The 144,179-nt window shown below is 34.1% G+C and overlaps 1 pseudogene; it reads right to left on the minus strand.

Annotated features, from left to right (window-relative positions):
* Positions 1-17,169: 17,169 nt before the first annotated feature.
* On the minus strand, positions 17,170-86,534 carry LOC149531728 (DNA repair protein recA homolog 3, mitochondrial pseudogene; annotated as a pseudogene).
* Positions 86,535-144,179: the final 57,645 nt, after the last annotated feature.

The raw sequence follows: 144,179 nt of genomic DNA on the forward strand, positions 1-144,179 counted from the left end.
ACTAACATTGGCATATCAGGTTCATTCCCACTAGAGTCAGGTTCAGTTGAGTTGGGTTTTATAGCAGATTGTTGTATGCCTGACATGGTGGTGGCCTCTGGTACTGATGGCATAGAGACTAGAGATGCATCAAAGATCGTGTGTGATGTTGGTGAGTCGACAGTTGGCATGGTTCTTGCTAGTAATACTACTCCCTTGGTGATATCTTTGGAGGTAGTAGTCAGTTCCAACATGGTTAATGATCAATTGCAATTAGTTTCATCTAGATTACAGTCTGAGCCACTGACTGAGTTTGGCGCATTCTATTGGCATTACACTATGAGGTATGCTCATCAATTTACCTTTGATGACCATGTTGATGACATTATGATACAGAGATGTACTTTGGTTCCTAGTGCTTATCATCAGTTATGGAATAGTTTGATGCCTCGGGATGAGAGTTGTGATGGGCACGACATGGTGATAGGTCATGCAGTTGATAGCTTGATAATACATGACTTAGAGCAGGAGTTTTGGAGTGATGCTTCAGCAAGTGTTGTTATTGATTCTACTCCTTTGGCTATGACATCTCCTGACTTAGCTAGTGATCAGTCACAGTGGGTTATATCACTTGTTCATGGTGAGTTGTTGACTGAGGTTGGTTTTTTTAATCAACATTATATTGCAGGGTATGTACATCAGTTAGCAATTGATCCTTGTGTTGAGGAGTTGATGGCAGGAAAATTTGGTTTAGGTTCCATTTCTTGTTGTTTATCTTGTGATGGCTTTTCACCATCAAGGGTGCATGGGAGTTATGGTTATGAGACAGTGGCTGATGATCTACAAAGTTGTGTTGATTGTAGGAGTTGTACAGTTTTTGGATTCTCCATACTTGGTATAGTTTCATATGAGAGCATTCACCATTGTTGCAGAGTTGGATTGTACATTTCGTATAGGCCAGTGGGATGCGTTGATGGTATTTATTGTGTTGGCAGTTTGATCTGTCCACTTTACTTGGGTTCTGATGTTCTAAGAGTTTGTGTCTCATGGGTTTTTGACTATGGTGGTGGTGATTTTGGAGTTTGGTTGAGCTATAATTGTCAGTTTGATTATGGATTCCTCTTGGTCATATTGCAGAGGATATTGCAGGAGCCTGTGTTAATTGGTAGTAGTATAGTTCATGACTACATTTGGGATCCAGGTGGATTGATTGGTTTATTGTTCAGCCATTGCTTGAGGACAAGAAATGTTTGGGGAGGGGAGGACTTTTCATGTCCCCTTTTCAAATAATAAAAATAATAATAATCTTTGCTAAGACAGGCAGGCCCAAGAAAGTGAAGTTTCGAAAAAAGGGGGGTTAATCTTTGGAAACCGTTGGACTAATAAATAAAATTATTATAAAAATATGTTTCATTAACCTCTCTTGGATGTGAGTTATGGTTATGGCCTCTTTTAAGGGGTTTGGAGGCATTTTGGGCAAGGAGGAGAACTTGATTTTTGCTCATTCTTTGTTATTCTTCAGAGGCTGCCAAACCTGTGGAGAAGGAGACCCAAGAATGGGAGTTTGCAGGTTTCCAGGGAGACCCAAGAATGGGAGTTTGCAGGTTTCTAGGAAGGCTAAGGATGGGAGTTTGAAGCCATTCCATGTGCATGCTCATATAGAGTTTGCCTTTGTGCTGAACAGTGTATATTTGTGGGTTTTTGGGTGTGTTTTTTGCATGAGTTTGGTGTTTTCAGTTGAGCATTTCATATCAGTTTTGGTTGCTTCTGTATTTCAGACTTTAAGCTGTTAAAATAGAGCTAAATATATGTATTGGGATGTGATTAAACTTCTGAGATAGTTTATTAGTGTTTTTGTGGTGTTTCCGGGCATTTTTGTGTTAATTTCGAGAGCCCGATGAACAAAGTTTTTGTCCTACATTTGTGAGCTGTTGTGTAAAGGCTATATAGATCTGGAAATGTCATTTTTTAGGCTGTTATGCTGCTGAAAAATCTGTAAAAATGGCCATTTTCAAATTTATTAATAATAGGTGAAGCTGTGAAGCTTTTGGCACCATTTCTGGCATACCCCATTTGGGGTTTCTTGAGAAATTTGGAGGATCTTTGTAATATTAGTTGTTTGATCTTAAAGATCTGATTAAAGATTGGAAATATCATACAAAATCAGAAAAGGGACATTTCAGCTTGAAGTATAGCATAAAATTCCTGATCCTAAACATAATATTTTCTTTTTGCATCATTTAACTTCTCACTAAAATAAGCAATGGGTCTACCTTCTTGGCTCAAAACTGCTCCTATTTGGAGTACCACTAGCATCATAGTCTACTTGAAACACCTTGTTAAAATCAGGAAGTGCTAAAATAGGTTGCTCAGTAACTTTATGTTTCAAGAGATTAAAAGTCTTATCTATTCCTACAATCCACTTAAATTATTTCCTATCCCCTCTTATTGTTTTAGTCAAGGGTCCACATACTGCTAAAACCTCTTATGAACTTTCTATAAAAACTAGCCAATACATGAAAAGTTCTTACCTCTGTTGCACTTCTTGGAGTAGGCTAGTCAAGGATAGCCTTCCGTTTCTCTAGGTCCATTTTTAGACCTTCTGCTAAGACTACAAATCCCATGTACACCAACTCCTTCTTTACAAAATTGCATTTCTTTAGGTTTATCAACACCTTTTCTTCGCTGAACTTATCAAACTCCTTGTGAATATGAATCAAATGCTCCTCCAATGTCTTACTAAAGATCAAAATATCATCTAGGTAAGCAATGACAAACTTATCTAGAAACTCCTTTAGTACTTCACTCATGAGCCGCATGAAAGTGATCGGTGCATAGCTTAGCACAAAAGGTGTGACTAACCACTCATATAGTCCTTATTTTGTATTGAAAGTAGTCTTACATGCATCTCCTTCTTTGATGTGAATCTGATGGTACCCACTCTTCAGATCTATCTTTGTGAAATACTCAGCTCCACTTAAATAATCCATAATATCATCCATCCTTGGCAATGGAAATCTATACTTAATTGTGATCTTTTTGGTAGCATGAGAATTTGTGCACATCTTCCATTCTCCATTCTTCTTTGGTGCTAATACAACTAGTACAACACATGGACTCAGACTCTCTCAAATCAAACCCTTTTGCAACAACTCATGAACTTGTCTATTCAACTCTTCACTTTTTGATGGTGTCATTTTGTGCACTATTTTGTTTGGAAAACTATCTCTTGGAACCAAATCCACTTGGTGACGGATCTTCCTCATTGGAAGCAATCCTTCAGGTACATTATCTGATACAATATCAAAAAACTCTTCCAACATATCTGCAACTTCTGCAGGTACCTCCTCTACTTCTTCTTTACTATCTTTTGAAATTATAGGAAAATACATATGCTCAGACTTTATACCTTTGAGAAACTATTTTCCATCAATAAAACATATTCTGGAAGCATTAAGGATATTATCCTTACTATTATTTTTCTCTAAAATTTCATTTTATTATGACATGTTGTGTAGCCATCAATGCCAAAGAGGGAGATTGTTGAAAATAATTGATCAATTGTATATTGTCTTTGATGTTATACAAAATTTCATATCTTTACCAGTCAGTGTATGTTGAGCTCACTCAGGCGATGAAGACAGTTTCTTTTGTTAGTTGAGCATTCCAATGTTTTCCAATTTTGGAAGACAATGTCTACCATTCATTTGGGCATTGAAGAGAAGTTAGCAAAAGTTGAGTGTTAACTGAGCTGACTTGGTTAACAAAGGAAAGTTGTATGGAACCAGTGGTAATAGAGCTCACTTAGTTACCAAAGGAAGTTTGCAGTGTTAGCCAAGTTCACTTGGTTAACACAAGAAAATCATTTTTGAGTTAGTGTCTAATGAGTAGGGTTGGCTAACGAAGGATTTTCTTGTTTTGTCATATTGATTTTAATTGATTAGTTTGTTGTTTCTAGCCGACTGAGAAGATGAATATCAATTATTCTAAGATGTATTCAAGCTAACTTGACATTGTGTATGATATAAGTATAAGGTCAAGTTGAGGATTGAATGTGTGTAAGTGGATGGAAGAATAAGAGATGCTTAGAGGAAGCGAATTAGAATGATAAGCTACAAAGATACATTCGATCAGGAAGGATCAAGTATTCAAGCCAGAATTGAGATCTGAAATCAAAAAAATAGTTGCATTAGAAATCAAATCATATCATTGTTACTCTCTAACCAATATAGCAATGTATCGAATCTCTTAAACAAGTTGGCTTAACAACTATTTGTAAATTGTCTAACAAGGTGGCATTTCTAGATTGAAGTTTTTAAAGACCTCTAACAAGGCCACTCCTAATAGGGTGATTAAATCCTCCAATAGTATCACACCTAATAGTGTTTTTTATAATTTTTAATAGGGTTTTCTCCTAAAAAGACCCACTTCAGAAGAGTGAAAATTAGCAACTAGTTGCAATTGATGGTTTCTCCCAAATTCGGTTTCCATCTTAAATCTTGATGACACTTGTGTTCATGCTATTTCTTTTATGTATATACAACTAAGTTAATTAAATTTAATCATAGATAATATCTTAAGTTTTGTATTTTCATTATTTTCCAAATAATAGTTGTTATTTCAATGGTTACTGAGTTACAAGATATTGTCAGTGTTAACCGAGTGCATGTGTGTTAACTGAGTAACAACTATTTTATGTTTTGTATTCACATCTAAGGGATCTGGGATTTTTTTGGTAACTCATTCACCCCTCCCCTCTCAATTACTCCTCTTATATGTCCAACAATTGGTATCAGAGCTTTTGGTGCTTGCAGAAAAAGTTTCAAGGACCTAAGCTAAAGATAAAGATGTCTTATAGAAGGGAGATCCCCAAGTTGAACAAACACAACTTCAATGCATGGCAGGAACTAATGAAGTTACATTTGGAAACCATAAATGGTTTAGGTCTAAAATATTTGAATGCTAAGTATGTGGCACCTACTAGAACTATGACTATTGAAGAAATTGTAGAGAAGAAGAATCATAACATTATGATGATTAATATTGCTTCAACTCTCAACTATGCCAAATTTGATGAGATGATAATGTAAGAAGATCCAAAGGTAAAAGACTCAAAGGAAAATTTGATCAAATAAAGATGATAGAAGATGAGAACATTGCAAAGTACTGTGGTAAAGTAAAAGCCAGTGTTTTTGCAATGAAAGCCTTAGGAGGATCGATTGAAGATGAGACAATGGTAAGTAAGTTTCTTAGAACACTTCTTCCTATATATGCAATTAGAGTTTCAACAATTCAACAGATGAGATCCAATCCAAAGAATGGTATATTATTGGATGCATTAGTTGGAAGATTGACAATATTTGAGCTAGATAACTATGATAATTATGTTCCTAGTTCTAGCAATCTTGAGTTTGCATTTGAAGCCAAGTTGTCACTCAAGAAGAGAGCTAAAAGTTCTAAAGGAAAACAATCTGAAAGTGAAGAGGAAGATAGTTCTGACAGTGATCTTGAAGCCATTGAAGCATTACTTGTAAGAAGGTATCCCAAAGGAAAAGGAAAGTACAAAAGTAAAATTCCTTTAATATGCTTTTCTTGTGAAGAAATTAGTCACAATGTTGCAAGGTGTCCAAACAAAGAAGACAAAAATGAAAAGAATAATATGTACAAAGGAAAGGAAAAAAGTATTTTAAAAGCTACAAGGACTACACAGATAAAGGTAAGAAGTATTTTTTTATGGCTAAAGATTCAGATAATAGAGAAGATGATGAAATGGTCTATATTGCTATAAAAGATGAATCTAATGAAGAAGAAGATAAAATTGCACTTATTTCTCATGTTAGAAAAAATGATACATGGATTATTGATAGTGGTTGTTCACAGCATATGATTGGCTATAAATTTTTTTTGAACATATGCAACACTATGATGGTGGAAGCATATGATTTGGAAATAATGAACCATGTTGCATAAGGGAAAAGTTTGTATCTTACTAACCAATGAACTTAGATGTGATAATGCTTATTGGGTCAAAGGACTAAAGAATAATCTACTGAGTGTGGCATAGTTGAATAACACTAGATTCAAGGTAGAATTTATGAATGGGAAGGCCAAGCTACTAGATGGAAAAGGAAATCTAGTTGGGTCTGGTAACCAAACAAAAGGTAACTTATTCTACCTAGATCTTAGTAAAAGTTCATATTTCATTGCTCAAGTAGATGAAAGTTGGTTATGGCATAACAGGTTGTGTCATGTGAACTTTGATAAATTGATCAAGATAAGCAAAAAAAAAGAGTGAGAGGTATTCCTTGTTTGAGGAAACTTGATATGGGCCTATGCAAAAATTGTCAAATTGGTAAGATGGACAAGACAAGTTTCAAGAGAAAGGACTATCATTACGAAGAAGTCTTGGAGCTAGTTCATACAGACCTTTATGGACCTATTGGAAATCAAAGCCACAGTAGAGATAAGTACTTTATTTTATTTGTTGATGACTATTTTATAATGATGACTATAATGTATTTAAAAGATAAGTCTGAAGCCTTTCAAAAGTTTAAGTGTTATTTGGCAAGAGTAGAGAAATAAACAAGAAAGAAATTGAAGTGTTTGAGATCAAATAGAGGAGGTGAATTCATTTCTAATGATTTCAATGAATTCTTCACTAAAAGAGGAATCAAAAGACAAGTATCAGTTGCTGGTATAACACAACAGAATGATATAGCAGAAAGAAGGAATAGATAAATCATGGATTGTGCAAGAACCTTGATGATAGAAAAGAATGTTGAAATCAAATATTGGAAGGAATAAATTAGTGCACCAGTGCATACCTTCAATAGACTATAGATGAAGAATAACTCAAATCAAAATCCTTATGAACTATGGTATGGCTACAAACCTAATGTAAGTTGCTTGAAAGTATTAGGTAGAAAATGTTATATTATGGAAGAGACTAGGAAAGGTAAATTTGATGTCAAAGGTAATGAAGGCATATTCCTAGGATACTCCAATAGAATTAAATCATATAAGTGTTTGAATCTAATAGCTCATAAGATCATAGAAAGTGAACATGTAAGAATTGATGAGTTTGTAGAAAAGAGTGAAGAAGAGAGCAACAACAAACTTGAAGATTACATAAAGCTTATTTACTTTGAACCTGATACATTTTCTAATTCAAATTCTCTATGCCCTTCATCTTTGTAGTGAAAACATTTCCCATGGAAGCCTCCTCTTCTAAATCCTTGTCCTCTACCTCTTCCTCTTTGATCTCTACTATTCTTTCCCCTCTAGTTTTGACTACTACTTCTAGCCTCATCCTTGTTCTTCTTATCATCATTACAGCCTCCATAAGATCATCCACTAGATCTTCCACCATGACCTCTTCCACTATTCTTGTTTTCAATCTTCTTGCTTAGTTTCTCCTCAACTCTTAGGAAAAAAATGGTATGCCTCCTCAATATTGTTCATTCAAACCAGACTTAGCTCATCCTAAATACTTGGTCTTAACCCATTAAGATAATGGGCCACTTTCTCCTTATTAACTTCTACATGGCTAGTTCTAATGAGAACTCTATAGAACTCTTTGGTATACTCTTGAACGAATTTTCTTGCTTGCTTTAACTCTTGAATTTTCTTCAATAGATCAATCTCACAATCCATGTGAATGAATTTCCACTTTAGTTTATCTATCATCTAATCCTATCTGGTGATTTTGTTCTTTCCCTTTCTATTTCACTCCAACTGAACCTCCTACCACCAGATCTTTGCAAGTCCCTTGAATTTTGCCTTCGCAACTATCTTCATACTCAAAGTACTCCTCCAATTCATTGATCCGATCGATCATCTCCTCTAGCTTAATATTTCTCAAAAATGTGGGAACCTCAAACTTAGGTCTTTTTCTAATCTTGGAGATGGCCATAAAAAGCCTCTCTTCCTCTGAGTTTAGAACTATCTCTTCTTCGTCATTTTCTTCTACTTCATCCTCATCCTCACTTTCATCACTTACAACAAGATTTATTCCTTTGCCCAGTTGTTCTTTGAGTGCTTGCATTTTTCTTTGAAGGGCTATAAAACCCTCAGGTGTAACACCTACAACTCTTCCACTATGCTCTCTTTATGGAGGCATTTTAGCACTTTTGCTAAAACCCTAGTGAAAATTCCCTCACAATCGATGATCTATCTAGATGCTCAACCCAAAACATGTTCCTACTATGAACTACCTCACAGTCAGTGATCTATCCACACACTCAAGAACTCTAGCTCTGATACCACTTGATGAAGGGTGCTCCTCTTAATACCATGAACACATAATAGAAACAAAGAAACAACAACAAATGAGAGAACAAAACATGGAATTTTTATTATCACCACAAATATGAAATTACAAAATTCACAAGTACAATATGTTAACCCACATGGGTGGCATCATTAAAATAATTTGTTAGACTGAGTTGTGAACTGCCAACTAGAGTTGTCTTAGACAATGTTCATTCCTTTCTTAAATAGGCAATTTTATATCACCTACGAAGGTTCTAGACATTCAAACTTAATACCTAGGGCTGACAGACCCTAATAATACATATACAGTTGGCCAAATACATCTTTGATAATTATTTTAGAAATTTTGGGTAGCCCAACTTTGGAGGCCATAAATCTCAAACCATTGCTCTAATTGACTATTATAACCACTTTTCGAAAATGCCAACTCCTAATCTACAGGCTTAAAATTATGTAAGCATCCTTTCATCGAGTTTTTGGACCTCATCCAAGCACTCTAAGGTCTCTAACAATGAGCTTGAAGATTTTTCTCCTAAATTTTCCACCAAAATCCACAATAACTTCTCTGATACTTAAGCTAGAGAATTGCAATGTTAATGGTAGGCTTATAATTCTAAAATGAATCTTCATGTAGAAAATAAGAACATTCTAAGCTTGTCTGAAAAACTTACTAAAAATAGAAAGCTCCTCGAAATAGTAACCACAATGTCTACTAGTCCTTATTAAAATAGAAAAAACTAAAAAGGAAAATATTTTTGGGTGATGCAAGATTGCTCTTACACCCAAGATGCTCTTGCATCATTCTCTTAACCAGAGAGTAGAAGAGGCAAAAACCAAGTTGCTCAACACTTTAAACAACCTAGGCAAAGAAGGGGGGCTATCTCACAATATGCAATCTACTCAAACTAATAATGCAGACAAATGGAAACATGTAGGACTAACTATGACAACAAGAAGGAAGGAAGGATAGTGAAATAAGAAATTCTTAGATTATAGAGTTAGCCAATATTTTGACAATACCTAGATTGTCTATTCCTCGGCTTCTCCCACACCAATTTCTAACTTTCTTATGCAGAGAACTAAACTAAATACACAGACCACACCAAACAGAAGACATGCTTATGCTGACAAGAGTAAAGCATACAATCTATTGAATGAATGAAATAAAGCCAAGTTCATTGACATTCATTCAATTTTCAACATTAACTCATACATTCCATAAACTTGACTTAAACTAAATGAACAACAAAACTTAAAATGAACTCAGAGTCTCACACAATATTCCCAGCTACAGGGGTTCATCCAAAATAATTTTTTCAGATCTTATTTACATCTTAAAAGGTTACATTTATAGGCTTTCTCAAAATGACCAGTTACATTAGATGATTTCTCAGTGAAGCATCTATGAACGAAATAATCTATAAATAGGACAAGCTTGAATCATTGTCTATTAAATAGAATTAGCAAAATGCCAAGAATGGGAAAAAAAGAAGGAAGAGGGGCAGAATGAGAGATGTCTAGAGAAGCATCAAAATCATCACACCTTCTTAGAAATGACTGATTTAGCCTTATATGCTTTCATAGCTTTGGTTACTTTATCCAGCTCTTCAACACTTGGAATGAGGATATTATTGGCTCTAGTCATCCAATAATTATGTATTTCTATAAGTTCATCAATTTTGGCCACCCTCGATTAGAGCTTCTCCATCTTCCTCTTTATGACTGCATCAACTACTAATAGTTCCTAGATCTTGGCTACCTGGAAGTTAGGCAGGTCAACGGCTTTATGAAAAATACCAAGCACTTGGACTTCATTCTTTCAATGTCCACCAGCTTTCCATTAGTAGCCACAAAGGACTTTGTTTGCAAGATCTTCAAGTATTGAAATAATTTGTCAATGATCTTTTTAAGTAGGTCATGCACATCCTTAAGTTCACTTGCAAATCTCATAGAGTTTTCTATGAAAAAATCCAAGGATTTCTTCTAGTGGAGCAATGAATCTTGGCTAGTCTTTAGAATCCCATGAGCAATGACGACATTGGTCTTCATATCTATCACTTCTTGTAGAAGGGCCAATTTCTCTATCAACATATATGCTACCTTTTGTATGGTTGTTTGATGATCTAAGGTAGCCTTTCTATTCTTGTGAGCATCCAATACCAAGCTCCCCATATTATCAACTAGTAGGGGATATTGGGCCTTTATGTGATCTGGGCCTTTATCTATTCTTTTAATTATCTCTTGCATGAGAACCTCCATCATATCAATGATTGGCTCAATAGGTGGAGTAGATAGAATTGGTGTGTTCTTTATCTTCTCATAAGATGTAGGGTGCATGTAGGCTCCATCATCTGCAAGATTAGAGACATCAACATAATTGTTATACAATTTTATTTCATCAATAGTTAGCCTTGACCAAAATCTCTTTCAGATTTGGTACTCATTGAGACACCTAGACTAGAAATCTTCAATATTTAGGACATGCCTATAGGCATACCCCAACTTCAGATGATCCCTTAAAAAGTTTACTAGATCATCTTAAGGCTTGAGCACCTCATAGTCTAACAACTTGATCTTTCTTTCGAAACTCTTTACCGAGTTTTGGGTATCTGATTTGGAGGCACATGAATATGGGCCTACCACAATAGGGAATGAAATCCCAAAAATTTTCTTGACATTGGAACATAGGGTGTTCACCTCTAGAATTTTTTGACATAGCTCAACTAAAAATACCTTGTCCTTCAGATATCTGGGCAATCTTTTGGGAAATCTATCATAGGCTCATATTCACAAATAGGAGAAGCTTAGAAATTGGATGAATGAGCATCCAAACTAGCTTATAGCCAAAATTTCCTTGGGTAAGAATCTCCTCTCAAGGAAACCTTGCAACTCTAGATAATATCATTGTAAAGGCATCATTGATAGCTACATAATCCTCATAGCTCCTCTATAGTTGTAGATGCAGACAAAATTCATAGACCTTGGTGCACTCATCATATTTTTGGATACTTGGGAGACCAGGCCACAAATGGTGTGATGCCAAAGCATAAATCAAATAGGAGGGCATATAGAATTGCTTGAATCCTCTGGAAAAGTTAAACCATGAAGCAAGCTCATGACAGATGATTTGTGCCCAATTGATCTTCATATCCTCAACACCAATTGCTTGCACTAGGAAAAAATGATGCTTAATGAACTCCAAAATCTCCTCCCTTCCTTTCAATCTGAGGAGGAGTGCAAGGATATCCACAATCTCTCACTCCAGATTTGTTCCAAATAGAGTCTTTGGCATCTTTCTCTTCTTCAAGTGGGTGACCTGAAACCAGGTCCTCTACATGTCCTCCCATTTGAGGGTCTTTTTCTCATAAAAAATGGATGTGGAGGTTCCAAAATCAATGTCACAATATTGCTCTTGTACAAGGATGTCAAATGTTAACTGCATCAATACCTTGCTAATTGACAAGAGAATGGATTGATCTGGAAACAAAATCTACATCGTTTCTAGATTATATCTCTCTATGCACTCCTTTACTAACTCAAGTGCATGAACTACCATTAGGAAGCTGACTGCCTCTACCAATCTACTCTCTTTGAGTTTTAGAGTGATTGGGAGAATAGGTTGGGAATTTAGCCTCCTATGTAGATCACCCAAGTTGTAGAACTTGAAGGATGTATCTATATAATCTTTTAACTCACTTTCCAAGCTAATTTATCTTTTGTAACCAGAAGCTCTAATTTCCATTCACGATGATTGCACATGATGTCGTTTTTGATAAGTAGTCACTAAATAAACTTGTAGAAGTTAATTGCTTGCAAATCCAATGAAATGGCATTGAGGAATTATAATGTTGGCACCACATGAACAAAATTAAGTTTGCCCAATGATTACAATGGTTGGATTTTACTTTAATTCCATGAGTAATGACTAATTAAACTTTCTGTTAATCTACACTTAAAATATTAAGTTCCTAAAAGCACTCTTACTTTATTTAAAGTAAAGTGATATTACTAAAATAGTTGGATTTTCATCATCGCCTTGTTAATTGACAAGATAATGGATTGATCTAGAAATAAAATCTGCATCATTTTTGGATTGTATCTCTCTATGCACTGCTTTACTAACTCAAGTGCATGAACTGCCATTAGGAAGCCAACTGCCTCTACCTATCCGCTCTCTTTGAGTTTCAGAGTGATTGGGTGAATGGGTTGGGAATTTAGCCTCCTATGTAGATCACCCAAGTTGTAGAAATTGAAGGACGTATTTATATAATATTTTAACTCACTTTCCTAACCAATTAATCTTTCATAACTAGCAACTCTGATTTCCATTTGCTATGATTGCACATGATGTCTAGTTTTCATTAAGTAGTCGTTAAATAAAATTGTAGAAGTTAATTGCTTGCAAATCTGATGAAACAGCCTTCATAAATTATAATATTGGTGCCAAAAAAATGAAATTAAGTTTGGCCAATGATTATAATAGTCGGATTTGCATTTATTTCCATGAGTAACAACTAATTAAACTTTTTGTTAATATACACTCAAAATATTAAGTTCTCAAAAGCACTCTTACTTTACTTAAAGTAAAGTGATATTACTAAAAGTCATTGAACCACATAAATACTTAGCTTTGCGGGAAAGGGCTTACTTTGCTTCAAAATCCAGACAATAGATATTCTTAGCAATTTCAACATATATGGGAGAGAAGAAAAGCTTAGCTTCTCCATAAACCCTTTTTCCTTTTATTTAGAATCATAGCTCGGGAAGTGATCATTTTGCTAGCTTGCACATTTCATTCTTCATTTTCCGCTAAAGGCTTTAACACTACTTTTCCTTCATAATGGGTTTGCATGTTCAACACTTACTTCTCTTGAAGTATCTTTTGGGAATCTCCGAAGGATATTCAAAATTAGGGAGCTAAACTTTCTATCTTCAAAGCTTCCAGAAAAGTAGTTCATTTTGTTACCTTTGGGAAGATAACTCCTTTCTCAAAATATTTTTTAGACTGAGGCACAACAAACAATATTTAACTTTTAACTATGATCTGATGTGCTTGAATAAAGATCTTGAGCACACCTTACTAGTTATGAACCATTAAATCATTATGCTCACATTATTTGATTGTTTGAACTAAGATTTGGCTTAGGTTCATGATGCTTCAGAAACATAATAAAACAGTTGTATTTCCATGAATATGTAGTAGAAAACCATAAACCTGTATTCCTAAGAAATTTCCACATATCTGAATGAGAATCACCTTGGCCTCTATCCACAGGTTCATAAATCCTTGGGCAATTGGAAAAAGCATATTCACAACCCTTTTTAATTATTTTCATGGATCCAACCTTTGGATTCGCAGTTGGTATAGCTTGCTTTATGGGGAAATCAATTCAACAACTCAAAATCTATGAGATATGAAATGTTAGGGCAAGATAGTAGAGAATGAAATTTAGAACACTTACTTCTCATCGGTAAGATACAATATCGCACCCCAACCATACTTATATCACCTAATCTACATGTGCACTGATAAAATAGGAAACCCGCACATAAAGATTAGGTAAATGTATTAAAAAAAAATGTAGATAGTAGAGTGCTTCAAGAAAGATGAGAAGTAACCTAAAATAGACTTAGACACCTCTTACTCACTTTAACCAATGACCTCAAGCTTAAAAAGGGGAAGACAAAAACTTGACAACATAACCTTTCTTTGTTTCTTGAAACTTCTCCATCTTCATTCAACTTATTTCTAAACACCCACTTAGTGCCAATTACATTATAATCCTTGGGTCTAGGTGTTGGCTCCTGATTTAACAGTTTTGAAAATGACCAAGAAACCAAAAAAATGCATCTAAGGCTAGAAAATTCTTATGACGGATACACTTGACTGCAGTCTTGGGCCAACTATAAGGCTAGACCCTTCTTCTTCTTCAGGCTCTGCAAAACCTAGGTGGGTGGACCTGTAGATTCTTTATATGGTAGCCGTTATCAAAGCATATATTGAATCTAATATAAAGAAAATAAAACCCTTATTTCTCCTATTAACTCATGTAATAACACAAATCTACAGTAGCAAATTGCAACTCTATGATATTCACAAGCTGAGTGAGGGTTAAAATGTTCTAGCTTTTCAACATAAAATGTAAAGATGATTTGAATTTTGATTTGATTTTATGTGGGTGGGGAAAGTAGATGAAAACCAAGTATAGACAACAAACTAATGATCCTATAGCTGATCAGTGCTTGATCCATTAGGCAATTCATGAATCTCCCTCATGCATTTTGGATATCTGATACTAATTCATATATTCAGATATATGATCTATCCATTCACCTTGTAAATAGACATCAATGTTCAACTTAAATCTCATTCTTACCTGATATCCTCCTCAACAAACCTGCAACCCTATTGAATCTCTGAAGCATTTACATAATTCCTTGAATTACACGCAACAATGAAGCAACATACAACCTTAAGGGACTGCACTTGTGATCTAGGCTCTTTGTTCAAAGACCATAAAACATCATAGCTCAATTGAAAAAGGAGACAAGATTTAAATTGAAACTAAACACTTGTTGTTCCTTGTATTGATTTCCTTGAAATAATACATAAAATGCATGAAATTAACTCCCAAAGAACCTAATAAACCATACTATACAATGAGAAAATGTTGTCATACAAGAGAGAAAATGGTGGGAATGAGAAACTGATGGGATGGGAAGGGGGTATCATAGTCAAAGCAAAGTTTCATGGTCTGGAACCAACACATCCCAGATCTTCCATTCAGAATTCATCAATTCCAGGGCCAATTCTGCTAAGTATTTTTATTCCAGAGAAAACTTTTCAAAATTCCCCCTTACAAAAGAGAAGAAGAAAGTATAAATATCAAGAGGGCAATTCTCGGATTCAATTTGCAATTGAAATCTATCCATATGAAATTCCCTCTTTTCACCATGAAAAGATTCTCTCTAATCTCTTTCCTCAACTGCTAAAATCAAATCATCATCATTTATTTCTAAAAGAAAGAAATATCTGAGATATTTGATTCACCATTATAACTGATTTTGATGCCAAGTTGAACTCACGGTAAAAGTGAAAAATTAGTTGAATATGGTCTTCAGAATGCAAAATAATCTTTTCCAAAAAAAAATTACCACATTCAAGCTTCAAAAGGTCTTCAAATTTGTCTCATGACCAAATTTGATGATCCATGATAAAAACTGCTCATTCTGCCGAGAACGACCAAAAATTTACAAATTGGCTTACATATTGAACTGGTGAGCACTTGTGCAAAAATTGACTTTAGATTCAAAAAGTTCATCTCTTCTTGGTTTCGGTGATATATTGGAGTGCCCGTTTTCAATAAAAAATGTATCTGTTATGGCTTTCTGAAGTTTAGGTTCTCAATCAGAGCTTCTCATTAAAAAATGCAAAAATTTATCCTTATATATAGTTTCGAACTATATGATAAGTCAAATTTGATTTAAAAAATCTACCCCTACACATGAAAACTTTGAGAAAAATAAACTTTTATTTGAGACCTTTGAAATTTCCCAGCCTTTCAATCCAGGTCAAACTTGGTTGACCGACCTTGACACGTAGTACATTTTGATTGGTTTGCACCTATACAACTGGGTGCCACATGTCACCACATTATCTCTTATGCTCGTCGCCACATTAGCATGCCACCTCATACTCGCTATGTCACTATATTAACGAGTGAGCAACTTCCCTATAGCGAGTTAACGAAAGCCGCTTGACCTGCCACATGTCATGATCTCAGCAGTCGGATTCCACATCACCTCTCATCATCTTGCCAACTGCCACTTGTCAATTTTTGGTTCGATGATGCTGCCACATCATTGCCACACAGGACCCACGACTGTCTTATCGGATTTGGAAGTTTTTCGACAACTCGCTATGTCGCTAGCTAGAAAACCTTGGATTTTTCAGCTAGCTAGCTGGATTTTAGATTTTTCAAGTGGCTTCATATGCTAATGTCACCATTTTGATATGTGAGTTTGTTTGTTCAAAATTTAAGCTTTGCACCTCCAAGTTGTTCGGGACCCTCCACTGCACACTTCCCTTTTTAAAAGGGCGTGTCACTTAAGACATAAGTCATATTGACTATTTTTGTATTTAAAGACATATAATGTCTTTCCCTCAAGCAATATGGGATTATAGTGAATTCACTATTCCTTGTGACTCCTTCAACATGACGAGTTTCTTATTTAAACATAGAGTTTTCCTTCAATTGGTTGCCTTGCTTGGTCTATGTGAGCTTCTTTTTTTTTTTTTATATATATGCATGGTTATATAATGTGCAACTCTATTGCTAGTTAGATTCAAAATAAAAGAAGAACACAACTTTTAAGGGAATAAAATTTTTCATAGCAACCTTATGCTCCCCTATCTGCTACCACTTGGTGGCTTTCTCTGACATGGCGTAGCACCTCCTTGACGCCTTCCTGCTTCCTTTAGCATTGTCTTGAAACTCTTGCATAGGCTTCCGCTTGGATGGTGTCTTTTCATGGGTGTTCTCTGCTTTCTATACTACAAATTCAGCAAAAGACTAATGCCTCCCCTGCTTTGGCATGGACGTTATCAATTGCATCGAAGCTTCCTAGCTCCAGTGTAATGGTCTTCCAAAATTGTATCTTTTCTATGCTGTGAATGCCCCTACGGCTTGCTCTAGCTTTACATCTACCATGAGCTTCTCTATTTTCTATGCCGCTTTCTTTGTTAACATTGTTGACTGCCTCTGTTTCAATGTGTGGGAGGCTCTGTTCCATTGCGTGGGATGCCATCCAACAAGCTTTTTACAACAAGATCTCCTTTTATGCTAGGCGTGTAATTCTTGATTTGATAACTTGTGGCTTCCTCTATGGAATGGTCTTCGTCTCTAGCATGGAACTCCCCTACTCACAGCTTCCTTGCCTGTGTGGGCTTTTTTCCTCTTTGACTGCGTTGAAAGTGGCTTCTGTTCTTCTTCGGCTATTCCTTAGCTTCCTCTTGGAAGCATTTAGAGATTTCTCAATGTCATCAAGCTTATCTTTTGAATCCTCTAAAAGCTTTGCTTTTACTTTATCGCCAAGTTCATGGCAAATGTCTGCATTCTCTAAAAGATATACTTTGGCTTCATCTTTACCATTTAACTTCACACCATTCAAGCTATAAAAATTCCTTGTTTTTGAGATCAATCCATGTTTATGACCTAAATCCAAAACCTTACCTTCAAAAGAAATTCCCTTGCCAAACTCTTTTTCAAATTCTACTGTTTTGAAAAGAGGTGCCAGTTTGTTCTTCACAAATTTTACTTGAACAATGCTTCCAATCATCTCTTCCCCCTTTTTTACACTTTCAATTCTACAGATATTTAATCAGACAGATGCAATAAAACTTCAATGCATTCCCTCCAGAGGTAGTTTCTATTGGCCCTCCAAAACCAAATCCACCTGATTTTACTCTCACCTGACTTATAAAAATGAGAAGTGTTTGTGAGCAAGCTAAAGCATGTGTCAACTTCTGCAGGCACTGGCTCATTAATCTTGCCTGCAGTGCCACATGTGTATCCCCAACTTCACCATCCAGTTCAATTTTAGGTACAAGTGCTGCTATAGTATCAACCATAAAAGCATCAATTGATCCACTCCATATAAAAGTATCGATCAAATAGAGAGTTTGCTCACCACAATTAGGCTGAGCAAGCAACAGATTTTTTGTGTCAACACCTATAGCTTTTGCCAGTGATGGGTCAAGAGAATGTTCTGCATCAACAAAAACACAGTAGCCTCCATTCTTTTGGGCTTGTGCTACTACATGAAGAGCAAGGGTTGACAATAATATATATATATATATTTTTGAGATTTACAATGAATTAAAATATTATAACATTCCCCTTTTTAAAATATCCTTAATGCCTTCGAGCTCCATCAATTTGATACAAATTAGTCGGGCCCCAAAGGGGGTCCGACTAAAAAAATAATCATTTTCAAACAACTGAACTAGCAAACTGATCCATTCATCACCTGATACTGATTGAAACCAAGTTCGATCACCGAACCATCAATTGAAACTCACTTTATCACTTGTCTGCAAACTTGTCGACTTTGTGCTAGGAGGTCCATTGACTGGCCTCAAAAGCTGATCTAAACACTTGACCGGGCTCTGAAATCTAGCACACTGAATCTTTGTTCTGCACTCTTCTACTCCACCAAATCTTGTCTCATGAAAAATTCGAGGTCAAAAGATATTCGCTATCAAAGTTGTCTTCTTAGAATTACCTGCAAGTAAACAAGCCAGAAAACAATAAATTGGGCTCATATTTGGCCTTGAAAACTAGGCAGATGGACACTTGGGAAAATGAAAGTTGGGGCATTGCTTCACTATCACAAGGAGAGTATAAGTCTGCGATTTGGGCTCATGATGAATAACTGAGCACAAATGGCGCGTGGTCAAAATGGACTACTTGGATTTTGATGACTAGAAACATTGGCAGGAAAACATTTTTTGCAAATGGAATGGACCTAGAAAAATGTGCAAATGGATATTCGTCATGACTTAAAAACTGACACACTTGGAGTATTTTTAGTGGACAACACAGTGGTACAGTTCATTTGACTTGACCTATCACAGATCAGGAGATATGATTTCACGAACAGGGGTACCAAACAATATGCATTTGCTGACACTAGTAAAAAGACAGAAATTCCATTTGGAATCGTGTTTGAAAACTGATCAAACGGATTTTCCATAAGACGAAACTTGAAACATAACAAGTCTATGACGCGTACAATGCAACGCAATAGGAATTTCAACATTTGGGTCAACTGGGTCAAAGTTATAGCATGTCAAACAGGGCTTCCCAGAATTCAGAATTAGTTGCAAAAGCATAAAAATAGTAACTGACCAACTTTGAGGGATTCAAAACCTAGTCAAATGGACTCAAAATGACTCGAAATCTGAAACATAGGTTCTTAGGTATGGATATTAGATACTCCCAAAGTGGAAAATCACAAAACATTTCTAGGTGCAAGATATTCAGATGCAAACAAGGCCTCCTGTCGTTGTTTGACACTTTGGTGAAAAATGCAGATTTGACATTTGCTCAAAATAGGACTTCGGCAAATGACTTAGACCGACAGTTTATCATCATGGAACATGTGGACAAGCTAAATGGAAGGTGTTAGAAACATTAAACACCTCAGGGGCCTCAAAGGTATAGCCAAGTACACATGCATTTATGGGCATTTATAAGGGTTGATTTGATTCAAACATTGAAATAGACGCTCAAAATGGGAACACAATTTTGAGCGCCAACACTAGGAACAAGAGTCCAGGTCTTATTCCTTTCTATTTTTTGTATCTCTTCATTTATTGCTTCAATCCAAATTTCATTATCCAAAGCATCTTTAACTATTCTAGGTTCAAATTCAGTAAGAAAACATGCATCTTTCAATTTGTTCCTTGTCTTTGTACCTTTTTTCTTGCATCTAATGATTTTCTTAGGTGCATGGTGCCTTCTGACATATCTTACAAGTATAGGTACTTTGGATTTAGAGCTTGTTCCACTTGCCTCATCATGATCTTATGCATCATGCTCAAGTCCTACTATTTGTGACTCGATCCTTCAAACTTGGGTTATACTAGTTGTAACTTGGATGCTTTTGGAGATTTTGGGGACTTGAGAGGTGAAGTTTGTTGACTCCCAATTGGATTGGACAATGTATCAAGTTCAAAGTAAATAAACTTTTTGTAGTCTTCTGGTTCTTTGCTGCTCTCTTCTTCACTCTTTTTATACAAACTCATCAATCCTCACATTTTTACTTTTTATGATCTTATGAGTGGCTATATTCAAAGATTTGTATGCTTTACTTCAGTTGGAGTAACCTAGGAATATGCCTTTATCACTTTTGGCATCAAATTTACCTTTCCTAGTCTCCTTTAAGATATAACATTTACAACCAAATTCTTTCAAGTAATAGCCATACCATAGTTCATAAGGAGTCTAATTTGTGTCTTTCTTCAGCTATACTATGTTTAAGGTATGAACTATTGTACTGATCACTTCCTTCCAGTATTTGATTGCAACATTCTTTTCTATCAATAGGGTTCTTCACAATCCATGATTGATCTGTTTGTTCTTTCTGCTATTCCATTCTATTGAGGTGTACCAAGGGCTAATACTTTTCTTTTGATTCCTTTCTCAATGCATAATTTATTGAATTCATTAGAAATGAATTCACCTCCTCTATCTAATCTCAAACATTTCATCTTCTTTCTTGTTTCCTTCTCTACTCTAGCTAGATACCACTTGAATTTTTTAAAAGCTTCAAACTTATCTTTCAAATGCATTACTGTCATCATCTTAGAACAATCATCAACAAATAAAATGAAATACCTATCTCCTTTGTAGCTCTCTATGCCAATAGGTCCACAAAGGTACATATGAACTAGCTCCAAGACTTTTTCAAAATGATAGTTCTTGCTCTTGAAACTTGTCTTGCCCATCTTACCAATTTGACAATTCTTGTGCATGCCCATATTAGGTTTCTTCATATTGTTTTTTTCTTATCTTGACCAGGTTATCAAAGTTCACATGACACAAGCTTTTATGTCATAACCAACTTTCTTCTACTTCAGTAATGAAACATGAACTTTTACTTAGATCTAGGTAGAATAAGTTACCTTTTGTTCGATTACCAGACCCAACTAGATTTCATTTTCCATATAGTAGCTTGGTCTTCCCATTCATAAATTCTTCCTTGAATCCAATGTTATTCAACCGTGCCACACCTAGTAGATTATGTTTTAGTCATTCAACCCAATAAGCATTGGTACATCTGAGTTCATTGGTTAGAGAAATGCAACCTTTTCCTTTTATGCAACGTGGTTCATTGTTTCCAAATCTTACACTTCCACCATCATAGTGTTTCATATGTTCAAACTTTTTTTTATCACCAGTCATACAATGAGAACAACCACTATCAATAATCCATGTATCATTTTTGCTAACATGAGAAATAAGTGACATCTTATCATCTTCATTTTTTGATTCATCTTTTACAGCAATGTAAACCATTTCATCATCATCACTACTGTCAAAATCTTTAGCCATGAAACAAGACTTCTTACCTTGATCCTTGTAGTCCTTGTAGTTTTTGAAATCCTTTTTTCCTTTGTACTTTTTGTTCTTCTTTTCTTCTTTATCTTCTCTATTTGGACACCTTGCAACAATGTGACCAACTTCTTCACAAGAAAAATAGACTAGAGGAATTTTACCTTTGTACTTTCCTTTGCCTTTGGGATATGTTCTGCAAGAAGAGCTTCAATGACTTCAAGATCACTATCAAAACTATCTTGTTCTTCACTTTCAAATTATTTTCCTTTAGACTTTTCAACTTTCTTCTTGAGTGATAACTTGTCTTCAAGTGTAGAATCAAGATTACTAAAACTAGGAACATAATTATCATAGTTATCTAGCTCAAATTATCAATCTTCACACTAGAGCATCCAAATTTATCTTATTATTGGGATCACATCTCATCTCTTGAATAATTGACATTCTAATTGCATAGATAGGAAGAAGGGGTACCTTGCTTACTATTACATCATCAATTTTCCCTTGAGAGGCTTTGATTGCACTTACACTAGTTTTGATTCTCTTAACATATTTTTTAATGTTTTCATCTTCCCTCATCTTCATCTAATCGAACTAACCTCTTAAGCTTTCTACCTTGGCTCTTCTCACATTATCATCACTTCCATAGATATCCTTTAGCTTGGTCCACATCTCATGAGTAGTAGCACCCTTTGACTTCATCAAATTCAACATAGTTAAGAGTGGATGTAATGTTAATCATCATAATGTTATGATTCTTCTTTTCAAGAATCTCCTCCACGATCAATGTTCCAATGGGAGCTTTATACTGGGTATTCAAATATTTCAGACTTGAGCAACTGATGGTTGCCAAATGTAGCTTCATAAGTTCTTGTCATGCCTCAAAGTGATCTTTCTTCAACTTGGGAATCTCTCTTCTGTAAGACATCTTGATCTTTAGCTTAGGTCCTTGAAGCCTTCTTTGCAAGCACCAAATGCTCTGATACCAATTGTTGGAAATTTAAGAGGAGTAACTAATATGGGAGGGGTGAATCAGTTACTACAAAATAAATCCCAGATATCTTAGATGTCAATACAAGACATAAAATCTATTGAAACTACTATCACTAGGTTAACACACAGACACTCGATTAACACTATCAATATGTTGTAACTTGGCAAGCACTGTAATATCAACTGTGATTTGGCAAATGTTGAACATGTAAATCTTAAGATATTAATGTTATTAACCTTAATTAACTTAGTTGCATACACAAAAAAAATAGCATGAACACAAGTGACACCGAGATTTAACGTGGGAACCCAATTTGGGAAAAACCACCAATTGCAACTAGTTACTATTTTTCACTCTTCTTAAGTGAGCCCTGTTAGGAGCCAAACCTGTTAAAGGTTATACAACACACTATTAGGTGTGACCCTGTTAGAGGATTTAATCATCCTGTTAGGAGTGGCCTTGTTAGAGGTTTTTAGACACTTCAATCTAGAAATGCCACCTTGTTGGAGGATTTGGCAAATAGTTGTTAAGCTAACCCTGTTAAGAGATTGAATTCAGTGCTACAATGGTTAGAGTAAAACAATGAAATGACTTGATTGCTAATGCAATTGTATTGTTTATTTCAAATCTCAGTTCTGGCTCGAATACTTGATCCTTCCCGATCAAATTAATTTTTGCAACCCAACAAGGATATTCTTCTTATCCTTCCAATCCACTTCCTCCAAGCATCTTCTTATCTTCCACACATTCTTACTTCCCTTCAATCCTCAACTAGACCTTATACTTATATCATATACATTGTCAAGTCAACTTGAATACAACTTATAACATTGTCAAGTTGGCTTGAATACAATTTATAACACATACATTATCAAGTCGGCTTTTATTGACGCTGCACAGCTATTTACATTTTCCATTAGGGAAACACCTAGCAATTTGTTGAAGTTTTTAGTTTATTCAAGTTTTAGATTTGGTAATTTTCCCTGGGCTCCATTAGAGTTTTCCTATAGAGAATTATAAGATATCTAGTTCTCGCAAATATAATGCGACTAAAGGTTATCATTTTGGCCGATTTAATATTTGCATGAATCAAATAAGATAATATATAATGCAACTAAAGTACATCATTTTGGTTGATCTAATATTTGCATGAATCAAATAAGATTATTATTAATTAATGTATAAAATATTTCATTATATATATATATATATATATATGGTAATTTACTATAATAATATGAGGGGTGATTTATTATAATTATATTAATATTAAAAATATATTATCAAGTATATATCTTTATTGTTAAATTAATTTATAATAAAATATATATTCAAAATTTAAATTTATTTATTGTATTTTATATTAAATTAAATATTTAAAAGTTACTATTATATAATTGTTTTAAGATATTATCTAGATTATTATTATTATTAATTATATGTTTAATTTTAATAAATATATAATAAAGTGTGACAAATTTTAATACAAAAATTATATTTTTTGTATTTTAAAATATAACAAAACATCTTATCCTTATCTCAATCCAAACTACTTGATAATTGTGTTAAATTATTACATAGTTAAATATATTTTTTTGAAAAGAAATTTTAATAGACATACTCCATTATTTATTATAAAATATGAAGAAATATATACGCCCATTTTTTCATATTATTAAATTTCTACAATCATAATACCAATATAGTAATATATAGAGTCACAAATTTCATAATATATCTTCTCTTTCATAGAAACTCACTTCAACCAAAAACATGATGCAATAGTCTCTTGTTTCTAAGTATGAAACCAAGTCTTATAATTAATAATAAGCACAAGAAACCATAAGATACCCAAGGAAAATAACTTTATATTAAATTAAATTATTAAAAGCTACTAATATATAATTGTTGTTTTAAGATGTTATCTAAATAATTATTATCATAATTTTTAATTATATATTTAATTTTAATAAATAGATAATAAAGTGTGACAAATTTTAATATAAAAATTTACATTTTTCGTATCTGTTAAAAAAAACAAAACATCTTATCCTTATCTTAATCCAAACTAATTGATAATTATATAAATACTTGCATAGTCAAATATATTAATTTGAAAAATAGTTTTAATATACATACTCAATTATTTATTATACAATATGGAGAAATATATACGTCCATTTTTTCATATTATTAAATTTCTACAATCATAATACCAATATAGTAATATATAGAGTCACAAATTTCATAATATGTCTTCTTTCATAGAAGCTTTCGAACAAGGTGTACACATGTACCTTTGCAAGTTAAGTGTTCCATTAGTTCTTGAGCTTCTAAAAACTCTCTCTCTCTCTCTCTCTCTCTCTCTCTCCTACTATTTATTATGCGCACTTAAAAATATGCTCACTTCAGCAAAAACTTTCTATGTTTTCCAATATACCTCAAACAAATTATATTGACATATAAAAGTAGAATGGTTCTTGGATCCCCTTTTGAAATGTATCTCAAAAATAGAATTTACTAAAAACTTCCTTACTCTTCTTAACATGGATCCTTTACAAAAAGGGAGGGGCGCTCTCTATTCAGAGACCAAAGTACACTTTTATTAATTAATTATAAATTTAATATAAATGTTAATTTGTTATGCATGTGTATTTTGGCCCCTCCATAGCCAAAACCCACAAAAGAACTATATGCTTTACATTAAATTTCTATGTTTTAAGGGTACATTATATTAAAGGAAATATGGCCCCCGTCTAGTTGTCCCCTTTAAGAATTAGATAAAAAAGTGGAGCTAGTACATTCTAAAATGTCATTGTCTGCTTTATAGAAGCCCTTGTTTCGTTCTCAGATGGATCAATTAAACGCGGCATTGTCCTTCCTCATAAGACGCGTGCCTTTATCGTACAATGAATCAGATTGACGTTAATGTTTATTGTTCAAATGGTCTTTTCAATAATATTTTGAATTTGAATTATGGAGGATTTCCCTCACGCCCTACATGATATGTAGGTAGATGGGATAAAAGGCTAATGGATGAATAAATCACTTTGAAATATTATTAATATTTTAATACATATGAGGAGTTTCGTTATGATATATAAGTGAAAAAAATGAGCAATTTAAAAAGGAAGAGTATAGGTTGTTATCTCATAGATTGATATTGAATGATGTACGAATGATAATGAGGAGTTATATCATATTATTGATTTGACTTAAATTATGATCATAGATCACGTGTCATATATTTAGAAAATCTGTATTTTAATTTGTACTTGCTAGATTTATGAATAGGTAATGTAATATTGGATTCTTTGCAAAAATGTATTGTCGGTATTATTATTTTATGTCTAGGAGGTATTTTTGCAACTCAGTCGGGCATTGCGTAGCTCATAACTTGGGCACCTTAGGCAAGTTGGGGTAAGACTAATCTTCTTAGGGATGAACAAGTACATCTCAAAATGAGTGTGTCACTTTAATCTGAACTATAGAATCAAACTGAAGACTTCAAGGAGCAAACCCAAGACTTAAGCCTCCTCTACTACATGTGTGGGCTAGGGTCGAAGCCCATATGATTGAAGATATTATGATGTAATATGCTTGGAAAGAAATTTGTTTTTCAGATTTCTCTTTAACATATACACTCACACAACTCATTCCACACATCTTCCACTCTTTACCCTTACACTAAATCCACTTCAACATGTGTTGAAGAGAGAGTGTGTGAACTTCTATATCAAAATCATTACATAGGTAACCAAAATAGAACAAATATAATTCCAATCAAGTTTACCACCAAATATAATTATGGTGCATATGGTCCACTCCAAGAGATAAATGGAACCTAAAAATATCACAATGCATCTTTTTAAGTAGCTCCAAATAGGTTTACATGGGACAATACATCCTTCAAAATTGGTATCAAATGTAATGTGTAGATAAAAAATGTAGCACATAACTAGTCAATCCAAAGACATAATTCAATGTGGATTTTCAAATCCATGGTAAGACTTGAAGCAACATCTTAACTTTACTTCCAACATAAGTCTAGACCAAATAAATATATTCCAAACAAGAAATTCAACTAAGGTGGCTAGAGAGTAACACAAACCGTGTTTATGAGAAATAGAGCATCATAACTCTTCTGGAAAAACACACCATCAAATAAAAATTGAGCATAGGAACCACATGGGCATTTTGAGCATTTCTTCCAAACATTATCCAAAACTACAAGATCTTATCACCAAATGTAGAGGAATGTTAAGCATTCTCCCATATAGACTTCAAATATGTTGTCCTACAAATTCCAATTTTTTGTACTGCAACATTCTAGAAATAACAAATACTCACTTAAGAGAAACACTATAGAACACATGAACATCTAAACACATAATTTAAATACATTTCTCACATCATGTTGACATAAATGCCAATCAGTTTATGACTTTTGGATTTTGACTATGTAGCACCTTTTTTCCGTCAATATTTTTTGTCACACTCCATGATCCCTCAATGACAATACTAGATCATATTTCCAATGCTTGATAGGCAACACTTAAATGTTGTGAATAAGTTGTCTCAAAATAGGTAAATAATTAATTTGCAGTGTAGGTAGATGAGACTATACCATGAGTATTATGTAAGAAATATAATCACATAAATTATCAATATATGAGAACCACTAAAGTTATGAGGTTCTTACAAGTGTATCACTAACCATAGATCTAGAGGCAACTCAATAGATGTGAGACTCTTACACATAATGTGAATCTCATTCACCTAATTTTTATGACATACTATACATGAAACAGTCAAACAATATTACAAAACCAAGGGTTAAAACCACCCAAAAAGTGGTACTCATCTTGTCTCCAATCCAAGATACCCTATGATGCTTCGAACAAATACCAACACATGTAACTCCCTTATACAACTCATTTATGCGTCCAATACATTTTTATATTTCCTATTTTAGATTATCAAACTTTTGGTGGCCATAACTTTTGAATTGGGTGTCCAATTAAATAACTCTTGAATTGGGTGTCCAATTGAAGAACTCTTAACTATCTAAAAGTTCATGGTGTTCTCTATCAAGTTATTAGCCACTCCAAAAGTTATAGATACATTTGGGTCACTTTTGAGTCTCTAAGGCTTCAAAATTGACTTCAAACTTTTTGTTCAGAATATTTTAAATGGAAATTTTAATATCTTCAAATCTAGAAATGGCCTAGCATTGAAAATTTATTGGCATGATTACCTAGCCAATCCATAACTTTGGGAAAACTTTTGGACCAATTAGTGCTCAAACATAACTTACTAAAAATAGTACGCTTAATCAAATGCAAGGTTGAGATATTATTTTCCTAATAAAATAGTGAACACAAATATCAATCCCTAAAAAATATATTGAAGTATAAAAAGTGTAATTGATGTTTGGAGCTAGACTGCAACCTAATGTATTAGATAGATATATCTATATGGGATTTAATGAGGAATAAATTGAATAATAGCCCAATTATTTCATCTTGAAAGTATGAAATAAACACATACATGTAAGAGGAATTTACTTGTTAAATTGCAACCCCTTCCAATTTCACACAGTCATTTATTGGACCCTTACTTTAATATGGCCTTTTTCCTATATGACATTAAACATATTTTATTTGGGGTTCTATCACATTTTAAATTTCAAAGTAGTTTATCCTATACTTAAATTTTGCCAATTCTAATATCAATACTAGATTAATTATTAAGGACATATTATCTTGCTACCACAAAAACTAGGGCCTATTTTGCTAGGAAGTCCAATGTTTTTTGGTTGAAGTTGTGGGAGAGTAACTTGTTGACCTTAAATTAATTGAATCTAATCTCAATATTGGGCTATGGTCATTGTAAGTCAATCAGGATCTTTGAAAAACGCCTTAATAACCCTATTTAAGACATCATTGTTGATTAATTCAATTATATACCACATCCACAAGGTTCACTTCAAGAACAAATATTATTTTTTCAAGGGAATGTTTGAGTACAAGGAGCATCCAGCTCCACCAAGCTACTTTAAATATCTTTTTATGGGGGACGATATGATTTATCATGTTATTGCATAAAAAATTGAAGGACTTATCTTAGAGCTTTAATGAGATTAACCATTCTTTCCTAGGACTTATCTTATGGCTAGGATTAATGATTGGGTAGGGTTTTGGTAGGATTAAATGAGATTAAGAAACAATAGGAAAGAATGGTTGAGATTAAGTGGTGGCTAGATGATATTGACTTTAGAAATAAAAGTCAAATGAAGGGACACATCACAAGCTCAAAATTTGAGAGTTTCAATCCATATGATCAAAGGTAATTTTTCTCCATGTAATTAAAGGTAACAACTAGAAATTAAAAGAAAAGGATCATAAATTAATTAATCAAATAAAATAATCTATTTAATTAATGGAGGAAAGAGATGTTGGTCCTTAGATGGTTTTGACATTTGAGTGTCAACACACTTAATCACTTTCTACATTGAAGTCGAGTACACTATGTATGTTGAGCCATAGAGTGTTCCGAGTCAGTATTTCAACAGGTACCGAGCAGTATATAAGTGTCGAGTGATATATAGGTGCCGAGTCACAATTGATGCTGAGCAAGTTAGAATGCTTCATATGCCGAGTGAGTTAGAATCATGTATGTGCCGAGCGAGACAGAGTGTAATAGGTGCCGAGCAATCCAGGATAGTATATGTGTCAAGCACCAGTAGTCTAGTATGTGTCGAGTAACACAGAATCAACATATGAGTTTGTACCCTCACAAACTCAGATGTAAACCATTTTTGGAGCCGACATAGAAGGATTTCAAAGGAGAAAAAGGATAAGATCAAATATTTTACATTTCCTATGCGACCAACATGCAACCAATTAGAAAAATGGAGAAGGCATGCAACCAATGAGGAAAATGCAAGGAATGAGCGGGAACTTAAAGATTCAATATGGATCATAGATCCATACCTAACCCAATTGCATGTCGAAAACCACATTGCATGTGTTGATGAGAGTAGTGTATGAGGAGATTATAGTGAATTTCAGTGAGAAAGTGTGAAAGACTTAGAGGAATAGAGCCACAATTTTATATCCAGTAGATCAGAATAACACAAGGGACACGATCAGATATCAGATCTCAGAGGATCAAGATTAGAGAGAGAAAATGAAGTGCCTGAATCCAACAATTAGAGATTGCATACTGTCAGGTTCATTGTTCTAATACTTTCTTGTCATTGTATTAGAAGTTGGAAATCCTATATTGATAGGTTAGCTTAACAGCTAGGTAGGAGAACCTTTGGAGAAGGTGATTGAAAATCCTATTGTATTAGGTGGGTTTAATAGCCTATTGTAAATCCTTTAATAGGGTGACACTTCATGTGAAGTGTTTGTAAATCCTTTAATCAGGTTACTATTGACACGGTGTAAAGCCTTTAACAGGGCAGGCCTTTTATAGGGCAGACCATCAGAAGTGGTGAAACATTTATTGTTAAAGTGATTTTTGTGGGTATCATCCCCACCCCAATTTCACCTTCTTATTCCTAGAGGGTTTTTGGGTTACCAAATCTAGTGTTATGTGTTATTGCATGCGTTTACTTTATGTTCATTTATATGTTTATATGCATACAGTTTACTTTTCAGTGATTTGACTTAAATTGTTAAAAAAGGTTAAGTGTGATACTTCTAATTCGCCCCTCCCCTCTCAAAAGTACTCTTCCCATTTTGAACATTCCAACAATTGGTATCAGAGCAAAGGTTCTCACAAGGAGAAGCCTAATAGCTTAGAGAAAAGGTCTGAAGATGGAAGTCTTCAAACTTGGGAAGATCATAGACAATCAAGTGATTGATGTGCACCTAGCTCTACACAAAGTGGAAGAAGCCAGAGAAGAATTGAGAAAGTCCTTAAAAAGAAGGAAGGAGATAGCCATAGCTAAAAATGACATACACTACAAGGAGATTGATAACACACAAGTGTTTTCCAATGGAGATTCCAAGGAATTTGATGCAGCAATAGCAGAACTAATGGAGAAAAATAGAGCACGAGCTAAAGAAATCAAATTACTCAAGCTTAAACAAGAATCACAAGCCATAATGCTTTGTGAAGTGACTGGACAAAAGAAGAGAGCCATTGAAGACAAGGCCATGATAGAAGATGACAAGATAAATCTCACCAATAGACTGGAGGAGAAGACAATTGAGTTTGAAAGGATCTCAAACATGTAGCTAGACACCTCAAGTCAGATGATGAATGCTCATCATGAGCTAAACATGAAGGACATTGAGATTTCCACTCTGACAATGCAGAATGAACAATTGCAAAATCAATTGAAGAGAAAAAAAGAGATAGCAGAAAGCTTCAATAAATCCAATGAGGCTATCAAGTATTTTGGGCAACTACTGAAATCACCAAGGGCTAGTAATGACACTTCAGGACTTGGTTAGACCAGCACTAAACAAGGAGAATCATCCAAGACTATAGAAGAAAGGAGTAACAAAGGTAAAAACACTAAACCTAGCTATCATTTTTGTGGTAAAAAGGGGCATACCTCTAATGTGTGCAGGAGCAAGAACAATCATCAGCATGATAAGCCTACCAATGCAAACTTTTGTCACAAGTGCAAAAACCAAGGACATCAAGCACATGAATGTAGAACCAAGACCATGAGAACATCAAGATTTGAAGATCGTTGCTACAACTACAAAAAATATGGACATAGAGCATTTGAGTGCAGATCAAAGCCTATGTGGACACCTAATTAGCCAGCATGAGGAACCAACCATGCACATCACTACAACTGGGATTACAACACTAGATATAGCTGTCATTATTGTCAGGAGTATGGACACATTCTTGAAAATTGCATAAGGACACATTTTAGAGGGAATTACAACAAATGGCTAAACCAAACTACATGTTTCAGTTGCTTGAAGATTGGTCATATTAGCATTAACTACCCAACAAAGTCAAAAGGACACAAGACAGAAGTCAACAAAGGAAAAGAGAAGGTTGATGTTGAACAAATAAGAGGGAAAATGAACAAGACTTGGAAAAAGAAAGATGAGTGCAGCACATCAAATGGAGAGATCACTTCACCCAAGAGGTCAAGTGATCACACTTCATCCAACTAAGCAAAAGAAAGGTGTACGAGATTGATATACAAAGTTAAATCATACATCAGTTCCAAAGAACAAAAGAGTACTACAAGGAAGAAATTTGCATAAGCAAAGATGCCAGTTCAAAATCTAAAGTTTTTGCAAATGCTATCGAGTTACACCTGGATGCCGAGTAAAGCTTCAATAGATGCCGAGCTGATAGTTGAAGCTGAGTGAAGTAAAATTCTAGTGGAGGCCAAGTAAATGAAATACAATGGGAGCCGAGTCATATTGAATCCTTCAAGTGCTGAGTTTACAGCTATATGTACAAAGCATTTAATGCTAGGTCTTTGACATGTATAAGGTCAAATTTCATTCATTTTCACACCATTTGAACATAGAGAAAAGACGAGAAGAGCAAAGAAGCAATCAAGTAGCAACCTAATAGCCATTTGCATGGATTTCAACAACAATTTAGCACAAACTCATTGATTAAAAGGTATTTATCAAGTGCTGAGCTACACAAAAGTTAAAGTTTTAGTACATTTAAAACCCTAGTTTGGTAAAATGGCCTCTAGCTCAAGAAACCCCAAAGAAAAGGAAGGTCATGAGATTCAGTTAGTTAGTAATGAAGTAAAACAACCCAAATTTAGGCCAATACCCAAAGTTTCCTATAGAAACGATCCAGTTGGTGCATTATCCATCATTCCATCTAAAGTAGTCATGGTGCAAGATGTGAGAAAATGTTACAACTACAAAATTGGTGCCATAGGTTATTTTGAAATATTCCAAGCTTATGACAAACTATGTGAGAACAAGATTCTAAGAAAGGAATTCGAGATAGTTGAGAAAAAGGGTTTGACCAATGCCCTAGTCTATCCTATAGGATTCAAAATTGAATGGATACAGATTGTTTTGAGTCGAATTCATGATGGCTATCTATGGCTAGAGACAGGACCTAATAAAATTACCAAGAGAATAGTTCATAGGGTTATGGGATTCCCAACCCTAGATCGACCAAAGACCTTGAGAAGTGACAGAAAGAAGGTCATTGAGAAAAATACAGGAGCCAAATGGAATAATAGGGGAATAACCATTGATACTATAACTAATCCTCTTCTAGATTTATCTATGAGATTAACATCTCACAAGTTTTATCAATCCAATAGATTAAACAGTGTGCCATGTTTAGCAGTTGATGTAGCCTACAAACTGGTGAAGAAAGATCATACCTATGATCAGGCAGAACTAATGCTTCAACAAATTAATGAAAATTTGGGAGCTATAAGAAGATCCAAGGGAGCACTATGAAAATTTGGATCAGTATTAGTCTGTATATTCTTTTATGTGATGGAAGAATTTCCTTCTATAGGAAAGGTGAATTGGAACCCCAAAAAAACTGCAATTACACAAATCAATGAGTTCATTGACCAGATGGGTGGCAATTTTGAGGCTCAGATGACTAGTTATTTTGAAGACTTTAAAAATTCTATGAAGTAGAGAATGAGAATACCAATCTCATTGGTAGAACAACATGTTAATGATATATGCTTCTTGGTTGACATTGATTACACCTATATACAGGCAGTAATACCAAGAGTAAGATGGCTAAGGCTATTGGGATATGAGCTTGATGCAGATGAAGCCTCGACAAAAATCACAACATTTCTTGCACAAGAAATATATAAGGCAACCCCTCACTTTGAAACATATGATGTTGTCAAGTCCAAAGTTGAGACTGAATTGAGCGAGACAGAGTGTAATAGGTGCCAAGTAATCCATGATAGTATATGTGCTGAGCGAGACAGAGTGTAATAGGTGCCGAGTAATCCATGATAGTATATATGCAGAGCACCAGTAGTCTAGTATGTGCTGAGTAACACAGAATCAACATGAGTTTGTGCCCTCACAAACTTAGATGTAAACTATTTTTGGAGCTGACATAGAAGGATTCCAAAGGAGAAAAAGGATAAGATCGAATCTTTTACATTTCCTATGCAATCAACATGCAACCAATCAAAAAAAAGGAGAAGGCATGCAACCAATGAGGAAAATGCAAGGAATGAGCGGGAACTTACAGATTCAATATGGATGATAGATTCATACGTAACCCTAAGTCTTCACAATCTTTAAAAGGAGGTCAAAAACCCCATTGCATGTGTTGATGAGATCAATGTATGGGGAGATTATAGCGAAATTCAGTGAGAAAGTGTGAAAGACTTAGAGAAATAGAGTAGCAATTTTATATCCAGTTGATCATAACAAAACAAGGGACAAGGGACACAATCAGATATCAGATCTCAAAGGATCAAGATTAGAGAGAGCAGATCAAGTGCCTGAATCCAACAATTAGAGATTGCATACTATCAGGTTCATTGTTCTAATACTTTCTTGTCATTGTATTAGAAGTTGGAAATCCTATATTGATAGGTTAGCTTAACAACTAGGTAGGAGAACCTTTGAAGAAGGTGATTGATGCAAGAGCATCTTGCATGGGAAAATTATTGAAAAAAAAAAATTTGAAAAAAAAAATTGGAAATTTTTTTTTAAAAATATGGAGGAGAGAGAAAGTGACGAAAATTAGAGGAGAAATAATAAAAAAATATAAAAAAGGGAAAAAGGAGAAAAGAAAAGAAAAGGGGATTTCTATTTTCGAGGTGCATAGGTGGCATAATAGTAAAATAAAAAATAAATAAAAATAAATGGTTGTCATTCCATTTATCGAGGTGTATGGGAAGAATTCTAGAAAGTTATGAATATTGTAGAAAGTTGTGGATATTGTAGAAGGTTATGGAAGTTGTAGAAGGTTGTGGATATTCTGTAGGTGGAATTCTAGAAGGTTGTGGATAAGTCATGCATTGGGTGGTAAGTGCCTATTTAAGCAAGGCATATGAGCATTTCTAATCAAGCTCGAGAAGAAGGTGAAAGCTCGAGGAGTAGAAGCTTGAGAAGGAGAAGCTTGAGAAGTGGAAGCTCAAGAAGGAGAAGCTCGAGAAGGAGAAGCTCTGGAAGTAGAAGCTTTGGAAGGAAAAGCTTCAAGGTGTGAAAGAGAAGGAGGAAGTGAAGAGTGAGTTTTCCTGAGTCTGTGGATAGAGCGCCGAATGTGAGGTAGTTTATAGCATGATTGTGATTGAGTTGTGAGTGTGTAGACAGAGCGCCGAATGTGAGGTAGTTTACACTTGGATCTTGGATAGAGTTTGTGAGAAGAGCTAGTGGTTGCGGTTTAGAAACAAGGAGGTTGCTTGACGGCTTGCGAGCACAAGTTGAGATCTTGGAGGTTTCTACCAGAGTGTGGATCTGGACTAGCTTGGGTTTGGATTGGATCTTGAGAGATCTTGCAGAAATGTTATTGTAATTGCTATTGAATTTTCAATAAAATTGTTTGAAACATTTTTTCATCTCTTGTCTTCATATTGTGGCATTCTTGGTTGTGAGTTGGTAAGGGTGGTGTGGCCCTTCATGAGTGGTATCAGAGCGTACCATCATCAGTGGTATCAGAGCAGTACTTCATCAGTGGTATCAAAGTAGACCGTCATTAGTGGTATCAGAGCAGGAGTTCTTGAGTGTACAAGTAGATCGCCGAAGTGTGAGGCAGTTTGTACTAGGACCTTGGTTGGGTGAAGTTTATTAGAGTGGGAGTTCCTGAGTGTGTAAACAGATCACCGAAGCTAAGGTAGTTTGCACTAGGACCTTGGGAGGACATGCCAATTGATCAATTGATGCGGAGATGGAAGACTGAACTTGTTGAGGCATGATTGTGGAGAGCTGGTGGATTGCAAACTTGTTTTCCTAGACTTGTGATGTGGTTCCTGATTGTTCATGCGAGGTGGCAAGTTGTGATCTGACTTGCAAACAATTCAAGGTTGTCACAAGGAGCATGGGAAGGATTTGTTGTAGAGGGTTTATGAAGATCTTGGGAGATGGCTCCAAGAGGATTGGACCCTAAGATGATTGCGAAAATCCATGATATAGTGGAGAGGAATTTTTCTAAGATGTTTTCTTGGTTGGATGCTAGATTGGCTGATCAAGCTAAGAAGGTCAAGGTGGAAGAGGATGGTTTTGCTGATCAGTTTGTGGAGCCTGATGCAAAACCTGTAGAGAAAATAGAGGTTGTTGCTGAGGATATTCCTAACATTACTGATGTTGGGATGGAGATTGGTTTTCATGATCAGTTGGTTGAGTCTGACATGGAGACTACATAGCATTTGGTCATGGATGATCTAGTTGATGTTGGTGGTGACTTGTATGTTGTAGAGCACTTGGTTGTGGATGATTTGGTTGTTGTTGGAGGTGAGTTATGTATTGCAGAGCATCTTGTTGTGAGCAATGATATTGCTAGTTTGACATGTATTGATGGAGATCTACATGTTGGTGCTGATATGGAGTTTGTTGTTGCTGATGGGGGGTTTGTTGCTACTGGTGTGGATTCACTAGTTATTGATGTGAATGAGGATTTGTTGATGAAGAATTCTATTCAGTTTGTTCCTGGGAGTGAGCATGCTAATTGGATGGTTGAGATTCTAGTGTTTGATAGAGTAATGCAGATGTGGAAGATTTGCATGGTGGCTTTTTTGTCCCCGTTGAGGTGGAAACCTTTGGTGAAGATGAAGATGGTGGTAGATCTTTCTTTTTTGGTGTCAAAGTGTGGGACACACTTTTCTATCTACCGGGGGAGTCTGATGCAGGAGCATCTTGCATGGGAAAATTATTGGAAAAAAAAAAAAATCTGGAGGAGAGAGAAAGTGACGAAAATTAGAGGAGAAATAATAAAAAAATAAAAAAAGGGAAAAAGGAGAAAAGAAAGGAAAAGGGGATTTCTATTTTCGAGGTGCATAGGTGGCATAATAAAAAACTAAAAAAATAAATAAAAATAAATGGTTGTCATTCCATTTATCGAGGTGTGTGGGAAGAATTCTAGAAAGTTATGAATATTGTAGAAAGTTGTGGATATTGTAGAAGGTTATGGAAGTTGTAGAAGGTTGTGGATATTGTGTAGGTGGAATTCTAGAAGGTTGTGGATAAGTCATGCATTGGGTGGTAAGTGCCTATTTAAGCAAGGCATATGAGCATTTCTAATCAAGCTCGAGAAGAAGGTGAAAGCTCGAGGAGTAGAAGCTTGAGAAGGAGAAGCTTGAGAAGTGGAAGCTCAAGAAGGAGAAGGTCGAGAAGGAGAAGCTCCGAAAGTAGAAGCTTTGGAAGGAAACGCTTCAAGGTGTGAAAGAGAAGGAGGAAGTGAAGAGTGAGTTTTCCTAAGTTTGTGGACAGAGTGCCGAATGTGAGGTAGTTTACAGCAGGATTGTGATGGAGTTGTGAGTGTGTAGACAGAGCGTCGAATGTGAGGCAATTTACACTTGGATCTTGGATAGTGTTTGTGAGAAGAGCTAGTGGCTGCTATTTAGAAACAAGGAGGTTGCTTGGTGGCTTGCGAGCACAAGTTGAGATCTTGGAGGTTTCTACCAGAGTGTGGATCTGGACTAGCTTGGGTTTGGATTGGATCTTGATAGATCTTGCAGAAATGTTATTGTAATTGCTATTGAATTTTCAATAAAATTGTTTGAAACATTTTGTCATCTCTTGTCTTCATATTGTGGCATTCTTGGTTGTGAGTTGGTAAGGGTGGTGTGGCCCTTCATTAGTGGTATCAGAGCGTACTATCATCAGTGGTATCAGAGCAATACTTCATCAGTGGTATCAGAACATACCATCATTAGTGATTGAAAATCCTATTGTATTGGGTGGGTTTAACAGCCTATTGTAAATCCTTTAATAGGGTGACACTTCATGTAAAGTGTTTGTAAATCCTTTAATCAGGCCACTATTGACACAGTGTAAAGCCTTTAATAGGGTAGGCTTTTCACAGGGTAGACCATCAAAGGTGGTGAAACATTTATTGTTGTAGTGATTTTTGTGGGTATCATCCCCACCCCAATTTTACCTTCTTATTCCTGGAGGGTTTCTGGGTTACCAAATCTGGTGTTATGTGTTATTGCATGTGTTTAATTTATGTTCATTTATATGTTTATATACATGTAGTTTACTTTTCAGTGATTTGACTTAAATTGTTAGAAAAGGTTAAAAGTGTGATACTTCTGATTCACCCCTCCCCTCTTAGAAGTACTCTTCCCATTTTGAACATTCCAACAAGAGAATAGTGTAAATTAGATAGTTAAATAAGAAATACTTATTTAACCATAAGATAGAAAATGCTAATGAATTATTTAAAATAAATAAGAATATTTATTTAAGTGCATGTTTGGTCTATCGTGTTAGTTATTGGTTGATCTTGTTAGTATTTTGTTTCTTCCAACAATGTTTTGGTCCTTTTTTCCCTCTATGGGGATTTGGTCTTTAACTATTGTTTATGTTTTATACTTTGTTGTAATGATGACCAGGGTTTTAGGTCCATGTAAAACAAGTGATGCTATATTTTGGTATTTTTTATGGTTATATCTAATTATCTCTTGATTTTCTTGTAAGGGGTTTCGGGTCACCTTAAAACCTATTTTTACCTTAATATACAATAATAATATTTATTTGCATAATAGATGAATAGCCTAATGAATTAATTAAATAAATATTGAGTATATATATTTAATTAATAGAAGGAATTATGGTGAAATAACTAAATGAATAAAATACTTATTTAATTAGGGGAAACTTTAGGTGTCTACATTTTGTCACTTTTGGAGTTGCATTGTTTCAAAGAAGATAAATGATAAGGACTACAAGCATGATTCCCTAGTCACAAGAAGGATATATGGAAGGATGTTGCTCCTTTGAGAGGATATGAGGGTTCGTGAGAGCACACATGTGCTCTCAAAAGTAAAGAAAAAGGATAAGGAAAGAAGAAAATAGGCAAGGAGATGGTAAAATCAAAGCTCATAGGAATGGTAGTGGATGAGAAGATTGAAATGAAATGAAAGGTGATTGATGAATAGATAGAAGGAAGTGATGAAAACTTATGATTTTTGGGTGCTATATCATTATTAAGCTTATTATGATAATCTAATGCAAGTATCAAGGTATGATAAAGAAAAAATAAACGATCAACCCAAGATCAACCAATAGAGGTCTTCCTCAAGAAAGATTAAAAAATGAAATTAAAAAAGAACAATATTTCCACTCACTCAAGGGATGTGTGACTCCATTGTCCTCCTATCTTCCAATATCTTGTATTTGAAATATTGGTCTTCTCAGATTTGTTAGCAGATGTAAAAGGGGTTATGGGAGAATGCATATTAGTTGATTGGAGAAAATACTATAAAAATGATGGTATAAAGGTAATGATATGATAAGGTAATGATGAAGGTAGAAAGGTATAGTAAGATAGAACGGTGACAATGATGATGATAGAATAATATAGGCTTCTTAGGTTAAGGTGGTCATTAGCTTCAAATGCTTATTAGACTCAAATGATATGAGAACATGCCCTTTATAGAAGTCTAATTAAAATCAAGGGATAGGATTAAGAGGTGGTAAATAAAGGGCTATTATTAATGTTTAGGTAGGCTTTTGGTAGAAGTGAATGAGATTAAGAGACAATAAGAATGAACGATTGGAATTGAGTCCTAGGTAGAGGATATTGACTTTAGAAATAAAAGTCAATTGAAGAGACATGTAACACGTGTCAAAAGCTCAAAATTTGAGAGTTGATATATTTGATTAAAGGTAATTGGTAGAAATTAAAAGAAGAAGATAATGAAAATATTAATTAAATAAAACAAATTTTAATTGAGGAAAAAAAGTTAAAAATAAGGTAATTATATAAATAATAAATATTTACTTAATCGTAACATAAAAAATGTTAATTTTATGATAGATTCCAGACAGTTTGTTCATAAGATGAATAATTGGCTCAAGAAAACGAGAAGAGCCTCTTTTTCTTTGGATTTGAAGGAATATGAAACTAGTTTTCTAGCTTGCATTGAGGAAATCATGGTTGGGGAAAGACACAGGTGGGAACCAAAAGATGAAGCCCAGAAATGGTGTAGGTGGTCCAAGGTTTGGGACATACTGAGAAAAGGGGAAATTATGACCTTCATCGATAGGCTCCATGGCTAAAAACCCTCGGTTACCAAGGCTATGGTTAAAAGATGGAATGAGGGCATTGTGAAAATCAATGTGGTGGAGTTCACAGTGACTAAGGATGTCATCTCTGTAGGCACTGGCATTCGAAAGAAATTTTATAGAGACCAACATTTTTTAGGGCAAGTGGTGGTGGAATTCACTAAGGGTCAAGAGGAGAAAAAAGTGCTTGTGAAGAGAGGAACCCATTATCTCTCGAGCTCCATTAAGCCATTATGGAGGTTTATTTATGGGCTATCATCAAGTACATCATCTTGGATACTAGATTTGATCAGCTATGCACCTACAATTTCATGATACTCAATCACTTCAGGTATGGGGCCAAAATTTCTATCCCCTTCTATTTGTACTCTTCTATGAATGAATATATCAATGAATATTAGGAGAAGCATACTAGGAATCTGGCGCTCCATGAGGGGTTGTTACTTTTAATTTATGAGTTCTTTAAAGCTAGGACAATGGGGAAACAAATTAAGTTAAAGAAGGAGGGAAAGAAGGGTAGAGTGGACTCTAAAGAGTTGGAAGAGAACTATTTTCCTTCCGCACTGAAGACAACCTTGATATGCACACCGATTCAGAGAACGATGATTCTTCATAGAGAGGCTCTGGGAAACAAACTGAAAAATAAAAGGGAAACTATCCCTCATCCCAAGCATGACCTAGATTCCTCCTTTAATAGGGACTATAACAAAAGGGTCGAAGGCATGGACACAAAGGAGGATAGTGTTGAAGGCAAGGAGGAGATTAGGGAAGGGGAGGGTTTGGAGAGAGAAAAGGGAAAGAAAATCATCACCATCAAAATTTTGAAAAGCAAAGAGGACTCTGATAATATTTCCAGGGGCCAAAAAAGGAATCATCCTGAGGCTAAGAAGGAGAAACAAGGGGTTGAGAAGGAAGGGGCGAAAGATGATCTCAATCAAGGCGAGAGGGATGACCATGACCAAGGCTTTGAGGAATTTGGAACCAGTCGATATAGATGCTCGATCATGGGCAGAGACAGAAATGTGGTGTGGAGAAACTTTGACACAACCTCTGCCAAGATGGGGACTAACAAAGAATTCATAAGAACATAGGTCAAAGAGAATGATGAAGGTAAAATACAAATGGAGGAATTAATTGACCTGACCCTAGTCATTTTCAGTGACATAGCTAAGGAGCACCTAGATATGGACATCATAAACAATGCTAAGAACAATGTTGTCGACACTTTCCACACTCAGGTTGAAGAACCATGGAGGAAACTCTGTAGTTAAGAGCACTTAGGTTGGAGTAGTACTGGGATGGGTAACCTCCCAGGAAGTCCCAGTGCTTCACCCCTATGAGCATCACCTAGATCTAATGAGTGCTAAGTGTTCCATTTACTCTCATGAGAGATGGATTCATGTTGAATCACTATTCATGAAACATGGGTCAAGGAGTTTGACTCAAAATCACACAGTTAAATCCTGATAGCAATATCACAAGTTTCTACACTACCAAATGGATTTTCCATGAAATCCAAGACCTCAAGTATAGGGTGTGCAACCTTGAAAGAGAGAACTATAGCCTAAAGAACAAGATATCAAAGGAAGAAAAGAGCAAGAATGACAGAGTGGAGGAGGTCAAAAACAAGGTTCAAATAATGGAGAGATCTATGTGGATCATTGTAGAACAAAGCTACAATGTTCTAAAAGAAGCCAATGAGAATATCAAGATTCTCACCAAAAAAATGGAGGAGCAAAGAACCAACAAGGAAGAGGACCCGACCCCCGACAATGCCAAGGAAAAGATCCTTGATGACAACTCAAGGAAGCGCACAAGATCCAGTATGAGGAAGAAGGATACCCTGGATCTTGACCAAGAGCACTCAAACATGAAGGAGGTGGTGGGTAGACTATTAGAGCCCGAAATCAATGCTGCAAAAATGCTAAGAGAGATCTCCTGAGTGCCCTGGCTTTTTTTGGGTGGCCTGGCTTTTTGTCTTCGCTCCATGGCTTTTTATTGATTCCCATCTTTTTATGTGGGGAGATGTTTCATTTGTTTTCTTTTAGTTTCTATAGATACTTTAAGCATTCTCCTTATGTCTGAACTTTATTTTGTATGGATTTCAGGGCCTTGTTAAATCCTGTTTTCCTTAATAAAAAACATACAAAATGTTAATGAATTATTTTAAATAAATAAGAATATTTATTTAAATAATAGATGAAGAGGCTAATGAAATAATTAAATAAATAATAAATAGAAGACATTATGGTAAAATAATTAAATACATAAAATATGTATTTAATTAAGGACATCAACACAATTTTCTGGAGTTTGATTATGTAGATATTTTTATCATCATCAATGTTTCAGATCACACACTACTTCAATATGATGCTTGATTAGTGTGTCATTGATAATGGTAAAATATCTACACAATCAAAATCCAGAAAATTGTTATGCATTTCTAATGGATTGTGGAAATATGATTACATTAATTAAGGACAATTTTAGGTGTCTACAATGTTCTGAAGGGCTGCCATATTCTAAATGCACTTTATTAAAAGTTTCTAAACACTAATTTAAAGATCCATTTTGTGCAATTCTTGCAATCATTACATTCCACGAGATATTATATTTTCAACATGTTTCGCCAAAGAGCTTAGGAACCTTATTTATGATTCACCATTTTGCATGCATGCTTGTTGAGAGAGTTACCAAAAAAGCATGAAGAAAAAGATTTATATAACAATTTTCACAGATGTCTACATATTGTTTTGTGGTTCAATTCAAGTACATGAAAATGTAACTTTCTGTCGAAGAAAAAACGGACCCTCAAGATACTCAAGAAAGTACGTGATTTTTTTTCATCTTTGCAATTCTCAACTCTTTATGAACTTATCTAGCTCTCTAGAACCTTGAGCAATACAAAGTTAACCATTTTGCAAACTTTGAAAGTGTATAACTTTTAATTGTCACAATGTTTGTCTTGCTGCAAACTTGGTAACCTTTCTAATATTACAATTGTGTCATTTCTAATTTTATAAATGACAAAAAGAGAAACTAAAATTAATTAATATAACATATAAGATAAAAAGAAAGAGTACATCGTAAAAACAAGCTACACTATGAACTGTATGATAAAAACAAGAAAAATCTCAAAGAAGAAAGATACACTATGAACTAAATAAAAATGAAAAAATTATAATTATAAATTAACCTAGACTAAACTTTAATAAACTTTATTTTTTTTCTATTATTTATAGACATTCGTTTACCTTCTCAATTTACCCATTTATTTAAACAAGCTTAAATTTATTTACTAAAGTCAATACCTAGTAAATTTTTTATTCAAAATTAATTTTATAATCATTCTTAAATATACTTATAAAGCATTTCTTAATCCCTAGATTTGTAGGGTGTCGTGCTATTAATGACGTTTGACTTATTACTAGGGACAACAAACTAGTTGATAAAAGATTTGTTTTGGAGAGGAGTGAATGCCATGTTAGCATATATTGTGTGTGTTAATATGTTTAATGAGGAAAGCTACATACTATGAAACAAGCCAGGGGTATATTTATAAATAAGTAAAAAAATTATATACAACTTAAAAAGTCAAAGCGAGAGACTACTATATTGTTATATTTTGTATTCCTAATAAATAAATGTTTAGCATCAACCATCAAATTAATGTTCTTCAACCGAGGTAAAGTCATATAGGAATTAAAAACATTAGTTTCAAGGAGGACTATAAAACCATGGTTAATACTTTGAAATTTTTGTTAACCAATAGATTGTGATTTAAAGTTGCATCCCCATATAAAGAAGTGGAATTTCCAAGACGTAGTATTTTGAATAGATCCAAATTATATATTTGTATTATTTTTAATGTTACTTTGACAAGTTCATGGCACATGAAAAGTTTATGGGTCTAGGAAAAGTTTGTGATTGCAGATTTATTCTTAATATTTCAAATTGTCTTTAATAGAAAAAATTTTACTTGTGTGATCGTGACAAAATATTCAATTTTTTGAGTGCTTAGTAATCTTATAATCACTATTTTAAATCTCGAACCATATCAATTCATATCAAAATCAATCTTAAAATCACCTTTAGTAATCCGAGTACAATGCATTTAGTTTTATACTTATATTTGTACATTCATCTATTGCAAATTACCAATACTCATCCTATATATATATATATATATATATATATAACCATATCAATTCATATCAAAATCAATCTTAAAATCACCTTTAGTAATCCGAGTACAATGCATTTAGTTTTATACTTATATTTGTACATTCATCTATTGCAAATTACCAATACTCATCATATCAATTCATATCAAAATCAATCTTAAAATCACCTTTAGTAATCTGAGTACAATGCATTTAGTTTTATACTTATATTTGTACATTCATCTATTGCAAATTACCAATACTCATCCTATATATATATATATATATATATATATATATACATGTGTACTTCTAACAAGATAATACAATCTAATGCTTCCAAACATGTGATTTTAATTCATTAAATTTGTAGTGACTTTAAGTAAATGAGAAGTGCATTTTGCCTCCAAAAATCTATCTTCATTGTGTTGTGACTCCTTATTACCTTGCTCTATGAGACAATGATAAGTCTTTTTGCATTGTTTCTATTTTGCTGCCCCTTTTTATTACTACTTGGAAAAATAGAAAAATATCACAATATGACACTCTCCCTTTTTCTAAGTTAGTGAAATGGAGAAATCAATTTTTCTATTATCCACCTATTTTCTATTTTACAAACTATTTCATAAGTGACTCACAAATTAGCGATCTTCACCATCTCTCAACTTGCTTATTTTGCATCTTGCAAACTAGCACTGGTTTTTCCATTTTGCTCCCACTCTTTACTCCTTTTTGCAAAATTGTGAATTCATGAAACAATGACCCCTTTTTGTATGATTCATTTATCTTTTAATTTACTTTTCTAGTGATGGCCTAGGGTTGTGTTCTCTTTTGTTGTTTTTGATTATTCCGGTCTACTCTACTAGTACTTTGTTGGCTTTTTGTTTTATTTGGTTGTTGGCCTTTATTTTTGTCAGTTATTCCTTGTAAAGGGTTTTGTGGTCCCTTAAAAACTTGTTTTTGCCTAATATAAAAATATTAGTTGACATTGAAACCAATTTTTAATTATTATAATTTAAATATTATCTAAACAATCTACTTCCATATGTCCTAATCTATCTCCATGAAACCAAACATGAAAATTGTCTTGCACATTACTTTTAATTTGAAAATGTTCATTCTTTTCATTATCATTTAAATGGGTTTATTTCTTAATGTGTATTCTTATGTCCACGTCCATATTATTTATTCTAATTGGTATTTGATTTTAAATTCCAAATGACATTTTATTTTAAGTTTCAATTTCTTTATTATTAGTATTAATATTACTAATATTTGGTGTGCGATGTGCAACTTTTGTTTCTCTATTTTCTAGAAGAAATATGTATTATCAAAGAGTATCATGCTTGTTTAAAATCACCAAATTCTTTGTCAAAGAACACACATGGTTGTGAATACATACCTATATGCAAAACTAGATTATAAGATGCATCAAAATTTTCTTCTATTATATTTTCTTATTTGGTCATTGCATGATGTTAGACTAACTTCCAATGTTCCCCTTAGGGACACATGACATGCCTTAACCGTCTCTTTTTTTTATAAGTCTAGTAGTTGTATTGGGCATTAACAAGTTGATATTTTGGTGCAACATAAACCCTAGGTTGTAAAAAGTGGTATCAAATCTTGGTCACGGGTTGAAACCTTCTCGGGTAAAGCTGAGGAGAGATTGTTGGACTAACCACCAACATTCCCCTTTGGGATTTGTGGCATATCTTAATGATTTCCTATGGTCTATAAGTCTAGTGGTTGTATTGACCATTAATCGGTTAATCTTTTGATGCAATGACAACACTGGCTTGTTATACATCCATCATGGTGTCCTCCATCTTCTACTTTCTTGAAATGATTATTAAAATACATGCTCTAACATTATTAATCTCTTGAATAATTTCCCTTCTTTCTCATTAGCATCTTTCCTCCACCCCCTTATTCACTAAAACCTCGTCAGGTTTTAAAACCTTCATTTTCCTCTTCCTATGTTTCTGAACAATCCCATGTTTTAGCCAAATTTTGTACTCATATAGCTTTTCTCATGTCAAATCCATAAAATGACAGCAATATGAAAGTTTTGATCAAACATTCCTTCTATTTTGATCATTCAAATAATGATTGAATAATCATTAAATCCTTGGAACTTTTCTTTCTGGTAGATTTTTTTTATAGGTAATAGATCTATGACACAAGGTAGGTAGGGTAAAGTGAACCAAGGAACACTAACCAACCACCTTGCTAGAGTATACAGATGGAAGCCAACACAAACATGGAAGAAACAAAAACTAATATCGATTCCAATGCAGATAATCTCCTTACAATGTGTCAAGAATAAGGCCTACTTGGTTGTAGGCATATAAAATAGAATTACAATCAACAAACTTAGAATCTCAGGCCTACAAAGCCAAACTTATGTTATCTTTCTTCTGTTATCCTCCACACTACTCACTCTAATTCTATGTCTCAAATATATAGCTATCAAGACCACAAGTTGGCCTGATAGATACATCAATTACAATATAGGTCATGCCCCAAAAGGGAAATCAACGACGAAATAATTAGAAAACTAGGGTAAAAGCACAGATTTGTGTCACCGTTTGTGATACCAAAACCTGTTTTGGTCAAATCTCATTTCTCTATCAAAACTCAATTTTTTTCAAAAACTAAAAATACCCTTTTATAGATCTCAGATTCAATATCATCATTAAATAAATTTTTGAGTGTTTTGATTAGTTATAATATGTTATAATCTCAAAGTATTATAAGTCGATATTTCAACATTTCAGAAGATGCTCCCTCAAAAAAGGAAAAAAAATAGTAAATCATATCAAAAAAATTAGAAAATTATATTTATCTCTAGAGGAGAGAATCCTCTTCACGAATATGTAATTTTTTTTTCAAGAAGGTATAGATTTGATAGGAAAGTTTTTGACGGGAGGAAAAAACTGTTGGATTCTGATAAGGTCAAACTTGAGTACTTATAACAAAGAAAATATACATAAAAAACAATTATTTCTTTTTTTGTGCACTAGCTATGCATGTCATCTATAAGATATTTTAAAATTAGAACAAAAAAAGATGATTTGCATATACTTGTTTGATGAAAACTACATCCTATATTTTTTACAGTTAAAAAAGGGACTTCAAAATAAAATAAAATGAATAAATTCCTACTTAAAAAATTTATAAAAATTTTAGTCATAAAATTCATCCAATTCTATACATTTCATTAGTTTACATCATCTTCATATTTTAAACACAAATACCATTTTTTTTTGTCACTAATGTTAACTATCACATTTTGATATCATGTTTCTTTATAAAAGGTGACACAGGTTTGTGCTTTTACCCACTAACATTCATGGGAACAAAGATAGGTCCACACACAATCCAAGAAGGTATCCCCAAGGCCGTAGAAAGCCTTGAAATCATAAAAACCTTGTAGAAGAAAATAACCACACATTACTCGATATGTTAGGAAATGAACATGCTTCAAGAAAAGAGAAAGGACAAATCCTTAGTGAGATAGAATTAATTTATGTGAACATGGGAAGATGATCCATGATAGGTCCACAATAAGACGTCAATTGCATGGAAAGCAAGAAATTGAATAGCAAAAACTTTTCCCAAAAAAATAGACTAGTACAATAAAAAAGAAATGTTTTTGGTTGATGGAAGATTTTCGAAGAGCCCACGATGCTCCTACATCAGACACTTAGGTTTAATAAGGACCGATGTCCACATTAGGAAGCTCTGATATACTGAAAAGAACCATAAAGATCCAACTCAACTTGAGTTATCCAAGAATTGTGTTCAATTGGTTTAATCTTCCACTAAACTAGATATTCCTTGTAATTTTTTCCCTCTAGTACATTAGCTCACTCTAGTATCCAAGATACATTTGATTCTTTTTGTCTTTTTCTTAGGATAATTAGGATTATCAGCTATCCCTTCATTAGATTTAGAATATTAATATATATCTGAAATGTTGAATATATGTGACATATCTATGTCTTTAGGAAATCCTACTTCCAAAGCATTTCCAATGTCATGCTTCCTCAAGATCTTGCAAGGTCCAAATTGTTGGAAACAAATTTTCAATTGTATATTGTCATTGATGTTTACACAAATTTCAGTATTAACCAAGCAACATAGAGTTTGTAGTATTAACCTTGTATATCTCAATATTAACCAAGTTGTTTGGTAAAGAAGACTTTCCACTATTAACCAAGCAGTTGGTTTATAAAATGATTCTTGCTTGTAGTATTGACCAAGTGGTCGAGCATCTAAAAGAGTGTAGTATTGACTGAGTGATCAGGCATCAAAGGAGTCATAGTGTCAACTGAGAATTACATCCTAATATTGATTGAGTGAAAACATAATACATTTGTCAAATATTTTGTTAATTGACGCCAACTATTTGAATGTTTATTGATGTTTTGAAAGGGTATTCAAGCCGACTTGTTCTAGCTTGTGATATATAAGAAAGGTCAAGTTATGAGGGTAAAGTGTGAGAATTGGTGAAACAAAATAAGATGGATATGTGAGTGAAGGAAAGGTAGAGCAGGAAAGTGTGGAAGATAAGATGCAAAGAATATTTGTAATGCCTACCCCTACTTGACTTTTTTGATTGTATTATCAAATTCTTTTAGGCTAGTTTTCTGATTTCGTTTTATGTTTAGCAGTGTTGGGTTATTGGAATTGATTAATTGTATTTCATATTTGGTTAATATATGTGTTGAGTTACTTTAGTACTAGTTATTTCAATTATTTCATGATTGTTTCGATGATGATATATATGTTAATTTAGTGATTTTTAGTTATTTAATGATGTTAGTTAGATAAATGATTTTTATGTGATTTCTATGGATACTTACCCCATACTTGCATCTGTATGGTGTGCATGTATGTTTTCTTTATGTTTGACATTTTCGATGTGGTTGAAGAAAGGAGTCGTAGTCACCTGCTAGTCAGGATCTACACAATGTACCACTTCTTTCTATTGCCTATTTAGTTTAGAATATTGTGTTTGTACATGCATAGATTTTATGCAAATTGCAAGTACCAGGTATCGACTTCCTTGAATTGCCAGGATGAGAGTACCCTATCGAATCATTTCAATGGTATAAGTGGGGAGATAACTCTGGAGTCCAAATCCTAAACCCTAAGCCAATTGCCCTAGAAAGTAGGACAAGTATCTGAGTTAGTTTACCCATCCGAATTCGTCAAGTGATGTGAATTCGTGATTTTGACCCTAGAGTTTGATTTTGTCCTTTGTCTTTAGTTAATTTGTCATTTTTGGTTTTGTGGGTCTGTGATGATTTTCTATTTTAATTAAATCAAATTAAAAGATAATTTAATGATTTAATTTTTTAATTTTTTAATAAAGAAAATTCAATATTTAATTATATTTAATTAATTGAGAAATTAATTAAATGAAGGAATTAAATTTTAAAGATTATATTAAAGTTCTATTTTTGATGTATTTATATTTATTTAATTTAATGATAATTATTTAGGAGTTTTATTTTAATAATAAACTCTAAATAATGTTATTAATTAAGTTAATAAATATGCTATTAAAAAACATGTGATGAATTAATTAAATAAAAGAACTCAAGTTAAAGATAAAGTTTTGATTCTAATTTAGGCGTAATTATATTTATTTAAATTAATAATAATTATTTAAGAGTTTTATTTTAAATAATAAACTCTAAATAATATTATTAGTTGAATTAATAAATATATTATTAAAACATCTCGTAATTAACTAGAGAGAGAAAACATAAATTTAATAAAACTATTTTAATTAAATTGCATAAAGTGTATGCATGAAATTAAAATATAATAAATTAATAAGAAAGAGTAAGCAATTGTTTAATAAAGTTTATTTTAATTAAATTGCATAAAGCTTATGCATGAAATTAAAATATAATAAATTAATTAAAAGAGAAAGAAAATAAATTTAATAAAGATAATTTTTATCACAAAAAGTGTGCATGAAAATGTAAAAGATAATTAAAATATTAAAAGATTAAAGATATGATATTGTTTTATTGTCATTATTTAATTAATAATTATTAAATTAGAGTTGCATTTAAATAATGAGCTTAAACTATTCTTATTAATTTAAATAACAAACTATGCTTTAAATAGTGCTTGCACTAATTAATAAAGTGGAGGAAAAGAAAATATAAAAGAATATTTTAATTAAAAAGTTCTTTAAATGTGCATGAAAGAATTAAATTTAAAAGATTATATTAAAGTTCTATTTTTGATGTATTTATATTTATTTAATTTAATGATAATTAATTAGGAGTTTTATTTTAATAATAAAATCTAAATAATGTTATTAATTGAGTTAATAAATTTATTAGTAAAAAAATATCTCATGAATTTATTTAAATAAAAGAATAAAAAGTTAAAGATAAAGTTATGATTCTAATTGTGGCCTAGTTATATTTGTTTAATTTAATGAAAATTATTTAGGAGTTTTATTTTAATAATAAACTCTAAATTATATATATATAAATGTCTCATGATTTAATAAGGGAGAGAGAGCTTTAATTTAATAAAGTTTATTTTAATTAAATTGCATAAATTGTCTACATGAAAATTAAAATACAATACTTAAATGCAAAGAATTTTCACATAATTGCATGATCAAAGCCTTGACTTGGGGAAAAAAATTATTTATTAAGGAAATTAGAGCTCATTTCTAGATACACAGGTTTGGAGGAGCCAATTTCCAAAAAGAGGGTTTTTGAAGGAAAAAGAAGATTCTTGCGTGTTTGTGTCTTCATTGTTTTAACATCAAATCCAGGTAGGATCTTGTGGGTTTGTGCAGTAGTTGCCCGTTCTTTGAATTCCTGTCTTCTCCGTGTCTATTGTGTTTCTGTTTCAGAATTTCTCTGGGTTGAAACCCTTGCTTGAGAAAATTGATTTCCATTATAGAATTGTTTGTGAGTTAATTTGAAACCTCATTTCGAATTTATTATTCTTGTGTCCTTAATATAAAAATGAAAACTGAAACCCTAGTTGTTATTGAATTTTTGTGTTTGAAACTGAAAGTGAAAACTTGAAAACCTATAGTGAACATTGAACTTATGTGTTTTCAAAATAGAATAAATTATGAAAGTTACTTTTGTATGTACTCTTTATATGACATGTGATTTTTTTGTTGGGTGTCGGGTTGAGTTAGTACTTTGACCAAATTAGGATGTTTACCAGAGACTTGGGAGTTATTTCTTATGATGTCATGATGATGTTTTGATCATTATCTTTATACTCGACCATGGTAATGTGTCTTGTATGCTATATGATGTATTTGGATTTATTGATTGTTATTGCTTTCCAGTGTTCTTGTGTGAAACTGAGGTGAATGGTTTGACCTATTTGATATGACCTTTGAGTCTTTGATTAGTTGTATTTGGATTTCTTTCCAGTCACTTGTATAGGACTGAGGTGTTTGTATGATTTGTTTTTGGTGAGGTCATGTTGTGACGTGGTTTGGTTTATGTATACTTGATTTTGGGATCAGTCCTGTTAGGATGATCATTTTGGTGGAATCTATGATTATGATAAGTGATTTTTGGTACTTGGGAGTTGCTTGCTTAAGAACTAATGTATGATATGTGGTCTTTTGTGATATTTTGATTTTATTGAGCTTAGGGTAGGTTATCTATATGTCATGTTGGGAAGTGGCTTGCAATGGAGACCGAGGCCCTAAAGAGGCTGACGGGTAACCATTTGTAGGTTATTTAATAAGTGATAACATTTCATTAAATGGGTTTAAAATGAATTAACAAGATATTGGAACTATAGAAAGTCACTAGGGGGTTGGAGGATTAAAAGACTAGTCGGGTGACCTTAGAGTTGACTCATTTGTATGCCTTGTCAGTACGAAAGAATACTAGTGCTGCATATAGTCACTATGGGGCTAGATGATTAGAAGACTAGCCGAGAAACCTTAGAGTTGGCTCATGTAATGACACTTACCCACATGCATAATAGATTTCCTACGTGTCTGTGTTGCCTCTAGGATTAGTTGACACTTGTGTCTTCATACCCTTTGAGATAGTTTTCTTTCACCTGATTCCTTGAACCCAGATGTTGGTTTTTTACTTTAGACTTTGTTATCCTATTGGGGCTTGAGACTATCTCCTCAGTGTGGTGGGGCAGGGCCTTTTTGGGTTCTACGAGGTTGGGTGGTCATGCTTTTTCTTATACCATTGAGATCTGACCGTCAGATGTTGCTGCTAGATGTGTTTGTGCAGATGTTCCCTTTTATTTGATCTTGTATTTCTATGATGGATGGTTTTACTCTAAGTGTATTTGATTTCATGGATCTTACAAGATGATCTAATATATTTTATGATGTATATTACTTTAGCCTCTCATACCCTATGACCTGTACAATGGATGATTGTGCATTCTGATTATTTCTAAGTGGCATCCTATAATTTTATATTGTTTAAATAGAGTTTGCACTTGTAGTTGTTCTTTAATATGGATGCGTTATATATTGGTTTTAGTATTAATTAAACTTAAACGTGATTCAACATCATGGGACCCTTAAGAATTGTAATTTTTTTTATGGTATATGTTTATGTGAATGTAATTAATGCTTCCACTATATTATATCTGTTGTTAATTTATTATCTTTATATTAAAAATAAAAATGTTTGGCAAACTTAGTGAAACTTTAGGGTAACTTCTTTTGGGTCACATGGTAGGGCGTTACAACATCAAATCAGGAAGGATCCAAAGGTAAAGCTAGAATAGAGATCCGAATCTAAAAAGAAGGTTGCTTCATAAATCAGGTCAAAATTATTGTTGCTTTCTAACCATTATAGTAGTAAAGAAATCTCTTAAAAGGGTTGACTTAATAGTCATATTGTAAATCCTTTAACAAGGTGAGATTTCAAGATCGAAGTGTTTGAAGACCTCTAACCTATCCACTCTTAACATGGTGTTCTAAATCCTCTAATAGGGTCATACTTAATAGTATGTTTTGTAATCTTTAACAGGGTTGGCTCCTAATAGGGCTCTCTTTAGAAGAGTGAAAATTATTGTGACTAGTTGCAAGGTGGTTTTTCCCAAATTGTGCTTCCACATTAAATCTTGGTGTCATCTGTGTTCATGTTATTTTCTTGTGATGTATGTGTCTACAACTAAGTTACTAAAGGTTAAAACATATTAATAATCTTAAGATTGCTTTGTGTTAGTTAATAGTTTTTATTTTTTAATTGTATGGTTTATACCTTGACCCTTAGAGTGCCAAATGGCTAATGGAAAAAGAAGAAGATTACAATAGAATGGTTCAGTGTAGTAATCTACCAAAGATCCTTGAATTGAAAGGTACAACTCCCTTCTAAATGCAGTTTGTTTTTAAGTTTTTGAGGGTAAAATTTTAACTTGAGAGTAGAAGAGGCCAATAACCAAATTGTTTAATACTTCAAACAACCTAGGAAATTTCAAAATGGAGACTAATACCTAATATGCAATCTATTCTATCTTGAATGCAAGGATGAAATCATGCAAGACTAGCTACAACAATATGAGAGGAAAGGAATGACTAAATGGGCAATTCTCGGATTGCTTGCCGAATCAACTAAGATTTGACAATGATTTTCCCCTTTTTAGCTACTTCATTAATTAGATTCTAGACTTCTCATACAATTAACTAAACACACAAAAAATACAGTGTACAACATAAGGAAAATAATAATACTTATGCTGAGGATAGTAATCCACTGAGATGAAATAAATAAACCCAAGTTTACTTGTGATCATCCAATTTTTAGTTACAACACATTCATCCCACATATCATACTATAACTAAGTGAACAACAAAATTAACAAGTAGACTCAGAGTCACACACAATAGTCCTAGCTATAAGAGTTCACCCACAAAATAATTTTTTGATCTGGTCAACTTGTCAAAAAGTTACATATATAGGCCTCTTCAAAATGGCTAGTTACATTTGATGATTGCAATGTAGAGCATCTCTAAATGGAGGAAGCTAAAAATGGGACTTGACTGAGTCATCATCCATTATAGAGTTTAAGCCTACTAAGGAAATGCCAAAAATGGTTACAAAAGAGAAATGAGAGAAGAGAGAGAATGACATATGTTAGAGAGAATATTAGGAGGTAATAGCCTTATCTCTATAAACCTTCATTACATCCGTTACTTTATCCAATTCCTCGACAATTAGGATTGTGATGTTATCAACTCGAATCACCCAGTAGTTGTGCATCTTTGTCAACTCATCCGCTTTGGAGATCTTTGAATGGAGCTTTTCTGATGCTTACTTTAAAATAGAATATGTTGATGAAAGCTCCCATATCTTTGACATCTGGAAGTTGACTTGATCAACGGATTCATTGACAAACACTAGGAATTTGGTCTTCATTTTCTCAATGTCCACCAATCGGCCATTACTAGATAAATATAATTTTGTGTGCAACACTTTGAAGTATTCAAAATTATTCTATATGACCTTATGCAATAGGTCTTGTATATATTTAAGCTCATTTTTAGATCTTGCAAAGCTTTCTAGGTTCAATTATTCCTTGTTTCTCAGATCCAAGACCACTACATCTATCATATTCTTATTTCTGGGTGATAGTAAACCCAGGTCCATACTTGTTAGGAGATATCAAAGTGATTTTTTGTTATTGTTTTTCTTACTCAATAGATAGATGTATCCTTATAGACATGTTCTTCATATGGGCCACCTCCACTAATGAAATTGATAGAAGCAATGTTTTTGTGTACTAATCTTAAGCTGTTGTTCTTGCAATAGTTGTGATTTACCATAATATTGGGAAGAAAGTGGTGACTCCCTAATATGGAATACTTGGGACATAAAGTATTCTTCATATTCTTTGTCTTCAATCTTGAACATTTCCTTGGCCTTATTGAGGATTATATTAGGGTCCACATATTCAAAGGAATCTGTGGGTTGTGCTTCGTTGTTTGTTGGGACTTGGTATGCAGTAGCATCTCTCATATTAGCACAAAACTAGAAAGGATCTCGATAACCAAGGATGGTAACCTCCACATTGTTGTAGGAGAACTTTAGAAACTAATGATATGTAAAAGACACTACTTTCATGGCATGAATACAAGAACATCCTAGTATCATGTTTTAATTCATTTCAATTTTTAGGACCTGGACTAATGTATTCTTAGTAGCCAGACCAATTCTTATGGTTAATATGATAACACCCTTAGAGAAACAATCATAGGCATTTATTGTGATTCTATGAGAGGGATCCACATCTTCTTCAGAGTAACTTAGACCCTTGACAACTTTAAGGGTACAAATATTTAGTCTTGCTCCTTCATCTATCAAGATATGTCTAACCTTGGCATTATGGATAAAGACTTCAATTGTTGTGGTTAGATCTATCTTTAGCAATATCTTTGGGTGAAAAGGTGATATGTTGTGATGTAGATAGGTTCCCAACCATGGCATAGAACTAGGAAACATCAATTTTATCTAGTACTACTAACTATTTTAAGACTTGGGCAAGGATGTTTTGATGTTGGGGTGGTGCACACAACAAATCCACTATGGATATTTGCACAAGGGTTTCGCCAAGTTGGTCTACAAGGTTGTAATCTAAAGAAGTAGGATCAATAGGTCTACTAGGGGTCATGGGTATAGAAGAGGTTGTAGGTCTAGCTGGAGCTCTAGGTAAGGTATTTTGAGTATGGTGTGTGGTGATAGCACAATGAGGGTGTTCAACCTTTAAGGTGAATGTGGTGATGCGAGAGTCAAACTCATTGAAATAATTAATGGTGTAGTCATATCCAATACGTGTGTAATTTACATTAGCATGTGAGATTGAATTTGAACTAGAGGCTTTCCCTTTTTCATGATTACCTAAAGGATCTTTTAAAATAGTATAATCAGAATTGGATGCTAGTAGTGATAGATCGACAGTAATCACATCGTCATCAATAAGGTCTTGAATTTCATGTTTAAGTTGGAAACATGAAGTGGTCTTGTGTCCTTTAATGTGATAGTAATCACAAAATTTGTTGTCATCCCACCAAGAGGGTTTAGCTAATGGTTCATATTTGACTAGAGGAAACTATAAGAAATTATTGCTTAGTAATTATTGAAGTGCAATCTCAAATGGTATCCCCAAGGGTGTAAATCTTCTATCTTTATTTCTAGGGAGTCTTTGCAATCTATCTTGTGTCAAGGCCTCAATTTTTTGTTGTTGAGGTGGCATTTGGTTAGGAATTTATGTTTTTGTAGGGTTTTGTGCTTTTAAGATTCATTTGGTGTTGTGTCACGTTGATTGTTCGTGCCTCCACAATACCATCATTGGTTACATTGTTATTCTTGGAGAAAAACTTTGGCTTGTCATTAGATGAGTTTATATCAAGGTATTTTCCTTTTTTTTTTAGGATGCCCTTATGGGTGAGGACATCTTCAATGCTATCTTCCTTTTTTATCAATGTAGAAATGATGCTCAAGCTTTTGATCTTGAATTTGTACATGAAATCAGGAACTAGATTTTCAATGCATAGATTAACTTGTTGTTCTTTGAGAATATTCAATGACCATTCACTGACAAGGTTTCTCCAATGTAATAGGAATGTTATGAGTGGTTCTCATGTCTTTTGTTTTGTTGAGCATAGATCAAGTAGTGTCACCTCATTTGTTATGTTGAAGGCGAAGTGGGATATTAATTTTTCTGCTAATTCTGACCAAGATTTGATATTACCATGTAGTTTGGAGTACCATTCAAGTGCAGACCCACTAAGAGAACAATGAAATAGTCTCATAAGATATATGGGCTCATCATTGAGTTTAGTACAAGATTCTTTGATGTGGTCAATTGGTTTTCCTTTTCCTTGATATTTTACAAATATTGGTGCTTGAAAATGTTTTGGGAATAGAGGCATATATAGACTTTTGTCACAGGGATTTGGATGTAAATCTATTTCTATGTAAAGGACTTGTTTCTTTTGGACTCCCAATGCCTCAACTTGTTTGGCTAATTGTTTGGATTGTGGTAGTAGATCTTCATAAAGGTGTTGAATATTAAGCCTTTCTTCGAGTCTTTTATGTGTATTACTAGATAATTTGATATGGCAAGAACTATGTCTACTTGATTCTGACATTTATGTATCTGAAGACTTAGGTGATGTGTCACTAGGAGGTAGAGGTATGTTGACACCTCAAAGATAGAATGGTCCTTTATGTGGTACATGTTATGGTATTGGTTGCGATTTTTGTACCATGGGTTGTTGTTGCATCACTTGTTGTGGTTGTTGTTGTATCATTTGTTGTGGTTGATGTTGAGATAATGTTGGTTAAATGTGAGGCCATGTATGTAACTGTTGTTGTGGAGGTATCTATTGAGTTTGTTGTGGCACATGTTGTTGATAGGAAATTTGTTGCTCTAGGTGTCTTTCATATTCTAACTATTGTTTTAGTTTCTCTTGTTGTTTAACAAACATTGCTTGTTGTTGTTGGAATTTTTGTTGGTACATTGTGTGTAAGTCAAGTAGATTTAGACTAGGTTGTGTGTTAGGGATGTTGGGTCCTTCACTAGTAAATTTTGACCCAATTTTTGACAAATTTTGTTCAAAATTTCAACCCATGTTGGTTGAAAGTGTGACCAAGTAGTACATCACAAATTTTCTTGTTGAAATTTTAACCAAACCTAAAGTTGGTCAAAATTTTAACCAACGCCTTGGTCAAAAATATTATATTTCTTTTGAGCTTAATTTGTCATTATTACTCAAAATTTCAAGAATTGGTCAAAATTTTGACCAATTCTAGGCCATCCCACAACTAGGATGCCATGGTCATGACCAAAGGGTTGGTCAAAATTTTGACCAAATCTTGGTGGAAAATTTTTAGGAATTGGTCAAAATTTTGACCAATTATGGCCATCCCATGACTGGGATGCCATGGTCACGACCAAAGTGTTGGTCAAAATTTTGACTAAATCTTGGTGGAAAAATTTCAAGAATCGGTTGAAATTTTGACCAATTCTAGCCCATCCCATGACTAGGATGCCATGGTCATGACCAAAGGGTTGGTCAAAATTTTGACCAAACTTATTTCTTTAAAAGCAAAAATAAAATAAGTTACAGTGATATTGATTACCATCAATATGTTACATAGCTACTATAGAAATTTGCTATGTGCGTGAATCCCCTAGCAAATGCCTATCCATGGACTCTCTCTTAGATAATCTTCTTTAATCACTCGAAAAACACAATTTTGGATGAAGCCTCACAACAATTTCCATTCTATAGAGGATCTATTCAACGATTTTGAATTTGATCTAATGGTGAGCCCTCATCTAGCATTAGGTGGTTGCTTGGTGCTCTAGCAATTTTTTATGAACCTATTGTGGCTAATGAGAGATTTGATAATGAAAGCTCCTAGCAACCCTCCAATAGAATTACTGTTGATGTTCAAGAAAGAAACATTTTCCAAATTTTGAATATTGGCATTAACATCCTTTCTATTGGAGGGTCGTAAAGCATCCTGATTGCTATGTGAGGGCTCTCCAAAGTCATCTCTATGCAACTTCATTGGAATAATTTATGAAATGGTTTGGAAACGGTTGTTGTTCTAACATGTCGTGGTTTCTTGGAAAGTGATTTGAAGGGTGAGCCATCATCTAGCAGTTGGGATGCTTATCATGAGTGACAAGGGAGCTTTTGTTATCAAAAGCTCCTCGTAGAAATCGAACGGAGCCATTACTTGTGTGAGAAAAGGATAAATGCAGTACCTAATTCCAAATGAAATCAATGACATCATATCTATAAGAGCAGAATAAAGCAACAACCTATATTCTATGCATGACTCCCTAAAGATGCTTTTCTTCCTCACTCCATTGGCACAAATTCAAAAGTGTGGTTCAATAGTGGTTGTCATTCTAGTGTGTCATTGTGGTGATCTAGAAAGTGATGCTAAGGGTAGAGCTTACATCTAGCACTTGGGATGTTTGTGCAAGTGAGTTAGGGAGCTTCTATTATGCAAGCCTGGTCAGATAGAGTAGAGCTATTGGCACCATTACCAACCATAGATGAATTGTTAAGAGCAAATTTGAAATCCACAAAACATTAGGGGCATCAAGTTTGATATTCTCAAGGAGGCCCTTCAAAGAATCAACCACCACGAGGATGCACATGAAGATCTTTCATGACATCAAGGTTTTGACATAAATAGAATCATTGTTATGACAATCACCAACATTCAAACTCTCATTGGACCACTACATCCATAGGTCAGGTGTATTCATTGGGCTGATGTATCTACAAGACATGTGCCTTCATGGGACTATTGTGCTCATAGGTTGCAGGTTTTCACTTGATTGCAATAAGAGCCCATCTTGTTGACAAAGGTAGCTCTTTCCCTTCTGGACCGATATACTGATTGTATCTACACCCATTAATTCATTCATTCATTACCAAATATCATTTTTAAATATAGACTATCATGATAGTTTAGAGCAGGTCTGATTAGTTACAAATCATTACTAGAGCAAGGGAATAAATTCCTGGCTAGTTGTTGATGGTGTATGCATCAGAGTCATTTGGAACAGTTCCTCTTGCCATCACATCTTCTATCACATCTTCCACATTTGAATTCCACCATTCCCCTGTACACCCCATAGGCAAACCATTTTAACTAGCTCATACTTCAACATTCAATAAGAGACTTTGACAATAAACCAAAGTTACTTCATAATTCAACATTGATAAGGACTTTAACAATCAACCAAATTTATTTCATAAGCCAATATTCATAGGAGACTTTTTTGAAAGCTACAGTCTAAAATGATAGGGACAATTATATGATACGAGATCTCTTATATCATTTATTATGCTAGCAAAACAAAGAAATAACAAAAATATATGACTTTTAACAAAATGGAGCTTTTAGATAGAGAACATAAAATGTAAAAGAAGTTTACATTGAACTATGGTTCTCAAGTACATAATATGTGCATGCCACCACAACATCCCTTCTTGTTCTATGATTGTAAAGTTGTATGTAAACTTGTTCCCTGGTGTATTGGGACATTGTATTATGTATGAATGTCCATCTGACTAACATGATTTCAACTGCTTCACCCCATTCTTGCAATAACAAATAAAATTAAATCTGAACAAAAGATCTATCTAATGTTCATAAAAATAAAAATAATGAGGACATGTGCAGTATAATTTGGAGCACAGTCTTTTATAATTACCAGTGAAGAGTCACATTATAAAGCCCATTGTTTTTCACATCAACAAAAAGATTATCACCTTCATGAACATATATGGTGGGGCCAAGAAACTTTCCATTCACTATCACAATTATTTCTGTGTTGCATAGTCTAGTCACATTTTGTGTTCCAATCTATAACACATTGTAAACAATATGATTACATTAAAATCATGCATATAACATTGTAAACTACCATAAAATAATATTCAAATTATTTTATTGAGCCTTATTTGTCTAAGTGAACATACAAAATAAAAAAGCATATATTTATTTGTCAAACATCTTAAACATTCAAGAGGTGGATTGCATCATAATGTTGATTTCATCCTCTAAATATTTTAGGTCACACACAGTGGCTTGTAAACTATTGGTTGCTACAATAGGGTTTCATTATTGGTATAGGAGACACAATTGTTGATGCTAAAACCATGGAACTTGTAAGAATTTGGCTTAGGCCAGAATTCACCCAAGAACTAAAGAACTCAACACAAGCACACAGTAGACCAATAGAGAGAGTATGATCAGAATGACGATATTCATTCAATATGCTAGCTTACTATTCAAAAGCATCTACATACACACTAGGAGTGCCTGCATATATAGGCCTCTTAGGAAGCACCTAAAAAGACTCTAGAAACAATTGAGAGATAAGACAACTAAGCACCTTATCCAACATTCTAGATGAATGGATAAGAATGACAAAGTGTCATATGTGTGTAGAAGATTCCTGTGTTGTAGACAACATGTTCTTAAAAGAGGCGTGGACTCATATGATGTCATCATGAAAACTCAAAAGAGTGTACATTGTTGGATACAATTGATTAATTGAGTGTTGTCTTTGATGTTACACAAATGTCATATCAGTCATTAGACAGAGTCTACCGAGCTCAGAAGGTAAGCATAGTAGTTTACAGAGTCTATCGAGCGTTGCTATATATTACACTGTAAAGATAGCTTCTACCGAGCTAACTTGGTTAACGAAGGAAGTTCAGTACTTACCGAGCTCACTCGGTGATCGAAGGAAACTGTGACAGAGTATTTACCGAGCTGGGAAGGTAAGCGAAGAAAAGGTAGTGTTTACCGAGCTGGGAAGGTAAGCGAAGAAAAGTTAGTGTTTACCGAGCTGGGAAGGTAAGCGAAGAAAAGTTAGTGTTTACCAGGCTGGGAAGGTAAGCGAAGGAAAGTCAGTGTTTATCGAGTTCACTCGGTGTCCAAAGGATTTTTGCACAATTCGCAGTGCTTACCAAGCCTCACTTGGTTAACACTAAAGATCATTATGGTACAGTGTTTACCGAGCTGGGTTGGTTAGCGAAGGATTTTTGAAAAGTGTGGAATTAAGGCTAAAATTGATTTATGTGATGAATGTAGCCGAATCACAGTATAATTATTAATAATTTTAACTTGTATTTAAGGCCGACTTGATAATCAGAAAGGTATATATGAAGGATCAAGTTGTGAATTCAAGTGTGCATGTGTGGATAAGATGTATGTGCGAATTGTGAAGGTGCAAGCAAATTTTTGAAGGATCAGATATCCTTGTGGAGCTACAAATCTTTTATGTGATCAGAGAGGATCTAGTGAAGCAGAACAAAGATCTGTATCAACAAAGATAAGTTGCATTATATTCAGATCATTCATTGTTACTTTCTAACAATTGTAGCCATGATTTCAAATCTCTTAACAGAGTGGGTTTAACAGCCTTATTGTAAAACCTCTAACAAGGTGATAGTTCAGTTGAATTGTTCTAAAAACCTCTAGCAAGGCCACTCCTAACAGGGTGATTAAATCCTCTAACAGGGTCACACCTAACAGTGTGTTTTGTAACCTTTAACAGGGTTGGCTCCTAACAGGGCTCACTTCAAAAGAGTGAAAAATAGTAACTAGTTACATTGGTGGTTTTTCCCATATTGGGTTTCCACGTTAAATCTGGTGTCTCTAGTGTTCATGATTGCTGAATTGTTTTGGTTATCAGTTCTTAATAATTATTAGTATATGCTGCATTATCAAGTTTTAGTAATCTGTAACTAAGATCAAGATTTTAGACATCTAAGGGACTGTGAAATATTTTTGTAGTAACTGATTCACCCCCTCCCCCTCTCAGTTACTCCATTCTCATTTTTGACAATTGGTATCAGAGCTTTTTGGTGCTTGCAGGAAAGGATTTCAAGGTTCTAAGCCAAAGATCAAGATGTCTTACAAAAGAGAAATTCCAAAACTTAATAGAGATAACTTCTCAGCATGGCAAGAATTGATGAAACTTTATCTGGCTACTGTTGGTGATACTGGACTGAAATACCTTGAAGAAAAATATGAAGAACCTTTTGGCACATTGTCAGTTAATGATATTGCTGAAAAGAAGACTCACAACAATATGATGATAGACATAGCATCTGCTCTCAGCTATGAAGAATTTGATGACATTAAGGACTGCAAAACTGCCTTTGACATGTGGAACAAGCTAAAGGAGATCTATGGAGGGGATGATAATGTGAGAAGAGTAAAAGCAGAAAGTCTAAGAGGACAATTTGATCAAATGAGGATGAGAGAGGATGAAAACATTGCAAAGTATGTTGAAAGAGTTAAAGAATGTGTAAGTGCAATCAGGGCAGCTGGAGGTGACATCAAAGGAGAAACAGTTGTAAGCAAAGTTCTCAGAACCTTGCTTCCCGTTTATGCAATCAGAGTCTCTGCAATACAGGAAAGAATGTGTGAAGCAAATCATAAGATAAATCTTGAGGCCATAGTCGAAAGACTAACTGCATTTGAACTAGATAACTTTGACAACTATGTTCCAGCCTCCAAAAACATTGAATCAACATTTCAAGCCAAGCTCTCACTCAAAGAGAAAAGAAAAAAGAAGATAGAATCATAGTCAGAAAGTGAAAATGAATCAAGCCAAAGTTCAGACAGTGATCTCGAAGTGATTGAAGCTCTACTAGCTAAGAAATATTCTAGAGGCAGAGGAAAATACAAAGGTAAAGTTCCTCTAATCTGTTTTTCTTGTGATGAAATTGGTCACATTGCAGCAAGGTTCCCAAACAAGCAAAAAAATGATGAAAAGAAAGATCACAAATGGAATGGCAAGAAAGACTTTAAATCATCTAAGAACAAAGGTAAGAAATCATGTTTCATGGCTGAAAATTCTAAGGATTCTGATAATAGTGAGGATGAAATTGTTTATATTGCTGTTAAAGATGACTCTGATAGTGATGACGAAGATAAAATGGCTCTTATCTCTCATGTAAGTAAGAATGATACATGGATTATAGACAGCGGTTGCTCACATCATATGACTAGTGATAAAACTAAGTTTGATCAGTTTGAAGACTATGATGGTGGCAGTGTGAGGTTTGGTAATAATGAACCTCGTTTCATAAAAGGAAGAGGAAGAATCTGTCTATCCAAAGAACTTATATGTAATAATGCCTACTAGGTTGAAGGTCTCAAACATAATTTGCTAAGTGTTGCACAGTTACTAAATACTAGATTCAAGGTAGAATTCATGCATGGAAAGGCGAGACTATTGAATGAGCAAGGAAAATTGATAGGATCTGGCACCCAAACTAAAGGTAACTTGTTCTATCTAGAACTTGGTGAATGCTCATGTTTTATTGCTCAAATTGAAGAGAGTTGGTTATGGCATAAAAGGTTGTGTCATGTCAATTTTGATAATTTGGTAAAAATAAGCAAATTCAAGAAAGTAAGAGGCATTCCTAACATTAAGAAACCTGAGGTTGGTCTATGCAAGAATTGTCAGTTTTGTAAAATGGGAAAAACTAGTTTTAAAGGTAAAAACTATCATTCTGAAGATATATTAGAAATTGTGCATACTGATTTATGTGGACCCATTGGAATAGAAAGCTATACTGGAGAAAAGTTTTTCATTCTTTTTGTTGATGACTATTCAAGAATGATGACTGTCATGTATCTAAGGAATAAATCAGAAGCATTTGAGAAATTCAAATGGTATTTGGCAAGAGTTGAAAAAGAAACAGGGAAAAGGCTGAAATGTTTAAGGTCAGACAGAGGTGGTGAATTCATTTCACATGAATTCAATAACTTCTGCATTGAAAGAGGTATTAAAAGACAAGTTTCAGCACTAGGAACTCCAGAACAAAATGGAATAGCTAAAAGAAGAAACATATCTATTATGGATTGTGCAAGAACCCTGATGATAGAAAAAAACATTGCTATCAAATACTAGAAGGAAGCCATCAGCACTGCAGTTCATACCTTAAATCGAGTACAGTGGAAGAAGGACTCATTCAAGACTCCCTATGAATTATGGTATGGCTACAAACCCAATGTAAGTTATCTGAAAGTATTTGGAAGAAAATGTTATATTTTGAAAGAATCTAGAAAAGGAAAATTTGATGTAAAAGGTGATGAAGGAATATTTTTGGGTTATTCTTGCAAAAGAAAAGCATATAGATGTTTAAATCTATCCACTCACAAAGTCATAGAAAGTGCACATGTAAAAGTTGATGAGTTTGCAGACAAATTAGAAGAAGAAAGCAAAAAGATACCTGAAGACTACAAGAGATTTGTTTAGATTGAACCTGATACTATACCAAGTATACCATTCACTCAAGAATCCTCAACTCCTGAGTCTTCAGTAACCGAGTTGCAAATAGTTCAAACCAAGCCACAACAACATTCAGACACTACCGAGCAAGCGTCTACCGAGTCTGAAGCAACCAAGCTAGAACAACCTGAATATGAAATTGAAGCACAAGAAGATATCAATGAAACTCATTCAAGAGGTAAAGAACCTGTATTAGCTAAATATGTCAGAAGACATCATACACTAGATCAGATCATTGGAGACAAATATGAAGGAACCCTGACAAGAAGTAAGTTGAAAAATACTTGTTTACTTGCTGATTTTGAACCTAGAAGTATTAAAGACGCATTGGCAAATGATAGTTGGATTGAGGCAATGAATGAGGAAATAGAACAGATAGAGAAGAATAAGACATGGACTCTTGTACCCAGGCCTAAAGATAAGAATATAATAGGAACCAAGTGGGTATTCAGAAACAAGTTCACTGAAGATGGTAAGGTATCCAGAAACAAAGCTAGATTGGTATGCAAAGGATACTCTCAAGAAGAAGGCATAGATTATGGGGAAACTTTTGCTCCTGTTGCAAGATTGGAAGGAGTCCGAACCTTACTTGCATATGCTGCTCACAAAGGATTCAAAGTTTATCAGATGGATGTCAAGTCAACATTCCTCAATGGAATACCGGATGAAGAGGTTTACATTGAACAACCTGAAAGTTTTGTTGATCCAGATAAAAGGAACATGGTCTGCAAAATACACAAGGCACTGTATGGTCTGAAACAAGCCCCTAGAGCATGGTATGAAAGATTGCATAACTATCTTATTCAGATTGGTTTTCAAAGAACTAATGATAATAGTAGCTTGTATATAAAGGAAGGACCAGATAATAAGATTGTCTTGGCAGAAATATTTGTAGATGATACTGTTTTCACAGGGAATGATGATCTTTGCAAAGAATTTTCAAAACAAATGAACAAAGAATTTGAAATGTCTATGTTTGGTAAAATAAAATTCTTTGTTGGTCTTAAAATTCAACAAAATAAGAATGGAATCTTCATTACTCAATCAAAATACATCAAGGAGATATTGAAAAAGTTTGGTATGGAGGACTGCAAACCTGTTGGAACTCCTATGTGTACTGGATTGAAACTTACCAAAGATGATGAATCCAAAGAAGTAGACCAAACATTGTATAGATCTATGATTGGAAAGTTGCAGTATGTAGTTGATACCAGGCCAGATATTGCTCTTGCAGTTGGTATTGTTGCAAGATTTTCATCAAAACCAAGAGAAACTCACCTAATGGCAATTAAAAGAATAATAAGATATTTGAAAGGAACTGAAGATTATGGACTATGGTACAAATTTGGAGGTAATTTGGATCTGAAAGTTTTTACTGATGCTGATTGGGTAGGGAATCTTGATGACAGAAAAAGCACAAGTGGAGGAGCATTCTGTCTTGGAAAGAGATTGGTTTTTTGGACAAGCAAAAAGAAAAATCGTACATCCCAATCTACAACAGAGGCAGAGTATGTTGCTGCAGTAGTAAACTGTTCCAACATTGTTTGGTTTAAGCAGTTTATTACAAGGAATGAAGATGGAAATCAAAGAACCAATTGTTATGTTCTGTGACAATACTAGTGCAATCAATATATCTAAGAATCCAGTGGTGCATTCCAAAACCAAGCACATAGCAATAAAATATCATTTTATCAAAGAATTGGTGCAGGACAAGGAGATCAGACTGGAATATGTGCATACAAAGGAAAAAATTGCTGACATATTCACAAAGCCATTACCTAAGGATACATTCTTGTAACTCAGAGGTAAGTTAGGGGTCACTCCCCTATCTGAAGTTCACTAAAATAAAGTTTTAAGTGATGCATCAACCTATGACAAGTTGAAAATCTATCAAGTTGATGTAGCAGAGTATTGAAGTCATTGCATATGAATCTGTACATAAGGTACATTGTATTGAGAGTACTTTTGGCATACAAGAAGAGCTTTTACTATGTTGTATTGTTTTTGGCATGTGTTGTCAAAGAGGGAGAGTAAAACTGTAATATCTATTCTGAAAATTGTAAGCATTTATAAAGGGAGCATAAAACTGTCATATCTTTCTGTTATACAATTCCTTCACAGATGGAGATTACTAAAAGAGGGAGAAGTTTCTATCTAAGAGGGAGAAGTATTATGTTTACATATTGTGCTGCACTATAAGAGAAAGACTTGTTTTCAAATTTCATTCTTCTATGACATGTTGTGTTGCCATCAATGCCAAAGAGGGAGATTGTTGGATACAATTGATTAATTGAGTGTTGTCTTTGATGTTACACAAATGTCATATCAGTCATCAGACAGAGTCTACTGAGCTCAGAAGGTAAGCATTGTAGTTTAGAGAGTCTACTGAGCGTTGCTGTATATTAAACTGTAAAGATAGCTTCTACCGAGCTAACTTGGTTAACGAAGGAAGTTCAGTACTTACCGAGCTCACTCGGTGATCAAAGGAAACTATGACAGAGTATTTACCGAGCTAGGAAGGTAAGCAAAGAAAAGGTAGTTTTTACCCAGCTGGGAAGGTAAGCGAAGAAAAGTTAGTATTTACCAAGCTGGGAAGGTAAGCGAAGAAAAGTTAGTGTTTACCGGGCTGGGAAGGTAAGCGAAGGAAAGTCAGTGCTTACTGAGTTCACTCGGTGTCCAAAGGATTTTTGCACAATTCGCAGTGCTTACCAAGCCTCACTTGGTTAACACTAAAGATCATTATGGTACAATGTTTACTGAGCTGGGTTGGTTAGCGAAGGATTTTTGAAAAGTGTGGAATTAAGGCTAAAATTGATTTATGTGATGAATGTAGCCGACTCACGGTATAATTATTAATAATTTTAACTTGTATTTAAGGCCGACTTGATAATCAGAAAGGTATATATGAAGGATCAAGTTGCGAATTCAAGTGTGCATGTGTGGATAAGATGTATGTGCGAATTGTGAAGGTGCAAGCAAATTTTTGAAGGATCAGATATCCTTGTGGAGCTACAAAGTTTTTATGTGATCAGAGAGGATCTAGTGAAGTAGAACAGAGATCTGTATCAGCAAAGATAAGTTGCATTATATTCATATCATTCATTGTTACTTTCTAACAATTGTAGCCATGATTTCAAATCTCTTAACAGAGTGGGTTTAACAGCCTTATTGTAAAACCTCTAACAAGGTGACAGTTCAGTTGAATTATTCTAAAGACCTCTAGCAAGGCCACTCCTAATAGGGTGATTAAATCCTCTAACAGGGTCACACCTAACAGTGTGTTTGGTAACCTTTAATAGGGTTGGATCCTAATAGGGCTCACTTCAGAAGAGTGAAAAACAGTAACTAGTTACATTGGTGGTTTTTCCCATATTGGGTTTCCACGTTAAATCTGGTGTCTCTAGTGTTTATGATTGATGAATTGTTTTGGTTATCAGTTCTTAATAATTATTAGTATTTGTTGCATTATCAAGTTTCAGTAATCTGTAACTAAGATCAAGATTTTAGACATCTAAGGGAATGTGAAATGTTTTTGTAGTAACTGATTCACCCCCTCCTCCTCTATATAATGCAATAACCTAAGTAAACTTAAGTAAGTGTAATAAGTAAATACTTATTTAAACTAACAGAACTCATCAATAAAATGATTTTGAAAGCAAAGAATGAAGTCAAGCAACTTATTAAGGCTGTTGAGGACAAGCAATTGGAGGTAGAACCTGACTGAATAATGATGAAGTCCTTTGAAAATAGAGTAAATAATGTATCTTGAATCAATTAGATATAAACAATTTCCATTATAAATCACAACTTGAATCATAGTTCATTGAAGTTATAATTTTTAGAAATACATTTTTTTAAACATTTAAAATTTGAATCAATTTACAAACTTTTGATAAATGTTGAACATATAGCTCATTTGAAAAATAGTAACAAATTAAGAACTTATAACATATTCAACATTAAACTTGAAGAAATTTAAATAATCGTAATATTTTTGTTAAATGTATATATACAATATATCAAAATTTTGCTTAATTCCCTGCCTTGTACCTATGTGTCTTCTATTTTCCTTTTTAGGTGTTAAATAAGGCTCAGGATGATGCAGGTAGTAGTGCACAAAAATGTTTATCCAAGAGTAACAATTTGAAGGATATGATTATTGCTGGGTTTAAAGGAAGTTTCATTAACATATCTCAAATGAATGCTTGTGTGGGACAACAAAATGTAGAAGGGAAGCCAAATCCTTATGGAGTTGATGGAAGAACTCTACCACATTTTACTAAGGATGATAAAGGCCCAGAAAGTCAAGGATTTGTGGAGAATTCCTATCTATATGGTTTGACTCACGAGGAGTTCTTTTTCTATGCAATGAGAGAATGTGAAGGTTTGATAGATACTATAGTGAAAATGTCAAAAATAGGGTATATATAGGGTCGTCTTGTGAAAGCTATGGAAGACATCATTATTAAATATGACGAGACTATTAGGAATTCACTTAGTGATGTCATCCAGTTTGAGTATGGCGAGGATTGTATGGATGGTTGATAAGAAGCAAAGTATGGTAGACATTGCAAAAAAAATAAACCTTGAGTTTGATGATGATTTGATATGCATTTTTAATGATGATAATGCATAAAAACTTATTCTATGTATACGTATTATGAATGAAGAGACTCCTATTAGAATTCTAAAGCTAATGTTTTCTTAAAGAAAATTGAGAGTGATATGCTCACAAAAATAGCTCTCTAAGGCATTCCATATATTAATAAATTATTTATAAAATATATAAAAATTAACAAGTTTGATGAGAACGAAGGACTTAAGCCTGAGACAGAATGGATGTTGGATATAGAAGGACTAAACATGTTAGCTATTATGTGTCATGAAGATGTTGATGCTACAAGGAAAACAAGTAATGACTTGATTGAAAAAATTGAGGTGCTTGGAATTGAGGTTGTGAGGAAATCTCTTCTAGATGAGCTTCGTTTTGTGATTTCATTTGATGGGTCATATGTGAACTACAAGCATTTAGCCATTTTGTGTGACACAATGACATATCAAGGCCATCCAATAGCCATTACTAGACATGGTATCAATTTTAATGATATAGAGACAATGATGTGATGTTCATTTAAGGAAAAGTTGATATTCTTTTGGATGCTATTGCTTTTGCTGAAGAAAACTTATAGAGACCATCATGCTTGGCCAGTTGGCTCTGATTGGTACAGGTGATTGTGCTCTATATTTAAATGACCATATGCTACAAGAAGAAATTGAACTCCAACTACCTAGCTATATGGAAGGAATGGTAGACTTTGACATGACACCACCTTGGTCTCCAATAATGAGAACACCACACCATGATGCAATGATGTCACTTAGCTATTTGCTGAGCCCAAGTCTTTGTAGTTCACCAATTATAGATGCCCAATTTTCTCCCTATGTTGGTGGGATGACCTTCTCACCAAACTCATCTCCTGGCTACAACCCTTCATCCCCAGGTTATATCACCTCATGTTCTGGATACACTCACACATCACCTAGATATAGCCCCACATCTCTAGGATATAGTCATACATCTCCAAGATATAGTCCTACATCACCATCCTACAATCCAAGTTCTTCTAGATACAACCCTATGTCTCCAACATATTCCCCCAATAGTTCTTCTTATTCTCCCATTATTAAATTTGACATGAATACATGATGTTGAACTATAATCCTATCATTTTGCAACATGAAGATGATTGTGACATTTTGAAAAGATTTGTTGGTTGTTCTTTAATCTAGTTACAAAATAGAATAAAACCAAATCTTTAATTTGATGTTATACTGGTTGGATTGTCTTGTTTCCATCTGTTATATAATTTTATAAATTTTTAGAAGGGATTTAGTCTTTAATTCCAAGGAGAAATCATCTTCACTAAAGTGAGTCATTAATCTATTAATGGAATGCCTCCCATTTTTAAAATATGAGGGTAAAAGTGGTGGAGTGGTCCTCATAGCTATGCCTTCTACTGCACATAACAATCTACCAGTTGTGGTTGATGCAACACTGCACCAAATTCACCTCTTGTACTTTCTTTCATGATAGAATCAACACATATGACTTCAATGTGCTTAGTTCTATTTAGCTCCAATTCTACAAGACTCTGGAGCATCTAAATTCAAGTCTACAATAGTAAGCTCCTATGGCTACATTACACCAGGTAACTTTTTTTAGTGTTTCACATGACACTTCCTCACATATTCTTTTCAGTTGTGTTTGTCTATCTTTCACGATCTTTAATATTTGTAGGATGTATGAACTAGGATTAAATGCACAACTCTTTTAACTTTTGGGTTCATGAAGTATTCATGTACAATATTATTAATATATCAAATCTCGATTAGTTATGTACAATGTACCTTTTTTAAGAGTTTGTCTATAATTGTTGATTCATGCATGTTTTATCTAGAGTATGCGTACATATTGAAAGTGGATGATAAGAGTGATGTATATAGATTTGATGTGGTTCTCTTAGATCTGGTTATAGGAAGAAGACATGTTGGAAAATTTGGTGATGGAGCAGACATTGTTGAATGAGTGAGAAAGATGACAGAATCTATAACTGAAGGAGTTCCCAAGATATTTGATGCAATTCTCTCTAGTTTTCCATTGCATGAGGCAATGCATGTGTTTTAAATGGCAATGCTTTGTGTTGAGGAGTACAATGTATAGAGACCAACAATGAGAGAAGTTGTGCAAATTATCTCTGAGCCTCCAAAGATAAATCCCACCAATGTCAATGAAAATGAAGTTGTGTAGGGTGCTTCACCAATTGAAGACATCAAGGAGTCCAAGGGTTCTACAACATCTAGTGACTGAAGCTACCAGATTATCATTAGATAACATTGACAAGGCAAGGGAGTCATTATCTTCTAGTAGTATGATGGAGGTCAAGTAGGAACCAGAGAAATAGGGAGCACATAGATACCTTGCTCTCCTCTATGCAAAAATGGGGATTTAGATTGTCCTTATTCCATTTCGTTCTCTTTATCTATTGTTCCTACTAGAAAAAGTAGGCTTGGCCCAAGTTTAAGCAATTTCTAAATATTCATAAATGACTACAAGTATGCTAAGTTGCCAAATCATATATTTTACCTACTAAACCTAAGTATGAAATGTTCCAAATTGGATTTTAATTTAGACCATCCACACATATTATGATCTTTTTCTACTGTTCCAAACATGTAAAAGGTGAATAAACCCCTAAAATGTGATGTGATCTTCACTTTTATTCATTTTACAAACACATTGAATGGAAAATGTAGTGAAGAATAGTTTTTTGGACTAGAATTTTAGTTGATTAATAATATAATGTCACCTCTATTAGAAGGATACTGAAGAGTTAGTAGTGATGGAGCCCTATTTCCAATTAAGAGATGATGTTGAAAATTTGATGAAGTATTATGGCTTGAAAAATATATTCACTATTTTCATCATATTTTTCTAATTCATCCCACTTCAATAGCTTAATTCTTTACCAATATTCTACTAATACAGTTCTTACCTCATTCCAAGTTGACTCATAAAAAACATCATATATTTGTTATATGTTTGTACCATAAGAAAAGGATCCAAAATGCTCTCTAAATCACCTTGTACAAGGTTTGGCCTATCCTACCAAGACAAACAAGAAAGAACAATATAATTGAATTTCAATGCTACTAGAAAGCAAAAAAAAGTGAGTGTTAGTCTATGAGAAGAGAATGATGTGTATGACATGAACATATAACTCACCCAGTCAATGATGTTATAGCGAGGTTTCCTTTTGGTAAGATCAATGGCTAGTCTTGCAACAACTAACTGTAAGAGAATGACACCAACACTGTAGACATCACTGAATGGTGTAAGATGGTAACTTGAACAGAAGTTAGGATACATGTAACTAGATGTCCCTTTAACAAGGCTTGTCACATGTGACTCACCGCCTAATGGACCTACCCTCACAAGCCCAAAATCAAATTTTTTTGCTTCCATTTCAATGTCCACCAAGATATTGCTAGGCTTAATGTCTCTATGGATGATGGTAGGCTTGCACTCTTCACGTAGGTGATTAATCCCTACACTTGAGAAAATGCTAGCAAATATTCATTCTTTTCTAATGGTGAGATTGGCAATAATAGTTCCTATTAGAACTACACAAATTTGAGCTGATTTGTTTAACTAATTCATATGAAATCATAATAGTTTGTCTAATAAAACCTATTTATTATTATAATTTTACATAATCATCTAAACAAATCAAAATCTAAAATGTGTCATTTAAATCTAGCTTTAAGAACAACAACAGTAAACATTTTGTCACCCAATTATGGGTTAATATGCTCAATGTTCAAATTAAAAGCAATCTGAAATCTTATCAAATGAAGGCTACCTTTAAATATCACATACTCACATGCTACTTTTTCTACTACCATCTTTGAATAGTAATACCAATTCCAAGCACCAAAAGAGAAATATAATAAATTAGTTTAATAAAGTTGGAATATGGATATAAGTTTACAAGTCTTTCCATGGTATAAAAATACAAAGTAAACGAGTTACCTTTGTTTGGATGCAGTAACAAAGGTTGCTCCAGCAATCCTCATCAGCTATGGTTTGCAGGTTTCTATTAGGGTTGAGGTAAATGGTGCCAATGGAGGATGTGAGGTCTTCAGAGAAACTATCAAATGACTACTGGAAACTAGAAGACTAAGGAGGGCTATAATTACCTAATTAGAAAATAGCTAAGACCAAAGACAAACATCTAATTGTGACTATATTGGAATAAAAAGTGCTTACCTAAGGCATGATTGTTCTCATTGCTAGCACCGCAAAGTAGAATTCTTATAGTTGATACATTTAAAGAAAAATGATATGCAGGTCCAAGAAGGTGCATATTATGAACCTGCAAATACTCTCACCAATGTTTGAGGTGTTTACATAACAAACTTAGATGGAACTCAACAATACCAAGGTCAATCCTAAGCAAGTTTCAAGCTTGGCCTATTCGAATAAGGACTACTTGTATGGTGGGTTGTGTACTTCAACACCATCTATTGTCATAAGGGAGTTATGGTAGGAGAGAAATAGACACATTTAAAAAAATAAAAGTATAGGATAGGAACAACTTACTGACAAGTTGGAGGCTACCATTATGAATAATAAAATATTGAATATGCAAAAAGTGGTGGAAAAGATGACTTACTGGGATGAGAAGATGAGATGTAGATGGATTGGGTTTAAGATTCCTTGGTATGTTAGTTTGAGCTTCATTTGGTTTTGAGAATACTTTGATATTCTCTACTTAACAAGGCCAACCACATGAAGGTGGAAGCTCATCTAGCCTCACCCCCTCCCCCTAACATCAATCTAAATTACCCATTATCATCTAATTACATACTTTATTCATTCATTCATTCCTCCATTTATGAACTATAAGATTCAATCAACATAATCACAAAACATTCATTAATATGATATAAAATTCGTTAATATGCAATACTAATCAAGACTTCATTAACATGTAACAAGATTCATTAACATGAAATAAAGAACAATATTAATATGCAACATTAATAGATAATTACTTAAAACAAAGTTCTTTCATTATCCAACAAAGTTTATCAAACAAGGTTTATCAAAGAGCATTTTCAAAAAATCATTTCTTCTTTTTGTTTTTCTTAGCCCTATTAAGAAAAAGGCTGATAGGAGCATCAATATGTTCCTCATTATCCTCCTCTTATGGCACATGTAATGTCAAATTATGATGCCTCCTCCTATTTGAAGGAGCAGGAGGCTGCTGCACTAAAGTGGGCTCTATTGCAAGAACAAGTAAATGGGTTAAATTGACATACTCTTTTACTTTTTAAAAAAAAACTATTACAAGTATTTAATTAAGTAGTACAACATAACATGCATTTTTCTTACCTGAAAATTTCACATCATGTACATTAACATTTTTATCCACCACCACATCAACATGCCAAACACTTGGAACATGGTCCACTCCTTCACCATGATGTTCAACATGCTCTACAATATTCAAAAAAAGGTTACATGTCAATTGAAGATATTAAATTGTACTCATAATTGCATAATTAATTTCCAATAGAAAATTAATATCTCCACCCCTATAATGCACATCATGGCCTTCATCACAAGTAGGTTTTATGATAGGATGTGAAGGCTGTAGTGAAATGTTATGCACATTATTATGCAGTCAATTTATGTTCAAAACTAACACCAAAAAAGAAATTTCTCAACTATTCAATTTGATTTACTTTTCATCTAACCAATTTATTTGTGTCTCTTTTGGTGCACCAAATTATTAAGTATGGCTTTTAGATTCTTGGTGTAGGCATGCAACCACAACTTTATAGCCTTCCTTCAAGGCAATTTTTTTATCTTCATCTATGAGCTCCACATTGAATTCTGTACCCTATATTTTTTGCTTAATATTGTCAGTTTTGCATGTATGATTTGATTAAACAAAATTGTTTACAAAATTATATAGAAATAATAATATGAAATTCCATTGTTGGTACTTACAAGTTGAGACTAAAGATTCATATAGCCACCAGAGACAAGTTTGTGTTGTCCAACCTTTTCTAGTCTAGCTTTTGTAGCCACTGATGTGTCCTACAGCCTATGAATAGTTTGAAACTTGTTAGATTATATATTTAAAAAGATCACTAATTAGTGCATGATTACATTCTACTCAATACTATCATGCCATACCTTCTTTTTCCTTGTGCGGGTTCATTTCCTTTATTATCACGTAGCCTTTTCTCCTGTGCATCTTCTATTATCTATGGAATCATAGGAGGATGATCATACTTTGGATTCTCCTCTAGACCCCTTCCATATTGATCCCTCATAGTATTTATATGTCTTGATGCCCTTTTCAGAAGTAGCGCTGTGTCAATTTTTTTTCCAAATAGGTCCTCAAAAGATGTAAACATCTAATTTTTTAATTTAGAACCCTATTCATTCCACCTTTTTAAATAAAATAAAATAATTAGATCAATAATTTTAATATAGTACAATAAATGGAAGAAAAGAAAATTATTGTAGCAATGATATGAAACTACGTACCTTTTACATATGATGGGTCCAAATAGTCTCAATGTCATATCAAAAAGATGATCAAAGAAAACATTATTTCCTACAAAAATGTAAAGGGATTATCAATCCAAAAGGAGTTATGTATAAGTAAACTATCATTACACTTTAAATAATAACTATTTTAAAGTACCTGGAAGCTTTAGTAATTTTAATGGAAACATAGTTTTCTTGTTCAGTAGCAATGTCCTTACAAATGAACCAGTACTAGTCACACAAACTGCTCTAGGACATGGATTAGCTTCAGTAATACTGGTCTCTGTTGCTCTTTCAATTGAAGGTCTATCTATTAGTGCAAAAATAGGTACATGAGTATAAAATCCATCCAACAAAAAATACAATGCATGATTAGCACATTACAAAATATAGCAAAACAAGGTTTTACCAGTTGTAGTGGGCATATATGAGGATGTTTGCATGCTCTTTGTTTTCGATAATGCACTTGATAATATTAGACTGCAGACCGAAGGAGGCATTTGGACTTCATCATGAGCTAAAGAATACAATATTGTTAGCAAAGACATTTGCAATGGATACAAATAAAATGGGATACTAGTAGAAGCATCCAAAAATAAAAATTAAGTGTTATAATGTTGATGAAAACAAACAATGTTGCACTAGTTTCACTTTCAACATTAGATGTCCTATTTCAACACTTAGTAATTGCCTTAAATAAACTCAACAATGTAATAATACTATAATTATAAGTAATATTGTAAAAGGAAAGTGTTACTTACATGAAGGTTGTGCGCTACAACCCTTAACATGTTCACCACGCAATGTCACAACTGTCACATATTTCTATAGAATAACACATAATATTTTAGATCATGATTCATAAGATACTATAAAATATAAACATCTATTGAACTTCTATTATTACTTTAGATTAATTACTGCTTACCTTCAAAGAATCGACCTACAAATAAATTCATTTTTCAGTGCCTCTTTCTCCTTGCTTGTATCACCCTCAATGATAATGTTAACTTCTTCACTGTATCTTTGTTTGAGTTTTTGGGCCATGAACATAGGGTCAACACTAAGGATGATGTCATGAAAAAATGATGCCCATATTTCAGATCACATTTGATTTTCTGTCATTTTAGCTTTTCCTTATCATTTGTGAAATCAATATCAGCAAAATTCCATCAAAATAACTCCAAAGCCATAAAGAAAAGAACATAATTACATGAAATTTATTTCTATATAATTTGAACAATTATAATAATTAAGGTTTACCTTTGCTAAAGAAGATGTGTGAGATGGTGCATCCCCACCTGTGCATGGTGGTCTATCCATGTCACCCTGTGAAAAAGATTAGTAATTCTTAGCAATCAACAATGAAATGAAAGTACTTGACATGTTGTACTTAATGTTTGTATCTTCACATATGGTTTTCAAAGAAAAATTTGGTGTAACTAATGTGTATATCTACAAAATTCAATATCAGTAAAATTCCATCAAAATAACTCCAAAGCCATAACGAAAAGAACATAATAATATGACATTTGTTTCTATATAATTTGAATGATTACAATAATTAAGGTTTACCTCTACTGAAGAAGGTGTGAGATGTTGCATCCCTGCCTATGTGTGGTGGTCTATCTATGCCACCCTATGAAAAAGATTAGTAATTCTTAGCAATCAGTAGTGAAATGAAAGTATTTGACATGTTATAGTTAATATTTATATCTGTACATATGGTTTTAAAAGAAAAAGTTGGTGTAACTAATGTGTATATCTGCAAAATTCAATATCAGTAAAATTTCATCAAAATAACTCCAAAGCCATAAAGAAAAGAACATAATAATATGACATTTTTTTCTATATAATTTGAACAAATAAAATAATCAAGGTTTATCTTCTTTGAAGAAGGTGTGTGAAATGGTGCATCCTTACCTATGCGTGGTGGTCTATCCATGTTGCCCTATGAAAAAGATTAGTAATTCTTAGCAATCAGCAACAAAATGAAAGTAATAGACTTACCAAAAAAAATATTAATAATAAAGTAGATTTTATATTGGAGTCAATATTAATTGGAGGGAATTGGTTTAAATGTTATAATTACCAGTCCCATGATAGGGATTTTTTTTGTATCGACACAATTCAAATTATAATCTATTAGAAGCTCTTCCCCTGCACTTATTGATTTTATCACACATACAAAAACATGATTTCCCTTGCGTGCCTTGAATATACAGTTCACCAACTTATTAGTTGACATAGGTCAAGAACTATTTATAAATCCTGCAATATTCCTTGTTACTTCTAGCCTTCCATCAAGCAAACATTTTAATTTGATCATTTTTTTTGCATTGTATATAATTTGGTGACAATGCATACCTACACATACTATTTTTATATTGCACAATCCACATCCAATTGTTGTAATTGTAACAAGGTCCTACATAATCGATCAATTTAATAATTTTATTATAATAGACCTTTATGTCATCCATGAAAAATAGGCCTAAACCATGTAATGAAGATGGAGCTATGAGGTATATCCTTTCATTAATAGAAAAATCAGTGTTAATTGGAGGTAGTTCCTTGGGTACCCATTCTTTCAGAAGATGTGTGTACCTTAAGGGAACCTTCCTATCACCTTCACTCTTATTATCATAAGAACATGAACACCCCCCCCCCCCCCCCCCCCAATAGTAATAAAATAATGTATTCATTTGTTGAATTTTCTTCTAGTCTTTTGACCCCTAGTTGATCTCCCTAAAATAATGTATTCATTTGTTGAATTTTCTTCTAGTCTTTTGACCCCTAGTTGATCTCCCTATTTTAGACCTACTAGATGTCTCACTTTTGTCTTCTATTACCATGTTTTCCTCACACGAGGAAGATAGATTAGGAAAATACCTATTTGGTGATACTTGCAATCCATAAAATGAGAGACACACTAGGAAAAAAGTTGATGTTGACAGTAAAGAGAAGATATGCAAATAAAAAATTGTATCTATAGGGTTTATTGACATATACTTGTCAATCCATGTGACTGTGCAAGATCCTGGTCAAAGGCATTGAATATCCTTCATATGTAAATCATTTATCTTAAGTTAGCCAAAATTTGGTCTAATTAATGTGTATATCTAAAAAAGTATTGGACATGTACTTAATGTTTATATCTGCACATATTGTTTTGAAAGAAAAAGTTGGTCACTCGCTTATCAAATTCACCCATATTGTAATGAATGAAAAGTTGTCTACTTACAGTGCTCTATAAGCTACAAATTGTGTAGAAGACAAAAATGACATGATGTATTCATCAAAATAAAAGAAATTTCTATAAATAAAAATCATGGCCCCATCATACTTAACATTGTTTGTACCTCGACAGACATTTCATTGATAATCATTTTCATCTACGTCATCATCATCACACTTGTCACTTTGATCATCATTGTCACCACCACCATCTTCATTGCTATCATCATCATTTTTATTGCCATTATCATGACCATTATCACCATGATCATTGATGATGCATATTAATGTCTCAAATTTGATATAGTTTGAACTTACTCTTTGAGCCTTGCGAAAAACATTTCCAACACATTTATTTTAAATATCTTTTGAACTTATGCAAAATACAACTAGAACTTATTAAACTGATGGATAGTGGGTATGACATACTTTGCTTAGCACTATACATAGAGTGCAGTATTTCATATAAATATTTTTAAGCTATGTTCTAATATTTGAATAAGAGTAGGAATTTTGTCGTGCATATGTGTTCTGATGTTTCTATCTTTCAAGAAATGGAGAAGTGGTGATTACCATATTAAAGGAAGAAGATGATGAAGACTAGTCATGGCAAAGGAAGCACAAATCAATTCCTATGGATAAGTCACACCTATAGAGGAGTTATTGTTCTAGAAAAACTAGGAAGACCTGACTTGCTATATTATCTGTGAGCTATTATTCTATTGCTTAATTTAAGTCATGGTTGTTGTTCCATCCTCTTTTCTAGTGATGTTTGTTCATGGCTTTTATGTCATTTTTTTAATAAGCAACCAATCCTCTATATAATGGATTTGGGATCATCTTGGTAGGGAGGAGAAAAAAAAAAAAAAAAAAAACAATGCTAGTTTAAGATTCAAAAGTTACTCTTTTATGTTTTTTTGTAAACAAATATTTTCTTTCAAATTTTTGACTCTTAGTTGCCCTAATTTGTGAACAATATCTGATTACAAAATTTGGAAAGTTGCTTCTAAGAAAACTAACTTTCCTCTAAATTATTAGGTACAACTCCCTATTGCAGATTTGCAATGAATATTGTTTGTTTCTAAATCTATCAGGGTATGTTCTTAACTCGAGAAGAGGAGAGGTAAACTGAGCCAAAACTATACAAGATTCAACTCAGGCAAGGAATGACTTCAAAATATTAACTAAGTTTATGAATTCACAGATCCTATGAACTCATAAGACTAAATAATTTTAAATTTTGTACTAATTGCTACTAAGCCGAATTTACAAGAAATTGAATTGTAGGGAAAGGAAAACTAACTTGCAAGAAAACACTTAAAAGATCTCTTTCAAACCTATACTGACAATACTTATCATATTTAGTTTACTAAAAAATAGGAGAATGAGGCTCTATTCTTTCCTTGTTCTTAATTTAGAATAAAGAGAAATTAAACAATTAAACATTGATGGATTGGAACAAAAAATGATTGATACAAAATACCATTCAAATGACTCTGCAACATCAAGTACTTCACATCAAAAATTAGCCGACCTTTCATTAATCTTTCAAATTCATACATATAGGATACCAAGATGATTGTTACAAATGAAGTTCAATCGGTTCATCTCCTTCAAAATGACAAATGGCAAGGAGCTAGTTTGTCGATTACAATGATTATGTCAAAAGATGGAAAGGGGCAGAATATGAATCACTTCACCTTCTTTCCCTTTTCTACTTTTGTCCTATAGGCCTTAGTAGCTACAATGATTGGGATTAACTCTTCATGCCTCAAGTGTATCTCAAGAGTCATTTAGCATGTTCTTGGGCTAGATATTTGACAACACCCATAGATCTTGTAATTCTTCCATGGCCATGTGCATGCATCCACCAAGCTTCTGAAGTTTGGAGACTCTGTTCTGATGACCAGAAGCTATTCCTGTCAAACCATCTATGAAATTGGAGAAATTTTTTTGCACGATAGCTACTCCAATGATCGCCTTCCCTTGCCCACTAAACTTAGAATCTATGTGCAAATCTGTTAATAGTTCATAACCTCTATCTTACTCCTTCTTTGTTTTGGCTCCAGTTTCCTTCAGTCCCTCCTCTACCGCCATGATCATTTCAAACTTAAACTGCATGATCTGAAACCATTCAACTAAAGGCTCATCTCCTTTAGGTAGAGTCTTCACTTCAACAACCTCCTTTTCCTTCATTTTGATGATCATATTTAACAAGGAAATACAATCATCACTCTTGGTTTTTTTTGCAGCTAAGGTGGCTCTATTTGTTGTTATGTTATCTTTCTCCATTTCTAACCTCAATATAGCATTACTAGTCTGATCTATAATGGAGAGTCCTTCAATCTTGATTTTCCCACTCCACTCTCTACTAATCTTCCCAAAGTGCTCATCTTCCTAGAGCTGGGAGATGAGTGCTTGAACATCTACAGCGGTCGGATCACTAGTCATAGGCATGATATAGATGCTTGCCAATGGGGTAATGAATTGCCTGATGAAGCCATTTAGTTCTTGTATTTCCACCTTCATTCTAACCTTTGACAACTTGAGGCTTTCTAGTTGTCCTTCAATCACTTCATTTTTTGACTTCCACAAGACAACCTTGGTATCATGTTTGGCTTCTCCAAGATTAAAAAAATGCAAGGAAAAATCATCTGTAGACATATCTTCAAGCTTTCCTTCTTTGGTAGGCATCACAATTTCCATGGTCAGATACCCTGTTTCAGGGTCTTGTCTGAGGATGGACAAGGTCTTTTGCTTCTTGAATTTGCTCAATGTTGATCTAGAGCAGATAGCAAGAGATAAAGTATCTTTGTTTGAGGCTCCTTCATCCTTCCTCTTTCTTTTTCTATCTAAAGTGTCCTCTAGCCATGAATCTATGCTTATTTCCTTGGAGGTATTCCCAAGAGAGTCTATTCTAAACATCTTTCTTTTGGCTAGAATGGTTACTTTCATAGTTGAAGAAAAAGTATTCTTCAAAGTTTGTGAAACAAGCTACAAAAAACCTTGGCCCTTCTCTTCTCTTGTAGACTTCTTCACTGCCTCATCAGATTCCATGGATTCATTCTCACTGCTTCCACCATCTCCCAAATCCACCACTTGTACATGAGGGCTACTTGGCAAGAGAAGCACACGACTCTCAGATAGGAATGGACTGCCATGAACCTAAGGGGGAGGAGTGGCCGTAGTGTCTTTTGGTTCTTCTTCCTTTTTCTTCTCTACCTCTGACAGGGATCTAATTACTAGGAGGGAGCCACCCTAGCAAGTTTGAGCAAGGGGAATGTTCTTGTTAGGATGTTGATCACCTTTGCTTGATGGTTGGGCCAGTCCTTGGGTGATAGACGGTATTACATCTAATGTGTTACCTTGAGAGGAGGGAGTTGTTGTAGTTGCTAGAGAGGCTTGAGCTATGGCACTTTTCCTTTGCCTCTTCTTGGCTATGGTCCATTGGATCCATTTTCCAATCCTCTTGATAATCTGGGCCATCATGACATCTAAATCTTCACCTGTATCTTCATAAGGTTTGAGACTAAGAGGAGTGCCTCTTTACTTTGTTAGATAAGTGTTACTGTACATGTTTTTCCCATCATCTTCAACTCCTTCAACATCAAGATTGATTTCATACATTTTTACTTGATCTACTATAAGCCTGGTGAAAGCAAGGTCACCGCTAGTAAACTCATCTCTGCAATTAGCCTAGTAGTCTTTTATGGTGATCATATGTTTAATCACATTTCCAATCTAGAGAACATCTCTTGCATACCCGTTTGGATCAAACATAGGTCTCAAAACCTCATACATCTCTAACTTGTATTTCATCTCGAACACCTTAAGCATGTTCTTTGCATCAAAACAAGACTCACAACTGAAAGCTCCCACCTTCATCAAGAACTTGTAACCTTTCTTTTTTAAGCTTCTGCTCAACATGTTCACTTGAATTTCTTGTCTCATGGTCTCAATCAACATGATCATATCACTTGGGTATTTTGGTAGCTTCAAGGGGAATTCGTCAAAAGCTATAAGACACAAATATGAAAAGGATGAGACTTGGATGAAAAAGCTCCCAAATTGACTAATGGCTGCCATAGCTTTAGGGATGAATCTCCTCTCTGGACATCCCTGGAGCTCCCTACAAATTCTCATGGTAAATACATCATTAACTCTTATGTACTCTATAAAACTATTCTCCAACTATAATACAAGGGTAGAACTCATAAGACTTCACATCATTAGGAAAAATTTCTACCCTTGGCAGGCCTAGCCATAATTGTAGAGAAACTAACATATAAATGAGGAAAGAAGACATATAAAATGTGTTGTAGAATTTTGTAGCAGAAAGAGCATTGGACAGATTCTCACTTACCTCATAAGGCCAATCAACATATTGGGTGTCAGAACAAATAACTTGCACCAAGAAGAAATATTGCTGAACAAAATTCAAAGCTTCTACCTCACCTTTCAATCTGTACAAGAGGACTATGATGTTGACAATATCATGTTTGAGATTAGTCCCAAATAGAGTTCTAGGAAGCTTACTCTTGGCGCTCCATGGATTTTGGAACCATGATTGCATGATCTCCTTTCTCCATGAAGAATCGAGACCAAATAACATCAACATGCCATCACATTTGCATAACTTTATTCGAATAACAAAGAATCGAGACCAAATAACAAAGAATTGAGACCCTAGTTATGTGAATGTGATCGCATGTTGATGTTATTTGGTCTCGATTCTTTTAAAACCCAACCATGGTAATGTGATGGCATGCTCTATGAGATGTTTGTATTTATTGATTGTTATTGCTTTCTAGTCTTCTTGTGTGAAGCTGAGGTGTATGTATTTGAGACACTTAACAATTTTTGAGTCATTGATCAGTTATCCTTGGACTACTTTCCAGTCACCATGATGGGATTGAAGTGTTTGTTTTGATCTTGATGATGTCATGTTGTGACATGTTTTGACTTGACCATTTTGGAGTCTTCGATCAATATGATTTATTTCAAGATTCCTTACGGTTGCTTGTTGAGAACTGATGGATGTTGTGATTTATCATTGATATGGATATTGAGATTTATTTTAGAATACTATACGGTTGCTCGATGGGGACCGATGGTTATTGTGATTATCATTGATACCTTCAGTTGCCAATAGAGAACTATTATGGTCATGATTATCAATGGATGCTTTTCAGTTGCTCATGGAGATTTGATGTTCTTATTTTGATTATCTTTTGGTATTTTTCTGGTCACTTGTATAGGACTGAGGTGATTTTACTATGATTTTGTGATTTGTGATTTCATGAGCCTAGGGTAGGTTATCTATTTGTAGTATAGGGAAGTGGCTTGCAATGAGGGTTGGGGCCCTAAGTGGCTGCTAGGGTAACTCATTGTAAGTTAATTAATAAGTGAAAATATTTACACTAAATGGGGATTAAAATGAACCTAATAAGAAAATTGTATATGCCCTTGTTCACATTTTTCTAGATACATTGTTGCTATCATGGGCGAACTCTGTTAGATTAGTTTCATGTTGATGGTTAGTTGCATTGTTTTGAGACTATCAAATATTGTGCTATGGATTCAGTTGATATATATGACGTGATTATTTAGACTCTATATTTCATATATGCATGATGATTATTACATTATTTCCAGTTATTGATGATGATTAGTTAGATGGTTTATTATCATATCTGTTTTCTTATGGATACCTACCCCATACTTGCATGTGTATGGTGTGCATGTTATTTCTCTTATTGTATGGCATTTTTGATGTGGTTAAGGAAGGGAGTCGTAGTCACCTGCTAGTTGGGATCTACATGATGCACCACTTCCTGCCATTGCCTATTTAGCTTAGCACGCGCACACACACACACACACACACACACACACACATATATATTGTATGTACATGCATGGATTTTATACAGGTTGCAGGTATCGAGTATCGACTTCCTTGAATTGTCAGGATGAGCATACCCTATCACACTATCTCAATGGTAAGAGAGGGGAGATAAATTCTCAAGTCCAAATCCTAAACCCTTAAACCTTTTTTCATAGAGAGGTAGGACAAGTATCTGAGATATTTTACCTTCCGAATGTGTCGGATGACATAATTCATGATTTTAACCCTTCAAATTGATTTTGTATGAATTGTTCTATGATGGGTTTTTATATTTTATCTTGGAGGTCTATGGTGAATTTTCTATTAATTAAGTCTTAAATTAAAAAGATTTAATTAATAATTTAATTATTTTGGAAAAATTAATATTATATCATGATCTTTTGATATTTTGATTTTAATTAAATGGGAATTAAATAAAAGAAATTAAAATTTATAATAGAAAAGATAAAAGAATTAAAATAAAAGTTATAAATCTGCCTAGGAGTAAACGCACCTCTTCAATGCACGTATGTCTACAACACAGGAGTTAGCACACAAATTAAGCACATGGTGTCTACAACCTTGTGACTCATCTAGAAGGTTGGAAAAGAGTCATGCTTAGTTGTCAACACCTTCTGGTTGTTTTTGGAGACATTCTAGGTGCTTCCTAAGAGTTCTTTATATTCAGGCATTCCTAGAAGCTTGGGGAGCATTTTTGGAGGACTCGAGAATGTTGGAGAAGGAAGGAGCTTGCTCTGTGGATTCTAAGGAGAAATGATTTAGCATCAGTGTCCAGGTAGACACTCATGATTTTTGGCTTATGATATTCTACTTCTTGCACTTCCTGTCTTCTTCATGTCTTCTAAATGCTTTTTGAGGATTTTTATATCTTGGTTATATGTATTCTTGTTATGGGTAGTTAAATTCTATATGAGAAAATCTCACATGTGCAGATCTAAGGAATCTATGGGGCTAGGGTTTTCAGATGTGTACGAACAAACCTATTAGATGGATTAATGGGTAAATTTAGAGAACAATTATTTAAAAAAAAAGAAATTCTTAACTTATAGATTTAGAAAGCCTTGTTTGTTTAAAAACTACGTATATATTCTCTTTTCAAATTATGCAAATTTGCATATATATAAAAATATAAATAAATAAATATATATATATATGTTTATTATTAAAAATGCTGTAATACTTAGTAATATTTTGCATGTATATATATATACACATATATATATATATATATATACATATATATATATATATATATATATATACAAATATGTATATACATATATATACATATATACATACAAATATGTATATACATATATATACATATATACATACAAATATGTATATACATATATATACATATATACATACAAATATGTATATACATATATATATACATATATACATATATATGTATATACATATGTTTATTTAAAAAAAAAATGTGACATTGAAAAATACATATTAAAACAATCCGGATCACGCATGCTATAAACATTTTTGAAAAATGTTTATATATATATATATATATATATATAAGGATGGGAGGGGGGGTTTCACCCCACCCTGTTCCCTTTTAAGATCATCGGTAGTCTGTGCCTGCTGTTAGCAGGTACTGCAACTGCTGTTGCAGGCCTTGCGACAGAGGCAGGACCACATGGCACTGTCGTAGGTAATGTGGCTATGGCTTTAAAGCCTGCATCCATGTTTAAAAATGTAGAGTTAATACTTTTATAAATATGCATCATTTTATAATATGATTCATATTCAATTCGGTTGATAATAGCTTTTCGAATTTGTAATAATATTGTAAGTTTTATTAATAAGTAAATAAATAAATAAATAAATAAATAAATAAATATGTATATATATATGTATATATAGGTATTAAATATATTAAATATGTGATTTAATTTTATATATATATATATATATATATATATATATATATATATCCAATGTTTGACTTTAACATTGTTACTTTATAAATGTTAAATGTTGATAATTGTTAAATATGAATTATCAATTTAATAATAATTTGCTAATTGTTGTTAGATCAAAAATAGATATTAAATTCATTAAAAATAATGAATCTAGTATTGTAGTTTTATTAATAAATTTAACTTATTAGTATTTATTAACAAGTTATTATTAGATTATTAATTTGAATATTAATGGGTTATAAAGTAGTTGATTTTTAATTTAAGAGATTATTGCTAAATTATTAATCGACCGTTATCCATTGACTTGTTAACATAGATATGTAATTATTAATTAATTAAATTAACGCTAGACTTTATTAAATTGATAATTAGGTTATACAACGAAGTTTTAATTGATTTGATTTAATTGAAAGTTTATAGGCCTTATCCTAATAATTTGAATAAGGGGGAACACTTCTTAGAGATAAGGAAGTTTTATCTAATCATTAATAAAATTGACTTAAGTAAAACAAAGTGAATTATTTAATAAGTAAATAATTATCTAGGGAATTGTTCTATATCATAATCAAGGGGATAGATGGGTTGACTTGTAGATTAATGAAGAACCTTATACACTTGAAATATATATTTGAAAACAAAAATTGAAACCCCACACTTAATTCAACTAAGTTATTTTAAACAAACCAAAACATGTGCTTGCATTTTGTGTTTTCTCTATGCTTCTTGTTTTGGGTTTTTGGGTTGACTAGTTGTTGACCAGTTATAGGACATCTACCAGAGGCTTGGGAGTTATGATTGTGATGTCATGATGATATCTTTTGATCTCGATTCTTTATAAACCCAAACATGGTAATGTGATGGTATGCTCTATGAGATGTTTGTATTTATTGATTGTTATTGCTCATCAGTCTTCTTGAGTGAAGCTGAGTTACATGTATTTGAGACACTTGACTTAACCATTTTGAGTCATCGATTAGTTATCCTTGGATTACTTTCTAGTCACCATGATAAGACTGAAGTGTTGATTTATTTCTTGATGTTGTCATATTGTGACATGTTTTGACTCGACCATTTTGGAGTCTTTGATCAATATTATTTTATTTGAGATACGTGTTGGTTACTTGTTCAGAACCAATGATTATTGTGATTATCAGTGATACCTTTAGTTGCCAATAGAGAACTGTTATGGTCATGATTATTTATGGATGCTTTTCAGTTGCTCATGGAGATTTGATGCTCTTTTATGGATTATCTTTTGGTATTTTTCCAGTCGGTTGTATAGGATTGTGGTGATTTTGTGACTTATGATTCCATGAGCTTAGGATAGGTTATCTACTTGTAGTGTTGGGAAGTGGCTTGCAATCGAGCCCGGGGCCCTAAGAGGCTACCAGGGTAACTCATTGTAAGTTGTTTTAATAAGCAAAAATATTAACACCTAATACTGACTTAATGAACCTAAAAAGATAATTATTTTGTTCTCGCCTATGCCTTGAATGCTAGTACAGACTAGGATGAGAGCAGAGAGAACGCTTGGTTGTGACCTTGCATTCCGTAGTATGCCTCATTTGTATGAGAGGATACTAGTGGCTACATAGGGATCATTAGGGGGCCGAGGTCTATTGGGAGACTACCAAGGTAACTCTAGCATGATCCATGCAATGAAACTTTATCGCTTGCATAGTAAGTTTCCTACATGTCTTTATTGTGCCTCTGGGATTAGATGTCAATTTGTGATTAGAACTTTTGAGTTTGTATACTTTTAGGATTCCTGAACTTAGAAAGTGTTTGTTCTTTATGATTTGATAACCTGTTTGAGACTTGAGATTATCTCCTCAGCGTGATGGGAGTGGACCATTTAGGTTTCACAAGGTTGAGTGGTAGTGCTTTTTTCACTCTTACCATTTGAGATCCGTTTGAGACACTATGGCTGATGCATTCTTTGTTGGCATCTATCTTCATTCTATTCATGGATTATGATGGTGGACACGTATCCTTACATTGATGATTAGCATATGATAGATGATGTTATTTACTTATCTTATGCTTATTTTGCATGATTAGATTTCTTTATGCGTATGATGTAGTATGTTTTAGGAGTGACATTCCTACTATGATAATATCGATGATCTCTTCGATGATTTGGGATGTTACGCATGTAGGGATGGCTAGGGCCCATGATGGTCTAATGATGTTTTTTACAGTTGGGAGGAACCGTGCACTTAGTTAATTATGTTTGTGATATTTGGATATCTTTTATGATGGATGTTTATATCTTTTATGATGATGTATCATGTATGATGTGTGAATACATTTACTTTATTGCATCATGGACTAGAATAAAGATGATGATGTACTTTATTTTCACATATGTATATTCTTTTAAGCCTTTCATACCCTGTGGCATGTATAGTGGATGATAGAGCATTCTAAAATGTAATTTACTAAAGGGACATTTGAAACAAAGTATATTATTTTAAGAATGTTGGATTTATCATTATTATTTCCATGAGGATGTGATGTTAGATGGAAACAGTAATAGTTAAATTAGATGTGATTCAACTTTAAGGGATCCATGAAGAATGTAACTTGTTATGTATGTCATGTTTACTTTCACTTAAATTTTTTCTATTGCTTCCGCTATCATGTGTATGATGTAGATAGATTTACTTTCATGTTTAAAAAAATAAAAAAATGCTACCAAACTTAGAGAAACTTTAGGATTAATTCTTTGGATCGCTTGGTGGGGAATTACATTATATATATTATGATTAATTCTTTGGATCGCTTGGCAGGGAATTACATTATATATATATATATATATATATATATATATATAATGTAATTCCCTGCCAAGCGATCCAAAGAATTAATCCTAAAGTTTCTCTAAGTTTGGTAGCATTTTTTTAAAAATAAAAATAAAAATAAACATATGTATATAGATATATATGTATATATGTATATATATATACATGCAAAATATTACTAAGTATTATAGCATTTTTAATAATAATATATATATATATATATATATATATATATATATATATACAGATTTGCATAATTTGAAAAGAGAACATATACATAGTTTTTAAACAAACAACCCAAAGAATTAACCTAAAGTTTTACTAAGTTTGGTAACTTTTTTTTAAAACATGAAAGTTAAACCATACACATAGTAACGAAAGCAATAACAACATTTGACTAAAAGTAAACATAAACATACATAACAGGTTACATTCTTCAAGGATCCCTTAACGTTGAATTTCGTCTAAATCAACTAATATTAATAATTCTATCTAATACTACATCCACATAAAATAGTAATGAAAGTTTCTGAATGCTCAATCATCCGCTTTACATGTCATAAGGTATGAAAGACTTAAAAGAATATAGATATGTGAAAATAAAGTACATCATCATCCTTATTCTAGTACATGATGTAATAAAGTAAATGTATTCACATGTCATACATGATACATCATCATAAAAGATATAAACATCCATCATAAAAGATATCCATATATCACAAACATAATTAACTAAGTGCATAGTTCCTCCCAACCATAAATAGCATCATTAGACCATCGTGGGCCCTAGCCATCCCTCCGTGCGTAACATCCCAAATCACTGAAGAGATCATCGGTATTATCATAGTAGGAATGTCACTCCTAAAACATACTACATCATATGCAAAAAGAAATCTAATCATGCAAAATAAGCATATGATAAGTAAATAACATCATCTATCATATGCTAATGATCAATGTAAGGATACGTGTCCACCATCATAATCCATGAACAGAATGAAGATAGATACCAACAAAGAATGCATCAGCCAGAGTGTTTCAAATGGATCTCAAATGGTAAGAGTGAAAAAAGCACTACCACCCAACCACGTGGAACCTAAATGGTCCACTCCCACCGCACCAAGGAGATAATCTCAAGTCCCAAATGGGTTATCAAATCACATAGCACAAATACTCTCTAAGTTCAGGAATCCTAAAAGTATACTAACTCAAAGATTCCAACACAAAACGACATCTAATCCCAGAGGCACACAAAGACATGTAGGAAACCTACTATACAAGTAGGAAAGTGTCATCACACGGATCATGCTAGAGTTACCCCGGTAGTCTCCCAATAGACCTCAACCCTGTAGTGATCCGTATGTGGCCACTAGTATCCTCTCATACAGACGAGGCATACTAAGGAATGCAAGGTCAAAACCAAGCGTTCTCTCTACTCCCATCCTAGTCTGTACTAGCACTCAAAGCATGGGTGAGAACAAACAATTATCTTATTAGGTTCATTTAATCCCCATTTAGTGTAATATTTTCACTTATTAATACAACTTACAATGAGTTACCCTGGTAGCCACTTAGGGCCCTGCCGCCATTGCAAGCCACTTCTTGACACTACAAGTAGATAACCTACCCTAAGCTCATGGAATCTGTAGTTCCTACCCTCGTTCACATCTTTTTTGGACATATTGTTGCTATTATTATCAGACTATGATGGACTAGTTTTATATTGATGGATTAGTGGTATTGTTTTGAGATTATCAAGCATTATGTTATGGATTCAGAGGTTATGTGATGAGATCATTTAGACTTTACATTTCATACATACATGATGATCATTATATTGCTTTCAAATATTATTGATGATTAGTTGATGGTTATTATCTTATGTGTTTTATTATGGATACTTACCCCATACTTGCATGTGTATGGTGTGTGTATTTTCTTATTGTATGGCGTTTCTGATGTGGTTAAGGAAGGGAGTCATAGTCACCTGCTTAGTCGGGATCTACACGATGCACCACTTCTTGCTATTGTCTGTTTAGCTTAACATTATATATATTGTACGTACATGCATGGTTTTTTTGCAGGTTGCAGGTACTGGGTATCGACTTTTCTAAATTGCTAGGATGAGCGTACCCTATTATACTATCTCAATGATAAGAGAAGGGAGATAAATTCTCAAGTCCAAATCCCAAACCCTTAAGCCAATTGTCCTAGTGAGGTAGGACAAGTATCTGGATATTTTACCCACCGAATGTGTCGGATGACATGATTCATGATTTTTAACCTTTAGATTGATTTTGAGTGATTTGCTCTATGATGGGTTTCCATATTTTATCTTGGAGGTCTATGGTGAATTTTCTATTAATTAAGTCTTAATAAATAGATTTAATTAATAAATTAATTATTTGAGAAAAATTAATTTAAAATATCATAATCCTTGATATTTTGATTATAATTAATTAAATGGGAATTAATTGAGGAAAAAGAATTAAATAAAAGAAAATTAGAAATTAAAATTAATAATAATAATAAAATAATAATAAAGTAATTAATAAATAATAATAATAAAAGTTATAAGAATTAAAATGAAAGTTATAAATATTTAAATAGAAATTATATAAAAAGTGTATTGGAGTTATAAGCTTGCATGAGAGTTAACACACTTTTCTATTTCTCAAGTGTCAACAACACGAGGGTTAGTGCATCAATTGAGCACATGGTGTCTACAACCCTATGGCTCATCTTGATGGTTGGAAAAGACCCATGCTTAGTTGGTGACACCTTCCAACTATTTCTAGAAGCATTCTAGATGTTTCCTGAAAGCTCTTTATATTCAGGCATTCATAGAGGCTTAGACATAGCGGTTGGAGTGCAAATTTGGAGCATTGGAGGACTCGAGAACTTTGAAAAAGGGAGGAGCTTGCTCTGCGGGGTTTCTGAGGAAGAGCGATTTAGCATTAGAATCTGGGTAGATTCTTGTGATTTTACTTATGCTATTTCCGCATCATGCATTCCCTGTCTTCTTTGTGTCTTCCATATGACTTCTGAGGAATTTCATAATTTATTGTGCATTCTCAATATGGGTAGATTAATTTATTTGAAAATTTTATATGCATGGATCTAAAAAGAACACGGGGCTAGGGTTGAGATTCATAGTCAAACCCATTAGATTAATTATTGGAAATTTTGGGAGATCAAAGGTTTATGGAGGAATTCTGAAAATTGAAGTTTGTATTGATATATTGTCAATTTGCTTATATATATATAGATACACACACACACACACACACACACAATTATATATATGCATATATGCTCGTATACTGTGATATTTTTAATTTTGCATATATTTGTATATATATATATATTTACATATATACTTATATATATATATATATATATATATATATATATATATATATATATATATATATATATATATATATATATATATATATATATATATATATATATATATATATATATATACATATATACATATATAATATATATTTGTCAAAAAAGGGATAAGATACCCGTGGGCGAAAATGTTTTAATAAACGTTTTAAACCAAATCGCAAATGGAAATCGCGTTAGCAATTTTTAAAAATAATATAAACATTTTATACATTGAGTCGAGGGGGGAGAGACCCGCGCCCCCATTGTGGTCGCAGTGTACCGCCGTCGCAGGCCCTACGACCGTAGGGTCCTGCGTACTGGCAGATATGATATATAAATATGTGTTTTAAAAAACATTTTCCATATTCGATTTTAATTCTTATTAAAATTTTTGGCATTAATCAAATTTCTTAATTCGATTTTGTTTAATGGTAAAATAATTTATATATTTATATATGTATTTATATGTATATATTTTAATATGAATATATATATATATATATATATATATATATATAATATGTAAATATGATTATTTGTTTTATAATTGTAAAATTGATAATTGAATTATATCAAAGGCTCATGATTTAAATTAATTGTTTTATTAAGTAAATTAAATATTGATTGTTAGATTGGTGGGGGACGTTTGGATTAAAATTATAATTAAAGAATGGATTTGTATTCATTCAAAACGTATAAGTGTTCCTTCAAATTTTTCTCTAAACTTGGAAACGTAAACCGAGACTTTTTGCATGTAAATTTAGCAAAGCCAAAACATGTGTTTGCATTGTGTATTCTTTATGCTATTGTTTTGGATTTTGGGTTGACTAGTGTTGACTAGTTATAGGATATCTACTAGAGGCTTGAGAGTTATGTGATTGTGATGTCATGATGATCTTAATCTCGATCTTTATAAACCCAACCATGGTTATGTGATGGAATGCTCTATGTATTGAATGTGATTGCTGATTGTTATAGTTGAGATTCTTATGTATGAGACACTTGACTTAACCATTATTTTTGGTCATCGATCAGTTATCCTTGGTTATTTTCTAGTCGCCATGATGGGACTATGATGTGGATTTATTCTTGATGATATCATGATGTGACATGTTTGACTCAACCATTTTTGGAATCTTTGATCAGTTTGATTGAGATGTATTTTGGTTATTGAGAACCATTGAATACTTTGATTATCAATGATACCTCAGTTGCCAATAGAGAACTGTTGTGATCATGATTTTCTATGGATGTTTGCTCATGGAGATTTGATGCTTTTATGCATATTTGATGATTTTATTATTGATTATCTTTTGTGATTTTAAGATTTATGATTCCATGAGCATTAGGGTAGGATATCTGCATGTAGTGATGGGAAGTGGCTTGCGATGGGGGCTGGGGCCCTAAGAGGCTGCCAGGGTAACTCATTGTACGTTGGATTAATAAGTGATAACATTCACACCTAATACTAACTGAATGAACCTAAAAAGATAAGAGTTTTGTTCTCGCCCATGCCTTGAGTGCTTGTACAAGCTAGGATGGGAGTAGTGAGATGCATGGTTGCGACCTTGCATTTCATAGTATGCCTCGTCAGTATGAGAGGATACTAGTGGCCGCATGAAATCAGTATGGACCCGTGGAGTTTAGCTAACTACCAAGGTAACTTGTACGTGATAATTGCGATGGCACTTTCTCGCTTGCATAGTAGGTTCCTACATGTCATTGTGTGCCTCTGGGATTAGATGTCAGATTTTTTGTTTGGAACCTTTGAGTTAGTATACTTTTAAGATTCCTATACTTATAGAGATTTGTGCTATGTAGCCCGTTTGGGACTTGAGATTATCTCCTTAGCACGGTGGGAGTGGACCACTTAGGTACCACGCGGTCAGGTGGTAGTGTATTTTCCACTCTTATCATTTTGAGATTCATTGAGACATCATGGCTAATGCATCCTTCATGATGGTGGATATGTATCCTTTTCATTGATGAGTAGCATATGTTAGAGAATGATATCATATGCTTTTATTTGCATGTTAGATTACTTTCTACATATGATGTTGTATATATTAGGAGTGACATTCCTACTATGTTAATACCGATGATCTCTTCAGTGATTTGGAATGTTATGCACGGAGGGATGGATAGGATCCATGATGGTCTAATGATGTTGTTAACGGTTGGGAGGAATCATGCACTTAGTTTATTATGTTGATCTTTATGATGAATGTATATGTCTTCTATGATGATGTATCATGTATATCATGTGATTATCTGTACTTTGATGTATCATGGATCAGAATAGGATGATGTACCTTATTTTATGTATGTATATTTTTTTGAGCTTGTCATACCCTGTGACATGTACAGTGGATGATTGAGTATTTGAAATGTAATGTATAAACATTGGACTTTTCATTATTATTTCATGTGGTTGTTGTACTAGATGGATTCATATATGTTAAATGTTTTCTAGATGTAATCCATCATAAAGGGATCTTAAAGAATGTAATCTGATTACATATGTTATGTTTACTTTCAGATGGACATTACTATTGCTTCCGTTATTGTGCATAAGTTATACGTGGTATTTAATTTCAAAAAAAAATAAAAAATACCAAACTTAGTGAAAATTCTAGGTTAATTCTTTGGATCCCTTGGTAGGGCATTATAGAATCATAAATCACAAAATCATCACAGTCCTATACAAGTGACTGGAAAAATACCAAAAAAAATCCATAATAAGAGCATCAAATCTCCATGAGCAAATAAAAAGCATCCATAGATAATCCTGACCACAACAGTTCTCTATTAGCAACTAAAGGTATCACTGATAATCACAATATCCATTGGTTCTCAACAGGTAACCAACAAGTATCTCAAAGTAATACTGATCAAAGACTCCAAAATGGTTAAGTCAAAACATGTCACAACATGACATTGTCAAGATCAGATAACAAATCAATCCCATCAAGTAACTGGAAAGTAATCCAATGCAATTAATCGATAACTCATAAAAAGATTATATAAATCACAGCTTAAACAAGAAGACTGAAGACAATATCAATCAACATGCCATCACATAACCATGGTTAAGTTAAAAAGATTGAGATCAAAAGACATCATCATGACATCACAATCATAACCCCATGAGCAACTAAAAAGCATCCATTGATAATCATGACCACAACAGTTCTCTATTGGCAACTGAAGGTATCAATGATAATCACAATAACCATTGGTCCTCATTGAGCAACCGTATAGTATTCCAAAATAAATCTCAATATCCATATGATTGATAAATCACAACATCCATCGGTTCTCAACAAGCAATCGTGAGGAATCTCAAAATAAATCATACTGATCAAAGACTCCAAAATGGTCGAGTCAAAACATGTCACAACATGACATCATCAAGATCAAAACAAACACTTGAGTCCCATCATCACGACTAGAAAGTAGTCCAAAGATAACTGATTTATGACTCAAAAATGGTTAAGTCAAGTGTCTCAAATACATACATCTTAGCTTCACACAAGAAGATTGGAAAGCAATAACAATTAGTAAATACAAACATCTCATAGAGCATGCCATCACATTACCATGGTTGGGTTTTAAAAGAATCAAGACCAAATAACATCAACATGCCATCACATTTGCATAACTCCCAAGCCTCTGGTAGACATCCTAACTGGTCAACACTCTAGGACCATCCAAACCCCAAACATGGATAGCATAAAGAACAAGATACAAACACATATTTTAGTTTGCTTTTGCAATCACATGGTTAAGTCAAATATAAGGTTTCTGATTTTGTTTTAAGTATATTTCAAGAGTATAAGATTCTTCTACAAGTCAACCCATTTATTTCTTTGAATAAAATATATAATTATCCCTCCATTATTTTAAAATAGTTTTCTAAATTAATTATTTACTTATTAAATCATTAAACTAATTCCCATTGACTTTTAATAAAATCATTGCATTATTTTACTAAAATCAATGTTACTAATAATTAAATGAAACTCCCTTAATTCCAAGAGTATCTCCCATTATTCAAATCTCTAGAATAATACTTATCTTCTTTTAAATAATTAACTTACAAATTCCTTAAAACACTCCAAGGCAATAATCTTCATTAATTTTAAGTAAAATCAATCTAATTAATAATTCAATTATTTAATTCCACTAAACACTTATTAATTTTTCTTTTAATTTGCCCTCATTTAAAAATCCATTTACTTAAATTGACTAATAATTAATTACACTTCTTCTACTATTAACTAATCTTAATTAAATTAAATTAAATTAGATTAGTTAATAAATCATATAAAACTAATGCATAATAACAAGATTCTATTTTAATTCAAACCCAAACCCGAATCAATTTCCAAATCTTGATTCTACTAAGGGAAGATTGCAATAGTATTGTTAATCTCATAACTTGATGAAACAATATGCATGCCCGAATTCCAAATTATAAAATTGAAGATTCATTCATAGAGAATTATTTAGACACACATAATAGACATGATGAAGATAGGAAAAGAAAGAGCATAATGAAATATGTGAAATAATCATGAGTGCCTACCTGGACACTGATGCTAATTCGCTACGCCCCAGAAAATTGTAGAGAAGCTCCTCCTCTTTGAACCTTCTCCTCTCTGAAAATTCCTTCCTTCTCCAACATTCACAATTCCTCCAAGAACCGAACCCCCCCAAGTGACTAGGAGTGCTTATAGAAGCATATGAGGATGTAGAAGCATACTAGAAGAGCCTCTATATAAAGGCCTCTAAGATGCATCTAGAATGTGTCTAGAAAGAACTAGGAGATAAGCATGACAACTAAGCACGTAACTTCCACGACAAGAAGATAGAGATGCTGAGGTCTCTAGAATGTTGTAGACAACATGTGCTTAAATAATATGCTAACTCCTAAGTGTAGACAACACGTGCATAATTAGAGTGCAAACTCCTGTGTTGCCAACATGACAACTTACAAGAGATTGCATACTCCTATGTGAATAAATATTAAAATAATGTATATTAATTTATTAAATTTCTTTATTTAATATTCATTTGACTCCTTTTTAAATTAATTTATTAATTTTAAATCTCATGCACTCACTTTATTATATCCACTTGTTTTATCTTAATATATTTTAATCACATGCACGCATCACGTGATCTAGAATCTTTTAATAATTTTAATATCTTTTCCAATTTTAAATTTATTTTTGAAACTTAATTGATAAAATATTTATTAACTTAAATAATAATATTATTTAGCATTTATTTAAAAATGAACTCTAAATATATTATTATTAAATTAAATAAATATTATCACGTTCCAACTTTAAACTTATAACTTTTATCTTCAAATTTAATTCTTTTTTTTATTTAATTAATTTCCCAATTAATTAAATAAAATTAAATATTAAAATATCATAATAATAATTTTTCATTAAATTAAATCATTAATTAAATCTTTTAATTAGACTTAATTAATAGAAAATACACCAAAGACTCATAAAGTAAAATACAAAAACCCATCAAAGCAAACCACATACAAAATCAAACCAAAAGGGTTACTATCACGAATTATGTCATCCAACGCATTCAGAGGGTACTCAACTTAGATAATGTCTTAAAGGGTTGGGATTTGGACTTGAGAATTTATCTCCCCTCTCTTACTATTGAGATAATGTGATAGGGTACGCTCATCCTGGCAATTTAGGGAAGTCAATACCCGGTACCTGCAACCTGCATAAAATTCACGCATGTACATACACAATATATACTAAGCTAAACAAGAAATGGTAGGAAGTGGTGCATCATGTAGATTCCCACTAGTTGGTGACTACGACTCCCTTCCTTAACCACATCAGAAACACCATACATAAAGAAAACAAACACGCACACCATACACATGCAAGCATGGGGTAAGTATCCATAAGAAACACATATGATAATAAATCATCTAACTGATCATCATCAATAACTGACATCACCGAATAGTCATCATGCATACATGAAATATAAAGTACCAAGTAATCTTATCATATAATAAGCTGAATTTGAAACAATATCTGATAATCTCAAAACAATGCCACTAGTCATAAGCATAAAATTGACCTAAAGTGTTCACCAATGATAACAAAAATTCAAACTAGGGGCAGGCACTACACTCAATGTCTTTTTCACTTCTCCATTGGCCTAACGGTAATTTAATATCCTCTTACACTTACTTTCCCATTTCTCATTAAGTTTGAAAACTCACAAATAGAATACTCCATGAGAGAAAACCCACTGAGTTGAATTCTGCTATAGTAACTTTTTCCCACCACAATTAAGATACTCCTATCATCATCTTTAGATGTTTTGCACACATTTCATGGGTCCAATCCTCTTCTAGGTTTAATTTTATTTAAAATTCAAAAAATTGTCCTCATGGGTTGAAAACCCATCGAGGGGAAGACAATTTCCATTTCTCTGCCGAGGGTTCCATCTTACTTCACCTTTTGTCTATGGTTACCTTTGGGTTCAGGAAAGTTTATAGTGAGTGTGAAAATCCATTAGAGGCCCACCTTTCATTTACTTTCCTTCAAAATTTCCTTTCGTGGAAAACCAACTTCATGGTAGAGAACCAGCCGAGGAGAAGTTGATTTTGAGTTTTCTACCTAGAATGATTATTGGAGTTTTCGTGGAGAAGTTGATTTTGAGTTTTCTACCTAGAATGATTATTGGAGTTGTGATGAATCCCCAGTACTCCACGAGGTAGATAATCATTAAGGGAAAAGGAAATAATAATAAGATACTTCACTATGGTCTTATTTGGAGCTATATGTATCATTTGAAACTCTTTGCAAAAATTTTCTTCATGGGTTGAAAATCCACCGAGGAGAAGAGAAAGTCCAGATTTCCATAGGATTTTGCTTTCATTGAGTAAAAAACGAATCACAAGTAGATATAACTTTGAAAATTATCTTAGCATGAGCCATGTGAATTTCCATTGGATTAGATACTAAGCTACCCACAAAATCTTGACTTCGAAAAGGAGAACCACCCAGTTGTGAAATGCATAGAAGGGGAGAAAGGAAAATTCGTTGGAAACTCATTCCACCCAGGGGACTTAGACCTAGACTTGAACACACCTAGGACTTTACTAGAACATGAATTTCCAATTTATTAATTAGATAGAGGAAGAAAAGTGGGACAACACTGTTCTTCATGACTTATTCAGTGATGTAATCAAAGAAGGATTTTAGTCAGAGAGTGATTTTGGAATACCTATTGTGTTATTAGTTAATTGAAGCCAACCAAGGGGGTCCACTTGGGAGGTGGAATAGATTTAGGTAGAGTAGATTCATTCCTTCTAATTTACTATTTTAAGATAGATTTACTGTATTAGTTCTACAACATTGTTACTGTGAAAGTTCTTGCAGCACTTGTGGAAAATGATCATGGTGGATGTTTGAATTGTTAACTAGTTTAGAATTCCTTTTCCAAAGTTTTCTAAAGTTATTTGTTGTTAGTCCAAGTGTTTTTATTGTTCTATATCAGTAGTATAGATTCCTTTCATGCATTTTACTTTCCTACAACATAAATATTAAGACTCTTAAAGGAACTTAGTGCACATACTATGCTGATCCATTTCAAGTCCTATGTCCCTGGGTTGCCAATTCAAGTGTATTTCATGATGGAATAGATAGTTTTGATAATGGACATAGTATCCTTGAGAGGAATAATGGTGTGATTATCTTCATCTATTATGGAATCATACATTTTTTGCGTCGTTGCTAGGGATGGTGTCAAACTAGGAACCTTCATGAGTCCTTTATTTTCAGATTAGTTTGTTATCTAGAAACCACAAAAACTATGGGCTTGATTAACAAGTCACCAATTTGATTGAATGAATCGAAGAGGAAGACAACAAGATGAATATGGAAGATTTCTTCCATGGGAGTCTATTAATTTGAATGAAGAAAAAGAAGAAGAAGATGAGTTGCCTTTTGTGGATGCAAGCCCTGCTTTTCCTACAGAATCATCCTCTAGAGCAGAACCTTTAGGTAGAAGTGGTCTTCAACCTTTTATTGAAATTTTGGCAGTTTCCTTGATAGTGCTACTCCAAATCCACCAGTTATTAACAATCTAGTACCCAATGTTCCTTTTTAGCAACAACCCCATAATCAAATACCTCTAGTATTGACATAGCCTATTTTTCCATTTTCTCTTCTGAGCCTCATAACCAATGCTAATCTCAAAAATATACCCACAACTGCTCTTCCTAAGTTGTATGACCTTGCAAGTAAAGACCCTATTACTTTCTAATTTGAGTTTGACATACTCTATCACAACTTTGACTATAACACTAATGCCCATAAGATCAAGTTGTTTCTAGCAACACTAAAAGAATCAACCTTATGATGGTTCATGGGCTTATGAGCCAATGCAATAGGTACCTGGGATGAAATGCAAATTCTACTTCTGGATAAATACAAAGAGTATTGCAAGGAAACTGATTCAAGAGGAGATGATATCTTTAGAATATCACAAAAGGATGATGAAACATTAGAAGTATATGTTTCATGTTTCTTGTATCTATTGCTTAAGAACCCTCAGCATGTACTAGTAGAGGATTCACAAAAGGTAGTCTTCTTGAGAGGGGTGAATGATAATTGTCTAGAAGCACTGGATCTGATGGCTGGTGGTGATGTATATAAATCTTCTTGGGATGACCTCAAGAAAATCTATCTTAACTATTCAAGGTCAACTATAAAGAAAGGAAGAGGATGCCAGACTACAACCACTAAAGGAATCAGTCAGGGTATTTCAAAGCTAAAGATATATAATCTACTCTCAGATTTTAAGTAGGACATCATAAATGATGTCACTACACATCTTGACATAATGACTACAAAGAAGAAGTATATAGAAGCTAAGGTGCAACTAGGTGAGTACTATCCACATTGCTCGAAGCAGAAGAAAGATTGCCAATGCAAATTGGTCGCTAGCATGGAAAACCAACATCTTCCAACTGAGTACATCAAGATAGATGGAGAAGATGAGCAAGTATTCTTCGTTGCTTAATGTTGGCCATGGGCCCAATGTCAAGGTATGCCTTAGGGCCCTTTACAAAATTCAAATCTATATTTTAATCAATGGAAAAATTGTAGTACCCAAGGTCCTCCACAATATAGTCAACCTAATTGGAATAATGCTTATAAAAATAATCCACAACAGCCTCAATGGCCTCAGAATTCCCAATCTCCCTAGCCAAACCAACAAAAAAATCAATGATAGAATCAGTAGAACCAATGGAAACTACCCTAAGGGAATTGGAAGTCTACAAACCAATGGAGAGGGCCTCAATAATAGCCTAACCAAGATACTGGTAATCCATAATTACCACCTACAGTCCAACAACCCACACTAATGCCACCACCTACAAATTCTAGACCTCAAAAGTAGACTCAATTTCTTGCACTACCTCAGTTAAATCCAAATAACCAGTAGCTACAACAACCCATGTATTTTTTTGATGCTCAACAATGCCCTACTTATGCTCTAAATGTTGCAAATATACATCTAAGATCTAGTACAACCCTACTAGTAACCAAACTGTCTCTCATAACTGAAATACCAAATAATCCTACAACATTAGAATCCACAACTTCTCAGCCACAAATGGTTGACCCAACCAATATAACTTTCTCAGCTCAAACCCAAGCAGTGGTTGAACCTCCTTTTCCACAAAAGCTCTTACAAAGTAAACCTACACAAACAAAGGAACAATCCTTTGACATCATTGATTAGTTAAAGGACATGCATGTCCAAATACCCTTATTACAAGCTATTAAAGATGTTCCTATTTATGGAAAAGCCATTAGAGAAGAATGTTCGAAAAATCTTGGGAGGAAGAAAAAGGACCCAACTACAGCTCATGTTGTAGGACAATTAGCTAACATTATGTTAGGAAAATTGATTATTCTTAAATATTCTAATCCAAGAAGTCCAGTTGTGAATGTGAATATAAATGGTCAGTTTGTTAAAAATGATTTAATTGATCTTAGTGCTACTATAAATATCATGACTAAGGATACTATGAAAAAGTTTAATATATAAGGATTAAGGGCTACCCCAACAATTTTACAACTTGCAGATAGTTCTATTGTCACTCTTGATGGGATGATAGAAGACATAGTAGTAACCCTAACTTCTCTAGAGTACCCTACAGATTTCATGATTCTATCCCCAAAAGTCAATTTATCTGGTTACCCTATCATTTTGATGACCATGGTTAGCTACAGATGATGTAAATACAAGTTGTAAGGTAGGGAGTATGACCATATCTAATGGATAGGCAACAAAGAAACTTGATTTATATCCTCTAGCACAACCACAACCAGATTTAAGTTAATCTATATGGCCAAATTTAGGGGATGGAGAAGAAGAGTTAAACTCTATAGTGTAGCTTATGATGTTACATAGACAATATTTTTTTAAGCTATAGGAAGAGGATTCAGTAATTTAGAGTATTCTTACATAGATTGTGTTAGAATTAGCTGCATATAACGAATGTAATCAGAGTTGTTTTCTGCCCAAGGAGCTAGACATTGTCCATTAGATTTTACCATGTGAACTAGATAAAAGTCCAATCTCTGAAGCTACTATAGTTGATTTCACAACTATTGTTGAGTTGTCAAAAGGTCATAATCTCCATGTTAATCCCAAATTTCCTTCCACATAGATGAAATAGTTAACAAAGCTTCTTCAAAAACATGAAAAGGTTTTTACATGGGATTGTTGGGATATGAAAGGGTGAAGTCCTACATTATGCACTCATAGAATATACATCAATTAAGGTTTCCTACCACTCTATCAACCCCAGAGAAGGATTAATCCAACTCTTAGAGAAATAGTTAAAACTGAACTATAAAAGTTGCTTGATGCTGGTTTTATATACCCTATATCTGATAGTAGATGGGTATCACCTCTGATCATAGTGCCTAGAAAGGGAGGGAAATGGTGAATTTGTGCAGATTACAGAGAATTGAATACGGCAACCAAAAAGGATCACTTTCCTTTACCATTAATTGATTAAGTTTTGGACACTCTAGCTAGTAAGAAATGTTTTTTTTTCATAGATGGGTACAATGGTTATAATCTGATAAGTATAGCTCTTGAAGATCAAGATAAAACCACATTTACATGTCCATGGGGTACTTTTTCATATTCTATTTTTCCATTTGGCCTGTGTAATGCCCTTGCAACATTTCAACGAGCTGTGATCAACATCTTTGCTGATATATCAAATGATTGCATGGAAATATACATGGATGATTTCACAACATTTGGAGTCACCTTTGAACAAGCCTTGATGAATCTTGAAAAGGTTCTTGTATGATTCAAAGAACATAATCTATCCCTCAATAGTGATAAATATTTCATGCTCATGTAGGAAGGAGTGGTGCATGATCATTTTATATCAACTGTAGGAATACAAGTGGATCCAGCTAAGATAGAGGTAATTCTAACACTAGCCATACTTACAAAACCAAAGGATGTAGGACCTTTTTTAGGTCATGCTGGCTATTATAGGCATTTCATAAAAGATTTTACTAAAATAGCTAGTCCTTTGTATACACTATTGACTAAGGAAGCTAAATTCATTTGGACACTCGAATGTAATGAATCCTTCCTCCAACTTAAGAAACTCCTCACTACAACACCAATTTTAAAGGGATGTGATTGGTCAATTCCATTTCATATCCATACTGATGCATCAGACTATGTTGTAGGAGCTATATTAGGACAAAAGCATGCTAATATTGAAAGTTCCATCTACTATATTAGTAAAATCCTTCATGGACCTAAAATAAACTACACAACAACTAAAAAAGAACTTTTAGCTATAGTCTATGCATTGAAAAAATTAGACATTATGTAACTGGATATCCAATTTTTATTCATACTGATCACTCAGCTATAAGGTACTTAATGAAAAAACCTACAGTAACTCGTAGATTAGCAAGATGGCTCTTGTTGTTACAAGAGTTTGATATTACCATTATTGATAAGCCAAGGAAATCCAAGATAGTTTTTGATTATTTGTCTAGACTACACATGTTGATGAAGATCCAACTTTAATTGAAGATACCTTTTTAGATGAGCACTTGTTCCACATAGCAACTCATACATGGTATGATGTCATAGAAAATTATCTTGTTGCAAATAGAATGCCCCAACACTTCTCTCATAAAGACAAGAGGAAGCTAGCAGAGAAAAGTTTTCATTATTCTTGGATAGATAACAATCTCTTCTATATTGGACTAGATCAGGTCATGAGGAGATGTGTTAGAGAGGATAAGATATATGATGTACTACATGCCTATCATGATGAACTATGTGGAGGTCATTTCACAAGAAAAATAACAACACTGAAGGTACTTACAACTAGATATTATTGGCCAACCTTACATAAGGATTTAGTAACTTATACAACGAACTGTGAAAAACACTAGAGGATGGGCCGACCAACTAGAACTAATGAGATGCCACTCAATCCACAGATTGTAGTAACACCTTTTGAAAGGTGGGGTATGGACTTCATAGGTCCAATTGACCTACCATCAAGTGGAAAATCCTACATCTTAGCATGCACAGATTATGTAACAAAATGGGTGTAAGTTAGAGAAATAAAAAATTCAAGAGATGAAAAAGTAGCTAAATTCCTATATGAAGAAATATTCACTTGCTATGGAGTTCCCAGAGAACTTGTCACAGATCAAGGAGCCCAATTCACATTAAACTTGATCACTAAGGTTATGAAAGAATACAACATAAGGTACCATAAATCCAAGCCTTATCACCCTCAAGAAAATGGGCAAGCATAGGTCACCAATAGAGAAATTGAATCCATTCTTACTAAGACCGTGCACATACACAAGAAGGATTGGACCAATAGATTAACTGAAGCTATTTGGGCATACTAGACCACATGGAAGACAACATCTAGATTCAATCCATTTTTAACTTGTCTATGGTAAAGTAGTAATGTTTCCTATTGAATTTGAACATAAAATACTACACATTGCTTTGGAATTGAATGTTAGTCTTCCTACAACACAAGAAGAGAGACTTCTCCACTTGAACTCACTGGATGAAATAAGAAAAATAACTTTGGAAAGAACAAAAATATTCAACAACAATGAAAGAAGTGGCATGATGAACATATCAGTAACAAACAATTCTGAGTAGGAGATTGGGCTCTCCTATATGATTCTCACTTCAAAGAGAATCTAAAAAAGTTGCAAACTTGATGGTTAGGGCCTTATGAAATTCAGTATGTATTCGACAATGGAGCAGTCCAACTGACAATCATTAATCCTATCCAGATCAAGCTACTTGGAAATGGCCATTGCTTGTGCCTCTATCATAAACCACAGACCAAAGATGAGTTCCTAAAGCAGTTCCAACCAACTAGTTTATCAACTCCTATGACCATCGTTCCTATAGTAGAGGGTGAAAACCTTCTTCTTGTAGCCACACCATGACAAACTTTCAAGGAGCCCTCATAATAAAACCTCATTTAATATGAGGTCCATTCTTTCATTTATTTTTTCTTTTTCTTCATATCAACTCATCTCATTTCTCTATCTACCATCCACTCACACTCCACATCACCCAAAAATTCTATTTTTATTGCTTTCAATAAACTATATCATTAGTACCTTTTTTGCAATCACTAGACTTTGCCACCTCATCAATCTACATGTAGATGTACGATCTAAAATTTTTAGGTACAAGAATTTTTTATACTCTTTATTCATTTTTAGCGCATAGGTTTCGATATTTATATATAATACTGCATTACATGTATCATATAAGTCTTAAGTTAGTTTCTCATTCCTATGCCAAATTTTTTAAAGTGTGGACACTTGTCAAATTTTAGTGTGGGGCCGAGAAAGTGTATTAATTTCCAAATTTCATCTCGACATTACCCTAGTCATGTCCATGTTATAGGCTATGCTTTGGTGGAAATTAGATATTTTTCTTTAATTTTTAAAAATCTTTTGGTATCTATCGTACCTTTTCATTTCAATTTTGAGAAAGATCTCTTGTGTTTGACATGATTGAAAGGACTAAGAGTTATTATGAGAACACCTTCAATTAAACCATTATGTCCTTCATAATTAATTGCACTATTGTTTTACATGCCAAACACAATGAAGTCTTGTTAAGAGAAGTGGTAATGACATTTCTTGGAAAGATCAATTCGAAATTTTGAGAAGAAGGAATTTGCAGAGGCTAAAAGGGGTAAAACTTATCAGCATGGTGAGAGTACAGAAAATCAAAGCTAGACATTTTGAAGATGGGAGGATAGTTACAGAGGCATGATCCAGTAGTTCATAATATTTTACTTGTGAACATTGAAGTAGTTCGGTGATTTCATACCTATGGATGGCTTGGCTACTTCTTACAATTAACCAAGCTCAATGAAGAAGTAGCAATATAGTTTATGATAACATTTGATGAAGGGGAAGCCACAGTATGGGGTAAGAGTGATTTCTACTGAGGAGTGGATAGGAGAAGTCACATAACTACTAGTAATTAGGGAGTATTATCCAAATGAACATGATGCTAGGTCCTCACGGGCATAGTTCTCTCAGCCAGGTGACCCTCAACTGAACATTTCAAAGCAAGGGTATAAAATACTTTCTCTTTTAGCTCCATATCCATAATTGGCAACCCACATTATCAGGTATTTGACCTATGAAGGTAGGTTTTCAAACTTGCATGCTCATCATTTTAAGCTGCTCAGTTGTGTAAGACATAACATTCAAGTTAATGTCCCCAATTTCCTTTATAATATGTTGAGTATTAGTTCCAAAGAAACTCAAAAAGGAAATGAAAATTCTATTTCTCATCATTCCCTAATCAAACTTTTAGTTGAAAGGTCTCTTAGGGATTCTTCCCCTATATCATGGGCATAATTTGTTGAATTTAAATCCTTGCAACCTCAAGCCAACCCTATCCCGCAAAATCTAAGAAATGAGAAAGAAATTGTAGAGCCTAGTTAGAATCTGGCTGAAATAGAAGAAGAAACCTCTCTCGATAAGCCTATTGAGCTTATTTTAGAGGATGATATACCTAGCTCTTTTAGAGATAGAAGCAAGTGTAAGGTTGGTAAAGAAATCCCTAATCTTGAAAATGAAGCCCAAAACCCCTCTGTTAAAGTAACAAAGAGAAAAATGCCTATTCCTAAAGTAACCACTCTTGTAGCATCTACTCTAGTCATGCCTAAACCAAAGTGGACCCACAAAATGATCAAAGCTAAAGAGGTTCCTATGCATAGAAGCCCTTGTGTGGGAGGTCAAGTATCCCCAATTTCTACTGAAAACCCAAATGCCCCAATTTCAAAGTCTCATACAGAATCAACAGTTGAAAATGTTCTAGATGAATTTCCTATGCAATTGGAACCCGATAATGTGGAAACACATGAAAATGAGACTGTCAATGAGATACTGCAAGAGAATCCTCCTAGTACACCCAACATTTCTAGTAGGTTTCCAAAGAACAAAAGAAAAAATCTAAGGTCGAAGAATTTCCTTCCTCTACAATTTAGTAGATATTTTTTGTTCTATAAAATCATTTCATTTTTCAAAAGGCCCTGTGTAGGCAAGAAAGATATCAAATTCAAAAGGCAATATTTGATAGAGATGAGGAAATTGAATCATTAAAGGAGCAACTTGAGAAATAGAAACAATAGATGAATAAAGTTTTAAAGCTAGTTGACCAGGTAATGGCCTGTAGACCACCACCAAGGGTGTATGCCATTTGTTTGAAGGAGTAGTTTCTATTATTTCAATTGATGATGAAAATGAGAGAAATTGATTGTAAATTTAAAAATGCTCAAGATTTTTATAATGTGTATTAGACTTTGCCTTCATGGCAAAAGAATTTGTTTTGTGAACTCTATTTTCATAATTTAATAATTTCACATAAGAAAGAGTGAAACCCTCTTCTTTACATAGGGGATGTTCACCTTAGGGCTTTAATGTCCAAGATGCATAATGAGACCAATTATGATAGGCAGTTGGATACCTATAGAGATCTTGAGAAATCTGAACCATTACCACTATGGGATGAATCCCGTAAGCCTTATGACCTTATGAGAGATTGGTTCAGATTAACCTATGGGAGACCAAAACCAGAGATCAAGGAGAAAGTTTTTGTAGAAAGAGAAAAGGTTTACAAAGAATACCAGACACTTCCAAACTTTACACAAAAGAGAGTAATTACAGGGCTTATAAATATATGAGGCAAAAGTTAATAGATTGGCTAAATATATGCAACTAGGAAGACAAATTAGAAAAGAGCTATGAATGCTATTAACTTTTCAATCTCCTACCCTTGTTTGGCCTTTGTATGAAAATGATGCTACTAGACTAGACCCAACATTGGAGACACACTAGAGGATATTTCTACACTTTCAGAAGTGGAAAATAGGGGAAGACTATTGTGGGAGATTTTAGAGCCATGGAAAAGAAGTACAATTCTTGAGGACAAGCATTTGCATAGTGGGGGGGGGGGGGGGGGGGGGGTAGATGATGAGGTATATTAATGTCTCAAATTTGATATAGTTTGAACTTACTCTTTGAGCCTTGTGAAAAACATTTCCAACACATTTGTTTCAACTATCTTGTGAACTTATGTTGGATAAGGCTAGAACTTATTAAACCAATGGATAGTGGGTATGACATACTTTGCTTAATATTATACATAGAGTGCAATATTTTATATAAATATTTTAAAGCTATGTTCTAATATTTGAATAAGAGTAGGAATGTTTTCGTGCATATGTGTTCCAAATGTTTCTAACTTTCAAGAAATGGAGAAGTGGTGCAAAGAGTGGTGATTACCATATTAAAGGAAGAAGATGATGAAGACCGATCATGGCAAAGGAAGCATATATTAGTTCCTATGGATATCCGCACCTGTAGAGGAGTTATTGTTCTAGAAAAACCAAGAGGACCCGACTTGCTATATCACTTGTGAGCTATTATTTTGTTGCTTAATCAATGTTTTATGTCATGGTTGACATTTTGCCTTCTTTTCTGGTGATGTTTGTTCATGAATTTTATGTCATGTTTTTAATAAGTATCCAATCCTCTATATAATGGATTCAGGATCATCTTGGCGGGGAGGAGAAAAAATAATTTAAAAAAATGCTAGTTTAAGATTCAAAAGTTACTCTTTTCTATTCTTCATGAATTATTCTATGATGTAATAAAAAAGGATTTTAATGAGAGAGTGATTTTCGAATACCTAATGTGTTCTTAGTTAGTTAAAGCCAACCAGGGGGGCCCACTTGGAAGGTGGAATATATATAGTTAGAGTAGATTCATTCCTTGCAATTTCCTATTTTAAGATAGATTTACTATATTAGTTTTGCAACATTGTTACTGTGAAAGTTTCTACAACACTTATGGAAAATGATCATGCTAGATGTTTGAATTGTTAACTAGTTTAGAATTCCTTTTTTGAAGTTTTCTACAGTTATCTATTGTTAGTCCAAGTGTGTTTATTATTCTGTATTAGTATTATAGATTTTTTTCATGCATTTTAATTTCCTGCAACATAAGTGTTAAGACTCTTAAAGGAACTTAGTACATATACTGTGATAACCCTTTTCAAGTCCTACATCCTTGGGTTCATAATTCAAGTGTATTTAATGATGGAATAGATAGTTTTCAAAATGGACATAGTATCCTTGAGAGGAATAATGGTGTGATTATCTTCATCTATTATGGAATCGTACAATCATCACCATCTTCATTAGCTTAATCATGATCATCGTTTTCATCATCATCATCATCATCAGAATGATCATCATCTTCTTCTTCATCATTGGGTAATAAGCATTCATGATCATCATTTACTTCATCTTGTGATTCTTCAGTATCTTCTTCTTCCATCACATTATACCTTATTGACCTTCCTCTTGGATCATGTCTAACAAAAAATGACCAACCTATTTTGTGTGGAACACCAAAGTAAAACACTTGCTCAAAATGGCTTGGAAGAACATAGGGCTGATCTCTAACTAGTTCAAATGACCTTGTATTAATCATTGCAAAGCCACTATAATTTTCAATAATGTAGTCCTATCAAGATCATTTTGATTCAGTCGTAGCCTATACCATTTGATGAAAAATTGAACTAATTTGAATGAATTAAAGTCACACTCAAGTATATCATCCAAAATTTCATAGTATCAATTTTCATACTATTGAGGATTTACGTAAGTTCTAGACAAAATATTGGTGACTACGAAGACTACAATTATCCTGAAATCACAAGTTTTCTTCATTTTGTCTGACTTTTTAATGCAAAATTTATGGCCATGGTAGTACATAGCTTTGTGGTGTTTTACTTGCAATTATTCAAACATGTCAAGATTATTTGCATCGATCTGTGAGTTGATATTAAACTTATGGCTCATGATTAGTAATCTTTTGTGTACCTTTGTATCTATTAAGCCATATGCTAGATCAAGTACCATTGGCATAACATTGGGATTTCTATTATGATCTTCTTTAACTAATGATGTAACACCATCCCATGTTAATAAATGACCATTTTCTTGAGATTGTTCAATCCATATTGTCATCCAATCAAGATTGTTTGCAATATACAAATGTAGTGCATCCCACTCACAATCAACTATAAAGAAAATAATTAGATTAGTTAGAAATAACTTATATTGATGATGAACAAGAGTTTATTAACTACAAAAAAAAACTTATAATTACCTCTCACTCTCCTCAATCTAAGAATTTATTAACTACAAAAAAAAACTTATAATTACCTCTCACTCTCTTGAATTTATCTTTCCCCGTCAGGTACTCCCCTTCAAATTTGTTAATAGAGTTGGAATCCAAAATGCAATCTACATGGATATTTTTTGCAAGATTTGGAAGATATCCACTAATGTACACCATGGTCTCGTATACCATATATCCCTCTACCATAAAACCCTCAGGACATGCTCTTTGTCAAACCAAGCCCTTCATAAATTTTGAGTGCCTCTCAACCATCCACATTGACCTAGTTTGTATAGGTCCACACAATTCAATCTCCTCAACTTTATGTATGAAGTAGTGTTCTTGAGCATTGAAAAAAGTTGAAGGTAGACACTTTTGCATTTCACAAATAAGCTACGAAAATTTTCTCTTCCAATATTTTATATCTTTTTAATCAATTTCTTTAGATGATAACCACTTAAAAGAGATTCAACACACAAAAAACTATAAATAAGATTTCAAATAAAATTATACAATGTATTTCATATAAAACTATACAAATCTAAGAAAAAAAACTTCTAACCTTATGTATTTTTCAAGATCATATATAACTTGTTTAATACTATTGTCAAATTGATGTGGAAGGGATAGAGGTAGGACATACTCAAATCATTAAAAAATGACCAGTTCAATATATTTCTAAATAATACAATAGGTAGTACATTCAATTTTACAAATATATTGTAAATAGAGAACATGACTTACCTTGATGAAGGTATGCCAATCATGTGTTTTTAACCCTAACCCAAAATCACCTTTCTATGATAAAAGAGTGCTTATATTTGCAACAAATCTTGTAGAGGATTTTGTTTTTTTTTATGACTTCTTTTAATGCATCACTTTGTTTCTCTGTTAATAACCAAAGAAGGGAACTCGTATTTATGTGGTCTCCATTAATATTTGATTCAATAGAATCTTTTAGTGCATGATTTTATTCATGAATGTCTGTAAAAATTTTGGTAAATTTTTCTCTATCATGCCTTTCATCCAATATTTTCCATAGTGTCTCTGTTACATTCTTTCCAATATGCATAGCATCAAACAAATGCACAATTAGAAGATCCTTGTAATATAGTAATGTACTAAATTAAGTAGGATAAATTTTCATTCTTTTAGGAAGTTGGTCATTGATGCCCTGATGACCTTCACAAGCATCAATTACATCATTACTAAATATAAGACAATATCAAAATATAAATTTCAAACTTTGGACAACAAAATGGACATTACCTCGATGATTTAGTTGATCGTATTCCAACTTCCATAGATGAGGTGTCATTCTTTATAGCCTTGATGTTATCTATTCTTTCCCATTAAAAATATGTTTTTTAGTTATTCGATAATTATTATTATTGTGGAGAAAGTGCCTAAACTCATTGAACACCTCTTTCCTAAACTTCTTAAATGACAAGATTTCATCTTCAGACCACAAACTAGACATGAAATTTTTTCCTTTGTCTGAAGCACTAAAATATCATGTACAGTTGGATCATGTATAATTATCATGCAAAACTTAAGCATACAACAATAATGTGTAAGCTCTATAATAGACCAAAAATATGTGACCTTAACAATATAACATACCACAAAAATGAGTTAGCCTAGGGGCATCATGTATTGTCTATATAGGCATTGCATGGAATTGAAATTGTCTTTGTCATATTGGTCTAGAAATGTCATACATAGTGGTGCCATTCCATAACTTCAAAAATTCATCAATTAGGGGCTCAATATACATGTTCATATCTTTTAACTTGGTACTTACCTGGTAATTGAATGAACAAAAACATTACATAATTATTAAGACCATTTTCATGCATTGTTTATAAATTAATTTAGATAACTATTAAATGAAAAATACCTAGCACATGTTAGATATTCTTTAGAATAAATTAGAGGAGGGTGAATCAATTATTCAAGGTCCAGATGTACCAATAATACTTTCTTTTATTTTAGCTTAGTGAACCCATTTAACTATTCATACATCCAAGCTAACCATTCAAACTTACAAGTTACTGATAAATCAACATGCAACAATAAGACATGAAAGATCACCACAAATAACATAGTGATTTAACATGGAAACCCAATTTGGGAAAACCACCAGTAACATGCTACTTATTTCTCACTCTTCTGAATGATGCCCTGTGAAAGGCCAACCTTGTTAAAGGTTACACCACACACTGTTAAGTGTGACCCAATTAAGAGATTTCAATCACCTTATTAGAAGTGAGCCTGGTTAAAGGACTTTAGGTCATTCACTTAGAATGCCACCATGTTAAAGCATTTTCTAATGACTATTAAGTCAACCTTAGTCCAAAGGTTTTTATCCTAACTGATACAATTGCTAGAGAGTAACAATAAGGGCTTTTGATCTGATACAACTTACAACATATCTTGCAAATTTCAAATCTCAATTCACTTCTCAATTTTGTTTGGCTTTTAGTCTATGTAGCTCTAACAACTTGTTCTCTCTTTGAGCTTTTGTCTCCTTAAGCCTTCTTGCTTATTGTGCCAATGTAGTCACTTGATGAAGCAGAGTCTCAGTTCTCTATTCTTCCTTGGTCTTTACTAACCTTCTCAATGTCTTCTTCTTAACACCACACACTCCAACCACTTTTCTTCATGACATGACATTCCTCAGGTAGGAATTTAAAATACTTTTTCTGCTCTATTTTCCATCATCCAAATTAGGGTTTGGATGGATTAGGTAGGATACAATGTATCTACCCCTTATCTTGTTTCTTCTATAAGTTTCTCCTAGAATCCATTTTAAATTGCCTAAAAATAGTTAACCTCAAATTCTGTACCACCAACTCATCATCCTTATCTTCCACCTAGTTCAAAAAATTCAAAATAACAAACTTATCAACTCAGATTTGATGAATCTTTGACTTTTCAAATAATGCAACAACTTGACACTATTAACCTTCTAATGCTCGACACATACTGTGTTGCTCCACACCTATTGTGTTTTCACTCAGCATCAACTACAATTTACTGATGCTCAACACCTATTGCATTTTTATCGACACTAACTATGTTACCCGAGACACACTAGAATTTTCTATTACTTGGCACCAACTGATAATCTTCTTAGCCTGAACTAACTTTTCTTGACACCCACTATCAACATTGGTCAAGCTTAAAAGATAGTCTTAGTATAACCTATTTTTCTAAAGTTTCTAAGTGTAGCCAACCTTTGTACCTCCAAGTATATTATCAATACATTATTTCACCATTGTCTTAACTGATCCTTGTACTTCATTACTTAATCATAACTCAAGCTTCCTTCTAGGTGTTGTGGTTACATATTATTGATTAATCAACTTCATTAATCAACTAAGTGATAGTACTTGAATCTTATAAGAAATTGTCTTTCCAACAAATAGAAAGTTTGACATCAGTGACAAAAAAATGATTGAAAATATTCTTCTTCAATAATCTTCTTTTCTCAACAATGATCTTTTCAATCAAATTTCAACAATCTCCCTCTTTGGCATTGATGGCAAACCAAACTGATCAACCAAGTTACCTAAATGATAAAACATTTTGTTTGATCAAAACTAACTAGGCTAAAACAGTAAGGCAATGCCAAAAAGAAATCTTTTTTTCAAAATTGTTACTTTCATTCGTAGCTTCCAACTTCTTATGACTCCCTTTGAATTGTTTTTCTAATAGCTTCCTTTTTCAAAGTATTAGGGTAATCATCTCCTTTGTTCATACACTATTTCTTTTCTCCTTCTTATCTCTTTTCTTCTTCTTTATTCTACTCCATCTTTGATCTATCATCCTCATTGATTTTTTTTGTCTTGTGTTATTTCTCCCTCTTAGCTGCTATTTCTTCTTCTCTTTCTTTTCTACTATTTCTCCCTCTATCTCTTTTCCTTTTCATTTATTCTTCAGATATGATCAGTTTTCACTATTTCTTCCTCTTTGACAACAATGTCAAAGACATATCATCTCAACATCTTATCATGCAGATATAAAATTTGTAGTAGCTCCAATTTCTCCCTCTATTAGCTTTCTTGTGATTGATTTGGAATTTTGGCACTTTGATTACTTCAAGCAAAACCTAAAGTAAGATCCTCTACATCAATTTATGTCATTCAACAATCAGTCTATTTGATGCAAGGCAGTCCTGTTGTTATTTAAATAACCTTAGATAGGGGTATCAACCCTAATTTACCTCTTAGATATTCGTATGCATCTTTAGGTAATGGTTTTGTGAAGATTTCAGTAATTTTTTCCTTTGAATTGACATACCCCATCTTTACCTCTTTATCTTCCACTAGCTCTCTTACATAATGATACTTAATTGCAATGTGCTTTGTTTTGGCATGCATCACTGAATTTTTTGATATGTTGATGGCATTGGTATTATCACAATAAAGTATCACAGGTTCTATTATCTCTTCCTTCATACTTTTTAGTAGATGCTTGATCCATACAATATTAGTATAGTTTATGGTAGTTGCAACATATTCAGCTTCAGCTATGGATTGTGAGGTACAAGTTTGCTTCTTACTAGTCCAAGTAACTAGTCTTTTGCCTAAAAAGAGTGCTCCTCCACTGGTGCTTTTTTTTATCATCTATATTTCCTCCCCAATCAGCATTAGTGTAGGCTCTTAATTCAAACTTTTCATTCTTTTTATAGTATAGGCCAAAGTCCTCTGTTCCTTTTAAGTACCTCAATATTCTTTTTACTACCATAAGATGATTTTCTCTTGAGTTTACAGAAAATCTTGCAACTATTCCAACTGAAAATGCAATATCAAGTCTACTATGTACAACATATTGCAACTTACCAATCATTGACCTATATAGTGTCTGATTCACTTTAGCTGATTCATCATTCTTTGATAACTTATATCTTGTTATTGTGGGTGTACTCACTAGTTTTGAATCTTCCATTCCAAATGTTTTTAGTATCTCCTTGATGTACTTTGACTAGGTAACAAATATGCCATACTTTAGTTGATAAACTTGTAGGCCAATAAAGAATTTGATTTCACCAAATATTGACATCTCAAACTCATGCTTCATCTGATTAGAAAAATCCTTGCATATAGCATCTTTTCCTACAAATATTATGTCATCAACAAAGATTTCAGATAACAATATGTCTTTACCTTTTTCTATTTTGATATAAGATTGCTATTATCATCAGTTCTCTCAAATCCAATCTTCACAAGATACTTGTGATGCCTTTCATACCATGCTCTTGGCACTTGTTTCAAGCCATAAAGTGCTTTATTTAGTTTAAATACCATATCATTTTTGTTGTCATCCACAAATCCTTCTGGCTATTTTATGTAGACTTCTTCTTCCAATATATCATTCAGAAATATAGAATTAACATCCATCTGGTAGACTTTAAATCCTTTGTAGGCAACATATGCAAGTAAAGTTCTTACTCCTTCCATCCTTGCAACTGGGGCAAATGTTTCCCCATAGTCTATTCCTTCTTCTTGGGCATATCCTTTACAAACTAGTCTGGCTTTGTTTCTCGTGATCTCACCATTTTTGTCTAGCTTGTTTCTAAATACCCACTTGGTACCAATCACATTTTTATCGGCTGGTTTTAAAACTAAGCTCCAAGTTTTTTTCTTCTCTATCTACTCAATTTCTTCTTCCATAGCTTTGCACCAATCATCATCTTCTAGTGCATCTCTCACTATTTTTTGGTTCATTCTGGCTTAGCAAGCATGATTCATTCCTTAGTCTATTCCTTGTCATTGGTATGGCATCCTTATTTCCAATGATTTTTTTAGTAGGGTGGTGTCTTTTGATATACTTGGATAGTCTTGGTTTAGTCCTTGTTTCTACATTTGGTCTTTTGGCTTCAGAGTCACTATGCACATTTCTTTCAAGTAACTCACCATTCCTATCATGTGTACTTACTTTTGAATTAGAATGTGCATTTTCTCCATTCTACAACTCGGCATCTGAATGCAACTCAGTTCCAAATTTTTGTTTGGCATTCACTGGCTATGACTCAATAGTTACTGAAACTTGTTGTTGGATCTCCACTTGATTGGCAACATCTTCCTCAATAGGCATTCCCTCGTAGAAGTATATGAATTATTTTTATTCTTTTGGTCTTTTGATGGGTTTATCATAATGAACTTCTATGTATTCATCAAAATTTACATTTGTACTTTCTATAATTTTGTTAGTGTTAGTATTTAAACACTTATATGCTTTACTTCTTGTGGAGTAGCCAAGGAATAATCCTTCATCATTTTTTGCATCAAATTTACCATTTCTAGTATCCTTAAGAATATAGCATTTGCTACCAAATACTTTGAAATGTTTTACATTGGGTGAGTGACCATACCATAATTCAAAAGGTGTTGCATTTGTAACTTTCTTGATTTGTACTCAATTCAGGGTGTAGACAACTATACTTACAACTTCCCTCCATTACTTTAGAGAAACATTCTTCTCCATCATGAGTGTTTTGGCATAGTCCATTACTGATCTATTTCTTCTCTTAGCAATTCCATTCTGTGGAGGGGTTCTTGGTGCAAAAGTCTATCTTTTGATTCCTTTTTCATTACAGAACATCTCAAATTCTCTTGATGTGAACTCTCCTCCTTTGTCTGATCTTAAAAATTTCTGACTCTTTCCTATTTCTTTTTCAACCCTTGCTAGAAACTATTTAAACATATGAAAGGCATCAAATTTTTTCTTTAAAAACATGACTGTCATCATTCTAGAGTAATCATCTACAAACAACATTATATATCTATCCCCTTTGTAACTTTGTACTTCTATAGGTCCACATAGGTTAGTATGAATAATCTCTAACACTTCTTTAGAGGTATAGGTTTTACTTTTGAAACTTGGCTTAGTCATCTTGCCTAGCTGACATTCACATTACATTGTTAAGCTTTTTCAGTTTAGGCAAACCTCTCACTTTCTTCATATTGCTGATACTAATCAGGTTATCAAAGTTGACATGACATAGCCTTTTATGCCATAGCCACACATCATCAAATTAACAATAAGACAAGTAGCATCTTGTATATCTAGGTAAAATAGATTGCTCCTAGTTTGGTCTCCTTTTCCTATCAAATTTCCATTTGTGTCATATATCTTATTAGTTTTATTTCCAAACTCTACTTTGCAACCTACATTGCTTAGCTATGACATAGTCAACAAATTGTAATTCAATCCTTCAACATAATATGCATTATCACATGAGATCTTTTTTATAAGCTTAATGAAACTTTTTCCTTTTATTAGACATGTGGCATCATTTCCAAATCTAACACTATTTCCATCATACTAGGTTAAGGTGACAAACTTACTTTTGTCTGTTGTCATGTGATGTGAGCATCCACTATCAATGATCCATTTGTCATTCTTGTTCACATAGGTTATAAGTGTAGTTGCCTCATCTTCATCTGACTCATCCTTCATTTCAAAATAGACTACCTCATCATCATTTTCATCTGAATCATCTTCTTTTTCCATGTAGCACTTTTTGACTTTGTCTTTGTACTCTTTGCTGTCTTCATTTTTTTTTTTTTTTTTTTTTTCATTTCCTTTGTAGTTTCTCTTTTCTGGACACCTAGTAGTAATATGTCCAACTTTATTGCAATTAAAACAAATGATGGCTAGTTTACCTTTAAATTTTCCCTTTCCTCTGTTGAATCTTCTCGCTAGTAGTGCTTCTGGTTGATTATTGTCCTCTTCATCAGTTCCACTATCACTGGACACATGTTTTTTCCTTCTTTTCTTCCTCTGCTTCTTCTCATTAGAATCTTTCAGCAGCAACTTGGCCTTGAAAGTAGATTCAAGACTTTTTGGCTTGTAGTTGTCAAAGTTGGATAACTCAAATGCAGCGAGTCTTCCTACTAGACATTCAAGGGTTAGATTGTTCCCTGGAATGCATCTCACTTCCTGTATAGTAGATACTCTAATAACATAAATAGGTAATAATGTTCTTAAGACTTTATTTAGAACAATGTCATCATCATTATGACCAGTTGCACCTTTTATAGCACTGACAACTTCTTTTATTCTAGCAACATATTGAGAAATGTTCTCACCTTCCTCCATTCTCATGTCATCAAACTTACCTCTAAGGCTCTCTAACTTGGCTCTTTGTACATTTTTATCTCCTTCATAGATGGTTTGCAGGATTTCCCACATCTTGTAAGTAGTTTTGCATCCCTTGATGTCATCAAAGTCTATATAGCTGAGAGTAGAGGCAATCTCCAACATTTCCTGATTGTGCTCCTTCTTCTTCTTCATATCTTTAGTAGTAGGCACACCAACTGGATCAACATGTTCCACTATTATTGAAGATTGTGCATGGTCTCCTATTCCTCCAAGATGCAATCTCATTAGAATTTCCCATGTAGGGAAGATGTCTTTGTTGAGCTTGGGCACTTCTCTGTTGGACATCTTGATCTTTATGCTTCTAGTGCCTTCAAACTAGTTTAATCAATAGATGGCTCTAATACCAATTGTTAGATAGTCTTTAGAATAACTGAGAGGGGGGTGAATTAGTTATTCAAGGTCTAGATGTACCAATAAAACTTTCTTTTACTTTGGCTTAGTGAACCCATTTAACTATTCATACATCCAAGCTAATCATTCAAACTTACAAGTTACTAATAAATCAACATGCAATAATAAGACATGAAAGATCAACACACATAACATAGTGATTCAATGTGAAAACTCAATTTTCGAAAAACCACTAGTAACATGCTACTTCTTTCTCACTCTTCTAAAGTGATGCCCTGTGAAAGGCCAACCCTATTAAAGGTTACAACATACACTGTTAAGTGTGACCTAGTTAAGAGATTTCAATCACCCTGTTAGAAGTGAGCCTGGTTAAAGGACTCTAGGTCATTCACTTGGAATGCCATGCTGTTAAATGATTTTCTAATGACTTTTAAGTCAACCTTAGTTCAAAGGATTTTACCCTAATTGATATAATTGATAGAGAGTAACAATAAGGGCTTTATATCTGATACAACTTACAACATATCTTGTAGATTTTAGGTCTCAATTCAATTCTCAATTCTACTTGGCTTTTAGTCTTTGCAACTCTAACAACTTGTTCTCTCTTCAAGCTTTTGTCTCCTTAAGCCTTCTTGCTTGTTGTGCCAATGCAGTCACTCTTGTGGTCACTTGACGAAGCAGAGTCTTAGTTCTTTATTCTTTCTTGGGCTTTACTGACCTTCTCAATATCTTCTCCTTCACACCACACACTCCACCCACTTTGCTTCATGACCTAACATTCCTTAAGTAGGAATTTAGAATACTTTTTTTTTGCTATTTTTCATCATCCAAATTAGGGTTCAGATGGATTAGGTAGGATACAATGTATCTACCCCTTATCTTGTTTGTTGTAGAAGTTTCTCCTAGAATCCATTTGAAATCTCCTAAAAATGGTTAACCTCAAATTATATACGACTAGCTCATCATCCTTATCTTCCACCTGGTTCACAAAATTCAAGATACCAAACTTATTGGCTTAGATTTGGCAAATCTTTAACTTTTCAAATAATGTAGCAGCTTGGTACTATTAACCTTCTGATGTTTGGTACATACTATGTTGCTCAATACCTATTTTGTTTTCACTCGACATCAATTACAATTTATTGATGCTCAACACCTATTGCATTATTATCGACACTAACTATGTTACTTGGCACACAATAGAATTTGCTTTTACTCGACACCAATTGATAATCCACTCAGCATGAACTAACTTTGGTCAACACCCACTATCAACTTTGGTCAAGCTTTGCAGATAATCTTAGTATAACCTATTCTTCTAAAGTTTATAAGTGTAGCCAATCATTGTATCTCCGAGTATATTATCAATACATTATTTCAGCATTGTCTTAATTGATCCTTGTACTTCATTACTTAATCATAACTCAACCTTCCTTCTAGGTGATGTTTTTACATCTTATTGATTAATTAGCTTCATTAATCAACTAAGTGATAGTACTTGAATCTTATAAGCAATTGTCTTTCCAGCAAATAGCAAGTTTGACATCAGTGACGAAACAATGATTGGAAACATTCTTCTTCAACAATCTCCCTTTCTCAACAATGATCTTTTCAATCAGATTTCAACAACATAATCATTGAAAACATTATGTGCTCCCTCGTTATGGACATCCAAGGAAGAAAATTATTGTTAATAACAAAATAGGCCACACCGAGTAAACAAATCTTATATCTCCAAATGGATTGACACCATTCACTACCAATGAAAGCTTGAGATTATGAGGTTCTTCTTTAAAGTGTGATCATGTTTCTTCTATCTCTTTAAATACATAACCATCTGCAAGAATTCACATAATGTCATCTTGAATTCTATTCCATGCATAGTAATCCATAAATTGTGCCAAGCTAATGCATTTGAATAATCATTGAAGACGTGGAATAATGAGAATGTACTGAAGAACTTTATGAGGCACCTTTTTTGTTTTTTGATTTGACTGATATCTACTAATATGACAATCAAGGAATTCTATTAAAAATTCTTGTTTTTTATGATATAGAATGCAATCATTAGGACATGCATGTATTGTCTGATACTTCATTCTAATTTGATTAATAATGGTAGATAATTCTCAGTACGAACAAGTCAGAATGTTTGATGGTGGTAACAAAAACTAACCTATCAATGTACAACAAAAAATATGCATTTTTAATATAATGAATAGTAATGGTATGCTAACATTGAAGATGAAAAAAATGACATACCTTAGCATACGTGGCATTGATACATTGGATAAACCATTCATAACTTTCAAGTTCATCAACAACACCATAGTAGATAGAAGAGTTGTTTAGGAGCCTTTGTATAGGGGCTCATGTGCCTTCTCAAGTAAAGGTATATCAAGACCATCTTCATCATCATTATCAGATGCGCTAGTATCATCATTGTGAGAATCTTCATCACCTGAACCAATACGATCTTCTTCAATCATGTCCTTTGGAACATTATCATCTTCTTCCATAGGAGTGTTATCTTTAGCTTGAATATTCACACCTCCATGTTCCTCCAATAGGAAATCCACATTCAGCAATAGACTAAAATTGTGGCCACCTTCAACGTGACCATGTTGCCTATAATGACTCTGGGCTATTGTGATTAGAATTCATCAATTCTTTAAGCCCTTTCACTTTTGCAAGAAAAAGTACATTTATCAACTTTTCTTCAGAATTGAGACCACAATGTAGTGATTTTCTTTTTATTTTGTTTTGGGTTCATATTGTCATGCATGGTCTTTCTTTAGAGGAAAATATATTTGCAAAAATATTGGAAATGTTGTACTTAATGTTCTAGGTTCATATTGTTAGGTGTGGTCTTTCTTCAAAGGAAAATATATTTGCAAAAATATTGGAGATGTTGTACTTAATGTTTATATCTACACATGGTTTTGAAAGAAAAATTTGATGTAACTAATGTGTATATCTGCAAAAATATTGGACATGTTGCACTTAATGTTTATATTTGCACATGGTTTTGAAAGAAAAAATTGATGTAACTAATGTGTATATTTGCAAAAATATTGGACATGTTGTACTTAATGTCTATATCTACACATATGGTTTTGAAAGAAAAAAATGTTGTAACTAATGTGTATATCTACAAAAGAAATTGGACATGTTGTACTTAATGTTTATATCTTCACATATGGTTTTGAAAGAAAAAATTGGTGTAACTAATGTGTATATCTACAAAAAATTGGACATGTTGTACTTAACGTTTGGTTTTGAAAGAAAAATTTGGTGTCATCAAGAGTTGAATTGTTCTATGAAAGCCCTAGTTTATTCATACTTGTCCAATAATTATAAACTTTCTATTATATGTTTTGATGGATTGGTTCTCACATTAAAACTCAACCATTTCCCTCTACATGATTTAGTTTGTAACATAGATCTTTTGGACTGAAGTTTATTCTTGGACAAAGAGATTTCGTCCATCCATAAATAGCACCATCAACCTCCTCTATGTTAAATGAGTGGCCAATATTGATAACTCTAAAATCAGCAATGAGGTGTCCATTGAACAAAATTGTTCAAACTAAGCCAACTTCTTAAAATGATGTTTAGGGTAAAATTTGTCAATAAGCGTCTTAGTGAACTCTTCATAAGAGGTACTATGATCATGTCCCATTATGATCATTTTGTGGTGCCACCAATCATGAGAAATAACAACCAAGTGAATAACAACATATTTAAATGGCCTCATCTTCTAACATGAGGATACACTAGAAATGGGTATATATTTTTAGAACCCATGTTCTTGTCATTGTCTTGCTAGACTCATCATAGTAGAAGAGGATCAATTTTCCAACCTTTTTTTTGCAAGTCATTTTCATATGGTCTTCAATTCTATAAATCAGTCAGAGGTCCTTATAATCTCTTAAAGATGTCTCAGGTTGGACCTGCACTTGACTATTTTGTTTTAGTCTTGCATGAAGTGATCTTGAAAACCATTTTATGTAGGTTCATTTTCAGCTTGTGGTTGGACTCTAGGAGAAATATAGGTATGAGAGGTCTACTATTAGTTATTCTAGCATGCTAATTTGTAGTGCTATTATTTAGTGAATTGGTCCCCTTGTCCATTATTTCCAAAACTATTATTGATATTATTACTATTTCTATTGTTGCCCAATGAGCCACCATATCCACCAACAATGCAATGCATTGATTTGTTTATGTTGTCCCCTAACTAGCATATTTACAATGTTCATTGTAGGATCTTCATCTGTGTATATCATCGATATTGACTTCTCTCTATTCTATGACTACTAAAGGAAATTGTACTCTAGAAATTTATTTCCCTTCTGGAACTTGTGGCGACTACTACTTTCTCTATTTCTACAAATATCTTTGCTATCTTCTGCTCAATAGAAACATAAGAAAGCATGATAACCAACTTTTATACCACTGAAGTAACACTACTGGCCTATGCCCAAAATTCAACCCTTTCCCTCTACATGTATATATATATTTGAAATATGTGTATGTATGAATGAAATCAAACCTATACCAAAAGGGAAAAAATTATTGAACCCATGCACCAAAACTTGAACCCAAATTGGCAACTTAGATGAAAATTTAAGAATAATTTAAATACTCCATTCAAGTTGCAAAAAATAACATCAAGGCTTCAAACTACAAAATTAATCATCATTATGTAATTAAAGTAAAAGGATGATGAAAAGTGCCAACTCACAAACTTACTAAAAATTAACATGCTCTCCAAGAAGTTTGTCGAACACCTGAAAGGTCAAGAAGTTTGTCGAGCAATCAAGATTGACAACCAAAACACTATGCACAGTTTGTACAATAGTTTCTCCAAAATTTCCAACCAATTGAAAATGTTGTCCTCATGATTTTAAAGTCTCCCCCATTAGTTTTATAACTATTCCAAATAGTTAGAGCATTACAAACATGAATTTGCAAAATCTTGCAAAAAAGTTTCTCTCGGCAAGAAAATGTTGTCATGACAATATGACAACATTTTAGCAACTTTTTCCCAAATTGGAGTTAGACCTACAAAATTGTTCCAAAGACCAAGTGGGAATATTATTTTCATTAAAGGACCTCAAATAACATAGCCAATGTCACTGGAACCTTAGTAGACCATTTTACCCTTTCTCGAACCTAAGTCTCCTAGTTGACAACATTTTGCAGTTTCTAACAACTTGGCCATTTTGGGTTTTTCCAACTCTCCTAAACACACCTAAGGACCAAATAGGACCTCCTATTAGACTATTGATATGGATAATCATCAATACAATCCAAAAAACAAGGAAGCCCTAGGTTTCATATTAGCCTACTTAGGTGCGCCTGCACCACCTACTAGCTCACATTAACAAACTAAGAGAGTGTATCTTGGATGCTTAAAAATTGTAGTGTCCCTGCTTCTTGTAATGCCAAAATTAGATATATGGATGTAGTGTAAGAAAAATACCTTATACCATGACATAGTTAGTTACCAAGATAGGATTAATTCGTTGCTTGTAATTATATGTAATACATTACAATTTGACAATCATTATAAGGTTCTAACCATATGCTATGATTCAACTACTAAATGCTCAAGAAATTATAGTACTAAATATAGGGAACCTATTAATTTAGTTTTTATACTACTAAATATAGGGAACCTATTAATTTAGTTTCTTACACTAGATCACTTATGTGTGAACCTTTTTCAGTCCATTCTTTGCATCTGAAGATGTCTAGTTTGCACCTGAACTACATATTTGACATTGAGCACCATACACAACTTGCTTAGAAGTATATGCTGCTCCCCAAAACACCTCTAATGAGATGAAAAAGTCATGCCTAGGAGGAAATAAAGCTCATGCCAAATGTAAGAGTAGCATGTGCTAGTGATGTTGAGAATTGAAACACCACACTGCCCAAACTTGAACTTGTAAAATGGCCAGATTAGAAGGAAATTTTTGCACTAGAATGTAAGGAAAAAATCCACATATTGTATACTATACTATGTAATATTAGATCATGACCTATGATATATAAACTTATAAATCCCTTAGTTTTATTTCAGCTACTTCCTGATCCATATCTAAAGCTTAGTTCTTAAAACATTCTATTAAGGGAATTATTTTCTGTTAGAAATCTGATTGAAAAGCTCATTGTGAAGATCAAAGAGGGAGATTGTTGCAAAGCAAGAAGGTAGAAAATGTTTTCAATCATTATTTTGTCATTGATGTCAAACCTATTACTTGAAGGAATGACATTTTCTTATATGATCCGAGTACTATCACTTAGTTGATTGATAAAGATGATTTGATCAACGGGATGTAACAAGAGAACCTAAGGGAAAGGTTGAGTTATGATGTTGTAATAGAGTACAAGGATCAGTTAAGAAAATGGTTAAATGATGTATTGATAACATACTTAAGGATATAGAGGATGGTCACACTTATAAACACTGAGGGAAGGAGTTGTAACAAGGTTGATTGCAAAGCTTAAACTAAGATCTTAAGTGGGTGCCAAGCAAGTTAGTTGAAGCTGAGAAAATTCCTAGTTGGAGCCAAGTAATAGGAAATTTTAGTGTGTGCTGAGTAATCTACAGGTGTTGAGTAATCTTTAGGTGCCGAGTGATCTTTAGGTGCCTAGCATCAGGAAAAATAAAGAGGGTGCCAAGTAACATAGTATGTGCTAAGCACCAGTATTTCAATAGTGCTGAGCAGCTGCATTATTTCAAATAATGAAGATTCGCCAAATCTGAGCCAACATAGTGGTTACATTAAATTTTGTGAATGAGTTGGAAGATAAGGATGATGAGCTGTTGGCATAAACTCCTATGTAAACCATTTTTGGGTGAATTCTAAAGGATTTTTCAAGAAGTTTCAAGAGAAAACAAAATATGGTTTAGATGCAATAAATCATACCTAATCCATGCGAATTGGAAATTGAAGAATGGAAGAATCAAGCGGGAAAAGGAACTCCAAGACTTCTATTTAAGGAGTCATAGACCAAGAAGCAAAGAACTGTTGATACTGTTGTTGCTAAGAGCCAAATCTGCAAAGTGGTTGAAAGGGTGTCAAGGAGGAGACATCTAGGAGAAGGAAGAGCATAGAGGCTCTTCTTCTACGAGTAGTCATGAAGATATGATTGCATTGGTATATTGAGTATGGATACTCAAGGAGACAAAGATTGAAAGGAGGGAAAGCTGTTAAGAGTTGCAAAGATTAAAGGCTAGGCAAGGGTATGAGTTGAGATCTGCAAGATAAGTTGTGTGCTATAGTCAGGTCAAGATTTTCTAATACTCTCTAGCAATTTTATTAGATCTAAAAATCCTATGTACTTAGATTAGCCTAATACCCACTTGTAAATCCTTTAACAAGGTGACATTTGAAGTGAATGTTCTAAAGTCCTCTAACTAGGCCCACTTCTATTAGGGTGGTTAAATCCTCTAACAAGGTCACATTTGATAGTGTGTTTTAATCCTTTAATAGGGTAGGCCTTTCAAAGGGCATTAGATCAAAAGAGCAAGAATTGAGTAGCATGTTACTGATGGTTTTTCCCAAATTGGGTTTCCACGTAAATCACTGTATCATGTGTTGATTTCTTATGTGTTATGCTTGCATGTTGATTTATAGTAACTTGTTGATTAGATAAGTTAAAGCATGGATGAATGAATGGTTGAATGGGTTCACTATACTTAGTGAAAAACTTGAATAGGACATTTGGGCCTTGAATAACTAATTCACTCCCCCACCTTTCAGTTATTCTAAAACATTTCTAACATTTTCATGGAGACCTCCATCACATCCTTAATTATTATTTATATTGTTTGTGCCTACATTGTTAGCCTTTCCTATGTTTTCAAAAGGAAATTCCAATGGAAAATTATTATGATTCTTCCTCTGTCTACCCACTATTATTCAAGAGCAACACAAATTTATAACAACAAATAGACTAGATTTCCAATCATACAAAAGATAATGCAGCTGGCTCCAAATATGAATTGTCCATGTTGATATCCTTATTGATAAAATAATCTTAATTTTTCTGATCTTCCTCCAACTCCTTCCAATCCACTACATGTTTCAAAATTTGATATATTATGCAGACATGGTTCAAAATGTGAAGGTAGGTCTAATTACCCTAAAGGGTTCTTTCCTTGTTGCAATTCCTATAAGAGTGATTTACCTTCTATTCCTCAGATAACAATTATTTGTATAAATAAATGTGTGTTTAGAAAACATGTGATTCAAATAAAGACAACACATCACACTTTTCTTTTCTACTCTGTATCTAATTATCCACCACAATAGTATGCCAATTTCAAAAAAATTGAATGAATTAAGGTTATAACATTATTGATTATAGGAGACTAGTCATTAAAAGGAAAATAGTAATATAATTTAACTTGCAATATCATAATCTGACTTGATTTGGAAAATATCTCCTATGTATCAATTGATGAGCTAAAAGAGGCTCTATAGTGATTTCTTTAGAAGGTGAAACACATAGCAAGCTAAGTGGGCTTAACCTTTAGGGAAACTTCATAGTTAAATACACTTGAGTTGGAGTAATACTAGAATGAATATTCTCCCAGGAAGGTCCAATGCTTCACATTTGTGAGCACCACCTAGATACAATGAGTGCTAATTGTACCTTTCATTCTCATGAAAGATGGGTTATTGTGAACCACTACTCATGAAACATGAGTCAATGAGTTTACCTTGAAAACTACACCTCAATCCTAATAGCAATATCCTTTTTATTACTTCTGTTGAAAATATCTCCCACTTATGAAAGCAATAAATCTTAAAAGGTTTATCAAAATAAAGGTGAACTGCCTCAATGACTACACAGATCAAAATTCATGGTCAACACAGAAATTTCATATTTATTTATAAAATGTTGTGATTTTTTATGAGCATCTTCACAAGCTTTTTAATCTTGAGTCCAAAATTCATGTATAGATTTCTTGTTTAAGATCATACCATTTGGTCCTCAGAAATATGAACTACAATCATTAGCTTGGACTTTACAAAGACTATGCAATTTTTGTGAGTGAAGAAACCCTTGCTTACTACTTACAACTTAAGACTTCCAAGTTACCCAAAAGCACCTAGGTCAATAATGGGGCTTGTCACACTCACTTCTATCACATTCAATGTCATGCTATGGTTATCTAAAAAATTAAGGCATAATGAATTGGCTAAATCCTGTTGGAAGGGAAATGTCCATGAATTTTTTACTACATTGCTTCTAGTGCATGACAAATTTTTGGGAACATGTAACATCCCTTTTTGGGATATAACCAATTTTTCTTTAAAGGATAACAAACGTAGAGGCACAACTTATTTTCAAGAGTATTATTTCGCTCAATTACATAGTGGTTACTATATATAGGACAAGAATCAATCATTAAAAAAAAATAATGAATATTTCTATTTGTAAACATGCATACTAGAGCTTCAACCATATTAGAAACTTGAGGGGAAAACACCATGGGATGTTGGGAGATTATTCTCAACAATTAAGCCCAATAGTGTTGAACAAGAAACTAATTCAATCTGACCCTTTAGTGCACAAGCAACCAACTCAACGGGGGCCCACACACAACCAACTCAATCAGTGCCTACCTAATGGATAGGGCCCATATTCCTGCATCCCTATTGTGTTTTCTTGCCCTTTTCGAATAAGATTGTTGTATTACATTTGATGAGTAATTATGAGTTATAACTCCTTGGTGGATTTTCAAGTTAATGAAATAAATAATTGAATAATTCATATAAGAGATTAAGTAATGGACTTAATAATTTCACACACCAATTATTCTTCTAAACACAAATGACTACTTTATTCTGAATGCAATTTATATCTATAACTCTGTGATCTAATTAAGCCTTTGCTCAAAGAAGTGGTTTGACATATATAGTCCTCAACCTTTATCAATGTTAACCCTTCACAAAAGAGGCATTCCTATCTAATTGATTTGTTTCAAAGAGCTACTTCTCTGGGATGGATGAAGTTAAAAAAAAATGAATATATCCTTTAAATTGTAATGAAGGTGGATACTACAAAGATTTACGCTCATTATCAACACCTTGCTTGCTTAAACACCCATGTAAAAAAAAAAAGAATAAATGGATGGAAACATACTCAAAGGGATTTGAGTTATTTGTCAAAATGACCTAAGGAGATGCCATCGCATATAGTGCAATGCATATGACATTGTAAAGATGAAAACTTTGGACAATCACTTGGTGAAGCGTGCATGAAATGGACAAATTAAAGTATTTGAAATTTTTATGAGAAAGTGATTGGTGAATCCAGCAGACCACTGTTGGCATTAAAACATGCCCATTCCATAATACAAGCTTTTAAATGTAAAGAAAATGGACATTGTAGTTTTGCTATGACTAAAAGTGAATCTCATACATAAAGTGGAATTGGATAACAACTATCATTGTTCCTAGCATAGAATTCTCCAATACCACATGTGCTTAATTAAGGTGAAAATTCATAGGTGTCTCAATGAAAAATTACTATTTAATGCATATCCTAAGTAGGCTTAGGTAAAGTGTGATTAGTGAATATTTAATTACACCAAAAGACTTGCTACAGATTTACAAGGAGACCATCCAAAATCATTCCTTAGGAAATGTTATTAATTGATAAAATGTTGATTTTATTTTAAGAAAAGAGATCCAAATTTGACTTCTAATTGACTTAAATAACATTGCTAGAATTTCCTTTTAAGTACTCTTCAAATATTGTGTTTCCCATCTATGTTTTCTTGTTCCTACAAGAAACTAATTCTATTAGAATCTATTGTATCCTTAATAATGTTATTGTCCATGAAGGATGGAATGCATTAGGACCTACAAATAATGAATCTTGTATCTTATTGTAGTCTTTGAGTTAAAGTCTATAGTAAAAAAAATGGCTATGATATTCATGTCATGCTTGGATCTTAGGGTTTGCAAAATATTAGTTCTTTTTTAAGTTCGTTAGTTTAATTACGTTTCATGTTTGATAATTAATAATCACATATTTAATTTTTAAATCATTTTCATTAACTAAAAAAAGTTTCTCTCATACTCAACTTTATGGTTTTGTTGTGGAAAATCATTTTCCTCTTCTAGCATATATATATATATATGAATGAATTCTTATAATATAAATTTGTTGGTATAAATAAGTATTTACTATTTACACTTACTTAAGTTTACTTAGGTTAGTGCATTATTTTATTGTTTTGCACTATTTAATAATTTATTTTGTGAGACATTTAGGAGTTTGTGTACCTTTATGAGTTGTCATGTTGACAACACAGAAGTGTGCAACTCTAATTCAACACATGGTGTCTACAACACTAGAGTATGCATCATTCACTGAGTTGTCATGTAGACAACATATTTATTTGCACTCCTAATTTAGCATATGTTGTCTACATCATTAATTTGCATGATACACCTTTGTAGGCTTATCCTCTCATCATCGCATTTACTTTCATGCTTAATGGAGGATAACCCATTGTATATGAGCAATGTTAGTATGCTAATAGAAACCAAATTTAAATAAAGCTTCTACAAACTAAACAAAATTCATAAACTTCAAGATAGACTAAGATGAGCTCTCAATTAAGAATATGAGCCATTAATGGGCTCTCTTAATAAGAAGCTCTCCTGTTGAGTGGCTTTGTCTAAATAGATAGGATGTGTGCTCAAGCTTATGCTTCAAAAAGGGCTTCAAATGGAGTTGGAATTTGGGTGTGAGTATATGGTTTTGATGTAAAATGGCTTCTTAAAATGGCATTATGACTTTACTTCATGGATTGTGTTGTTTTGCAAAGGGGAAGGATCCAATTTATAGTCAAGAGGCTTGATGGATTGAGGGCTAAGATGCAAGGATGGGAAAAAGCTCATGGAGGGCTCAGATTGCATGAGAGGAGAGCACATGGATTGTGCTTCCTTATAGCCAATCATGGAGTGACACATGTCACAAGGTGAGAGGATGGAGGAAAGAGGAAGGATGAGTCAACAAAGGAGGCTCAAAGGATAAAATCTTCATAAAGACCCTTATAATGGCTTGTAAGAGCAATAAAAGGGCTTGGAAGAGTCATTTATGGCCTAGTGGGCTTCATAAAGTTTTATGGTTGGGATATTTTGAGGGAGATGAGAGGAATTTCGACTTGGTCTTGATTAGGAAGGTTTTAAGCTTGCTTAGGCTTGTGCAAATTATTAGAGGATGGATTAGGATGGTTTAGGATTAGCTTAGGGATAGGCAAGTGGGTGGCATTTAATGAGGGTGGGTGAAGGAGGAGATATTTGTTAACTTTGGCTTGGGTTAGTAAGTCTTAACCCATGTTTAGAGAATGTGACAAGGTTAGGAGGGGATTAGGATTAGGTTTAAAGACATCTTCTAGAAGAGTCTAGACTTTGGATGAGGATAAAGACTTTCTAGAATAGTCTAGAACTTCCTAGGATGAGGATGAAGACTTTCTAGAAGAGTCTAGAACTTCTTAGGATGAGGATAAATTAGATTTTTAGAAAATAAATAAAGTTTTATTTATTTCAAGGGTTTGGGTTGAGGAGATATTTATTAAAACTTTTTTAATAAACATGAGGATTAATATTTAATCTTAATTAAATATTTTGAGTTGGGATTAGGGGTAGGAAATGATGGGATTAGCCTTTAATCAAAATTAAAGAAGGATTAGAAGATTTTAGAAGAGGTTAGTGGTCTTAAGGAAATTGGCCAAGTTTTGGGCAAAAAATAAATTTTTTATTTATTTTGGATATTTTGGTCAATTTATTAATTAAATAATTAATAAATAAGGAAATAATGTTTAAATAAGATTTAAACATTTTTGGGAGGGATTCCTTAATTAAATATTTTTAATTAAGATAAAGGGATTTAATGGCATAAAATAAATAAATAAATTAAATAATTAATTAATTAATAAATGATGATGTCATCAGGAATTTTTTAGAAAATAAAAATACTTTATTTTCTAAAGATTTTTAGGTGTCTACATTTTGCCCCTCTTTGATGTGATGCCGTAAGTGGCACGGAATCAAAGATAAGAAAATAAGATGCCCAAGGCTAGAGCAGAAGAGGAGAGAATGGATTGTGAGATGCTCCCTCAAGAAGGCAGCAGGGAGAGAAAGCGAGGCTCGATGGCTTCTTGAAAAGTACAAGAATCTCGGATGAGCAAGGAAACTCAGATTGGCAAAGAGAAGGGGCTGAATTAGCTCAAACTCTCACTATGGGAGAATGATAAAGAAGAATCAGATGCACAAGAGGAAGCAAGCTTAAGACTTTAGGGAAGGTGGAGGATGAAGGAGCGGAGCGCTATAAAAAGGAATCCAGGAGAGGGAGATGGATGAGGGGATTATAAAGCTGATGCAATAGGATTTCAAAGAGTCAGATTGGCGGAAGATGGGTTTCAGAGATCCCTAGGACTAGGATTGTGAATCTCAAAAGATGAGGCTTGGTGGATTGATTTGGATTGGTGGATCCCTAAGACTAGGATTATGGATCCCTAAAGCTAAAGGTAAGGAGTGATTCAAAGAGATACTGATGCATAAGCTGGGGTAGGAGAGACGGATGTGGGATATGGATGGGGGATAATGGAGATGAAGGAAAACCATTGAAGCTTTTTGAGTGGGGGGATACTTCAAAGACTAGATTTGCTATAGGACTGTTGGTTAATTGCCAAGGTTACCAAGAACATCAAGGCCTTTTCACAAACTATCCAGAGGACTGACAAACTAACCCAAAACAAACACGCAAGGATTCCTCTAGTATCACACATGAATCCTAGCAGAAGCAGTGTGGAAACGACATTGGGTAACCCACAAGCAGAAAAGAAAACAAGCAAAAGACATGATCAAGACCTTACGCTCTAATTGCCCCATTCATAGTATACCATGATATGGAAGATCGTGGCAACCTTGAGGAGGGAAAAAGGAGATTGCTTGGAAAAGATATTTCAAGACCCAACAGGGAAGAGTCCAAATCAAAAGAAAGCAAAAATCCAAAAGAGAACCGTTTGGCAACGAGATGGGTAGGACGAGTTACTAACAGACCAAGATCAGACATGAGGAAAGCTATATCCTGGAAGGACCTATCAGAGAGCACCTAAGCTGGTGGATTTGGATGAGTGATGCATCTAGCAAGTTGAACTAAGAAAGATAACACTTTGGTGACATGAAATCTAGCTAAAAGATGCATTGGAATAGCTAACCAAGATGTGCGATGGGTGCAAGATGCTGATCAAGAGCAAACTGACATGAACGCTGGATAGATACAATGGTACTAAGCTAAAGAGGATGTACAAGCTGATGGACCAATATATGGTACAAATGTACAAGTTTTTTCATGTTTGGGTTTTGTGAGATGGAAATGTTTGTGAAGGGTGGGATGTCTACAATAGTTGATAGGCGGATAGGTAGATGGTTTGCGGAAAGCTTAAGGAAAATGGGAATCTTTGTGTGCATGTGATGGGATACAAGCTAGGATACAAGATTATTTACAAGTTGGAATATGGTACAAGCTTTGGACAAGATTCAGATATACAAGGTATGATACAAGGGAGGATACAAGATTTACAAGCTAAGGTATAAGATTTACAAGCTGAGGTACAAGATTTACAAGCTGTACAGGAGGTATTTACAAGCTCCAATAGATTTTGGATATTTGTTTGGAACACCAAGGGAACAAGCATGTGTTTTATGGGATGGTGGGTGAATGGATGAGGGATAGGATAGTGATAGATAATGGATTAGTCTTAGTACACAAGGTGCCTGAATTACCAGGTTTTCACTAAGGTACCTATCCAAGGTGCTTGAATTGCCAAGTTTTCACCATTGGATGCTTATTTCTCTTTACTATTTTATATTTTTATTTTTCAAAAGCTGGGTATACCAAGGATCTTCAAGCATAGAACTTCTTGAGATGAATGATGTTAGTAGGATCATTCAAGAGTTCTCCTTCCGGTGTAGATAGCTGATAGGCTCTGAAGCCAAAGGAAGCAGTGACAACATAAGGACCAAGCCATGTAGGTTCAAACTTGCCTTTCTTTTCTCGATTTGCTTGGACTTTCATGTTTTCTTTGAGGACCATGTCACCTGGCTGAAAGTGTCGTGGAAGCACCTTCTTGTTGAAATTCCTTTTGAGATGAGTTTGATAGACTGTGAGATGATCATAGACTTGTTGTCGCTTCTTGTCTAAGAGATCTAACTGGGTGAGCCGAGCTACTCTGTATTCTTCCTCTGACATTTTCCGTTGCAAAGATATGTGCAAGGAGGGAAGTTCAACCTCTATAGGTAGTACCACTTTAGCACCATAGACTAGGAAGTATGGAGTTGTGCCTATGGATGTACGAAAGGAAGTTCGATAGGCCCATAGAGCTGGATTTATTTGTAGGTGCCAATCACGGTCGGAATCATTGACAACTTTCTTTAGGATTTTGAGGAGGGTTTTGTTAGTTGCCTCTACCTGGCCATTACCTTGTGGAAAATATGGGCTAGAAAAGTGGTGATGGATACAGATAGAAGTGCATAATTCTTCCATGTTGAGATTTTCAAAGTTACCTTTGTGGTTAGTGAAGATGGTGGATGGGATGCTGAAGTGGCAAACGATGTGGTATAAGATGAACTTGGAGACTTGAACTCCTGTAGCTGAGACAAGGGGGACTACTTCCACCCACTTAGTGAAATAGTTTGTAGCTGTTATTATCCATTTATGTCCATCAGATGAGAGGGGTGTGATAGTTCCAACTAGATCAAGGCCCCAACAAGCGAAAGGCCAAGGTGGTGCAATAGGTTGTAGATCATGTGCTGGAGCGTGCACAAGATTTGCATGCTACTAACATGGGAGACACTTTCTGAAAAAATCAAAAGAGACTTCTTCAATGGTAGGCCAATAGTAGCCTGCTCTAAGGATTTGTCACGCTAGGACAATACCACTCGTGTGGGCACCGCAAAGTCCAGAGTGTACTTCCTTTAACACCATCGCGGCCTCGTTTTGGTCTAAACATCGAGAGAGAGTATCGTGATAACCCTAACGATATAGGGTATTGGCTATGATAACATAGTGGGATAATTTTTGAATGAGGTTTTGGCATTGGGTATGTGTGAGGTGAGGAGATATGATACCATCATTCCGATAAGCATGAATCTCATGGTACCAAGGGGATTGGGGACCAACCAAGCTACAAACACGGTTTGAATCCTCATTCACATAGGCAGGTGTGAGGAGCTGCTCCACTAAAAACTCATACTATATAGCTACTTGGGGAATTTCCAAGAGTGAGCCTATAGTAGCCATAGCATCTATTGCTTTGTTCTATATTCGAGGCACTTGTGTAAACTGAAGCCTTGTAAAATGTTGGGTTAGCTGATCAACTAGCTCTTTGTAGGGTAATAGCTTTTCATCTTTGGTTTGATATTCATTTAGGGCTTGCTTGATGATGAGCTGAGAATCGCCAAAGATTTGTAGCTCGGCAATGTTCCATTCTACAGCTATCTTTAATCCTACTATGAGGGCCTCATATTCAGCTATATTGTTGGTGCTAGGGAATTGTAGTTTGAAGGCTTTTGGAATGTAATCTCCTTGAGGTGTGACCAACAATATTCCTGCCCCTGATCTCTGAGATGTGTATGAGCCATCAAAATAAAGTTTCCATGGGGGTTGTTCTTCAATTAGACATATAAGCTCATCTGGAAATTCTGTGATCAACGGATAAGCATCTATTAGAGGTGCATCAGTTAGGTGATCTGCTATAGCTTTCCCTTTGATTGCCTTTCTGTCCACATACTGGATGTCAAATTCGCTAAGGAGCATAACCCATTTGGCCAAACGGCCTGTAAGTGCTGTTCTAGAGAGCATATACTTGAGAGGGTCAATCTTGGAGACTAGTTGGATGGTATGACTTAGCATGTAGTGGCAAAGCTTTTGAGTTGAGAAAACAACTGCCAAACAAGCTTTTTCCATAGGAGTGTAATTGAGTTCATAACCAACTAGGGTTCTACTGATGTAGTAGATGGCTCTTTCTCTGCTGTAGTCATCAAGCTATGCTAGAAGCGCCCCTAGAGCAGTAGGTGTTGCTGATATGTACAGAATTAGGGGACAACCAGGAACTGGTGGAACCAAGATAGGGGGATTGATGAGATACTACTTCAGATGGTCAAAGCTACGCTGACATAAAGGATCCCACTTGAAGTTCTCATCCTTCTTCAGTAAATGTGAAAATGGTGTACACTTATCTGCAAGCTCGGAGATGAAGCGCCGAACAGATTGAAGCTTTCCCTGAAGAGAATGAAGCTGTCATAGTGTCTGGGGAGGAGGCATGTCTAAGATAGCTTTGACCTTCTTGGGGTCGATCTCTATACCTCGTTTAGAAACTATAAAGCCTAGAAGCTTGCCAGATTTGACCCCAAAGACACATTTCTTGGGATTTAGCATGAGATGATATTTGGCTAACTATCAAAGACTTTCTCCAGGTCAGCAAGATGATCCATGAAGGTATGAGACTTGACCAAGATATCATCCACATAATCCTCCAAAATGCTATGGATGCAATCATGAAAAATGGCTGTCATAGCTCTTTGATAGGTAGCCCCAGCATTCTTTAGGCCAAAAGGCATCATGTTGTAGCAAAAGGTTCCCCAAGGGGTAGTGAATGTTGTCTTATGTTGATCCTCTTCTGCATTCTTGATTTGATTATACCTAGAAAATCCATCCATGAGGGACAAAATTTCATGTCCAGCTGTAAGATCTACCATCATATCTATGTTGGGCAAGGGAAAATCATCTTTTGGACAAGCTTTGTTAAGATCTCTGAAATCAGTGCAGATTTTGATGTCACCAGAGGGTTTAGTGACGGGGACTATGTTGGAGATCCACTCTGAGTAGTCGATAGGTCAAATAACCTTAGCAACTAACATTCTTTCTAATTCAGCTTTGACCAGTAATGCCACCTTGGGGTGCATTTTTCTAAGCTTTTTTCTGACGGGCTTGATCTTTGGATCGACTACAAGATGATGAACTACAAGCTTTGGATCAAGTCTTGGCATGTCCTGATATGACCATGCAAATCAGCCAATGTTCTCTCTTATGACCTTTAAGAGGAGGTCATCTTGGTCTTGTGATAGGGATGCAGCAATGTGAACAAGTTTGGGGATCTCTGAAGATCCAATGTCGACTTCTCGAGTATCCTTAATTAGAATAGAAGACACCTCTAGTCAATTATCTTGAGGAGGCAATGCTAAATCTTCATGTTCTGCTTGTGGCTCTCGATGTTCTTGCTGAGGGGTTCTCTTCACTTCCTTAGCTAGTCTCAGATTCACCTTAGTTCCAGTTTTGGGTGTATCGGCACTAGGTTGGGGATTTTCTCCAAAATACCCCTTGGGATCTAGCTTGTAGAGATAGGCAGAATCTGGCTTTGTTTTCTTGTGAGGTGTTTTAGCTCCCATGAATCTCAGAAGCACTTCCTCTGATGTGAACTCATCAATGTGTATGATGCTTGGTTGGTCCCAATCTATGAGTTGTGGATGGGTGAGTGGTAGGTCAATGAGGTGGATGGATAGTTCTTGGAGAACAGAGTCTCTGAGGGAGATTTGGTCTAGGATATCATCGTAGGCTTTCTTTTCAGCTTCCTCAGAAATGTCTTCAATTTTGACAATGTCACGGTGAATGTTCAAAAAAGAATGACCGTTGGTATTGGTGCCCTCAGTTGTGGGTATGCCAAAGCCAAGACTTGACTTCGATTCCCACTTGTGTGCATCGATGGGGCATTGCATGCCTCTTTCTTTTGGTCCTAGACCACCACCTTGATAGTTCCATTTGTCAGTGATGAGCTTATGTTCTTGGGGATACTTCTGGTTGAAGCGATCAAGGTGTGCTTGATTTTTTTGAGGTGCATCCTTATGTAACCAATTGTTGATATCTAGAGTGAGCTCCTCATGAAGAGGGATTTTTGAGGACACAAAGGTTGTTGGGCCAAACTGTTTGTATCGAGGAGGTGGAATCTCCTTAGCTTTGTGATATGTCAGTCGTCCATGGGCATGTGGATCAAGTGGGAGTGCCCCAATAGCAAATGCATCTGATAGACTATACTCTCCACAACCTTTGTTATTGATCTTCATGGTAGATAAGGTAGAGGCGAGGATGGTTTTTGGGTCATTACAAGTGTGGGATGAGCTGGCAATGGTTGTGCCGATATCAATTCCAGGGAAATAGTTTGTATATGAGGCTTCAACCACATTGTAGTAAGCAAAGGGTTTTGAATCAGCATGGATGGTTACCTCAGTGCCCTGATGCAAAAATTTGACGCACTGATGGTAAGTGGATGGAATGGCTTTCATGGCATGAATGCATGGGCGACTGAGGAGGATGTTAAATGGTAGGTTTAGATCAATAACATGGCAGAGTGTTTCTTGGATGACTAGCCCAACCTTGATTGGCAGTAAAATAGTTCCTTCTGTGGTTCTTTCCAAGTTGTCATAAGCTTTGATGGTGATAACCTCACTGATGATATCTGCCTTAGTATACCCGGCTTGTTTTATGAATTTTAGGGTGCAAATATTCAAGGCTGATCCATTATCTATCATTACTCTTTTCACGGAAAAATTGGATACCATGATGGCTATGCAAAGCGGAAGGGTGTGATCTGGCTCAACCACGGGTATGTCGGTGGGTTTGAATGATAGGGCGCATGAGGAGGATAGGTGTTCAACGAGATCACAAAAATTAGTAGAGTTGATATCTAAAGGGACACGGGATTCTATGAGAGCATTATCAAGGATGTTTTTGTACATAGGACTAGTGTGGAGAAGGTCTAAAATGGAGATTTGGGCTGGCATGTTCCCAAGGTGTTCCAAGATATTGTATTGCCTTTTTGATGGAGCTAATGGTACTAGTGAAACTGGTGGGCCTGCGATGTTAAATTGTGCTCTTTGAGTGGTGACTACACACTCATTGTTTGGTCCTTGGATATTGATAACATTGACAGAAGGCTCTTTCTCGAATATACAACCTATAAGGCTACCATAGTCTATATAGGATAAAGTATGGTCATTGTTCTTCCTATGCTATTGGTTTGGCTTGCGGTTGTTGGTGTTGTTGTTGTTGGCTTGGATAGGTGCTTTTCCAAGATTTTGATTGTTGTGTGGAGGAAAAGAATTTTGATAGATCTGTAAGCCTGCATTGGGAGAGGTTTGGGCACCAACGGGTATTTTTTTCTGATCAATGAAGTCCTGCACATAATCCTTAAGTTTCATGCATCTGAGGGTATTGTGACCTTTTACCCTATGAAATATGCAGTACTCATTATCTTTGTATCATGCAGCTTTAGATTGGCTTGGGTCGATTTGCTGGGTAGGAGGAAATTTGATGAGGTTTTCCTTGACTAATTTCTCAAAAATGACATCCAATGGCTCATCAAGGGGTGTATAGTTTCTAGGTGTAGGTTGGAATCTGGGTTTTTGTCCTACAGCTACATTGATGGCATTAGCTTGATTGCTAGACCCGTGAAAGTTGGGTCTTGGATTGTGGTTTTGATAGCTTTGGTGGTTTTGCTATTGGTAGTTGATAGCTTGTTGATTGTTTGGTTGATATGGTGGGTTGGACTGGTTTTGAGAAGGACCAACAATATTCACATGTCTGGTGTCAGTGATGCCATCTGTTGCAACATGCTTGTTTTTGTTCCAATACCTAGACTTGTCATTGGAATGTGATTGATTTTGGTTGGCTTTCTTGTAAATCTTGACCACACCATCTTTAATGAGTCCTTGCTCAAGGATCATTCCTTTCTCTTTGATGTCTTTGTAGGTCTGCAAACAGTTCATAGTCATGTGGTGAGCCAAGCTGGGATGGGCATTATCAATAAACATTTTCACCAAATGGTGCTCTAGCAAGGTGCAAGATATGCGGGTGGTAAGGGTTTTCCATCTTTGCAGATATTCGAGAAGGCTTTCTCCACCTTTTTGCTTAGTGTGGACAAGATCAACTACTGATAGCTCTGTTTCAACAAGATGGGCATATTGGGCTACAAATGTCTCAAAAAATTCAGCAAAGTTTTTAATTGTACCATATGGTATTCTATAAAACCATTCAAGAGTTGGTCCAACCAAGCTTTTGGGAAAGAGACGCAAGAGGAAGACATCATCGTATGCCACTTCTTGGCAGTGCATGTAAAATTCTTTGATATGTGTGACAGGGTCTCCTTTTCCTCTAAATTTGTCAAATTTGGGTGTCTCAAAATGCTTGGAAAATGGTGTCATCGTAATGGCTCTGTCAAATGGGTAAGGACACACATTCTAAAACTTGAAGGTTTTTGGATCATTTCCCTCTTGGATGTTCTTCAAAGCTATGTTCATGGCTTCCCATTTTGAATTAATGGGTGATGGCTGGGGTGCCCCCAATGTAGGAGTGCCTTGAGGTAGGTATGCACTAGATGGGGCCACTGAATATGGATGGCTATGAGGGATTGTACATTGTTTGGGCAACAGCATGGTGGATGACGATTTGTTGAGGGGGAGGTGGTGCATAGTGCTGCATGTTCTGCGAGGCTTGCTGTTGATATGGGATTTGAGGTTGGGATTGAGGAACATAAGCTGGCTGTGGGATAAATGAATTGCTTTGTGGAGGTAAGGTATAAGATGGTTGTGAAGCTTGGGGAAAGGATCGAGGGGCTTGTGGGGTTTGACCAAGGTATGTGGGCTGCACCCCCATTTGGGATGGTACCTCTAAAAAATTGGTGGTTGGCTAGATTGGTGGGTTACCTCCTAGAAGTGGCATTGAAAAGTAGTTGGTAATAGGAGGTAATGGATTAGTTGGTGGTGGAGGTGGTGGGAATTGAAAGCTAGGAAATGGAATTGATGGGGTTTGATAGCTTGGTGGCTGGATTTGGAAGCTTGGTAGAGTGGTGGCGAGAGCTTGGGTCACTTGAGAGCTGGGCAGAACATTGGTAGTAGCTTGTGGGGTTTGATAGCTTTGTGGAGTGAGGGTAGTAGCTTTTAGATTTGTGGCTGATGGCACTGAGCTCCCAAGACCTAATGGAAATGATGGGATTGTGCTTTGGGCTATGGTGAACAAGTTGGGGGTGATGAAAGGTTGATTACTTGGCCCCATGGGCGGCATCCCTGTTGTATATTGCTGAGCTTGGCCAAAGATGCTAGCACTAATTTGGGAGATGGGTGGATTTGGAAGGCTGGGTTGGGGAGCAACAACAACAATAGTGAAGGGCATGAACGGTGAGGTGTTTTGGGTAAAGGGGGTTTGGAGCGGAGAGGTATGAACCAAGGATGGAGTGGTGGTGGTTGGGTTGGCTTGCGGCATGGAGATTTCAACTTGGGTGGATGATGGTATGTTTGGGTCTGTTGGATCATATGGATTGGCTGGAGGCTCTTCTTTTGGCATATATTGATGATAATTTGGATCATAAGAGCCTATGGGTGGTGGCAACTGCCCAAACAATGGGTGAGATGGATCTGATAATGGAGGGGGTCTTCCAAAGTCAAAGGTTCCTACATTGTCCCTTCAAAAATTAGCCATGATTGTCTCTTTGTTCTTGTCTATAATGGCATTTACCAATATTGCATTTCATGGTTGGTTCATGAAAGCTTCAATGTCAGTAGATGATGGCATAGCTTTCTCTGGGCTGAAGGATGGCTGAGTGCTCAAGGGGGGTGAGGCTGTTCAATCCAAATGATAGGGCTCCATTGTTTCTTTCCTCTTGGCTAAGTGAGTAACGGGTGGCATGAAAAATGCTCCTAGGGATGAGATGCAACAAATGCTGGTGGATGCAAAAGGGAGGAAGGCTTTTCTATGCAAATGATTTCCTAGGTTGAGGCAAAGCTATATGACAAAACCTAAGGATGATTGGGTTGGGGATCCTAACTTCAAAGATATGTTTCCAAAGCACAAAAGGTCTACTTTCCTATGTGCAAGCTTGGTGGTGATTGTGTCAACTTAAGGATAGACTGATGATCCTTTAGGAAGAACACGAGACTGACCACTTGTGGATCCCAACCTTTAGCTCAAGGTGACAAGGGATAACAAGTGGCAAAGCTAGATTGGTGGTTTTGAAATATTTTAGGAATGCAAACTTTTAGCAAGGTGACAACAATTTTTGAAGGCTTGGATGTGAAGATTTTGGATTGCTGGCTAGATGGTTTGGTCCTAAATGAGATCGATGAGCTAATAATGCTTAAGGGGATAACCTAAGATGGCTGAATTTTCTACAAAGATGACTCTAAGGTGAAGCTTATCCAAGAAGGTGTGGAGAAACAAGGGTGTCTAATCATAGAAATCATGCCTAGTTGGTAAGGCATAAGCAAGATTAACTCCTGGATGTTGGCTAAATTTGATGGTGCGCTCTAACCAGGCCTCTTGAAGTGCTTCGTCGGCAGCTTTATCCTCTGCTTTGTGGAGCTTGAAAATTTGAGGACTTGGTGTTAGTTCCTTTCTCTTGGCTGAAAGTTCTTGGTATGCTTGAGATGGTTTGAGTTTAACTTTGTGGAACTTCTATTTGGGTTTGGGTTGCTTTGACATCAATTCTTGAATCTTCTTGGCTTTGAGAGACCTCGGTTATTTTGCTTCAACTTGTTCAACTTTTGGAATAGGCAGTGACTATGCTAAGTGTGTATATGAGTAATGTTAGTATGCTAATAGAAACCAAATTTAAATAAAGCTTCTACAAACTAAAAAAAATTCATAAACTTCAAGATAGAATAAGATGAGCTCTCAATTGAAAATATGAGCCATTAATGGGCTCTCTCAATGAGAAGCTCTCTTGTTGAGTAGCTTTGTCTAAATAGATAGGATGTATG

The sequence above is a fragment of the Cupressus sempervirens genome, chromosome 11 (genome assembly GCF_028749045.1).
Source record: "Cupressus sempervirens isolate cs-2001-9-10 chromosome 11, ASM2874904v1, whole genome shotgun sequence".
Taxonomy (NCBI): Eukaryota; Viridiplantae; Streptophyta; class Pinopsida; order Cupressales; family Cupressaceae; genus Cupressus; species Cupressus sempervirens.